Source organism: Oculina patagonica, chromosome 11, assembly GCF_052425735.1.
Source record: "Oculina patagonica isolate OP01 chromosome 11, crgOcupat, whole genome shotgun sequence".
NCBI lineage: Eukaryota > Metazoa > Cnidaria > Anthozoa > Scleractinia > Oculinidae > Oculina > Oculina patagonica.
Window position 1 is genome coordinate 15,687,458 of NC_135768.1, and position 144,179 is coordinate 15,831,636.

The following is a 144,179-nucleotide window of genomic DNA, read 5'->3' on the forward strand; positions in this document are numbered from 1 at the left end:
TACAATAACAATAAATAACTAATTATGTAAATTATGATAATTGAAAAAAAGATCACTAAAGCGGTTGAGAACGGCATTTGAAATAATTCTCTCAACTAGTTCAATAAGAATTGTATGGATACAAGTACTGAGAATTGGTTTGTTGATTTTATGGCTTTTGACGTCAAAACCAAGACTCAGCTTGCAAGGAAAATTGTTGCTTTGTCCAGTACTTCAAAATGACCCATATCACACTAGCCTGCGTCGCAGACAGTCTAAACCGCCGTTAAATCGAGGATTTTGTGGCATGTCCGGCTGCAACGCAGACTATATCACACTCGTATCAACACAGCCTTTCTAACTCTTCTTAGCACTGTCATGTACCAATTACGGATCATCTATTATTCTCGACTGGATGCTCTGTTTCCACCGGAGGGGGCACACTGGACATGGTGCTCGGATTACCAGGGCCCATTGTCAGGTAACCGGCCACACCTGCGCCCCCTGTCAGGTAGCCAGCGGCGGGTTTCTCAGAGATGAACAGGTCGTGTTTCTGGTCTCTGTACGAGGCCCACACAGAAGAGGCCTCTAGCACCTTGTTGATCTGCGACAAGGAATATTGAGACAAAAAATCAATGAAACTTTAACATCCACGAGGTCGTACAAGTTTCTAGCCAGCCACAATACCTTATCCACCAATTTTGCAGCTGGCAAATTGCAGATTTTTGAGTGTAAAAAACTTAAATCTGTAAGCAATCTTCCAAGTTGAGTAAAATGGAATCACGTTTATACAGCCACTTTTCTGACGCAAACAAAATTTCTTTAAACAAGATCCATTGGTTTTGGGGTCCGTTTGAAGGCAGAGACACCTTTGACCAAAATCCTGGGGATATATTACCAAAGCCATGGTATAGTTCACTCTTTAGAGCGGTTTTCACTTGAGTGTCGAAAGTAAATTGCGTTTGCTTTGGTTTTGCATTACTACGCTTTGTGATTGGCTTAAAAATCTCGCGCCACTTTCTCAGCCAATCACAACTAAAACCAAAACCAATCGTGACTCGCTCGCGCACGTTTTCCCGCGCTTCGTGCCGGCTACATGTATTTGCTTCGAGTTTTGATTGGTTCACTGGATTGTCTGTGTCCTTTGTGATTGGCCAGAGAAATTACTTTGGTTTTGGTTTTACGACACTCAATTGAAAACTGCTTTATCTATAATGAGATGTCACTATGCTTTTCTTACCTCTTCGCCGTGTGTAAGATCTCGCATCATCGCCTTCAGAGCCTTCACTATTTGAGCTTTGGTCGCCGCAGGGTTCTCCACAGTTTTCAACGCGCCGTTTAGAAGGTTGAGAAGATATTGAACCAACTCGAATGTAAGAGCCTGAAGAGGAAAAAGAATAAAAATACAACGTTCAAACATAGAGCATAATAATAAACAGTACCTCATGAAAGAACTTCTCAATAGCTTTCATTTGAATGGTCACACATTAGGTTATTATCCAAAAACTGAAAAGTTAGAGCCACCTTGTACAGCATAATAAACAGTACCACGTGAAAGCACTGCTCAGTAGCTCTTATTTGAATGGTTACACAATAGGGTTCCATCCACAGAATTAAAATTTAGAACCACCTTGAACAGCATAATTAACAAAACAAGGATTCATTCACAAAACAGTTTGCTTTCAATGTTCACTGTACAATTCAGGGTATACATGACTTGTTATTTACCTGTGCAACAAGCTCTGTGTGATTCTTGTCAAACATTTTGTGAAGTGCCTCACAAGCCACGCCCACAACATCTGGCCTCGCTTCCATTCCCTTGATCATGTTGCTGATACAGTCACTGACCTGCGCCATGCTTCGAACACAGATCTAGAAAGGGATGTTAAGGTTAGGAGTTACACGACGTATTAAATTAGACTTAGTTTCACTAAACGACAAATGTAAACTTTTACTTTAAGGGCGTGTTTTTTCCCTGCACACATACTTAAGTTACAGTAGAACCCCTGTAACTCGAACTCGGATATCTCGAACTCCCCCGCTAACTCGAACGAAGTACCATTTCCCTTGGATTTGACCCCCACTTTTCAGACATTTTTACTTGGTTGACTCGAACTCGGATAACCCGAAAACCCTGCTAAATCGAACTTAATTTCGTTTCCCTTGATCAAAATTCACCCCGATAACTCGAATTCGGGTTCTTGCAACTCGCCACGGATGCCCATTGAAATATCCCATTAGCTCTTCTTGTCGTTTAATCGGTTTTAAACACTAAAACCAACACAACAGCAACTTGATTTTAATTAGTGCGACGAATAGATCACGTATTTGACAGTCATTTCCCGATCTTATGAGTCATACATACATTCACAGTGCTGTATTTCCATAAGATATATAATCGTGTTACAGTTTCTGACGAGATAAGTCTAAATTGCACTGAAACCCCGCTAACTCGAACTGTTTTTCGTTTCCCTTCAGAGTTCGAGTTACCAGGGTTGTACTGTACTTTCAAATTGAAGGAAAACCTCAGAAACAACAACAACAAATAGTTAACTAACAAAAGGAAAAATCCATGATATATTTCCTTTAACTGATATTCCTTACCTCGTTCGCTGATAGTAAATGAACCACTTGTATAGCGGACTTAACGACTGCGTCATTGGTAGAACCCATGCTCTTTACTATGTTAGGAATGTGGCCAAGACCTGGAACCTGAAAAGAGAGAACACATTCTTAACACCCGCTTAACGCCACAGTGTCAACATACAAATTCTCCCAACTCGTCTGCATGCATTTCTTATAGTGTTAGTTGGGAGAATCTGTTCAAATATCAAGACGACTTCCGTGATCAATTGCTTAACGCTCGCGGCCTGTGTGCTCGATCAAGAGGTGATAATAGTGGAAGAAATTAGAAATTGATCGAGCCGAAACTACCAGTTCAAAAGTTTTGCTTTCTCGAGATCGTCTTCTTTCTCAGCAGTCGCTCTATGTTTTTCTGGATACACTGTATGCCATTTTGAGTATCGTGACAAACCCGCCCAGGGGACGGGGCACGGGCTGGCAAAAACGTCCGCCACCCCTTCCCCGTACACCAGGTAGTTTTGTCACGATATTTCAATATGGCGGATGCCTGTTTGATTTCCGAATCGGAAAAAGAGTGCTATAAAAAGAGATAAATAACGAAAATGTTCAAAGAATTGTCAACTACACTTTAATTTTTTCACACAAACCTGGTCTGCCATTTGCGGCTGCGCTGTAAAAAGACAGAGTGTGGCCTGGGTAACAGTCTCGAGAGTCTCACCCTGAAGCAGACAAAGCATGATACAACAGACGGGTCAGACAAATTTCAGAAACGTGACAAGAAGGTGAACAATAAAAATGGAAAATAGCAGCAATGTTAATCGAGACAAACAAACGAAAAACTATCGACATTTAAAACAAACTTACATTAGAAGTCGATTTTGTGAGCAGCTCAACAAACTTCTGTAGCAAAGCTATAAGGAATTCCTTTGGCTTCCGAAGAACCTGGAAAAAGACAAAATGAAAATTACCCCCGTTAAGTGCTGTACTGCTAAGAGCATTTGTTCTGGTGTCTTCTGATGAGCTATTTAACTAATCAACTTAAGGTGTAGCCTCCTATGCAGGATAGGTGCATTACCCGATTTTACTCGCGATTTTACCCCGCACTTTTAACCGGTTGCACGTTTTTTTACGAATTATGATTGGTTAACGATACGTCTTACCGCCGTGGTGATTGGCTATGTAAGTTTGGTTCACGCGACTTTTCCCGCTCTTTTCACTGGTTGTAGGCTTTCCCGCGCTTGCAACTGGTTTAATGTTCCCGCTCTTTTCACCGGTTGCATGTTTTCCAGCCTTTCTCTCCCGTTCATCCGTTACCCTTTTTCCCGCTCTTTTCACCGGTTACAAGTTTTACATCAAGTTCTGATTGGCTAATTGCACTATTTGCCTCCGTTGTAACTGTCTATGTCATGACTTCAGATTCGATTTTACGACAACCATTAGAAAGAAACTCTAAAAAACTAAAACATTAAAAAAAGAAATTACCCAAGCTGGTTGCTGTATAAAAAGGCGGAGATAAATTCCGCCGATTGTTATTTCCCCAGCGGCCTCGTCAAACATAACTTCAAAGTCGTCAGGGAGCTGAAAAAAAAAGAAAAAGGCAACATTTCTATGTGAAATTCTCAAACATCGAATGCTGGTTGTCCGTTGAAAACGTTAACGTTCACTTAGCTTATTTTCCTGAAAGTCCAAATTTCGTCTCAAAGTTTTCTCCCAGTCTATTTACTTTGCTAACTCTTTTTCAGAGAATTTCTGTTAACCCGCCTACTGGATATTAATTATTTATCATAAAAGACGCAAATGGAATTTTTAAATTTATCCGTTTACCTTCCACTGAAGGTCAGGACTGTCCTTCTGCTCCTCGTAATGCCTGCAGGGAAGGGGAAAAAAGTAACGCAATCAGCATCTTTTCTTGTCACGGCAGTTCTTTGGCCTTGTCACGCAACATCCTGTCTAAAGCTGGGGAGGCGTACACCTCAATGCAGTTTGGGTAAAAATAATAAAATGAAGAAAACAAGAAGAAAATAATCTCTGAAACTTTTTCAATGACATAAGTCAATATTTACTGGCTGTTCCTGCAACATTGAACGAACTATAGTGACACAACACAGTATCATAAAAAGACTGGCATTAATAAGTTTACTTGTCTTTAAGCTGTTTAACCACTGTGCAGATTTTCTCTCTGGCTTCTGTATTCCATATCAGCTCAGGATTCTCTTGGTTTGCTATATAAAAAAACAAAACAAAATTAATATCAAATAGGTCAAGAATAAACCAGTTACCACATATATAGCCTACCAAGTTAAAAACCCAGATATAACGAAGTCGATATAACAAAGTCCCCGATATAACGAAGTAAAGAAATTCCCGGTAAAATTAAAAAGTTGAAAACTCAAAATTTTACAGAGAATGAACGGGCTCATTAACGCTTTTGCCAACCAGAAATTTTGCAAAAGGTTGAAAATTTTGCCTCTTATTAATTTTCAGAAGCTCTTATAACACCTGGAGTCAATTTGTATATAGCATGATGCCTTCTCTACGCTCTAAGTCGTATGCTTAACTCAGTGGCGTATCCAGACCTTCAGATAGGTGGGGGGGGGGGGGGAGATCATCCAGACCCTAGAATAAGGGGGGGGGGCTGCTCTCGAAAAACATTTTTTCTCGGCCCTTCGGGCCTCTATTTGGTCTAAAAATAAGGGGGGGGGGGCCCTCCCCTACATCCGCCACTGCTTATGTATAACCAATATTCTCGTCGTTTTCCACAAATTCGTTATAACGGGGCTTCGTTTACAACGAACACATTTTCCCAGTCTCTTGCTTGGCACTTCGCACTTCGTTACATCGGCGTTCCACTTTACCCAGACATTCTTTTAGCTCGTCACGCAATCTTTCCAGAAAAGAAAAACAGCGTGACGAAACTGCATTGCGTCTCCGATGTCCTGAACAACGAACAACTTTGCTTACCTTCAAACATATGCACACTGGCTGAAGCGTTGTCTCTCATCGCGTCCATAAAAATGGCGGGGAGGAATTTGGACAAAACGATCTTGACTTTGGGTCCAATGAGCTTATCTGACATCATCTTAGAGAACAGCTCGGCTGATCTCTCACGAACCACTGGGTTTGTTCCATTAGCATACAGGTCCAGAAGATAGATAAGACCGCCTGAAAATGATTTAAGGTTAGAATCTGTCTCAGTCCTAAAGAAAGTAGGGACCAAGTACCTCTTTTAATTCTGTTAGACTGTAAACCAGTCGCTCTTTTGCAACTCCCCCTGGATGGAAAACTAGTCTATCACAGGTAACACCTCGATTATTTACGTTGTCCTAACATGATTGTTTGCCCTAACGCATTAATTGTTTGCCAGTTTCCGTTTATATACCTGGTTCGAAGAAAGCCAATGTGAGACTCACTGTATTGCTCAAGAACATCACACAGCGACCTTGGCCAGGCTTAAATAGTGAGTGAAATCACAAGGTAACACGCCTACAAAAAGTATCTCGGGGATGGTGTCTTATTTGAGCAGTTTAAGCTTAGAATGATTTTTATATCGGAAGAAACTCTTTTATTTCTGGGTAGAGAGAGGTACTGTGAGAGTAAAGTGTTTTGCCCAAGAACACAACACAATGACCCCGGCCAGTGCTCGAACCCAGACCACTCGATTTGGAGTCCAGCGCACTAACCATTTTGGCATTAGGCACCGCGCCTCCCAGTCTCACCAGCGACACAGACGATGAAGTCCAGTATCTGTTGCATGAACTGACAAGCATCTTAATATTGCTTCTAACTAACGATTGATGACGATAATTTTAGCGCATGTGTATGTAAGTGTGAGGGAAGTTCATAATTGTAAGCGAGCGTTAACATAATCGTTCTGGTTTGTGTTCTTTACCTTTGTGCATTGTCTCCTTGACGATTTTCGTGCTGGAGCAAAGTGCGTGCATTGTATCAACTGTCAACAGACGATCTGCAACAAAAAAAAAACACGGCTTGCTAATGAAACATTAAACAAACACTTATTGACAATTCTGTTAACAACTCAAATGCCGAATATTCAACAAAGATTACACAGCGTTTGAGAATGGCGTGGCCTGAACGGGATTTAAATGAATAGCCACATATTTTTCCACCACCTCTAAATGCAATCTCTGTCAATGAGGCTCACCTACGATGTACTTAACTAGAGCAATTAAAGCCTCCATCTAGTCGTGATTACAGAATTTCGTGAAAACCTCAAACGACGTCTCGAGACTTCTGTTTACGTAGTCATTCCAATGGGCTCTTGATAGTAAAATCTCACATTTTGTTCCAAAGGCTGTCTACTTGGCTTTTCGGTTTCTTGGTATTCTTTCCATTTTCTTCTCACACTTTTTTGTGGTTATGTTGGTCCTTTAGTGAGCGTTAGAAAAGTTTCCGTCCTAAAACGTCGAGGACAGTGAACATTTTTAACAAAAAAGTGTCAATAATAGGTAAAATCAAGATTTTCTTCGACTTCCAGACGAGAAATTAGTAGGTTTATTACGTCTATCTCTGTCCCAATTCGGGTATGCCTAACAATACATTTTCCACCTCGAGTCGATCAGCTGATTATCAGAACTTTAGGGGTGTAGTGGGAAGGGATAATTGACACGCAACAACTAAAACCGTGGCGGGAGGGTAAATAAAACCGAGCCGACCCACCTGAAGGAAGCGTGTGCAGTGTAAGGAACAGAAAGCCAAGGACCTCAGAATCAGCGATACTTGTAACACAGTTCTTGTTGGATGTTGTGCTTGAGATAACCTGCAAGACGAAATAGTGATTAACATGTAACTTCCCCTTACAAGATTAATACATTGTTAAGCACACAGGTGATGAGAATATAGAAACTGAACACTGAAGGAAAAGTGTAAACAAATTCTCCCAACTAGTACTATAAGGAATGTATGGAGAGCAGTAAGGAGAATTTGGATGTTGAAATTGGGTTTGAAGGCTTAGATCTTACCTCAAGTGCAAACTTTTGAAGTTTTGTTGCTTTAGTCATTCTCAACAATGAGAAAATCAGCTTAAAATGTCCAATGCACTGAGCTTCGGTACCTGTAAAGGAAACGACACAGGTCAGGAAAAAGAATACAACATATATTTATGTAAACTAAAACGGATCAAAGTAACTGTCATTAGATTAAGATAGCTATCTCCTGCTTTATGCAATTTCTTATTCATACTGCGTTCCTCAAGTAAACTTCCAAGGCAAATAAAAAAGTGTCGAGTTTTGCGCGGAAGATGAGTTTTGTTGTCGAACATGAGTTTTGTGTAAGTCAGGTCAACGTTTTCCGTGAAGAGATTCTAGAAGTTGAGTTTTGCATTGAAGATACCTTTTTCGTGCGAAAGTCGAGTTTTGTGCGAAAGTACGTTTTGTGTCAATGGAAGCTAAGTTTGTGTGAAAGTTAGATTTTGTGTGGAAGCTAAGTTTGTGTGAAAGTTAGATTTTGTGTGGAAACTAAGTTTTGTGTGGAAGTCGACTTTTTATGTGTAAGTGGAGTTTTATGTGAGTTTTATGTTTTATGTGTTTTTATGTGAAACACTATCGGAAACCTGGCTAAACAGCTCCATAACCACATTGGAACTGGAAATACCAGGTTATAATTTCTATCGAATCGATCGAAACACCAAGTCAGACGGCGGAGTGGGTGTTTACGTCTTGCAAACGTATAAGGTCAAGGTATTTGATGACCTATCAAACATCTCGGATAATGGCCTACATCAACTTTGGATAAACCTTCAGGTTAGAAATCTCAAGTCAATTATAATCTGCACAATATATAGACCACCTGACAGTCCTTTAACTTGCTTCGATACCGACCTAACTCCAAGCTTGATTACTGCCTCTTTGCAAAATAAACCGATCTATATACTCGGGGATGGAAACTACAACACAATCGACCCGGATTGCAGAGAAGCCATCGCTTTGGCTAACTTTTGCCAATGCTATAATCTATCCCAGCTGGTTTCGAAACCAACCCGTGTAACTGAAACTACTGAGACGTCGATCGATGTGATTATAACCTCAAACCCTCAACAAGTTATTGAAACTGATGTTATGCCAAGCTCAATAAGTGATCATGATCTACCTTATGTTGTTCTTCGATTAAAGAAGGAACGCCAGAAAGCAACCTACATGACTGCGAGATGCTTTAAGGGATACAGAGCCGACCGGTTCTATAAAGATATGTCGAACGTCCCGTGGTCCTTGCTGGACACTTTCGATGATGCAGAGGATAAACTCTACGCCTTTAATTCATTATTTAATGATATCTTGGATGAACACGCACCGATTAAAACGATGAAAATACGCGGACGCCCGAATCCTTATGTTACTGATGAAATCCGAGAGCTTATGCGAATAAGAGATCAGTGGAAAAAAACAGCCAAGAAAAGCAAAGATTCCTATACATGGTGCCAATATAAGAACTGTTGCCGCGAAGTAAAGCGTGAAATTCGGCAGGCAGAGAGAGAATATGTAAATCAGCAAATTCAGAATAATAAAAACAATGCAAACTGCCTCTGGAAATTAATCCGTTCCTGCATACCGAAGAAGTCAACAACCCAGAAAATCTACAGCAAAGATCATAAAACTGTGGCCAATGAATTTAATCATTTCTTCGCAAGTGTCGGAGAAAACACCATCAAAAAGATTCAAGAGATGGCAACAACCACTGACTGTAACTACAAACCAGGCGAAACTCTTTTTCAAGCAAAAAGCTACCCGGTGTCTGAACAATTTTCTTTCACGTCTGTAAAATGCCACCAGGTGGAAACTATTATCAAGAACATGTCTCCAAACAAAGCGCCCGGGATTGACAAAATTCCGATACGGGTGATTAAGGATTGCCTCCAAGCTATTTCGCACCCACTCACTTCAATAATTAACACCTCGCTTCTTTCCGCTTCTTTCCCAAACGTGTGGAAAATCGCTGAAGTGAAACCAATACTCAAAGACGGTGATCACGAAATAGCCAACAACAATAGACCAATATCACTTTTGCCTATCCTGTCTAAAGCGTGTGAGAGAGTGGCTCACGATCAGTTTATGGAATACCTAACTTTAAAAAACCGTTTGTCCACCAAACAAAGCGGAAACAAAAAGAGTCACTCTACCGAAACCTCTGTGATCCAGACCACCGACATGATATTAAGTGCGATCGACAAAAAACAACTTACGGCTGTAGTTTTGCTTGACATGAGCAAAGCTTTTGACAGTATAAATCACAACATGCTTCTTGTCAAATTGCAAGATGTCGGCGCCTCGCCCTCAGCTATACAGTGGTTTCGCAGTTACCTAACCTCCCGTTATCAGGTTGTTACAATCGGAACAGCTGTTTCTGATCGCCTGCAAGTGGTCAACGGTGTTCCCCAGGGGAGTATACTAGGACCTCTCCTCTTTAGCATTTACATGAACGATCTGCCATCAGTTCCACAATATTGTTCCGTGCAGTGTTACGTGGACGACACCAAGCTTCTTTTGTCATTTCAGCCTCAAGACCAATCACAAGTAGCAACAGAAATAAACCGAGACCTTGCAAGAATATGTAACTGGTGCTTTGATAATCAGTTACTGCTAAACCCTGACAAGACGAAGCTCCTAGTCTGTGGCAGCAAGCAGATGGTCGCTAAGATCGATAAAATCCAGCTTTCGCTTCTTGGAAAACAGCTTACTCCAGTGAAGGCCGCCAGAGACCTTGGTGTTATCCTGGATACTTGCTTAACCTTCAACGACCATGTGACGACTACCGTCGCTTCTTGTATGTCACGACTAGGCCAGATAAACCGCGTCAAACACTGCTTTGATCAGCGCACCTTAATTCTTATTATCAATGCTTTAGTTTTTACTAAACTTTATTATTGCTCCTCGGTTTGGAGTAATACATCACAATTCAATATTGCCAAACTCCAAGCTGTCCAGAACTTTGCCTGTAGGATTGTTAGTGGCGCCCAAAAATACGACCATGTGACTCCCATTCTCAGGCAACTCAACTGGCTCCCAGTAAAACAACACTTATATTATCGTGATTCAATTATGGCATTTAAATGTATGAACTGCCTTGCCCCAGAGTACTTGTCTGATCTGTTTACTAAACGATCATCCATATCGAACTACAAAACCAGAAACGCGCAGTTATTAAACATCCCTCTTTTTAGAACTGCAGCTGGACAAAGAACCTTTTACTATAGAATAGTATCAATCTGGAACGCCCTGCCGCAAAATCTAAAGTTATGCCAATCATTAGGGCAATTCAGGAACAATTTGAGGAAGTCACTTTTAATGAACTGTAATTAGCTTAATTTAGTTTAACTTTAGGAATTTAACTTTTGTAATTAATTTTGAATATTTATTATTTACCTATTTATTTATTTATTTATTTATTTATTTATTTATTTATTTATTTATTTATTCGTTTACTCACTTATTTTAATTCTTTTCATTTATTTTATTTTATCTTATGTAAATATTTCACTGAAAAGCCCCGTGGGGACGTGGAATAAAATGTATGTATGTATGTATGTATTATTATTTTTTTTTTTTTTTATGTATGTATGTATGTATGTATGTATGTATGTATGTATGTATGTATGTATGTATGTATGTATGTATGTATGTATGTATGTATGTATGTATGTATGTATGTATGTATGTATGTATGTATGTATGTATGTATGTATGTATGTATGTATGTATGTATGTATGTATGTATGTATGTATGTATGTATGTATGTATGTATGTATGTATGTATGTATGTATGTATGTATGTATGTATGTATGTATGTATGTATGTATGTATGTATGTATGTATGTATGTATGTATGTATGTATGTATGTATGTATGTATGTATGTATGTATGTATGTATGTATGTATGTATGTATGTATGTATGTATGTATGTATGTATGTATGTATGTATGTATGTATGTATGTATGTATGTATGTATGTATGTATGTATGTATGTATGTATGTATGTATGTATGTATGTATGTATGTATGTATGTATGTATGTATGTATGTATGTATGTATGTATGTATGTATGTATGTATGTATGTATGTATGTATGTATGTATGTATGTATGTATGTATGTATGTATGTATGTATGTATGTATGTATGTATGTATGTATGTATGTATGTATGTATGTATGTATGTATGTATGTATGTATGTATGTATGTATGTATGTATGTATGTATGTATGTATGTATGTATGTATGTATGTATGTATGTATGTATGTATGTATGTATGTATGTATGTATGTATGTATGTATGTATGTATGTATGTATGTATGTATGTATGTATGTATGTATGTATGTATGTATGTATGTATGTATGTATGTATGTATGTATGTATGTATGTATGTATGTATGTATGTATGTATGTATGTATGTATGTATGTATGTATGTATGTATGTATGTATGTATGTATGTATGTATGTATGTATGTATGTATGTATGTATGTATGTATGTATGTATGTATGTATGTATGTATGTATGTATGTATGTATGTATGTATGTATGTATGTATGTATGTATGTATGTATGTATGTATGTATGTATGTATGTATGTATGTATGTAAAGTCGAGGTTTGCGTGGAAGATAATCTGTGCATTTTGTGTGGAAGTTCAAATTTGCGTTAAGTCTAAGTTTTGTGTGAAGTCCATTTTTTGGTGGAAGTCGAATTCTGTGTGGAGGAAGTGACGTTTAGTGTTAGAGTTTCGTGTAAGGAGTTGGCTTTTATGATTAAGGAGGCTCGATGTAGTTTTTTTAGCCGAAGGGTGGCTGTTTTGAAAATTAAAATTACCTAGAAAGCCAATGTTCGATTTTTGCCAAAATACACCATAATGATCAAATATGACCAAATTTTAATTTTTTACCCGTCACTTAGTCACAACGGTTACCATAGCAACGATTGACGTTTTCTTTTGTTCTCAAACAAGCTTGATTTTCTCGAAATCTAGATTGACTCTTGGTGTTTATTTTTTGATATGTTAAAGTTAGTACATTGACTAACTGTTGACGAAATTTTAGAAAAATCTGTAAGAGCGTTTTCAAGTAAATCAAGAATGAAATTCTCAGAAAAAACACCGTTTTAATATAAAATAGGCGCTTTAAAATTGTTTCGTATTATTTGAGCACAGTTACTCTCACTGAAATATAAATACTTACACCATCAAAGACCATTAACTAAAAGCGAAAGACTTTTTGCTTTAATTTGTTAAAATATATCGACTGCCGATTGTAAGAAACTATAAGAAAATACCAAAAAATTCATTCTTGATTTACTCTAAAACGCTCTTACAGATTTTCCTAAAATTTTGTGTACAGGTAGTAAATCTACTATACTTGAACATATCAAAAAATGAATACCAAGAGTCAATCTAGATTTCGAGAAAATCAAGCTTGTTTGAGAACAAAAGAAAACGTCAATGGTTGCTATGGTAACCTTTGTGACAAAGTGACGGGTAAAAAAATAAAATTTGGTCATATTTGATCATTATGGTGTATTTTGGCAAAAATCGAACATTGGCTTCCTAGATAATTTTAATTTTCAAAACAACCACCCTTCGGCTAAAAAAACTACATCGAGCCTCCTTAATAACATCCAGCAGTCGTTATTCTTTAACCCGTCACATAGAGCTGATTGCGTTACGACGGAAAACAACATCTACAAAACAAAGTACAGCTCGGCTCACGTAATCACGTCTTTAGCTTGCCACACAATCTTTCCGCCCCAACCGGCGAAAGATGGCGTGACGCGTCAAAGTAACGCCTTAGCAGGTTATACCTGAGTTGTTCTTGATGACGTTTCTGAGCGCCTCCAGGGCCATTACACTAGCATCCAGTCTTTTCTGGTTTTTCTTTAAATCCAGCTCCGTGGCCGTGAGTGCCATCAATGAATGAAGGTACTGGAACGAAAAATATAACAGAATTTGGAATCACGGAAGGAACATTTGGCTTTTTTTAAAATTGAAGAAGCACTAAAACGCCATTTTTAAGTTAAAAAATTTCTAAAAAATTCATGGAGCAAGAAAGAAAAATCCGAGACACCGTTTCTTAGACCAATATATGTAGATCAAATTCCACATAAAAGTATAGGCGCTCATGTAAATGTGTTCTCAAATAAACCTAATGTTGCACAACATCATAATTGCAAACAAAATGCTGACGTTGCTTATTATAGTCATTATGATCGAAACAAAATCCAAAACTACAATGTACAAAATATGTATAAAATAAGCTTTCAGAAAATATATACTTCATTTATGGTTTGCACACAATTTAATTTGGAACGCAAACGCAAATTTTCTTTCCGTGATTCGTTATGAAAAGAATGAGTTAAGCCATTGATTAATATCACTAAAATTGGTCAATAGTAGACTACAATGACATATTTCAATAGTTAAATCGTAAACGTTTTATAACCCCCCCCCCCCTCTCCCTTCATCCTGGGGGTAATTTGGTTTCAAAACCCTCGGTGGGGAGGGGGGAAGCTTATTAGAGAGGGGAGGGCTATATTAAATCAATAATCAATTAGCAAACATAAAATAGATGCTAAATGATTATTTTTCATTAACAGTGCATCCTCACAAAGTAATGGTTAAAAACTAGTGATACCTATCGGTAGAAATGCCAACGAGTACAACGGGACGCTTTATGATTTTGGTCGATCAATAAACATTGCGCGTTTTCTTTGAAAATCTTGAATGTTTATGGAATAAAATGCGATTTTATGAAGGCTAACAAAAAGTTCTAAAATAATACCAAAGTAGTGAAGATTTAGTGAGAAATCTTGTAAACTTCATGCTATTTGAGAGTTTCAAGCCATTGTTGTCCGATGCCGCTATTTTGGAAAGGTTTCCGCTGTTTTAAAGTCCTATAGGTCTTAATCAAAGTGGCTATGAGCCACTGAACACGAAAAATAAATTACGAAACAAAAAGCAAACTTTTACAAAGATTTGCCAAAACAAAGCATTTCAAACTTTCCACACTGCAGTTGAATCCATTCAGCACATAAGTATTCAAAAAATTTGAGGTTTTAAAAGGTAAAAGCCTGGTCGGACAAGTTTGTGGCCAAAGATGGAACAAGTTTATTTTATTATTCCGAGAATAATTCATCACGCGCAATGCGTGATGTCTCAAATATCACGTTGAATTGTTGTTGTTGAGACACTGCAAATTGCGTTCGGGCAACCAGCTTTTAGGAAAATTAAAGGCCCTGTTTCCCGAGGAAAAAAACGCCGGAGTATCCAGGAAAAAATGTAGTATAGGGAATTTATTTTATAAATTCGAGAAACGAAATAAAACTCTCTTCTGATTGATAAAATCTGTGTTGTTTACTTAGCCAGACCTAACTTAATTACGCATGCAAATTTGTATGACTTCGAAATTTTCGAAGCTTTGGAAATCTTGAAGCTTTGGAATGCATTTCTTGCCTTCATCTTAAATGAAATTAAATTCTAAACAAAGTTTAATTCAAGTTTCTTTCGTATTTCAATCTCTATTTCGGGAATTTTGGCCTTTTGAAGCGAACAGATTTGAAACCTCTTTGTTATCTGAGACGCATCTTGTCTGGGAATTTTAGGCACTGTTTACACGGACACGGTTTCATTTGTAACCGCATCGCTTTCGATGCGGTTACGCCTTTCGTTTACACGGCGCCGATCGAGACCACTACTGAAACCGGGTCGTTTTGAAAACGCTGTCAAAAGTGGAGCGTTTTCAAAACGATACGGTTTCGTTGGACGTGTAAACGGTCAAAAACGACGAAACCGCATCGATTTGAAAACGGCAACGTATTTTGGCACGAATTGGCTGGCTCACGAAGGGTAAACACGGTGAAACACGCATAGAGAGCAGCGCTTGCTTATACAATCACATTCGAAAACATTCGGAAAATGGTTAAATAGGTTCCGTGTAAACACTTCGAAACCGTGTCGTTTTCGATGCGGTTTCGAGGTCATGAAACCGTGTTGATTGATAACCGTGTCCGTGTAAACGTAGCCTTAGTTGCCAATGAATCATGCACGTGCTGAACAAATTAGTAGCGCGCTGATTGGCCAAACTACAACAAAGTGTGCACGTGCTGAACAGATTCTGCTGAACGGATTGGCTAAAAACATCAGAAATTGTGTCGTCACGAGCTACCTTACATTACATTACTTACATTACTCGACATTTGGAGTGTTTCTGAGATTTTTTTCGCATATACAAATCTTCTCGCGGCTCTGCCGCCTCGTCAGGCCTTCTGGTCTTCCAGAAGGCCTGACTCGTTGGCAATAAATGCGGTGAGCTCTATAGAGTAGTGTTACCAAAAAACTTAAGATTAACTGAAGGTACATTTTCTGTTTGTAATACTACCAACCTGGGCCTCTGAACCAAGGAAGTCGATCAAATCTGCCGCAAATTTAAGCGGGGCCTAAACACAAAAACACAATGCATTGTTAGGCGTATTATTAAACCCTTCCAAAGTACTTAATATGGAATCCGCCAGGACTTCGAGTAGTTATTGGACAAAATTATGTACCAAAACTATTTACAACTTATTGCAAGCTTTTGTATGACTGCGGCAAATATCTTATCAAAAAAATATTTTCTAAGGGACGGACCATTATTTTCTTGGAGGGGGGGATGAAAAATTTTCCTCTGTAAACTTTTTTTTTTAGTTTATGCACCTCTGCAAACATTTTTTTTCGAAATTCTTACTATTTTTTGTTATACATATCGTTTTTGCAAACAATTTATTTTGTCTTTCCAGGCCCTGCAAACAATTTTTTTCAATATTTTTCATCCCCCCCCCCCCCTCCAAAAAAATAATGGTCCATCCCTAACAACATCAAACATCGAAATCCAATTTCGAAGCTCAACTGAATTCCGCTGAATCGCTTTCAAGACGCGAGCTTTTACCTATAGCTTGTGAACTTTGAATTTCATTTTCTCATACTCTGATAAGAAATTGTTGTACCAAAATTATTTACACCCTATTGCAAACTTTTGTGTTATTGCTTCAAATATCTTATGAAAAGAAATCTTTTCTAACAACACCAAACATCGAAAACAAATTTCGAAGTTCCACTGAATTCGCACTGAATCGATTTGACAAAATGGCTACACGTGAGATTTTGCCTTAAGCTCGTGAACTTTGAAGTTTATTTTCTCAGGCTCTGATAAGAAATTGTTGTGGGTGTTATTACGGATAATTACTTGTATCTTTACCTTTTATTAAGGGTAGGAAATAACGCAATAGGATTTAAATTATTCTGGTACTAGATTATTACTCGACTTCCTTGTGGATTCAGTCCTAAACCCTTTCAAAAGTACTAGGAACGTTACTAAGGGGTTGTCAATCTATAACTATATGTACTGTTTTAAAACATTTTCTTTTACCTCGAGTGGGAACAAAGGCTGCTCATTGTAAACTCGCACAAAGATTTCGCCTACAATCAGTTCTTCACTGAAAATGGAGAAAGTAAACCGAGCACCAAATGAAGTATCACATTCACCCTGAGAACAAAAACAAAAGTGTTAGGTAATGCACCGTAAAATCGCTACACCAGAGATCAAAATGAAGACTCTCTTTACTGCTTTGCACAAAGTTTGTGAAAGTCGCTTTGGGAGAAAATGGCTTTTAGTCATAGCTTTGTTCCTTGTACTACCAAGTTTTACATTCTAAATAGCCTATCCATTAGAATGTGATATAAAATGTTCGTTCGTTCATTTAGTGTTGGTTGGTTGTTTCGTTCGTTCGTCCGTCCGTCCGTTCGTCCGTCCGTCCGTCCGTCCGTCCGTCCGTCCGTCCGTCCGTCCGTCCGTCCGTCCGTCCGTCCGCCCGTTCGTTCGTTCGTTCGTTCGTTCGTTCGTTCGTTCGTTCGTTCGTTCGTTCGTTCGTTCGTTCGTTCGTTCGTTCGTTCGTTCGTTCGTTCGTTCGTTCGTTCGTTCGTTCGTTCGTTCGTTCGTTCGTTCGTTCGTTCGTTCGTTCGTTCGTTCGTTCGTTCGTTCGTTCGTTTTTCTCTTCGTTGTTTCGTTCGTTCGTTCTTTTGGTAGTTGGTTGGTTGTTTCGTTGTTTCGTTCGTTCGGTGGGACGGACGGACGGTCGGTCGGTCGCTCGTTCGTTTGTTTGTTCGCTCGCTTGTTCAATGTTGGCTTCTTGTTCAAAACAAGGAGAAAATTTCTATAAACAGGCCACGGAATTATACCTTAAGCTGCGCACTTAGTAAAACTTACAATGTTCTTTCAATATATTACCGTTTTTATTTTTCGTAGTTGTTGGGTTTCAAGGAATTCATTCAGTTCAGTCCTAGTGGCGTTGTCCCAGATGAGGTAGGGATTCTCTGTGTTGCTGTTCAGCATCTTTAGGATCTATGCAAATAGAATATAACTTAAGTACAAAAACGTAAGGTAAGGTAAGGTAAGGTGAGGTGAGGTGAGGTGAGGTGAGGTGAGTGAACTTCATATTTCTATCCGTAGTACCCAGCAACACAAAAACGTACACAGCCTCAACAGTTTTCAATTTAGTTGTCACGCTTAACTTTTTATCCGCCGACCAGACCACCTTGTACAGTATAACTACGCGCTCGTTCACATTTTGCGTTTTAAGTCAGCTTAAAAGCGACAAGGTAAAATCATTGACTGACTTGTCATTTCAAGTTGGAATAAAGTTCTCAATCGTTGACTGGAATGAAACCTGTAAAATACTAAAAATTTCGTGCACAGATCTGCAAACGGTTGCAATTGAAGCAATTGCAAAGAAGCCTGGAAAAATAAATTCAGGGCTTGAATGGGATTTGAAACCATGAGCTCTACTTACTGAGCTTTGAAGCCACATTTTATTGAGCGCAAGGCCAATTGTGAGTTCAAATGTTCCCGTGAATGTGATAAAATGACAAATGAAGTATAGGAATGAACCATGTATATGAAGTACATAGATAATAAGTGTAAATCAAGAAATGATCACCTGTAAACCTTATGAAAACTATTTAGTTTCGTTGAAAGATATTTAATGACATACCTCTTTTGGTGAATCATTGCTGAGTTGTTTGGCGATATAAGGAGTCAGCATGCTGGACAGAGACTTTCTTATGGCTGGGTTTTCAGGTGTTGCATTTTCATGATCACCTAAAGAAAGAAAACAGTTCAGGAAGGGCGAAAAGATTTTCTTTACCGGGTAAAAAATACATTAGTAGCTTCTGTATTTGTAGGCAAATTAGGCATGTTGTCTGTTGTCGTGGATTCATCGCGTGACATTTCGTGCCATCTTTCCTTCTTTAATGAATTCGCACGACCATCAAAACGGTCTTTTTTGGTTGTCTTTCGTTCCTTTGTTGACATGCATGGATGTTATTTTAACTTTGTTTTTTTTAGAAAAATACATTTAATGGGTACAAATTACTTTTATGGAAATAAAAAGCCAGTCGATAACATACACACGTAGTTAGACGGATCAAAAACCATTCAGCTAAAAAAAAGTTTAGATTTTACTGCTTATTCAATTTAAAACGCCTGCTTTCGCGTAAAGGGAATAATATTTCAAGAAAAGTACAAAATCAAAGTAAAACCTCAAGTTATAAATGGTTTAACGTCGTTAAATGAAAGTAACATTTAATGTTCGCCAAAACGGAAATTGAAACCGATTTTAATTTTTACAAAAGTTTCCCTTAATCCTGATTTTTACAGACTGCAAAACATTGAAAGCGTTTGAAAATAATTGAGCTATTATTTACGAAAAGCTTCGCTTTTTGCGTGTTAGTTTCACAGATGTTTAATCAAATTCTGTTTCTCACATCGAAACTGAAAATAACTGCTATTTTCAAAATCGCATGCAAGCTTTCGAATTCATAATTTTACTTTCTTTCTCTAACATATTTTTGCGTCTTCGAATAAATAATTTCTGTTGGCACTTATTTTGAACTTTACATAAGAATTCGACTTTTCCCACTCGATTCTCAAAGCTGTCCTAAACATCCTTTATCGCAATTATTAAGAGAATTTCAGTTGTGGTGATTTTGTAGGCAACGCCTCTTACTGATTGTAGTATGAACTTTTAGTGGACTTTTCTTCTTTGACATTTGTTTTCATTGTTTGGGCTAGTTTCTAATTCGTTCTACCTGGTTTTATTACTTCTCGATACGAAGAAAACTGATGAATTTTTAACCTATCAAAGTAGAAACATCTCCTTAAACTTTGTTCATTCGACGTGTCAACAACGAAACCTTCCTACAAACTACTTTGTTACTCGCCGCCATCTTGGATATTTTGCAAACAACTTGACGCAGAAAACGTCATGTGATGTAACGTCATGTGATAAATTTTTCGGCCAAAATAGCGCGTATTTTGAGCGAAAAAAAAGACGTCTTAAATTTTTTTTACGATTTCTAAACGCTTTAACCGTTATTTATAAATATTGAACTGACAAAAACGAAATAACAAATTTCGTGTCATCATATACACTTTCAGAGGACCTTTACATTGACATTTACCTTACAGCTCGATGGCAAATTCTACAGCCTATTTCAACCTTTGTGCTTCTCTTTCTTTGCAAAAATAAGCTTATTGTTTTACTAGAAGCAAAACGGAAGCCCTCTCGCCGAAAATAATTATTCTGCTGCAGGTAAATGAAGGAACGATTTCAACACGAAACAAACTAACAGCAACGCTTCGCTCGTGGTCTGTTCAAACAAAGATGAATTTCTCGCAGTCTTCATCGATCGCAAGTGAAAGTGAGTGTAAAAGCTTTTTCTACGACACTGTTCCCTTGCGATATTCCGCTGCCGATTCATTTGATGACTTGCTTGTCGCAGCAGCTGTCCTCTGCTTGGCCGCTTGTCCTTTTACCATTCTGTTGAACGCCTTGGTTATGGTTGCCGTGAAAACCACACGACGACTTCAAACACACCCTAACATTCTGTTGGCTTGTTTGGCGCTTACCGATCTGATGGTTGGACTTGTTGTACAACCCCTTCACATAAGCAAGACTATTCTCCTTCTACAAGGTAAAGATTTTTACGAATTTTGTGACATTGATTTGGCATTTACTATCTCCTTTGTCATGTCCTGCTTTGCATCGTTGTTTCACTTGGTTTTAATCAGCGGAGAGCTATTTCTTGCCATTAAACATACCTTCACACACGCTAATTTTGTCACTAAAGCTCGCCTGATCGTTTCTTCTGCTGTGGCGTGGATTGCAGCCGTCTTTTTCCTTCTTGCTGCATCGTATTCAAGGGTCATGGCATTTATTTTCATAGTAGCAACCTTTACTTCAATCGTCTTGCTTCAAATTCTTGTTTACAAAGAAGCCCGCCGACATGAAATACAGATTCTTTCACAGCAGGCTTCCTTGGAGGCCAGAGCAAAATTTAAACAGCAGAAGAAAGCCTTAAAACTGACCACGATAATATTAGTGACAATTTTTCTGTGTTTCTTTTTTCCATTAATTATTATATTTGTTACATGGCACATTTTAAATGAAAGCATTTCCCACGATGCTAAAACTTTAGTTCGTCATTTTAGTTTCACACCGGTGATTATCAATTCAGTTCTTAATCCAGTTATTTACACAGTACGAAAACGGGAGTTTCGAGTTGGATTTATTGAGTTGCTTTTACGAAAAAGTTTTCAAGAAGCTGGAGAATTCGAACGGAGACTGTTTGGATCAACAGACAATGCTGTGAGACGGCAAAATGGACAAGGCGAAGGAGAGCGACAGAATGCCGAGGAAAGAAATGAAGCCCACGCTAACGACAAGCAAGAAGATAATCCTGAAGTCCTCGCTTCTGGCGCTAATGTCGATGACCACACCACCTTCGCTACACAGATTGAGCCTGTCTCTTCAAATGCACTCAACAGCATATCCAAAACGACAGAGGAAGAACATGGCGAAGAAAGAAATCCAGCTGGCGCTAAAGTTGATGACAACATCCTCGCTACACAAAACGAGCCTATCCCCTCAAATGCACTCAACAGCACATCCAAAAAGACAGAGGAAGAACATGGCGAAGGAAGAAATGCAGCCCACGCTAACGACAAGCAAGAAGATAATCCCGAAATCTTAGCTACTGGCGCTAATGTCGGTGACAACACCACCCTCGCTACACAGAACAAGCCTGTCTCCTCAAATGCACTTAACAGCATATCCAAAAAGACAGAGGAAGGACACGGCGAAGAAAGAAATACAGCCCACTCTAACGACAAGCAAGAAGATAATCCTGAAGTCCTCGCTTCTGGCGCTAATGTCGATGACCACACCACCCTCGCTACACAGATTGAGCCTATCTCTTCCAATGCACTCAACAGCATATCCAAAACGACAGAGGAAGAAGATGGCGAAGAAAGAAATCCAGCTCATGCTAAAGACAAGCAACAAAATAATGCTGAAGTCACTGGCACCGCTCAGAATGAAAACTTATCTTCAAATGAACACAACGCATCCAAAACCACTGAAAAAGAACCGCAACATCAATTGGGACTTGAGAAAGTTGAACTGGGCATTGAAACTGTGAATGAAAATATTGCTAAAAACAGCAGAACTAAAAAGCTAGGACATGGTAGAAAAATAGAAATACAGCCAGAATTTGAAGTGACATCCCTTTGAATCATAGATTGCGCTGTTCGTTTTGATGATATTATTGTTAAAGGGACTATGTCACGGATTTCAACTGATTTTTGAACCGCCAAAATTTATATTTGTGTCGCAGGAAACCTAAAAATAATAGCCCATTTTTATTAAAAATTGCTATATTAGAGCACTGAAACTGCTAACGAGCATTTTTGGCTGCGGATGGAAACGGATTGTAATTTGAAAAAGTTAGGCAAACGTTTTCAAGTTGTTTCCGCGCGTTTTCGAAATATCGATATTTATAGGCGAAGCTTGATTTCTATCCTTTAGATGTTCAAAGATAATGTTTACTATTTTAGGGTTAAGTTGCCTACCACTCATTCCAGAACAGCTTAGACCAAAAATCTGCGAAATCCCCGTGACATAGTCCCTTTACGGATATGAGTGCCCCCGACATGCAAACAAACCCAAGAGCGTTTGATAAAAAGAAAAACTCGGGTTTTTCCATTTCGCAAAAGTTCGTTACATCGCAAACTCGCCTAAAATGAATGGGAAAAGACCGAGATATTGTAGTACGGCAGTTCTTAGTATTTAAGAAGCAAGTAGGTCTCGCCATGTTCCGTAGAAAAATCTTTGTAAATGTATGAAGCGGTTTGACTTAGTGCACAAAAAATTCAATAAACACTTATACATGATTGTCGCATTTAGTGTGTTGAATATCGAAAAGCTTTTCGCCGTTAGGAAGCACTGATTTTGACCTTTTTGCTATTCTCGACAGAGTAAGCAGTATTGCTTCTTGTGTCAACTCCTCGAAACTTTTCGTTATGGTTTCACCGTATTTAACAAGATATTCATATTTTGAAGTTTGTGTAAAATAAGGATCGCTTGCAAATAAGAGCAGGACTTAGGCTTAGAAAAATTCCACCGGCAGCATTTTGAGCAGAATAAGTTAGTTTTGACAGTTAAGTAACAAACAAAAATGTGATGACTAATTAAACCAAATAATATATATTTTTAAATCCAATTAATTATTATAAATTCCAAAGAAAAAAAATTCCCCAACGTTATTTCCAAAATTCGACTAATGAGGGGAAATATAAAATGTTTTACCGAGTAGAATAAGAACAGTTTTATACCTTTTACCGAGCAGAATCGAAATCAGGAAAAGGTATTTTAAAGAGGCTGGTCGTGATTGCGTGTAAGGTTTATTTTCCACCATTTGAATCAAATAAGTTCGTCACAATAAATAATTTCCCCTTTTTTGTTCAGGTTTTGCTTGTGAAACGCCTACCATTAGCACATTAGCACATTCTGCAAAGCTCGAGGCGTCACTCGGGTTAAAATAAACTTTTTCAGTCGTTCAGTGGGCGTGTAATGATTTTACGGGCAGTTTTTTTGGCAGACATTCAATTCCACAGAGACGTTGGAAATTTTAGAGATCTAAACAGGTCGAAACAGCTGTCCGCGACTGCGACTTTCCTCGCGGAGTCGCTTTCTAAATGCCACACAATACATATTTGCAAATGAAACCCGTTTTCAGCGTCAGACGTTTTTCTAGAATTCTAAAAATATCGTTAATCCCTGTTGATAATTCGTCTACTCTTAAAAATAAAATTTCTTTGTTTTCTTGAAAATGACCATCTGGAATATTTCCAGCGAAAGACTTTCTGCTGAAAAAATAATAAAAGTTCTTCACGAAAGACTTCAATAACTGCAAAAACGGCCTTGGATGAACTATGAAAATAAATTGAACTCAGATACCGAATAATTATACCTTGGGAATAATTATACCTTATATTGCAGAAATAATTAGAAATCGTTTGAATATCACCTCATAGCAATTTCGAGCTCATAATCTTATTGTTAAAAAGAATGGACATTTTCATGTTTAAATTTTTTAACGTACAATTTTGCACCTCACAACGAAGTAGTTCAGACAGAAAATAATTCCTGCCTGCACAATACAATTATCAGTTTGTTGACCAACAAAATCAATCCCCAAAATTGTTTCTCCTTTCAATAAATTAAAGTTGCTCATCCGTGACATCCATCATTGCTAAATTTAAGTTCTTCTTTAAAAACATTTTTTTCTTCGCTTTTAAATCTCCCTGGGCCAAGTTGTTCGAAGGGTCGATAACGCTATCCTATCCACTGGATAGTGATTTATTATTCTTTGGATAGCGTCATCTACCCTCTGAACAACTGGGACCCGCATCATAATGATTTTTTGAATGAAAAATACTAAATACTGAAATACGTAGCAAGCGCTCCCGGTTAGGCTTTTGGCGGGAAAACTTGGAGGCCCCGCTGAACACTGGGAAACTTTTGTGAATACGACCAGTAAGATACTGCATACTTCAAAATTGAGATAAGTATGTTTTATGCAAGGCCACCGCGCACGTTCAACACAGGGTTCGTACTCTTTTGAGCTTTTGAAATTTTTACGACTTACCGTTACCTTTTCCTTGACTTTTTTCCATGACCTACATTTGACCATTTTTCTTGGAAATTTTCAAAAATTGTCTTGATTTCGGGTAATTTTTACCCTTTTCCTCACAAAAAATAACCTGCCTTATTTATTTTGTACAATCAATATAATTTTCCACGACTTTCCATGGCCCACACTTAAATTCCGTGCCTTTCCAGGCCAGGAAAATGAAATTCTAAAATCCCATGACTTTCCAGGTTTTCCATGACCCGTACGAACCCTGTCAACAGCCAAATCCAATAAGCGTGTTTTTGCTACCGAAGCTTGTCTTAACGATATGTTCAAGGGTGTGTAATTCATCTTAAGGCGAAATGGGTCTTGGCTTTCTTCTGCAAAATTCGTTAACAAACGTGAAATGACTGAATTGGTTTTGTTTTTGCTTCATGTTTCATTAAGCAGTAAATTTAACAGTCAGAAACAAAATGTAAGAACAAGAATAATTCACGTACTCAAGTATCCACCGAGTCTGGCCAGAGCGTCAATACTCAAACGTGCAAGGTTGTTCGCAATTTCCTGCAAATAAAAAAAGACAAAGTGAAATCCAGTACAACCCATTTATAAAATCAATGTTGTGGTTCAATTTTACCCTTGGTGCAATTTGGCATTTTCGTTTGTTCTGGCTTACGGTAATACACCGGATTCAGGTTGAGCGTTTAACGGTCTCAGTTGTCGCGTTTGTTGTCACGGTTGATTGATTACGTTGCGAGGCAAAATGACAGACGTTGCTTGGCGGGAATGACGACGTTTTGTCCGGGAAAAGAATGTTGTCACTTGTCCAGCGACTATTACTAGAAGAGGTATTCGTGTCTTGGATCTTATTATGGCGATTGAAATCAAGATAGAATACTCCAGTAATAGTCGCTGTGTCCTGGCCAGGGCTCGAACTCGGACCGCTCGATCCGGAGTCCTGCGCACTAACCATTAGGCCACCGCGCCTCCTCTCCCAGTTCATGTAGACCACATTTAACCTTAGTGTTAAAAGTGTGGCTGTTGGTCAAAGGGCTAAGTCACGGACACCAATTTTAGTTTTGTTTTGTGCATTGTTTGCTATATTTTCAAAATGATGAATTTTACCGTGAAAGGTCTATTCGTCGTTGGCTGCAGCAAAAAAACGCGTGCACACCATTCAACAATGAAAATGCTTTTATTTTCTTCTCACCTGTTGATTAGTCTCTGCACTTTTTTCGACACCGCTTTCATCCAGAGTGTAGTCATAGTTAAAGAGGAACAACAGTAGATGCCACAACACACCAGCCTGCAATAAAAGAAAACACGGTTCAGCTACAAAATGGCTTCTGTCATTACTTTTAGCACCATTTTGGAAGCTTGAAACCACAGAAAACTCGGCTCTGCAATAATGGTTTATTTTTGTGGAACAATATTTGTCGGCAAATGATAGGAACCCATTTGGAAACGAGGATGACTAACGATGGCGAGGATGGAATTGGATTACAATAGGGAAAAATACGAAAGCTCTTGCCGCCATCTTGGTCCAGTGTTCAATGCACTGTTACATCGCTTTTTGGTATGACATTAACTTTGAAAACTCAGCCTAACAGTGTTTCAAAAAACCATATTACAATCTTATTTAATCTTCTTCACGTTTTTTCCATCCGTACCTTCTTTTGTATTAATTTTTGCCGTGTTATTGAAATGTTCCTTCACTGTTTTCAGTGGTTATTTTACAATTCACTTAATTTGGTGGCCATTTTCTATGTCTAACTTTAAATTTGGCTTAAATCCGTGACACAGTTCCTTTGATAATTGACATCATTTTGATGGCTTTTGTATTGCTTAGCCAATCAAAAGCAAAGTAAGGCTTGATGAAGACTCAAAGACGTCAGAGCAGTCACGTGCCAATAAATTACACGTGCCGCTGTTTGATTGGCTGAAAAGATTGGAAAACCAACAAAGTTGTAATAACATCAAGAATATGAAATAATTCATATATGTGAACTGCGGATGAGATGTAAATGAAAAATTGTTCCTCGATCGTAGTGAATTGCAATTAAAGAAATTGCAAAGAAAGAAACCATAAAAATTCTGGCCTCAACGGGATTTGAACCCGTGACGTCCGCGATACCGGTGCGATGCTCCACCAACTGAGCTACTGAAGCCACACATTGGGAGCGAGGTCAATTGTGACATCGCACCGGTATCGCGTAGGTCACGGGTTCGAATCCCGTTGAAGCCAGAATTTTTCTGGTTTCTTTCATTGCAATTTCTTTAATTGCAATTCGCTGCGAGGGTCATTTCTTCACTTTACAAAGTTGTAATAGTACATTATATTTCACTGTGCATAATACCTGTAAGAGCTGCGTTTGAAGCCAGAAGTCAACACAGAAAGCACTAACGCACTCTGCCGCAACTGAACACAATGCTGGGAGATTCTTGAAGAGAAAAAAATAACATCTGTTAGTAGAGTCTTAAAAAGGCGCGTTTACACGACAGAGAAATTTGGTACGGACCCGTCAGAAATTTGGTCCGGACCTCTCCACTTTTGTAGAGAAACAGTCAAATCGAAACAGGGCCATAGGCGCCTATGGCCCCGTTTTGATTTGACTGTTTCTCTACAAAAGTGGTCGGGTCCGGATCATTTTTGCGACGGGTCCGTACCCAAATTTCTCTGTCGTGTAAACGCGCCTTCATGATTTTCAGTCTCCACTCAGCCGTATTCTATTGCAAATCCTCGTATCTGATTGGTTCTTCCACGGGCCATTGCTTTCTATTTAACAATTTGACGGCAAGCTCGAGGTTTCTATCGGCTTATAGTTGTAACCGTGTAACATTACAAATGAAGCTGTCGGATTTGGGTTTCCTTTTGGCTTTGACCCAAATGCGTCATTCTGCTAATACAGGCCCTCGTCGCTTCACCGATGTTGATAGAAATTTGAATGTCTTCCGTTTCTGTAATAAACTGTTTTTACGGGAGTGGGTTATTAGCCCCCAGCCCAACCTCCAACCTGGAGGACCAGGGAGGTCACACTTCATCTGGCCTCTACCCTTCGACCTGTTCGGCATGGGTGACCCTACCAGGAGTACAAGACTCCAGCCGACATAGCTCCAGGGGTCACTGAGACACACAAACCATCCCACCGCGATAAGGTAGTGACCCCATGGGACAACCGTGTAACATTATAACTAACCTACCTTGTGATAAAGAATGCGGCAGAGATCTTTGATAATGCCTGGCATCTCTGTGATCTTCTCGCGGCACTCTTCAAACTGTGCTGCTACTGTGTAGCATCTTGTGATGTGGGTGCAAACCTGAAAACACACCACAATGAAAAGTATTTACACCTGCTTTCAGTGTTATGTGCATAGCTGTCTTTCTACATCCATCTTTCCAATTCGTCTTTTGACGTGCTGTTTAAAATGAGCTAATCAAAGCCGATGCATACAGGTGTTGGTTCCATGCAAAACAGCCCACAAGGTCAGAAGGTCATGCTGCTAGTGGGCTGTGATTGGCGGATTTCGATTCCTCTTGTTTGTTTAGCACGTCCAAAAAATGGATGTCGATAGAAAGCCGCTATGCACGTAACACTGAAAGCTTTCTTCAATATTATTCTGAGCTCTTAGGACAGGCGATTTAGCGAGGGTTTTAAAGTAGAACACAACGAGTTCTACTTTGCAATTTCCGCTCTAATTTAAAGAAACTTCGGCGGGTTTTCTGGCAATTCAATTACATTCAACAAAATTGAACAGCAACGAAAATACGAGGTTTAAATTGGGCTTAAGCACTATCTTCTTTATCAACAAAGTTAAAAGATGCGACGTGACAATTCATATCGTAACAATGTGTTCTATGTTTCTACCAAGTTTAAGTTTAGCTTTCATGAAGAAACAAGGGGATGAAGTTTAGTTGAACTAGAAAGGATGTTCCAACAACTGTGTGGACTTTTATGAAACTTCAACAAGTGTTTTTAGAACTCTTCTACGTGTTTCTAGCCAGATCTATGGAAAGGTCAGTCAAAATCTACTAGCACTACAGGAGAGGTAGCATAGTATGCCTTTTACAAAACTTACTTGGACTGGTACTTCGTGTGGTTCAGTTGAAGAAGTGATTACTTCTATACACCGAGTGTAGGCTTCTTGCAGTGCCTAGTCAAAAATAAACACAGCATAAGCATAACCCAGTCAAAGCACAACACAAGAAAAGCTTAAATGGTGTTCAAAAACTGCCTTAACTGGTCTGAAATTAGTGGTAGGCAACTAAACCCATTAAAAAAACACCATTATCTTTATAAAGAAAGATATAACCTTAATTTGCGGATAGAAATCAAATTAAGGCTATAGATATCGATTTTTTGATGCGGAAACAACTTGAAAAGTTTAGCCTCAATTTTGCAAGTTGTAACCATTACCATCTTAGCCATCCGCAGCCAAAGACGCTTTTTAACAGTTTCAGTGCTCTAATGTAGCAATTGTTAATAAAAATGGACCGTTATTTTTAGGCTTCCTACGACATAAATATAATTTTTGGCTCTTCAAAAATCTGTTAAAATCTGTGACAAAGCCCCATTTAAAGCACTATAGCTAGCGATAAACAAGATCATGTACTAACAGCTTGATGTTGTAAACGAGTAAGGAATTCTATCGAAATATGGCTGATGTCAGTAAAAAGATCAGGCTGAATAAGAGCGCTACTGCTTTGTTTTCACCTCAATGCCGTCTTCTCTGCGTAGTTCCTCCGCGTTGAGCGCCGAGCAGTTGATAGTGTGATAACAGAGTTCACTCGCAGCTGTCAACAGAGGAGCAGACTTGGAGAACAAACTGTCGTCACCTGTTTCAAGCCTGATGGTCTTGATAAGCATGGGATAACCAGCGTATTTGTATGGCTGAAGCTCTGCAATAAAATACAACACGTTATATAGACTGCAATGGTTTAAAAGGATTTTCATAACGTAAAAAATATCGCAGTTGCCACACGTTAAAATATCATCATAACTTAAGCATGAAAGTAACGATAACGTCACGATTGCTAATGCGTTTGCATCGTTAAAAAGTCGAAACATCTTCGGATCTTCTCGTTAATTTTCAGCAGTCTTCGGAAAACTTCGGAAATTTTCGGAAAAGTTCGGAATTGCTGAAATGACCTTCAAACAATCTTCGGACAACTTCATAAATTTTCGGAAATTGCTCGAAAATCTTTCAAAAATCGCCGAAATCTTCTCATTTAGTGTTGTTTATATAACAAACACGATAACACATGACTGCTTGGAGGAATGAAATTTCACTTATGTTTTGAATTCAGTCATTCGACTGTTCTACTTTATTTTAAGCTGAAATTGTGGCTATAGCAGAGGACAACATCGTCTAGATGGAAGATAAAACGGTGAAGATTGCACCAAAGTAACTCAATTTTCATCAAAACGTCAAGTGCGAAATTAAAGATGGCAAAAGATAGACCCATACCTTGCTTGTATCTCTTGAACAGAATGGACTGTGATTTTAGAATAAGAACAATGTTGTGAGGATCAGGGCCTTGTACTGTTCTTGAAGACTTGGAACACAGAAACTCATACGCCTTGTTCACTTTCTCAAAGATGTCCTGTAAAGAATCAGGCGAGGAATGTTCATGCAAAGACGGCAAAAACATTTTAGGTGCTAGTTTATCTGCCTCAGTATAACTTGCTTGTAGACATGTTATGTCCTTCATACGTCGGAAAAATAGGGCATGTCTCTAGGGCTTATTTGCGATTAGCTCATGCAATTTTACGTTGGATAATTCAAGCCAAAAACATTTTGTTATGTTAAGAGCAGTAGTTTTTTAATCTAAAACTGCGAGGAACTTGTAATTTTAATTAAATTTCTTCACAAGCAAAGGATAATTAATTTTATAGGGATTTTTACTGTAAGAGAAACCCTTAAACAATGCACTGTTCTGTACTATTCCACACAACATACAAAGTTCTAGCCTCACCCTTCCTTCTGGATTCTTATCTGGATGATACTTTTGCGCCATTCTGAAGTAAGCCTTCCTCACTTTAGCTTCATCGACCTCCCTGTGTGAAAAAGAAAAATAAATTAAACACCAACAGTTTTTTGTTTGCAGTGCATTTTAATTGGTGTTTTATCAAGGGTTTGAAACAGGAAAGCACACTGGCTGTAGCGTTTAGCTTTCACCAATTTCCTGATAGTGGAACTCTAGTTAAAATATTCGCAATCGTTCTTAACATATTATATTTTATTTATCATTGTATAAAATGTACCAAGAGCACGGGGCCGGTGTTATCTATTTAGCAAGAATTCCAGCACGAAAACTCCTGTTCTAATATCCCTGTAGTTTCATCAGAACACCCATGAAAGGGATGCACTGTCAAATTTTACAGGTCGCACTTTACAAGAACATGTCATTATGTTCTGTGGATGGTTCTAACTTTTGAGCCTGTGGACGAAGCCCTAGTGTGTGACCATTCAAATGAAAGCTATTGAACAGTACTTTCATGTGGTACTGTTTATTATGCTAAACAAGGTGGCTCTAACTTTTAGGTCTGTGGGTGAAACCCTAGTGTGTGACCATTCTAATGAAAGCTATTGAGCAGTCCAGAATGTGGTTCTAGCTAACTTTGGAGATGGTTGATGTTAAATTAAAAAACTCATAAGTATATCCTTACCCTGAAGGGTCTCTTTTCACTTTAAGGATGTCATAGGCCTCATCCAAAGTCAATGACGAAGGCTTCTTTTCCACTTCTTTTTTCCACGCTTCTAGAATATCTTTGAGTAAGCGAACCTGCGAAAAGGTACATCGTAAATTGTTAGTAACTCACTAAGGCTTTCAAAACTGCCTCAACAAACAAACTAAGAAATATATGACAAACCATCAAACAAAACGAACACAAGAACAATAGCAACGTATAAACAACTTTCCCACATTTTTACCAAGCTTAACATATAACATCTTTTCTTTTCACAACATTAAAGATGTAAGAAGTAGTTTCAGGAACAAGGCACATTCATTAGGAAAATTTCTCGATTCCCGGACCCGGCGTCATACGTGGGTTGAGTCTGTTGTTGTTGGTTCTCGTCCTTGCTCCGAGGGTTTTTCTCATGGGTCTCCGGTTTTCCCCCCTCCAGGGAAACCAACACTTTTAAAACAATTCCAGTTCGATCGGGGCCACAGGTTTGTCAGTCGTGAACACTGTTATGTGCAACCCTCATTAAACAAAGACAGTTTTTTTTTTAATTTAACGTCGTGAAAACAGGGCATCAAATCTCCATACAAGTTATACTTCAATCAAAATGGGATTTATATAACTTGTTGTTTCTTACCGGATCTCTGATTGGCCAGTCAGGAAACCTGTCTGTGTCACATAGATGTCGCAGGTAGAAGATGTTACAGAACAATTCATTCTCCAGTTGTGGATATGAAATTGCTGGGATGGGGCAGTACTGCAAAGAAAACGCGATTTCAAAAATTTTAAAAAAGGAGTATTAACACAAGTACTCCTTGTGGAAGATTAGTATAAGCTGGAAGGTTTTTTGCAACACAAATAAGGAAAATGGTGGAGAAGAAATTTATGTTGAATTCCATACTTGATACAAAGCTCTCGTGTTACTTTGCAGCCTTGGCGAGAAATCTGCTAAGTGAGTAGCGATCTTTTCTATCATCATTCGTCTGCAAAATAAAGACAGTGAGAAAACGTTAACAATTCGAGTAGCCAACTGCAAGGAAATGAACAAAAACCTTTAAATGACCAAAGCAACCTTTTGAATAGCCAAAGGAAACCTTTTGAGTGACTGAAGGAAAGCCGTACAAATGACCGAAGAAACCCCTTTGAGTGAATGTAAAATTGACCAAAAAACCCCAAATGACCAAGAAACCCTTCTAATGGCTAAAAACCCTCCAATGGCATAAGAGATCCTCTAAAATGACTGACAGAGGTACGTTATCCATGCAATTGCTATTTTCATTATCAACTTTTTAATGCTTGTTACCTCATTTCACTGTTCCAAATGGCTTCTGGTGTGTCAAATTCTCCCAAGAAAATCTCTGCAAACTTGTCAGGACCTAGTGAAACAATAGGCACACAGAATTCAGTACTGGATTAAAAAGCCTCGATTACAATGTCTGAAATAAATAACTCCTATTGCAATAAATGGAAAGAGACAATGACTCTGGAAAATCTTTCCCTTGCGTTTTGCAGCTGGCATTACCCTCAAAACCAGGGAAATTTTGGAAATAAGAAATTACATATAATATATGCCAGGAAGCGAAAAAACAAATTCAATTTTGATGATGATGATAACTATATTTTACGAGGGTAGCACACCTTTTTGATTTTTGTTCTGTATTTTAAATGACCTTAGAGTGAAAAAAGTAGAGTTAAAATAAAACCTTACCATGATTTTCTAAGTAACAGACCATGGCCTCTGGAAGAATTGGACCAAGAATACTTCTTTGGAACAAATCTGACTGTTGACTCTGTGATAAGATTTAGATTATTAAAGACTGTGTCATGCAACAAATATAAAAAGTTTGTTTTCAGATATACTGTCTTAAAATACTAAATCAATGATATCACAGTCTAATCACAGACCAGCCACACCTTAAGAAAAAATAGAATTCCATTTATAAGGAAACGTCTACAAGGTTAAAATAAAATTATTTGGTCTTTTTGGTAGGTTTTGTTACTCCCATTTCATTTCATTCAATAAATATTATTTAACCTCGCCACTAACCTCTTCAGATCTGAAGGCCTGTTTTGTGTGCACTTCTTGAAGAAATCTGAAAATTAATGCAGGACAGAAAAATACAGCAATTACAAAGCAAAATGAAAGGAAATTGGCACATCTCGTAAAAGCTGTAGCTTTTTGAACGATATAAATGTAGCAAAAACCCTGAACTTCTAGTCCAATAAAATTTATAAGTTACAAGTTACTGTATTTCTTATTGTTTACGTCTGTTAAAAATACGCTATATACATGTAACGCTAAAAATGACTCGATTACAGTTAGCACAGTAGCCATCATTGAGAGAGGCGAGGCGAACATACTTTGATATGTAGTCTGTAATTAATGCAAGTTTTAATATTAGTAGTACAGTACAAGCTGATGTTACCTTCCAATAGGAAGAACATTAGATCCAGTGTACATCATTATGAAGAAGAATACTCCAGTCAGATACAATCGTGGAAGGATAGGGTTGTCCTTAAAAAACCAAAGGGTTGTCAGTAATTTTACTATTACAATAAATAAAAACAAACACCGTGAAGGATTTTCAACTGTTTGTTATAGCCTAGAGTGTGACTTCAACTGAGCTTAATTATCCAACAAACTAGTATGTGTGTGGCGCGTTTATTTTAAGAAGTACTTTTTCTTGAACCCTTTAAAAATACAAACAACAACTGCATGTAGTGAGCTTACCACCATCATATTCAGAAGAAGGATAGACACTTTCTCCACAATGATAGGATCAAACGTCAACAAGAGCTGTGGTACGCAAGTAAACAATGCAAGATTACTTTTACAGCTATGAGAGACACTGCTTTGGTTGCTTCAATGTTAAGCAGTGACTATAAATAGTATCTCGAAGTTAAAAACCATCAAAGTTGGCAGGCTTTTTAAAAATTCAAATTTTCTGTGCGTTTACTTATTTACGTTGACTTCACTGACCATTTGCTAACAGACACAGATTGCCTATTGCGTAATAATTGCGCCTCACATGTTTTCTTTTATTAAGGAGGCTCGATGTAGTTTTTTTAGCCGAAGGGTGGTTGTTTTGAAAATTAAAATTATCTAGGAAGCCAATGTTCGATTTTTGCCAAAATACACCATAATGATCAAATATGACCAAATTTTAATTTTTTACCCGTCACTTTGTCACAAAGGTTACCATAGCAACCATTGAAGTTTTCTTTTGTTCTCAAACAAGCTTGATTTTCTCGAAATCTAGATTGACTCTTGGTATTCATTCTTTGATATGTTCAAGTATAGCAGATTGACTACCAGTAGACAAAATTTAGGAAAATCTGTAAGAGCGTTTTAGAGTAAATCAAGAATGGATTTTTTGGTACTTTCTTATAATTTCCTACAATCGGCAGTCGATATATTTTAACAAATTAAAGCAAAAGGTCTTTCGCTTTTAGATAATGGTAAGTATTTATATTTCAGTGAGAGTAACTGTGCTCAAAAAATACGAAACAACTTTAAAGCGCCTATTTTATACTAAAACGGTGTTTTTCTGAAAATTTCATTCTTGATTTACTTGAAAACGCTCTTACAGATTTTTCTAAAATTTCGTCAAAAAAACTACATCGAGCCTCCTTAATATTGCTAACTGTACACTAAACACTTTTTGTAAACAAGTTGAAGAAGACCCGTTATGTCCGCGAACCACCTAACCTTCTCAGAACAACACTGACCTAAAATCAAACTTCTCACAAAAGGTTGAATGCATAACATTTCGAATAATTTTAATGAACTTGCAGTTTTCAATGGTTTAAGAAAGAAAAAATTTATGTGTAAGACATTGATTCTATACCTGAACTATATGAGGCAAACATGTTGCTTCTGACAACATCCTCTTTGCTCTTGGAAGAGGTCGTACAATGGCGCCATCAGCATCTCTGGCAAGAAAAGTAAAGTGCACGAAAAATTAATATTTTTATATTTCCCTGTAACTAAAAGAAAATTGGCATAGAGACTATGAAATAGGATTCTAGTACGGTGTTGAGCTATACAACTCAAATGGTAATACTTTTGGCATAACGAGACAGTATTGGATATTAGAATCTAGCACAGAATTTATCTGCCTGGACACTAGTTAGTAAAGTTCTGCCATATGGTGAAAAAATTGTGCACTTTGGGGTAAAAGCACCAAATTTGGCATGGTGATAGTATTTAAGTTGCTGAACAATATTAGCTACGGACCCCAGCCAGGGGGGTGATTTTGTACTTAGGGGGGTGGGGTGGTTACAATTTTCAAAGAATTTACTGTAATTCAAGAAACAAGGTGTACAGTTAAGCCGAAGTTGTTATATGTGATAGTTCTTACTTACTCTTTAAGCTGCTTAACCATATTAGGTGTTGTCCCCAGCAAGGGGGGGAAATTTCTTGTACTTAAGGGGGGTGGGGTGGTTACAATTTTCAAAGAAATTAGTGTAATTCAAGAAAAATGGTGTACAGTTAAGCCAAATTTGTTAGATGTGATAGTACCTGTACTTGTTTACTGTTCAAGTTGCTGAACAATATTAGGTGTGGTCCCCAGCAAGTGGGGATTTTTTTTACTTAGGGAGGTGGGGTAGTTGCAAATACAAACAAACTGCTGTAATTTACCGAAAAGGTGAAAAGTTGAGCCAAATTTGCCATATTAGTAGGGCACGATAACCTAAAAAAGGTCATCTGACTCCAACTAGATTTTGTTCATAAAATGGGTGTTTAACCTGCACGCCGGGGGGAGGGGGTGGGGTAGTACGTACCACGGTATTTTTTGACTTTGTAAAGTAAGCAAACTTAATCCTCTCCCTCGCATTCCCCACCGCATTTACAAAGCGCAGTCCAAGACATGCCAGATTTCTACTATATTTACAACGTTCTTTGCACCTAACTCAGCTGTGCACCCTCATTTCACCAGCTCCCTGGCATAATGTTGATGCTTCAGGTGATGTGGTCCACCGAGGCTACCATGCATCTGAATCGGATTGTGCCCATCCCCCATTCACTAAGCGAAGGTAGTTCAGGACTAGATTCAATGCACTGTTCTCAACAATGACCAGCTTGGTAGGCCACTATCTTGTTGTATTTGTACTAATGCATCAGCGGTAGGGGAGATGTTCTCAAGGGTCCTCCCTTCTGTTCAAAAAGAACTTTTCTGGCATCATTGACTCCTTGGCACGGGCTTGCTGGTCATACAACAGAACCACATTCCCTTCAGCACAGGCATAGCATTTAGAACATCCTGCATGCTAGGCATTTTGCTAAGGACCATGAAAGCTATAGTGGCTTCTCCATAGGACATCCATGTGGCCCATGCTGTGCTCTTTCCTCGTCCTTAGAATGCTGATGTCTGATCACAGCCTGTAAAGGCATGGAAGATGTGCAACACGTGAGATTTTTCATCTCCAAGAGCCCTGACGATGTCAAGTATTGATTACCCACTGCAAATGCAATCCATATCTACAGAGCAAGCACTACTGCAACATCAGTGTCTACTGTACAAAGAATTAGAAGAGTCCAACAAAACAGAGCTTATCTAGCTAAGGAGACGATCACGTTGCCATGTGAAGCAAACAAATGTATTCTATCTACAAGCGACACTCTCGTGTTGTCATGTTCGTTTGATGTTACGCCTTTGTTGGTCCTTAGCAAGCACAAGGAGGCTGCTGCAAGGCTAATTGTGATTGCATCTGATTGTGCACAGCAAGGTATTGACAAGGTAATTCTTCATACAGAAGACACTAATGTCACAGTGCTCGCTATTTCCAACTTAAATATAAATCAGTTAAGAGAATAGTGAGATGTGATTGCATTTGGAGTTGGTAAGCAATACTTGACATCGTCAGGGCTCTTGGGGATGAAAAATCTCAAGTGTTGCACATCTTCCATGCCTTTACAGGCTGTGATCAGACATCAGCATTCTAAGGACGAGGAAAGAGCACAGCATGGGCCACATGGATGTCCTATGGAGAAGCCACTATAGCTTTCATGGTCCTTAGCAAAGTGCCTAGCATGCAGGATGTTCTAAATGCTATGCCTGTGCTGAAGGGAATGTGGTTCTGTTGTATGACCAGCAAGCCTGTGCCAAGGAGTCAATGATGCCAGAAAAGTTCTTTTTGAACAGAAGGGAGGACCCTTGAGACCATCTCCCCTACCGCTGATGTATTAGTACAAATACAACAAGATAGTGGCCTACCAAGCTGGTCATTTTTGAGAACAGTGCGTTGAATCTAATCCTGAACTACCTTCTCTTAGTTAATGGGGATAGGCACAATCTGAGACAGATGCATGGTAGCCTCAGTGGACCACATCACCTAAAGCATCAACAGTATGCCAGGGAGCTGGTGAAATGAAGGTGCAAAGTTGACATAGGTTACAGAGAACGTTGTAAATATTAGAAACTGGCATGTCTTGAACTGGGCTTTGTAAATGCAGTGGGGAACGCGAGGGAGAGGATTAACTTTGCTTGCTTTACAAAGTCAAAAAATTCCATGGTAAGTTCTACCCCACCCCCCTCCTCTGCGTGCTGGTTGTACAACGCTTTTGTGAAGAACGTCTGGTTGGGGTCAGATGACATATCTCAGGACATCGTGCCCTGCTAGTATGGCAAATTCGGCTCAACTTTTCACCTTTTCGGTAAATTACAGCAATTTGTTTGAATATTGCACTACCCCACCCCTCTAAGTACAAAAAATCTCCCCCCTTGCTGGGGACAATACTTAATATTGTTCAGCAACTTGAACAGTTAGCAAGTTCTATCACATATAACAAATTCAGCTTAACTGTACACCTTGTTTCTTGAATTACAGTACTTTCTTTGAAAATTGTAACCACCCCACTCCCCTAAGTACAAAAAACATCCCCCCTTGCTGGGGTAAATTCCCAATATTAGTCAGCAACCTGAATAGTAAGTAAATAATACTACCTATAACAAATTCGGCTCAACTGTACACCTTGTTTCTTGAATTACAGTAATTTCTTTGAAAATTGTAACCACCCCACCCCCCTTAGTACAAAATCAGCCCCCTGGCTGGGGTCCATAGCTAATATTGTTCAGCAACTTAAATACTATCACCATGCCAAATTTGGTGCTTTTACCCCGAAGTGCACAATTTCAGTATTTTTTAGCACCATATGGCTGGACTAGTAGTATAGTACAGGGCAATCATCACACATAATCTCCAGTTTAGAGTTTTAATGCCCTAGTAGAGAAATTAATGCATACCATTTTCTTTTCGCCTGCTCAAGATCATTGAAAGTCAATTAAAGCCTCATCTGACCACCAAAGAATTATGGAAATTTCATTCATTTATTACCCTCGACACTTCATTTCTTGGGCAATTAATTATTTAGAATACGTTTCAAGAACATAGTTGGTTGATCAGAGTTGATAAATGGATAAAATACCATTTAGTTTTACAGTAGAATCCCCATTTCTCGAAATTCCAAGGGAAATGTAAATTGGTTGTTGGGCCTATAACCCACTTCTAAGCAGGGGCCTTATAGAATTTTACGGTATTCACATTACAGCTTGTCATTACCTGTTAGGATAGAATTCACAAATCCTGATGAGCATGTTTAAAATCAGTACAGCCAGTTCTGATTCATTCATTACAGCGCTGCCAGTTGCTAGCAGATACCACTTGAGCTGTGGAATGCTCTGCAGTGGCCTCCAGCCATCCATACCCTGTGCCCAGCACTTTGTTTCAGGACGAAGAGTTCCTTCAGCAGACATGTCCTTCATCTGAAAAAACAATCAAGTACCATACTGTACTCTACAAAGTTTGCAAACTAACAACTGTGGACAACTGTGTGAATTTGAGTTCTATTGTACTGTTGCGAGAAAAGTGAAGGTAATGTTGCTTGATGCAGCACCCTTGGCAACATATTGAATGTTTGTTGCAGCGTTGCCGTGTTCGTTGTAAAGAAAAAAAACTCGATTTTAGTTCGCCCAGTGCTTGCTGCAATGAAAATGCTGCAAGACCTGTTTACTTGACGGTGCGTTACACTAAGCAGTTTTTTGTACAACTTGCATTGCAAAAAAAATTGCGAGACAAGTTGGACAAAATACAATTGTCTAGTGTAACAGCACATTAAGGATTGCTTGTTTCACATATTGCAATTTTAAGAAACTATCCGATCTCCACCCGGGAGTATAAACATCTACTAGCAAACCTAGCTGTTGGTAAAAAGCTCTTAAGGTACAACCAAGGCTATATACAATGCTTAAAGCTAGTCGTATCACTAACCTCCTTGAAACTGAATGGTCCAAGCCTCTCTTTCTCCTTGTTTCCATAGTACCACTCCTTTTCACTGTCACGCTGCATCATCTCAGGAGATGCCTCCAGCAAATTGCTCTTCAGGGAAAAAACAGAGAGAAATGAGGATTCAATGGCAGGTTTACATCACTGTCTGCTGACTATCATCATCAAGAAGTCATTAATCAGATTGTGGAAAGTGAATTTAGCTTGTATACACACTGTGCAGGTCTTGCATTATAACATAAAGTACATGTTGTAACAACTGGAGCATTAGATGAGGTATTTTTAGAGTTTTGATTGCCTTTATGACCATTGGATTTCAGCCATTATTCTATGCCCGACAAACATGGTCAACAAAGATTGTCTTGCCTGTATTTCATGGTCATTATAGTTAAATCAATAATTTCATCCGCACTTGTTAAATATGAGATGATTATGGCCAACGAGGCGCCGAGTTGGCTCTGTACCATCTCATATCCAATGTGTGCTTGTGAAATAACTGTGAAATACTTCCTCCTGACCACTCATGAGGCAACTATACTTCAAATGATTTTCATGACGTTTGACAATAAAAGTGGTGTTTAAAAAGTTTGGGAACTGCAGAATGACAACCTCGAACGGAGTCAAAGTTTCCATTTCACAGCCCTTAAAATGCATAGTTATGTAGTGGGTTTCATTTTCTAAATGCGCCATTCCAAACGCAGTAACAACTATATACACTATAATAATGTGGAAAACTACCTGAAGGGGTACCACAGCCCTCGAAGTGTGAAGATGAGCAAGTGTTAGAAGATCCACAAGAACTCTGATTCCATTTACATCCATCATCTCTTTGACATTTCTCTGCAGTAAAAAAAAAAATAAAACATTTGAAATGTGCTGAAAGGTTACGTACACATTGTATGCTAAGTCAAACTTTTTCCATACTTCTTACAAGCCATTTTTTTTTCTCGTATTCAAGACTATGAGTTTTTCTCCATTTTCACAATCCGAGAAAGTTAATAATGGATTGATGTAAAGTTTGCAAACGCAGGAATCAAAAGTTGATGTAACCATGGAATATACAGTTGGAAAGACCATTGAATAATGGTGCTGTTTTCTAAAAGAGCGAACCGACCAAAAGGTAGCGCTTACCATTTATAATTTAGTTTCTGATTATTGTTTTCCCTTGATGGGAGACTAGAAAGAGGAGAACTGAACAAACGGTACTTTTTAACAGAATTTTCTGACCATTCATACCAACCAAAATGAAAGGACTACCTCAAAAACGTTGTCCACAATTTCTGAATGGATTTTCTGGAAAATAACTGTTCTATAATTTTGCCTCCAAACCGAAATTTCTGGGATTTTTGGTTAAATGGTAAGCACCTCAATAGTAATATCAGGGGGAGGTGCAGAGAGTGTTCTTGAGATTTCTCTGTTGAACAAGTTGGCCAATACAAAGTTTACATGAAATCAACAAGCTGGCAAAGATTTCACTCAACAGTTAAGCACTAGTTATACCATGTACCTTGTTCTTGATGAGTGAATTCAGGAAATGGATAAGGCGATCTCTCTCCAACTTGTCTGTTGTCTGCAAAAGAAGAAATAACCATAAGAACCTCTAATCAAATTGCTGCAGCTGCGAAGAATTATATGTACAAAGTTGACCATCTAAGGAAAAGTTAGGATCGTTGGAAGAAAATGGATCGTTGGAAGATAATGGAGATATTACATGTACAGCTGTACATTGCTGCTTTTAAAACTCTTAATGGCAGGCACAGTGGCCAAATGGTTATCATGCTGGACTTCAGATCAAGCGGTCTGGCTTCGAGCCCTGGCTGAGCTCATTGCATTGTGTTCTTGGGCAAGACACTTAACTCTCATAGTGCCTTTCTCTACCCAGGTGTATAAATGGGTACAAGTGTGAATTTAATGCTGGGGGTAATTCTGTGATGGACTAGCATCCCATCTAGGGGGGAGAAGAGATACTTCTAGCCGCTTAAAGCTACTGAAACCGGGATAAGCTCCGGCCTAAAGGACCGCTAAGGCCAAATGCAGACAAATGTACAAGGCTCTTGTACATGTATATAATGGTCTCTTCCAACGATGTTTAAAAGAATAACTTAATTTGGTGTTTTTACCTTTTCAAGCATTCCAACAATGTATCTTGTGTCATTGAAGGCACCAATTTCATCATAACATTTGCTGTATACCTTGGTCATAGCCTGATAAGAGGATTAAAAAAAAACAGTAAACGCAGTTCACACATGAATGCTTGTGAAATGAAGCTGATAAAATGCATGCAAACAGACTTCTATTGATCGATTGCATGACTGATAAAAAATAACATTGTCTTTATTGCAATTGATAAAAAAATCTATCAAAAGTTACAGGTGCAATGATAATAATAGATAAGTGGGTCTTTACAACAACATTGAAACTTGAAGGATGGAGATTTTCCGATTCAATCAAATCTATTCTTTATGGGTTCATTCCTTAATTCTGAAAAAAGAGTTTGTGAAGTAAAAGAAATGTTTATGCACAATGCCTCGCAAAACATCAAACTTCATATATTTTTCATACTTGCTATTTCGAGTCAGGTAAGTTTTCTGGGGGATGGGGGGGGGGGGAGAGACAACTTGAGACACACTGGCATTCCACCTGGGGGTGGACAATATTTTTAGTCACAACATCACATGAAAACAGGTCTCCTTTCATGCATGTGCTTACTTATCAGTTACTGTTATAAGCAATAAAATACCATGTTATTTGGTTTAATCTGAACTACTGACACTTACTTGTAAGCACATCGCTTTCATGGCTGGCTTGGTAGTCAGGAGAAATCTGTGGTAAAGGTCGTTGAAAAACTCTAACCTGAAAACAAAAAATTGCACATTAAGAGCTTGGCAAATTCTTCCTTAAAGGGACTGTCACGGATTTTAGCCAAATTTAGGCATCGGAAATGACCATCACATTTGGTGAAATATAAAAATAACCTCTTAAAACAGTAAAGGAACACTTCAATAACACAGCAAATACAAATGAAGGAAAGGATGGCCAAAAGCGACGAAGATTGAAACGGATTGCAATATGGGTTTTTGAAATATTGTTGGGCTAAACAGTTTTCAAAGTTAGTCTCGTTTGCTTGTAACTTTAAATTACAACGCCTGGAAGACACATTTGGTTGCAATAAAGCAAAAGTTTTGTCATTTGGATGCATAGGAGCAATTCTTTGCAAACATTAATTTTCATGGCAAGTATTTGGCGAAAGTAAAAAAAATATAAACTAACTTAGCCGTGACACAGTCCTTGTAAGAACGTATTCTTTTTTAAAAAACCTGTGCAACTTACGAATTGTGGATCAATGTTTTTCCTTCCTCTTCTTCAAGAAGCAGTCTGAGGTAGTAGTCACCAATTTTGATTTCATCTCCAAGACACTCATATCGCACTTCAAATTCTTGGTAGTTCCAAGAGATGACATGATTTGAACCAAGATCCTGTTGATTGGACAGCAAAAAGACAAAAATTACAAAGAATAAAAGTAAACCCTTTTGTAAAACCCTTTAAAGTGACCATTCAAATGAAAGCTATTGAACAGTACTTTCATATGGTACTGTTTATTATGCTGTACAAGGTGGTTTTAACTTTCAAGTCTGTGGATGAAATCCAAGTGTGTGACCATTCAAATGAAAGCTTTTGATCAGTACTTTCATGTGGTACTGTTAATGCTGTATATCATGGTGGTTCCAGCTTTCAAGACTGGATAAAACCCTAGCTTTAGCACAAGAAAAAGGGAGGGTCAACAAAACGCAAATGCAACACCTTGTCTACAGCAAATGCTCTCATCTCTGCCTCTAAAGCTTCTCTTAGTTCTTCTCTGGTCTGCAAAGAATACATTCAAACTAAATTAACCACAGCCATGATAATGATAAACTAAAAAATGGTTTAAAAACTATGCAAATGATGCTACCATTTTAGTGATTCATTTGTAAACACAAAGAGAAAAAAATGAAAAGGAGCCAATTTCAAAATTGTTACAATAGAAGTAGCAATTAAAATAAAGTGCTAGTAGAGGACAGTGTCTGAGATACTTGTCGGCAGCAACAAAGATCAATGTCAAGCTTGACACTGTAAAACATACATGTGCATGAATAATTATTAGTTATTGAAATTACAAAGTCTCTGAAGTAAAATAATTTATACAGAAAAAAAAAAACATTAGCACTTGACTGTCACCTTGTAGTTCCAGATGAGATTGGGCTTGGAGTGGTCTTGATTAAACCTAAAAAACATACAAATCAATGGTTTAGGGTATGTACATTTCCTCACTGAAGGGTGAGAGATGTCTAATCCTTTACGTGGTACATCAAGACAATATCCTCTAGTTGATGATCAGGGCTGTGCTCTAGGAGAGCCCGGATGCCACAGGCGACTTACTTTTGCCTTTAAACGACTTGTTTAAGTTTGCTACCCCGAAAGCTTTTAAGAGCTGGACACCCAAGATTTCTTACAGAAGAGCCTTTTGCCACCCTGCAGTTATTCTCAGAGCACGTCACCCATCTGCTTGACAGTGTATGGATAATTATTGTAAGGAGAAATTACAGGTTGATTACACTTGAGAATGAAACCTTGTAAACTTACTTGTAGTAGAAAAGCTCCCAGTTTGCATCACTTTTAATTCTTTGTCTTCTCTTTCTTAGAATCACAGGCTTCTGGTTTGTCTGTTGAGAAATATTGGACGAATACTAGTTACGCTGGAAGGCACAATTAATAGTCTTAAATGGCTTATGTGTTTGACTCTGGATCAAGCTGTCCAGGTGTGAACCTGGCGGGGGCCATTGTGTTGTGTTCTTGTGCAAGACACTTCACTATCACAGCACCTCTCATCACCTAGATGTACAAATGGGTAAGTGGGTAACGGTGAGTTTAATGCTGGGGATAATCCTGTGATGGACTAGCATCCCACCCAGGGGAGAGTAGAGTTACTCCTAGTCGCTTAAAGCTACTGAAACCATGATAAGCTCTGGCAACTCCACAATGGATACTGGTGTACAGTGTTCTCAACAGGCTGTGGCCTTGCAGGATTCCCGCAAAAAAATTTGAGATGGCGCACTAAAAGCGAAGAAGATGCGCCCGTTAGGGCGCAGGAGCAAGCTTCAAGTCAAACGGACTTAGTTGAGTAGTTTTAATGGTCAATCGAACACCCAAGCATTTTGCCTGTTGAAATAATTGTTGTCAAAAGATTCAAATTCTTTAATTTTACTGCCTTTACCCTCGTTGGTCACACGTATGCGGTGAAGGTTTGCGTATAAGCATTGTTATCGAATCGTAAACATCTTGTCCGCCATGTTGGATCAGGTAGGTACTTTATGTAACAAACCATTTGCTTTTGTTGATGTATACACAACTGATTCACCATGGCACAGCGAGTTTTAGATTGTTTCTTTCATTCTAAAGTGCCCAGGCTTGAAGAAAGAGTACAAGATTATGGAAGTTCTGCAGACTGTGAAAGGGTTTTTAGCCTTCAAAACAACCCACGTCTGTCAAGGACTGCAAGTAACTTTGTCCCCCTAAAGTTCTTATAGGGCCCCTATTTTTCAGTAGAAGGGGCCCTGGGACTACCCAAACGAAAATCATGGTGAGAACACTGGGTGTACTGTGAGAGAACATAACCTGTGAGCATCCCAGCCCGGGGAGGACCCTTTCTAGTTAGTCATTTGGTGCTTTTGAACTGCAGAGCATAGATGAGCTTAGAGTCTTTGTTGGTTATGGCATGACTGCGATAACTGTTCAATTAAGTGGGAAGGTTGTGTCTTTGCCATAACATCTGTAAGTACTGATCTCAATACGTTTTCTTTGGGTCTTGATTAGCAGTACTGTATAAAGGCTTTCTTACATCTTTTGATTTTAGTCCCATCTTTGTCCGCCAGTGAGTTAGTACGACATCCAGCTGTACAAAATACTGATTTTTCTTGGGTTTGGAAGAATCCTACAAAAACAAAAACAATGCATGTTATTACTTAACTTACATGTACTGTAAAAATGTCCACAAAACTGGCCTGCATGCAATGCTAACACACTCCCATTGTCCCAATTAACAGAGCCCAGTTAACCTCAAGACCCCAGGAGCCCCTTGAAGGTTCCAAAAAGGTTTTGCACCCAGAAAGCCATAGGAAAATCTCAAACCATACATTATGACAGAGCAGTTTTATTCACATATTTTAAATATGAACTGAGGTTGTCTTCATACAAAGTTTCAGCCCAAAATAGGTCTCTGTTTTTAAGATACAAATAATTAAAAATCGCTTTACAGGCCTGAAAGTTTTTACCGCCCACCTTCCCTTCAGTACCACATCTACTTGTTTCACCTGTCTGTTGTGCGATCACCTACTAAAGCTAAATCTTGCCCACAAAGCTTGGCTTTGCCTGGGCAGTGAGTGGCTATACATGTTTGATCACATTGAGAATGGTTTACTGTTAAAACAACAATGAAATTAATAACAACATCACAGTAAGGCTAAAAACTTCAAGAGCAAAATAATGTTACAGTCAAGTACATAATACCAGGGCCGTAACCAGACCTTTGGCATAGACGAGGCAAGATCTTGATAGGAGGTTTAAGAGACATGCCCTCCAGAAAATTTGAAAAACTAGAAGCTCGGAAACTCTTTCTTAAACATTTTTCATAAGGTATTTCTTGAGGAAAATCAATCTTGTTCAACTGGGGATTTTTTTCCCAACTAAACATATTTTCCTTTAAATTTTTGGTTTAAAATCAAGACGAGGAAAGTGCCTCGTCTTGCCTCCTGCTAGTTACGGCCCTGAATACATTCAAGAATTCCGTAAGAAAGAGTTCCACATTTCTGATGTACAGACCCAAGGCATAAGGCTAAAACAATGGCATAGTTAGTTGAAGTGAGACTAGAACTTGTCTCCAGAACATGATATTAGATAGTTATTATACCTAATCGTACCTTTTTGGTACGCTTCGGTTGCATATCAGGCGAGTTGGGTCGAGCAATGGTTCATATTTTGGCGAGATGCAGTCGAGCCAAAATACTCATGGCGAGACCAAACGAGCCTGATATGCAGCCGAAGCGTACCAAAAAGGTACGATTAGGTATTTACCGTACCCAAATTCAGCCAAAAACCCGGTTATATTTATCGCTCTGTTGGAGCCATGCTTGCAAGGTACGTACTGCAAATTGTGTTGACTTGGTCTTCAACACTTTTACCAAGTTCCTCTTCTACCTTTTTTTCCACTCGTTTGTTTAGAGTTTCATTTTCTAAATTTTCTAAATCAAAATTAAGCGAAAAATTTTGATTGGCTACTTGCGAATTTGGGTACAGTAATCACTAATATTGTTGGACCAATAATCATCAGTTTTTTGTTGCTTACTTCAGCAAGTTTCACATTATCTCGAACATGGAGCTTGTCTAACTCGGCTTCTGGGACCTATTGAATTAAAGGAAGGAAATAAAGATTGCTTTACCTATGTTGCCAAGTGAACAAAGTATAAGATTGATCACTTTGCTATGACATGCACTCTAAGCTTTCCAATAAAAAAGAATCTCTAATTTATCATTAACAACACACAAGTGGGCCACTTTCAAGTAGAAAGGAGATAAAAGTATGAAAGAAAATCCTTCTGTCTAAAGGGACCTGTCCTGATTGATGAACAGGTACCACTATCGGTTAACATATTATTTTCTTGGAACAAAACGAGTATTGATTAAAAGAAAAAGCAAGGCAACCATTAACAAAGCATGATAACCAAGCTCAAATAAATTCATTTTTTTAACAAAAACCAAAAAAATCAAATCCAAACAAATCCATTTCGTTCCAAAAATTTTCAGTAGCTGTCTTCAAACAAGAATGAAATAAACATACCTTTTCTTCTGACTGTAGATAGTTCATGAGTCCTGCAGGCTAAAAGCAAGACAAAAGAACAATATTTTAGTGTTTATTCTTAACAAAGCTTGCAGTTAGGCCAGGGAAAATCATAATAATATTGTCACTCCAGTAGGACTTTCTCACCATTATCCTCTTCAGAAGACCCATTGCAGTGGGGTGACCAGTTACCCACAGTGTAACCAAATGTCTGCTGAGCTGTCTGTTGATAGAAAATCACCCAGTGATGAGTTATGGAATTTGAAAATGATGTTTGGGTATTCAGGAGGGAGGAAATTTGGAGAACCCTAAAAAACCCTCAGAGAAAGGCAAAAACCAACAACAAACTCAACCCTCATGACACATGGTCAGAATCAATTCTGGGCCACATTGGTAGGAAGTGAGCCCTCTAATTCGCCACGGTCAAACGTCTCAAGCAGTTTTTCTTTCGATTTTGGGGAATTTCATTTATATTAGAACAAGTATGAACTAAGATAGATAAAATAGTTGCTGAGAGTAAATAATATTATATTCCCATTCCCTCGAATAAAGCTCCAAAAAAGTATCAATTTATGAACAGTGAGAATTAGATTCTTATCTTTGAAGTACTTTTCTTGTTTCTAATATATTTCTAATGTTTGACCGCTGTCAAGCCCTCTTACCACTGCACCATCCCTGCTCCCCAAAGTACATAACGATGACTACATTCAAACCCTAAACTTGGTAAATTCAAGTCAAACATGCTAACATGTCACTAACATGGTCACTAGGGCCCCAGTGCAAAGCTTTTTAAAGCTTATATGCTTTGCACAGAGAGATAAAAGAAGAACTGAGATTACTGCAGCAGAAGATAAAAGAACACAAAGAAGATAGAAGAACTGTGTTCACTGCTGGTGAATGTTAAGCACTGCAATCTCACCTGTTTGTGAGAAGTCTGTTATCTGTGCTCTGAGTGTACATTGCAGTGTGAAGATGACGAGGCAGGGCTCCTTCAGCCAAAGCAAGGTTCTGCATTTTTGCTGCAATCTCTGTATCTCCTTCCTGCAGTACACAATTGAAATCATTTTTAATTCTAATTTTGTAACTATAGACACCTCTCAGCTTACCATAATACAAAGAAATAGTGATTTTTCGAACCCTTGACTTCCCGAACCTCCTAATAGCTCATACAAAAAGAGATTTCCCTTTCCTCGGTCAATTCCCCTTGATTTCTCAAAATTCCTGATGTTTCGAACCAATTTTCTTTTCTCTTGGAGGTTTGATAAATCGGGATTTCATTGCATGCGATTTGCACTCCTAGTAAGAAGTTGTTGTTTGAAAAGAAACACACTCATCTTGTCTGATGTTTAAAGATCTTCTCGAACATTACATATTTCACAGCAAAATACCCTGCCGGTATGTAAATGTGATTTTCCCAATTGAATCAAACAAAGCTTGCATTTTGTATTGGCCTGGTTAAAGTTACTGTCTGTACACAAAAGTCACCAAAATTTTAAAAAAGAGCTTTTTAAGGGACATTTTGTTATTCAAGAGATTTTTAACCTTCGAGAAAGGTGTTATATCTTACCTCAATCACAGCTTTCATTACCATTCCAGCTCCCTTGACAATTGCCATAGATGGATGCTAATCAGAAATGATAAAACAAATAAATATATCAAACCCTACACTGCAATATACCACCCTATAGTGGACTATACAGGAAGGCTTTACCCAAATGGGATACCTTTTTCAGGATGGAGGTATATAAAAGGGTAGGAATTTCACGAGTAAAAGTATACTTATTAGTAAAAAGGTAGGGAGATCTGTCATTTAGGTATTGAAAGGACCTTTCAAAATATCTTGAACAGACCCACCGAACAGTCGACTCATTTAATTATTTTAAGGGGTTAAATCCATGTGAAAAATTAAGAAAAGAGATGCAATATTCCTTCTGCAGGTATGCGAAAGAGGTACCACTTTCCTATCAAAGGTATATGAAAGGGACCTTTTCTGTCAAAAATTGTATATGAAAGGGTGAGGGTTAAGACCTACATGTAAGTTTGGGACCCCCTGTATAAAAGTTTTGTGAGTATTCAGCTCCCCCCTAGGGGGAAAGGGGGGCAGGTACTTTGCTGATCTCGAAATGACACATGAACTCTGCCACAAATGGACACCGTACCTACACATGCATGTAGGTGGAAACTCCTCTGCAGTTGATGGCTACACAAATTAAATTCACCACATACAGTCTCTGCTTAGCAAACACCTACCACCACCAGCAATAAATTATACTATTATCCCTAGGGGAGATACTAGGTTGTGGTCTGTACGACACACAAAAGCTGAACAAAACCTACAGTATTGTACCTGAAATAATTTGAAAATTTTGCGTCCAAGATCAGCAACCATTTCCAACAAAGTATCAAACTGTGTTCCTTCTGTTGTTTCACTGCAGTTACAAGTAACACACATACATGTAATGAAATTATAAAGCACTATCATAAAGTATTAAAAGTAATGATTAACTTTTCTTATGTCAGGATTTAGCAGCCTTTTACTGTCACTACTAGTTTCAAAGGTCGCAACTATCAGGGGCTTGCTTATTTGGGGTAACAAAAACGTGCAACAAGTGATCCAACCTACTGCACCTTTCAATAACACAATCTCTGAAGTTCAAAACCCAACTTAGTCTTACTAATGATTGCATTTTATGCTCCTGTCAATCATAATTATGGCAACAGCATAATTGAAAACAGAAACAAACCTTAACAAAACACTTACAGAAACAAACCTTGACAAACAGAAACAAACCTTGAAAAACAGAAACAAACCAAAAAAATCTACCAATCACAACCCACGGATGTGACCTTTTGAACCAGTTGGAGTGAACTTTTGTTTCCTGAGAGGCCTGCTTAAATGATTGACAGCAACGAAAAATGTAACTGTTGACTTGATCAGAGTTAGTGAGTTACTGAAAGGTGCAGTAATTAAATAAACCATAGTTACATCCAACCAACAAGCCAAATAAACGAACAAATATCTATGGTGGAATACAACAGATTACACTCAAACATACAGTAGATGATCCAAAAGAAAAGTTGTCTGAAAAATAACACCCTGAGTCTTCTTCAAAATAGAGTAACAATTTAAAACATGATGACATTATTGTTTCGTTTTAAAGATTAGATCAACAGAATATTCTGTACCTGTATGGTGGACACAATGCAAAGGTCAGGAAGTCAAGAAGTGAACAAACAACAAGTGCTCCTGTGCTTCTATTCTGGAAGAAAAAAATCCACAGAAGATTTTACCCATGACAGCAGTAAGTTTTCTGACACAACTGCTTACAACTATTTCTTTTAAAAAATAGCCAAAGGGGATGTAACTTAAAAGTTCACCTCATTTGAAAAACTTGGCTTAAAATTGTAAATTGCAAGAAACTGTTTGAAGACCTAAAACCACCTGCAGCCGGCATATGAAAATCTTTCCCTTGAAAGGTAATATTTTTATGGACCAACCCTGGGTGGAGGGGGGAGGGGGTACTCCACTATATGGGAAGTGCCACTGGATCAGATATGGTTTTTGGCCCCTCTACCCTGAACAGGGTATATAATTTCAAGTGAGTCAGTCCTAACCAGGGTCTGGATGCATTTTAGACAGGGTATGGCTGCAGAACTGTCATCAAGTATTTAGCAATCTGAAATCAGAGACATTCATCCATATTTATTTAGCAGGTCATCAGACAACAGGAAATCATTTTCAGGACTAGATGTTAGCACTATACTAGAGGGCATTGTCCTACACAGGGTAGGTATGTAAGGTCATTTAAATGTCATTAACAGGGTCAGGGTTTCAAATCCCCCAGCAGCACCGCTATACCCAAACATGAGTCACGTAATCTCCCCACAGGGGGGACCAATGCAGTTTAATGACCTGTACATGCATGTACATTCATTTAAAAACAAAAAAGGCTACTTACTACATGGGTAGTGAAGATTTCCAGGAGTGTACCCAGGAATTTTCTGGACGAAAGAAGTGATGACTTGTTCATCTGTTCTTGTCTGAGATCATAGTTATCGTGCATGGGCTGAGGACAGAAAATCAAAAACAAATGGTTGCTTATTATTGGGCCATTGTTGTTGTGTTGATTGATTTCACCCTGCAAAGCGGAAATCTCTATTTCACAGCCGATTTGCTTGTATACATACATCTTATAAACCAAGGAGCGAAGGCCATACTGGGAACATAATTTATCAGCCCGAGGTCTTGACAGTGCAGACATGCTGCACTTATACAGAAAAGACTGAGGGCTGATACTCTCCCAGTACGGGTCCAAGCAAGCTTGGTTAATGCGAGATTTTATTACACGACTGAATTTTTTTTTTTAGTGAAAAGGGTGAAAAGAACAGGATTCTGACTGGGAACCACCAGGTGTTTTGGTTGGGAAAGAATTCCTTAATAATTTGTTTAACAAACCAATAAAAGGTATGAGAGGGTCTTTCATGTGAGGCATGGTTTATTTTTTTTGGTTGTAAGCCATTTTATTAAATGACTAAGCCAGGTAGGATTCTCACAGGATCATTCCAGACAATACCTGGTCCAATATTGACTAGAAAATATTGGATTGGCAAAGGAGCAATGTAATTGATTATTACAAGTAAAACCATTTCAATAAACAAACTTTATTAACAGATTTAAGAATTTGGTTTCTAACCTGCATCAGTGCACAGAGCATGTCAATTGCAGCATGTGTCACACCATCATCATTTCTTTTCAGTGCTTTTACAACCTTGACACCGAGCTTGTCACGGAATCTGGTGCATGAAATATTTGACAATTAAAACAGTCACATCTTGCAATGCTTGCTTGTTGAGCAATTTTCATTTGAGTGTCATGAAACCAAAACCAAAGTAATCAATCTGGCCATTCACAAAGGAATGCAGACAAGTCACAATGCAGTGAAGGACGTATACAAAACATGGACCCGGGTCCATGGACCATCCCTGTGGACCCAGTCCATGGACCACCTTATGGACCCGGTCCATGGACCACCCCTGTGGACCACCCCTAATTTTGGAAAGAAAATCAAAGTGTAGAATGGGGACAGGGTATAAATTGACGGCAGGTACTAAAACACAAAACAACGAAATGAAACCGCCAAAACGACCGAAACAAAATTAGCGAAACCACCGAAACGACCAAAACGAAACCGCTGGAACGGTTGAAACAAGCGAAACGAAACAAAATCACTAAAACCCATTACCATTAGCGAGAGCTAACCGTAAACAGGTTAACCTGAGCGTTATTCAGATATTCAGGCTAACCGAAGTGCTATTGAGGCTAACTGGAGTGCTATTTAGGCTAACTGGAGTGGCTAACCGGAGTGGATGGCATGGAAGGTGCTCTCCGGTTTATAGCCTGAATAGCACTCTGGTTAGCCTAACTAACACTCCGGTTAGCCTGTTTACGGTTAGCTTTCAATAATGGTAAAGGTTTTACTTGTTTCGGTGATTTTATCTTGTTGTCTATGTCACTCTTTCTGCCGTTTCGGTTGTTTCGGCGGTTTCGTATTGATCGTTTCGGTGGTCTAGCTTGTTTCGGTCGTTTCTTTTTGGTGGTTTCATTTCGTTATTTTGTGTTTTAGTACCTGCCGTCAATTTATACCCAGTCCCAATTCTACACTGATTTTCTATCGAAAATTAGGGGTGGTCCACAGGGGTGGTCCATGGACCTGGTCCACAAGGTGGTCCATGGACCGGGTCCACAAGGGTGGTCCATGGACCCGGGTCCATGTTTTGTATACGTCCATGCAGTGAACCAATCAAAACTCAAAGCAAATACCTGTAGCTGACACCTAGTGTGGTAAAACAAGTGTGGGCTAGTCATGATTGGTTTGGTTTTACTTCTGATTGGTTTAGAAAGTGGCGTGCATGTTTTTTTTTATAGCAATTACTAAGAGCAGTAAATGCAAACACGAAGCAATTGCAAATTACTTTTGACACTCTAGTAAAAATCGCTCTAATACATGTATTGATATGCATGTACAGGAGGTCAAAGGTCACCCTGTCTGCTAAATCTTCAGGACTCGAGACTAACTTTTTTGCTAACTAGCCTAGAGGCTAGTGACAGCTTTGATTTCACTAGCCAAAACCAATTTTCTACTAGCCAAAACTTTCAAGCATGTTTTTATTTTTTTATTTTACCAAGCCACCTGCGACAAAAACCAACGACAAATTGAACAAAAGTGTTTTTTCTTCACACAAAATAGAACATCGCACCATCTCGATATGTAATTCATGGAAAATCTGTCTTCCACGAAGGCAAAAACTTGCGTTTTGACTTAGGGACTTTGCTGTCTTCACTGCTGCAGAATAATCTCGGGTATCCATCAGAGCAGCACCAGTAACCGCACCTTACCTGTGTACATGAATTTTTTTTTGAAAGCGTTCACATACGCGACCTCTCACCCTCGTTGTCCATGCACCCTTCCCCAATCATTAATATTAACGTTACAACCTACATTATGCTCGATTTCCAGGCCGGCTAATAATTAGCAGAAACTGTTTCATTCCACTTGTCGCTTTCGTCACCGGAAAGCCCCAAAAATGTTATCGTTTTTTTTATTTTATTTTTTTTTATTCATTCAAAAACGTTACATACATACATTACAGAAAATTGCACAACTACACAAAAATACATAACTACAAAAAAAAAATACATTTCTACATCGCACCCGTGTGGGCCTAATTGTTTATAAGTAAATCTTCACCTACTAATTATCTAATTTAACCGACAAATATATATATATATATCTATTTGGAAATTCTTGTTAAGTTTAAATTACATTCTCCATTTTTCCATTAATTTATCTAAGTTCTTATTTTTAGTGCATATGTACTTTTCAGTTTCGTACTTTAAATTAACTTTAAATTTGAAACCTTGAATATTTGGCAGTTCTTTGTTTCTTCTACACCCCCATAAATATATTTTCCCTATAAGTAACAAATAATTAAGTAAGGGGCATTTTGGTGTTAGAACACCAATAAGAATATCTTTTAAATTGAGATGAACTTGTTGTTTTGTCAAGGACAAGTAATGCGATTCGAATTCTTTCCAGAAAGACCTTGAGTGTGGACATTCATAAAAAAGATGATGCATTGTTTCTGAATCGTGTTTGCAGAAAGAACACAGATTGTCTGCAATAAAACCAATTTTACACAATTTTGAATTTGTGTAAAGTATAGAATTTAATACCTTGAATTGAAAAGCCTTAACGTATGGTTCAAAAGCAACAGAATGGGGAAGAAGAAAAGCTTTTTTCAGTTCTTCATTGGATAAGTTAAATTCGCACTTCAGTTTTTGCACGTAATTTGGAAGGCGTGCTTTTTTAAGGACTAACAGCGAATAATACTCTTTTGATTTCTTTTTGGTAACATCGAAAAGCCCATTGTCAATTTTGAAGGATGGACTGACGTCTATGCGAACTGGCCCACGATTTCGCAAATTGAAAGGAACGGAATGGCGCAAACCAGTCCATTCTAGAAAATTCGTCCTTTCTATGTTTTTTGCAATTAACTCATAAGAATCGACGTTATTAAGATCAAAACGAAGGTCGCTTACAGTATGAATACCATAATTATAATATCTTTTATAGAATACTGGTTTGTTATTGATTCTAATTTCCTGATTATTCCAAATGAAATATTGCCAGTTGTTATCAGCTGCATTGTCTTCACGAAATTCACACCACCATTTCAATAATTCTGTGTAAAACAGGGAACTAATATTAAGATCTTTAACATTATAGTTACAATTAAAGAGCATCAGACCACCTGAGTCTTTTAGGATATATTCTAAATATTTTTTCCATGCGCCTGAATTGTCACTAAAAATTCTCTTCAGCCAGGAGAGGCGAAGAGACTTAATCATACTTTCGATATCGACCATTTTAATACCGCCGCCTTCAAAACTGTTTATTGCAGAAGCTCTAGTTACTTTATCTTTGCCTTTCCATAAAAAATTATACACCAAGTGGGTCAGTTCATCTATTATATGCTTAGGGGTAGGCATCAGAGAGGATAATTGTGTACAACTTTTGGTAGAAGCAGAGTTTTAATAATGGTAACCTTTCCGTAAAGTGATAGTCCTCTTGAAGACCAAATATTGATTAATGTTTTTATATTGTCAATTTTTTCTAAGAAGTTCTTCGAATAGAGCAATTTTTTATCATAAGAAAAAGAGACTCCAAGGGCTTTTATTGGTTCTTGAGGCCATTTGATTCCAAGGGGCTTCATCTCACTGCCTTTTAACGACCCTATCCACATTCCCTCTGTTTTCGAACTATTTACCTTTAAACCTGATACTTTTTTAAATTTGTCGAGCAATTGAAAGAGTTTATGTGCCGATTCTAGATCAGAGAGAACAGCAGTTGTATCGTCGGCATATTGTAGAAGTTTAGTTTCTTGTCGTCCAATAGAGATTCCTTTAATTGCTGTATTTTCCCGTACAGCGATTGCTAATATCTCTACAGCTAGAAGAAAAAGATACGGAGATAACGGGTCCCCTTGCCTGACTCCACGTGTAAGGTTAAAGTAATCCGAAGTCAAACCGTTATTTATCACACAACTTTGAATGTTTTTGTAAAAGGTCTTTATCCAGCGCTTAAATTCAGGCCCAAAATTGAAGGCGTTTAAACAATTGAACAAAAAGTTCCACTCTAAAGTGTCAAATGCTTTTTGAAAGTCAATAAATATTAGCAGGCCAGGTATATTTTCATTTTCTGTGTATTCCATGATATCAAAAATTGATCTGACTGTCTCACCAATGTAGCGATCCTTAACGTAGCCAGTTTGATTGCAGTGAATGATGTGAGGCAAAACATTTTTAATTCTAGTGGCCATTACTTTCGAAATAATTTTTGCATCTACATTAACAAGGGAGATAGGTCTCCAGTTTTCTATAAGCGTACGATCTTTTCCTTTTTTTTCAATTAGTGTAATGACAGCTTGCCTTTGAGAGTTGGACATTTCTTCCATTTCAAAGGACTCATTAACGCAATTGATAAAAGGTTCGCAAATAAGATTCCAGCAAGTTTTATAAAATTCAATTGGGATTCCATCGTTTCCTGGTGATTTATTATTCTGAAAAGTTTCTATAATCTTTTCACATTCCTCAGTAGTAATTCCGCCTTCGCATGATTGCCTTTGCTCGTCAGATAAGTGCGGTATATTTAAATTATTAAAAAAAGACTTTACACATTCAGGATCAACATCTTTTGTTTTATATAAGTTGTGATAAAATTGTTTTTCTTCGGAGAGAATGCGGTATGGGTCCGTTGTTATAGAACCGCTAATTAACAACTTTCTGATGTGTTTTTTGACGTGGTTTCGCTTTTCTAGATTCAAAAAATACTTTGAGCTTCTTTCACCATGCTCATGCCAGCGGGCTCTTGCGCGTACGATAATTCCATTTGTTTTCTCTTCGTAGAACAATTCAAGCCTCTCTTTAATTTCATTTAGACGAGATTTGTTTAAATCATTTGGTTCGTTTTCAAACAGCCTGGTTGCTTCTTTATATTCCTGTTGAATTAACTTTTCTTTTTCATTTCTTTGTTTGGCTTTTTCTTTAGAGTACTTGATTGCGTGCATTCTAATATTGTATTTGACCCAATCCCAAACACAGCGTTTGTCAGACAATTCCTTTTCCCCTTCTGCTATCCATTGAGGTATATTGACATTTAAATAATTTAAGTATTCTTCATCGTCTAAAAGAGAAGTGTTCATTTTCCACATTCCAGGGCCTTTAACTTCTCCAATTTCACCGAGGACTAAGCTGATTGCTGCATGATCAGTTTTTATAACAGGGATGATATCGGTACAGTTAACAAAATCACAGAGATTATTTGAAATTAGCCAATAATCTAAACGACATAATATTGTAGGCGATTTTTGACTCCATGTATAACTTTTTGTTTGAGGATTTTTAACTCTCCATATATCAACAAGATCTAACTCATTTTGCAAACTTTCTATACTATCCACGACCGACTTTCTTGGTATCATTATTCCGCCTCGTTTATCCAGAATAGGGTTTAAAGGGCAATTGAAGTCTCCACCTAAAATTATGTTTTCTTCAGAATCTAAATTATTAGTTTGAAGCATGGTAAATAATTTCCTAAAAAATTGAACGGAGTCTTTGTCTTTGTTTGGTGCATAAATATTCACAAGTACATACATGTTATGTATGTACATGTTATCGTTTGTTCGCTTTTCGGTAACTTAGTCCATAATCTTTGATACATGTATATATCAACAGTGTACTTGTTAGTTCTTTTCTCTCTGAGTGGATTTCAATTTGTGGTGTCTTTTCACAAAACTGCCTGAAATTCCCACTAGCCATTTTGGCTAGTGAAAGTCCAAAATCTACTAGCCAAAACTACATTACTACTAGCCTTTGGCTAGTTGGCTACCGTTAGTCTTGAGCCCTGATCTTTCTACAAAATGTACACATCTTACTTGGGTAGGGTTGTGAAGGCTTCAAATCCTGCTTTTGAGGCAACGAGTCTCCTAAGAGCTTGAAACTGTCCTTCAAGATCCTCCACAGTGATGGTGCTTTGATCACCTGGTAGAAATACATAACAGAATACATGTAATTTTATTTGAAAGATATTTTGTTATTGTACACATAAAAATCCACTTAACTTGCAAACTGTTTGATATAATTATAAGGTGGTGGTTCACCATGAATTATCACTACGTACATTACTGTTTTGTAGACTAAGTACGAGATTCATTGTATGTGTATCTTAACAGCAATCATTCACGCAGGACTTCACACAGTTTTGTGGTGATTTTCAGAACAGTACACATGTCCATGCACCAAAATGATATGCCTGAAGGGATCCCAGGGGACGGTTTTGTCATGCACAGCATTTGTAAGTTTGTCTACAAACACAGACTGATGTATGTTTGTTAAAAGCTACATGTGGACATACAAAAAAGCAAAATGCCTTATAAAGCTCTGTATGAGTGTCTGTATGAGTGATTCAAAATTGCACCTTGAGTGCAACAAAAATTGCATAGAAATCTGCAACAAGAATTCAAGTGAAGTTACATTAATATGTACCTTCCATTGCCAAGAGTGCTGTGATTGCTCCTGTTATTAGCTTCTCCTTGTTCTCAGCGAACAGTCCCTGTAGAGTTACAGCAAAGAGAAATGTGTTCATGAAATCTGATCATTGTAGAAACAACAGACTAATAAAAGGCAAAACTTTGTTAGGCATATTGTACTCACATCTTGTGTAACAGCATGCAGCAATCCATTGTATGGAATATTGCTGTTAAATCGTTCTACTGCTTCTGCAAATGTAGCTGTGAGAAAAGAGAGGGGTCAGGTTTTTGTTAACAAAACTAACAAAATTAATGCATATCTTAATTAATTATTCTTGACATGTAGCCCTTTTATAACTAGGAGGTGTGGTATGCAAGACAGACAGACAGACAGATGGACAGACAGACACAAACAAATAAATAACAAACCTGATTTGTTTTAAAATCGCAAAAAATATATTCTACCTGGAGGAACTGCAAGAAATCTGAGATGTTGGCTTTCAACTTCCTCATCCACAGTTGATATGATTGGAGCAAATCTAAAACCTTTAAAAATAAGAGTCTCATTAAAAAATACAATAAATAATTATTGGCAAACGTAATTACTACAACATTCAAAAATACTTTCTCGTTTCATTTAAAAGCCATTTTAAATTCATGTGAATAAACTAGGGTAAAGTAAGTGTTCACTGACAGCATTAATTTTTAACATGTTTCCCAGGTAGGAAGATACAATCCATGGTGCAGTGTATGCTAAGGTTAAGGCAGAGCAGTACAATGTACATGTAGATTGTTTCACTCCAAAACACAGTGAAACCTCATTTTTTTTTAAAACCATCGATTTCTCCAACCTCTTGACAACTTGAACCAAAAGTTGTTCCTTTCCCTCATTTAAACACAGCAATTTTATACCCCTGATTTCTCGCTCCTAATTTTCTCGAACCAATTTTCATTTTCTTGGAGCTTCGAAAAATCGAGATTCCACTGTAAATTAATAATTATTATTCCTGTCTAGTTCAAAAGAGTGATGGAATAAATGTTTAATTAAAACCAAAAACATGTTGAACACCCTAGAACACTAAACCCAAGCTTTATACATGTAAGTTAGTTAGGGATTGTGGTTAGCTTTTTGAAGGATATTCTCAGCTGTTCTGGTTTTCTGTTTTCTTTTTTCGTATTTATTCTCTCAATGATGGTTTCTATACAGTGTATATGGTAATCTGCATCAAATGAAAACTACTTGTAAACAAACCTCTGTTAGTTGGTTTCATTTTGACGCAGATGTCTCTGTTGCCACTGGCACGGACGCCATCAAGTAAACTGGCCAGCAGAGAGTCCCTTCAGGAAGGAAAATTGTTATCATCATTATCATTAATTTCCTTTTCTCCAACTGGTAAATAGGGCATTCAATAGTCAACTTTGATTTGTAGGATAGGGTGATAAGCCCCATGCTTTTTTTTTCTTTTTTTTCTCGAAGAAAGAAACAGAAAGCCTTAATAATGTATAAAACCATGAATGGACTTACCCCAGATTACCTACAAAACCTTTTCTCTCAGCGTCACTCTGTTTATAACTTGAGAGACTCTGAGGGAAAGCTGACGCTACCCAAACCAAATACCAACTATTTAAAACGAAGCTTTTCTTACAGCGGCGCTATGCACTGGAATAACATGCCCAAATGTCTTAAAAATGCCGCATCAGTTAATAATTTTAAGAAAATTATCAAGAAGGTAGCTGACGTATCGGATTCCCACATGGCAATCATGTAAAGCAGTTTTAGTTTTAGTTTCTTTAATACTTGAGCTAATTGTAACTGATGGTTTCCCGTGTTTAAATAAAGTTTTTACATTACATTACATGCTTAACCTACTACCAGCAAAAATAGGAAGGCCATTCTTTGTCTGAACTCTACCCTTTGACCAGTCCAACAAGATTGAACCTACCAAGGACTTGAGTTCCAGCTGTCAGCTCTAAGGCCATTGCGCCACACAAGCCTCACCCCCATGACAAAGTGATGACCTATGATGACATTATTCCTTAGCACACAGATAATGCCTTTTTCTTTCTCAGCTTACCTGTCAGTGGACATAAATTTCTTTGATGCTCCTCTGATAAACTCAACAGTAAACATCTGAGGATTTTCTGTACTGCGAATAATGGAAAACACCTGTTGAAAATAGAAATGTCAACAGTTAGTTATTCCCAAATCGATTAACACCTGTTTTCCTCTCCTATATTTAGTACATTGTTAAGAAGAAAGGTCATGAGCATTTATAGTAAACCACATACAGTTATGTATATGAACAGGTACATGTATGGTCAAAATAATTGAAGGGGTGCATGAAATAAGGCCCTTAGTGACTCCTGATCTTAAATTGAAATTCTCCTACACAGGGCAAATTGGAAGGAGAATCTAGCAATTAAATTTTATCAGAAGTCATGTTGGGTGGATGGTTTGTATCAACTGGAATGGAAGGACTAAGACCTTAAAACACAGTCCACAATTTCCAAACAGATTTTCTGGTAAATCTAATTTGCTTTCCAACCGAAATTTCTGGGATGTTTGCTTAAATGGTAAGCACCCCAAGTAAATTATTATTTCACTCTACAGAAACCAATGTCACATGCTAGTGCTGGCATAAAAGGAACAATTTACTCATTATATTATAAAAAGCTTCACTTTCTGCTGTTACTGCATTGCACAACATAACAAAGAACTTACATTAGAAAGAGGATGACAGCTGACAATGATGTAGGTTGCTGGATCTCTCTCTATGATACACGTCTCTGATAAACACAAAGTCCGAACCACAGGATCCTGTGTAAACAAATCAACATTTAAGTATCAATAAAATGTTACATTTGGCAGAATGCAGCTGACATTTTTAAGGAAAGGACTTCACACCTGGTTATACAGATGCCAAATTTATAAATTTGTCAATGTAAAAAAATTGTCATATCTTTAATTTTGGGTCAGGTAGCAGCTGTCACAAGGTCTCACATGAATAGGCTGCTTTTGATACCCGGTATATTAAAATTCAGCTTTGTAGCGAGGACAAGAGGACACAAACAAAAGAAATGAATAAACATGCTTGTAAAATTTCTTTTGTTTGTGTCCTCTAGGCCTCGCTAACAAGCTGAATTTAAATATATCGAAAGAAGCCTATTGCCCACTACCCTTCAAGAGAACAACAATAAAACCAGACAAAAAATGCCTCTAGCCCTTCCAAAAATAGCAACTGCTACACTGGAGAACCAGTAGAATTACAAGCTCATGTAAGCTGCTACACTAGTGTTGATTTTAATTTCTTTTAATTGGATGATGACAATGTCCAACTTACATGATGCCTTGGTGATATTTTCTGAACTTTAAACTCGGCTAATGATGTGATGTGTTCATCTTCACTACAGAAGAAATAATAAAATTAATATGTGATGTCAATAATGAAACTCATTACCACACATCAAGAGTTGTCTGAGATTCAGTCTGAAAAATTTCATGCTCTTTATGAAGCTCTTAGGAGATCTGTGTAAGTGCTTTGGTTAGTAGTAAATAACTGTTGTTGAGTTTTGAATTTCTGTGTCCAATTTTCAACCCTCATACATGTGGAAATAGCTGGATTTCTGTAGACAATGGTCACCACCAACACCTCCCACCATGAGTTCCATTTCAACAGTCCTCTACCAAATTTCCCACACTTAATTTAGATTTTCCCATGGTCAACCAAGGCTACGTGATCAGTGTGGAATTTTTTCTGGTCAAATAATAAATTGTCTCTTGTGGGGAAAACCTGATCATGTGAAGAGCGACATCTGTTTACTCCTACTGATACTGTAGCAGTAATCGACTTACCTAAATTTTCCAAATTTGTGTTTTAAAAACTGGTCAAATGTGATAGGTTTACTTCTTTGTCTGTAAGAGAAAGAGAAATGATACAGTTACAAAACAGGAATTAGTTAGACTGACACAACATCTGTAAAAATGATGGTTTACACATTTAAAGTAATTAATCCAGACCATCACATTTACTTTTCATTGTTACCTTTTTTGTGAAAATGTGTACTTAACAGCACTAAAACATTAGAAAGTGGGGTGGGACATAAAGGCGGAGGCCCAAGAGAAAAGGGGTGGGAGGCAGAAGAAGAGAAAGCGGAAAGCAGGATTCCCAAGGTGGCGGGAACCCAGAGAAAAATTGAGATAAATTTTGCAACATTTTGCTATATTTTGCAATAGAAATGGGACAAGGAGGAGGGAAGCACTACGGAAAGGGGCGGGAAGGGGGAGTAAAAGGCGTAAAGAGGTGCAGGAAGAGGAAAGTTCAAACCCCCTGTTCCCCCCCAAGCTACAAAAAGCCCACTCTATTTCTTTTATATGTACCCTAACTGATAGGTAAAGTCTGCATACAAGCCTAGTGGCCCAACAGGCCGGAGCTTATCCCGGTTTCCAGAGCATGAAGCGACTAGGAGTATTTCTACTCCCCCCTTGGATGGGATGCTAGTCCATCGCAGGGTTACCCCAGCAGTAAATTCGCTGGTACCCATTTATACACCTGGGTGAAGAGAGGCACTATGAGAGAAAAGTGTCTTGCCCAAGAACACCACACAATGACCCCGGCCAGGGCTCGAACCCGGACCACTCGACCCGGAGTCCAGCGCGCTAACCGTTACGCCACCACACCTAAGTACCAAAAGGTATCCAAAAGGAATAAGACCCTTAGGGGTTTAAAAGAGCTCTTATGGTAGATGACAGGGATGTAGCTAAGAAAACACTAAGCCCAGCTGGCTTTTCTGGCCTTGGCAGCTCTAACAGTTTACCTAGAGCTTTGTTTTCATATGAAATTTTAGCCTGATTAAAGTTCTATTTCAGCCCGTTAAATTAGCCAGCAGCCGGCCTTCAGGGCTTAGCAACTTTCTTGTTAATATGTGTTGATAACTTTCCTGGATGATCAAATTGACTCACTTGAGAGAGACACCCACATAGGCCATAGCATACTCTGACATTTTCTTCATGAGCTCATCCCTCTGTTCCAGTGCAAAGAGATGCTGAAAGAATATGATACAAAGTGATTCTCTGTTTTACATGGAGATGTTGTGGTTTAAATTTATCTTTGGTTGAAAATTTTTCAAATGAGTTTGATTTTGATTTTTCATTGTCTCATTTACTCATACAAAAGGAAATAAAAATCAAACTGGTTTGAGAAATTTTCAACCAAAGGTTAATTTAAACCACAACATAGATACCACCAAATCTCCACCAAAAATGTAAACAATCAACAAATTTCAGGCAAGTACTTTAGTTTTGAGCAAACTATCATCAGTGATCATCCGAACTAAAAACATGTACATTATGGATTCACTTTGAAAAATAAGTTGTTCTGCGATTAAAACCTACTGGGAACCAGTACCACGATATTTCTGGGCTTTGTATACTTATCTTTTTATTCTTTTTGCTTCTTTCATTGAGTTTTCCACGGAAAAGTTTTGCGGTAAAATTTTCTTTCATTCACGTTTTTTAGCGCGCAGGCAACCAAAATTTTCTATTGACAGATAGTCGCCAAATGGCCACTAAGGAAAAAAGTTAACATGGAGGGTTGCTGTAGTGGGATAAATACTAGTACATGTATGTGTTTACTGACTTACAAGTCTACTAAATCCACCATAAACAACAGCGATTCCTCCTGGGTAGTCTGACACCTGAAAGAGAAAAATACCACATTTCAAATGTATTGCAGAAGAGAAAGATACCTGTCATTTGAAGAACCAGATCTACAATGTACAGTGATGATTTTGTCAGACCATAAACATCATTTCAATACTTGCAGTGTTTTTTGTGATAGTACACAACATGTACTGAATTACCTACCTATCTATACCTATAAATGGTTTTCACTCACGTGACAAAGGGGCCATATTGGTGGACCAAACAATACAAAATGTTAAAGATGAGATGTTCGACATGACATAAGCATGGGACAAAGAAAAAATCCTGAGTCCACGACGGGAATCGAACCCATAGCCTGCCAGATACCGGTTGGGCGCTCTAACCAACTAAGCTACGAGAGACTCATTGTGAGCTAGGTTGATATGTGACACGTGTCCTGCATACTGCTAGGATCAGCAATGTCGAAATCATCAAGCTTATAGTAAATAATAAAGATGGTAAATTTCAAGCTCGGTAATAAATAATAAAGATGAGATGTTCAACATGACACGAGCATGGGACAAAGAAAAAATTCTGAGTCCACGACGGGAATTGAACCCATGGCCTGAACCATTTGCATAAAATAGAATTTAGTTCCCAACGGAGAGAAAGTCTATTGTTCTGGTCCACCAATATGGCCACCGTGATGTCACGTGAAAACAATCTAAATCTCTCCATGCCATAAGGCACATAAGGCTTTGACATTCTCTTTCCACCATCTAGGATCTGCTGCAAGGGCTCTGATATTCCCTCATGACTACCACCCAGCTGTTCGCCTTTCATCTTCAACCATATGTTCCAAATTCAGGTATGGTGTGCACATTCCAAACAGTCATTATATAAGCCCCCCTCCCCTCCCCCCCCCAAAAAAAAAAAAAAAATTTCCCCAAATCTCAGATGAAAACATATTTCCAAAACAAGCACTTTTATTTAGTGTCGAGCTTGTTTTGTTGTTAGAGAATTCAATACTTCATATCCTTACTATGTGGAATAGTAAGCCCAACTGAAAGGGACATTAAGCAATTTATATAAGCCAAAAGTTACCGGTATTTTTGGAATTTTACAGCTTGTACTTGTAGATAACTTATGGTACACCTGTCTTTCAATAATTATTCAGTAGACATAATGGTTGTTTTACTAACCTGTACAACTCCTTCTAATTCCTTGAAGTCATACGAACATAACTTTTCTCTTGTTGTTGGATCAATTTGGTCCAGAGAGCAAGGGGTAACCTAAGAGGCATGAACAAAACAGAACATTTGGATGCTGTTTCAACAAAAATTGACACCTCTTTCTCTGTGCCCCAATAAGAACTGTGCTTGGGTACATATGTAAATTGGTCAGACTCCAATGTTACATGTACATACCTCAGTGTAATGACGTACAACGTAAAGTGACTATGTTAATCATGTTTGTGTACCTTAATGGCTGGGGTCTCAACCCCAGGAATGGGAGTTACCATTATGAAAGTGCCAGGGATACAAATCATCTTAATAATTAGGGGGGGGGGGGATAATATTATGGTTTTTGGTCTCACTTGGAGTGTTCAGGACAGGACACTGACATTTTAAGATGTTGAAACACCATCATACACAAGCTTAAGTCGTGCCCAGATTGGTCTCCTTTAGCCAAGGGTTTAATTCAAATTTTCCAATGAGCATCTATGTCCCTTTCATATGGGAGTCCCCCCTTCTAGGGTCAGAACTCAATTTAAGACAAGACTGTTGTTGATGCTGTGTAAAGCCCAAGTATACAGGTATACAGAGGTATACATGTACCTTTGTAATGTTGCTGGCACATTACACCAACCTGTATTTTAGTATCTAATAACTCACTAACTTTAAATTTGGCTAGCTTTAATGTGTTAACAAAACTACTGTATATTGTATGTCCTACAAAGTAAGCATAATTGGTTACCTCTAGCACTACAGGTAGTCTTGTGTCGCTCCAGTGATACTTGTAAGCATTGAAACGCTGAAAGAACAATGCATTTTTTAGCTTGTTCATTACAGATTTTCTTTCATTTGTTAAACTCAGTACTGCAAGTAAACATGTACCGCTTTAAACAAGAGTTATTCAAGGCAGAGGTGTGGTGACCTAATGGTTAGCACATTGGACTCTGGATCAAGCAGTCTGGGTTTGAGCTCTGGCTGGGTTCATTACCTTGTGTTCTTGGGCAAGACACTTTACTCTCATAAGACGTATATACCCAGGTATATAAATGGGTACTGGCAAAGTTAATGCTGGTAGTAACCCTGCAATGGACTAGCATCCAACCCAGGAGGGGGAGGGGAGAGAAGAAATATTGTACTTCTAGTTGCTTAATGCTACAGAAACTGGGATAAGCTCTAGCTTAAAGAGCCACTAGGCTCGAATGCAGACTATAAAGGGCAGAGCAGTAACCTGCAACTCCCCATTACATGAAAGTGAAGTAACACATCCCACAGCACATTTTTTTAAGTGTTGAACTGTCTCTAATTTTATTTAATAAAAATTTATTTAATAAGTCATCCAAATAAATTATCTGCAAGTTATGAACAACTTACCACTTCACTTCCTGCTTTAAAGTCAGAGAATTCTTTGCGAAATCTCTGCAAAAAATATAAATAAATAAAATCAAATTCACTGAGTTTTCTATTTGAAACGTTGACTCGATGAAACAGTAAAGGTGAAATGAACTGCTCTTACAAGTGCTTCAGTCAACAAATCTGCTCTGTGTTCTGTAGAAAATGTCATGCTCTGGATTTTCTTGCTTGCACCAGCTGAAAATACAAAAAAATTAACTTAGCTTTGGTCAAAGAGCATCCCAGATTTTACAGAGCCTTTCTATTGCACATGACTGGTCATCTTTTAAAAACATCTTAGGTAATTAAACAGAAGTTCACTTCAGTAGGTTCAAAGGTCACATCTGTGGGTTGCAGTAAATTGCCAAAAAAAAACCCTTTCTGACGACATTTTAGCACTGCTGAGATCCCAGTAGAGTATCTGATTCCAAGGTTGTTATGCCATAATTACTATTAATTTATGCTACCAGGGTGGAATTTATATATAAGACATTGAATGTATCTCAAACAAATGTATGTGGATGAAAAGAGGATCTAAATTCATGTAAGAGACCTTTGTCCCCTCATGATCAAACGCAACAGCCTCTCTTACTAAGGGCACTTACACCCTACTAAAAAATAAAGGATCTTGTTTCCACACAGACTAGGACATACCAGGTAATTTGTGGATATCAACCAAAAATAATATTATAATACGTTTTATAAAACTTACTTTTCTTCATAGTAATGATAAGTTCATTGGCAGCTTTGGCACTTGGTGCAATTCTGCAGAAGTCATTATATGCCCACTAAAATAAACGGAAAAAAAATGTACATTGTATTGTCAAACACAGCAAATATGAGCCTAGCAAGCTTTACTACTGTGATTTTAGGTACGACCCAGGCAAAAGGCATTTTGCCCAGGCCAATTGGCTTCGACTACTACAGTCACACCGGACGTTCTTTTCTGGTCAACTCTGAAAATGTTGCAGTGCACTGGGAACCATGCTTCCAAATTCAAATTACTGGTAGTTTAACTATGCAAATTAAAGCTTGTATCTTTAATTTTGAAGTGTGAATCCAACCTGTCACTGATTTCTCACAGTCTGTTGATATACAGTCAATTATAGGGCATGCATTTGCATGTATTAATTAAGTAAGTGGACCTGGCGTGCTACAATTCAGAGTGTAATAATGCTCAAAATTTCAAACCAGCTCTGCATTAAGTACTTAGCCAATTTTGAAATTATGTGCTCAATTACTTCCTGAATTGTACTCCACTCAGTACAATTAATGTTACAAATTATGCACCACATAGAATCCCATTGCAATGCCGCACCAAGCCTCCCACAATGACAAGACAAAGAGAATTTAAGTGAAAAAATAAAGACAATAAGGTGTTCTTCATGGAGCAAATAATTAGAACAGATTAGTGTCAATACATGCTGTTTCCAATTCAATTTCCATTTTCCATTTCATTTTCCAAGTGCTCAATAAACCATTGGAGTAATGAGCTATTATTAGCTGTATGGAGAGTCACGTAAAAAATGAAGAAACAAGTGGAAACTATATAATTATGCAGAGGAAGGTGAATGGACGAAATTCTATCAAAAATTTAATATTTTGCATCTGATCAAAACTTTGTGATTTTCATAGGTTGATTTTTCTAAGTTTGATGATGTTCAAGATGAGCATACTATTAAAGTCAGTAAAGTGTAGCTAGGGAAATCAAACCTCTTGGAGTTGACACAAAATGAGAAGCATTTAGACAGCAGGGTTTTTCACTTTCCCATTGCGATAAAGTTGTGTTTAAAAGAAAGAAATACGATTAAGTGGAAGTTACCACAAAGGCTTTAAACACTGATAAAATCAGAGTTGTGGTAGTTGTTCAGAAAATGACATCATAGCAATTTAAGCCTTTGACAGTATACGTTAAGTAGTCACATGAATGCAATGTAAGCTTACTACGTACTGCAGTCCATTCTAACCTGATTTGTGACTTCGAGATTCGCAGGATTGTATGTAGTTATTCCTTTCGTGCCGATGGAAAAGATCCTCTTGTATCTGCAAGAAACAGCGAGAAAATCAGCTGATAAAAGAGCAATCGAACTGAAGACGACAACGTCGGCGCTAAACATGTGATGGCAGGCTGCGTCAATTCCGCATCCAAAACATTTGACTCACTTTCCACGCCATGAATGCTTCGTGGTGAAATAACAGGCCACGTCCTCGTTTCCCCAGACTGTAGCCATCTTTGTGTTCAATTTCACTTCAATCTGATCAAATCTTCAACAGAAGGAACGTACGAACGTCCCTCCTCTAGTATCAGGGGGAAGGGTCGGCCATCTTGGCCCTGTCTCTAGCTACTGCGCAGGCGTTGGGACCCAGTCTTCTGTATAGTTTTACTTTGCCTCGGCCATCGTCGATACTCGTCACCAGAGCTCATCTTTATTCCCGCTGCAGAAAAGATTTAAAGTTGAAAACTTATTTCTGTTGCCAAGTGCTGTGTTGGTGCTCAAAATTTCCTCGTGACCAAGTCTGGGTAACTAAACATCCAGTTCCAAGGAGGAGTGCAGCAATTTTCCTGGTTTCCTCATGCTACCATTGAAACCAGATTCCGCTCTACCTGCCTACTACAGCGCAGGCTTTTCCTTTATATATGTTCATACGAAATTGTCTGCTCATACATTCACGTGACATCACGGCGGCCATGTTGGTGGACTAGAACAACACACTCTCTCTCCGTTGGGAACTAAATTCCATTTTTATGCAAATTCTGCGCAAACATTTTGTGCCCGCCTTGTCACGTGAGTGAAAACCATCAATACTAAGAAAAGGTATGTCTCGTCACTAAAGGACTATTAGACCTGCTCCAAGACGATCATTCATGAATTGCGTGTTTGATAAGCGAGTGCAGTAAACCACACACAAGTTTTTCGGGGGGGGGGGGGACCAATTTTGACCCACGCACGCTCCGCACACGTGATGTACAAGCTTCCACGAGAGTTGGTCGCAAAGTCTCACATTAATGGCTGGACATCCCGCTATTGCGGACAAAATCCAGATCCCCGGCGAAAGAGGTTTGACTGGAAATGACTCCCGCTATTACGGACTCTCGCTATAACGGACACTAAACGACGCCCCGAGCGTGTCCGCTATAACGAGAGTTGATTCGAGAGAACAGTAGAACTACAGGAACAATGCTACCCCCCCCCCTAAAAAAATAGCAACTGCTACACTAGAGGACCTGTAGATTACAAGCTTACGAAAGCTGCTAAAATACTGACGGGTGGGAATTTAGACAAGGGAACACTTGCACTTTAATGCCTAAATGATCAGAAAACCAATGTGCTAGAGAGAATAAAAATTTTCCGTCCTAAAGCAATGAAAACTTAGATCTTGTCATGGGTTAAGCAGACTTAAACACATTTACTCCATTTTTATTGCTGGGGAGGGGCGGCTGCCTAACGGTGAGCGTGCTGAACTCTGGACCAAGCGGTCCGGTTTTAGCCCTCAGGGGGAGGGGGTCAACGCGTTGTATTTGTGGGCAAGACAACTTACTCTCGCAGTGCCTCTCTGTACCCAGGTGTACAAATGGGTACTGGCTAATTTATTGCCGTGGTAAGCCTGCGATGGACTAGCATCCCATCCAGGGAGTAGCAGCAATACTCCTAGTCTCTTCATGCTACGGAAACTGGGTTAAGCTCCGGCGTGATGAGTCACTAGGCTCGTACACAGACTAACCTTAACCTTCTCTATGGGTTAAGAAAAGACAAAGACAACACATTTATACTCAACCTCAACAAGAGTTTATTTGCTCTTCAATAACTTACACAAAATTCATCTACAGCTTACAAGAACAGGTTAACAGCTACAGATATCCGCACAACTATCACAAACCAGAAATGTTTGTTTATCCCTGTAAGTTCCGAGCTTAAAAAGTATATTCTCCCCACATATCGTCATACATATCTTTCCATGTTAGTTCTGATAATTAATTGGTATATCAAGACAATATCTCCTAGTTGATGATTTTCTATATTCTCTTTACCTTTCTGCTTGTCAAAGCATTCACACTTTGAACAGTACTTTGAGGAGAAATTACACCATGACAGATCACTCTTGGAAATTAACGGATTAATCAAACTTTACTGAACACTTTTCTCAAGATTCACGGGAAATTTGAAGAGCCAAAGTAGCTGCTAAGGGATGTAGGGTGGGGAGGATCTGTCACCCCGCCACCTCCACCTGGCCCCTAAGTTTTTTTATTCGTTTGGAAGGCAGACATTTCTACCACCGAAACTGGAATCAGTAAGGGTTCCAACCAAATAAACAGTTACTATTTCATTCAATGTCCTAAACAACAATACGATTAAATCTTGACAGGACACATTAAAATAATTTTCGAATTCTCAAGCACAAACAAACGTGAAGAGTTCAAATAAAATAATCCCCTTTTGGCTTCTGCAACGATAACTAAAATTTTGTTCAAAATGAATATGAATGATAAATGATTGGAAAAATAGACTTATTTTTTTAAAAGTTTACTAGCACGCCGATATGACGCAGAATCACAAACAGAAATCTAAAATAGAAAACAAATTTTAAGCCAAGCCCAAAACGTTACTTAGTAAACGATAACAAATAGAAATGTTACTCATTAGGAGTCTGCTTTCTGGGATCTGAACACATTTAATGAAAAGTTCTGCTCGACAAGCTCTCGAGGGTTTAGAGTTGATACGTTCAGGTTAACATTTGTATTCTTAAGCCTGGTTTTCACTAGCGACGCAAGCACAAGCGCAAACACAAGCCCAATCACGCAAAAAGGACAAATTCTGATCCTTGTGCTTGTGCGTTGCCGCAATCACTAGCACAAGCATCAAAATGCAATGCGCTTGTGCTTTTGCTCGCGTTGAAGCCGTTTTCACGGTGAAATAAGACCTTAAATTATCCGTGCGCTTGTCCTTGCGCTTGTGTCGCTAGTGAAAACCAGTCTTAAACCTTGAATTTTTACTTAATCTAACAATAACTTATTTTTTAAAGTATCGCTACAACAACGCGACGAATTACGGGATAAATAGTTACCTAAATACTTTGAAATAATTGTTCTAGGTCGAGCAATGTAACACGCTCGAATAACGCTTATTAATAAGCAAGACGTGTTTTTCACAAAATATTTTTTAAATTGATTAATAAATTAAACTCCCAATGAATACATCAATGGAAATGACATTAATATTAACAAACCATTAAATTGGTGTTAAATCACTCTTTTTTCACTCAATCTCCGAGTCTAACAAGCGAAGCACTCCGAAGATCTTCGGAGGTGATACCGAACATTACCGAATATATTAACGAAGGCGATTCGAACTGAAGTAGCCAATCGAATTAAAATAAAAACGTTCCCCATTTCTATACACTTTGTTTCTATTTAACTACTTTTTGTTTCATTTTTAACTTAAATAAAACTACAAGGACAAGCAACGCGAATTCGTTGTTTGCTGCTAAATTGAATAAACTTTTTAACCACCGTGGTTTAAGACTGAAAACAGAGCTAAATTTCAAAGACAGGCGCCTTTCTAAGGCGTTAACCTCTCTATACAGACAAACATCTTTAAGCTGAACACTTCTGTGAGCTAGACACTCATCTTTGCGCTGTTCGCGACCGGTCGCAGCAGAAGGCGTGTCGCTCCTAAATTTTCACACTAGAGAGAAACAAAACGTTCCTTGCAAACATGCTAAGAAAATTTGGCGAGTCTTTCAAAAAACATCGGCTACTTTAGGGAGCTAATTTAAATTTGAAATTAATTTTGTACATCAGAAAATTGAGATAAAATATAGCGACACTCCTTTTAGTCTACATAAAAAGACAAAAATCATCTGCATTTAGTAAACAAACTTAATATTCAACCAGTTTTAAACATGGCGACTTCGCTTCATTCTCTAGTGTCGGTCTTCATCAGTAAAAGTCAACACAGTTTCAGAACTGGGCGTCAGCTGCGAGGCATCGATCACGTGATCATTCTGTGTCGTGCCGTACGTCTTCCGCCTGGTGAGCTGGGGAGGAGAGACGCCATCTCCATTTCCGGTCGCTTTCATTTCGCGCGTCGTTTGGAGGACTGGCGGAAGGTAAGCCTCCTGTAACGCAACAACGGAAAATTGTGAATTAAAATCAGTCACGCAACACTCGTTTCCTCCCTTCTCTAGCTTATTCTTTTCCACGAAACTAGTGTTGCGTGACAAGCCAGCAAAAATCTTTGCAAATTGTGACACAGGCGAGGGAACAAATCCTTACACTCACAAGATATCAACGCGAGCTTTTTTAGGGATTTGTTCAGCTGCCCAGATTGCGAAAATTTCCCTTGGTCTGGCACACAGACTGCAGAAACCGCCATTGTGCTACTGCGAGTGACTAAATTCAACAAGCCTTTCAAGCAGCTTTATGGGCCTTTTACATTGTATGACAAACGCTCGCATGGTACAAAATCCGCCAAGCTGGACGGCAAGTGACGAATGTTGCGTCGATTTGAATGTGACCAATTACAATGATACCTCCACCTTTGTCCGTCAATCAGTTTTAATAAAGTACTAGCACCTTAATATATTTTTTTCTTACTTAGGCAGTCGAAAGCTGAGTTAGTCTGGGGCGAGGGAGAGGCTATAGTTACTAAGCCCCGTGCGTGTTAATAGCACGTGCGATTATCGGCTCTCTGATTGGCTAAGGATTTAAGAATACCAACAGAATTCAAGAGAAGTAAAACAAAAGTCAACCGTGTGATGAAATTACTCGAGACTTCTTCTAGGAAATTGTTAGACGATAACTCGAAGAACGTCTAAACTTACGGGAATGTAAATATCCGCGCCATTGAGTTCTGCATCTGTTGTAAGGTGTTGCTAAAAAGAAGAAAAGAGAGCAATCTTATAAGTCAACAGCGAGCTAAGCTAACAAATTAACATTTTCCTATGAAATGAATATATGAAATTCATATATTTTTATATATTTAACATTTTCCTGTTGTATTTAAGCCAAACAACCAATGAATCAGTCAGTGGATCAGTCAAAGTCAGTAGTCAGTCAGTCACGGTCAGCCAGCCAGCTAGTCAGTCAAGTCAGTCAGTCAGACAGTCAGCCAGCCAGCCAGTCAAGTCAGTCATACAGTCAGCCAGACAGACAGTGAGTCAGTCAGTCAGACAGTCAGCCAGCCAGCCAGTCAACTCAGTCATACAGTCAGCCAGTCAGTCAGAGGACAGTCAGCCAGCCAGCCAGTCAGTCAGACAGTCAGTCAGTCAGTTAGTCAGTCGGTCAATCGACAGTCAGACAGTCAGTCAGTCAGTCACTCAGTCAGTCAGTCAGTCAGACAGCCAGCCAGCCAGCCAGCCAGCCAGCCAGCCAGCCAGCCAGCCAGCCAGCCAGCCAGTCAGTCAGTCAGTCAGTCAGTCAGTCAGTCAGTCAGTCAAATCTCTTTAAAATTTCACCAAAATATAGTTAAACTTGGAATGATTTTGTTTAGTTAGACAGCTCCGTCATTCTATAATAATGAGCAAACGTTTCTTGAAGTATTATGGTTTGATAGCTACCTTGTGAGGCCCAAGTTTCTTGAACATTCCAAAACATACTCGAGCTACGAAGAGGAAAATTGTGATTGACACCACGACCAAAGTAAATACTGTCTGAGGATCATCTATACCTGAGGGAAAAGTAAAAAAGATAAAAACACAGATCGGGGAAGGAAGCCATGTTTAAAACGTCCAATTAACAGAGCTATGTCACGGGGATTTCGCAGATTTTTTCTCAGGCTCACCTTGGGGCTTTTTGGCCCCCCCCCCCCCTTTCTCCTCCCCCCCCCCCCCGGGGCCTTCGCGCGCCCCCGCGCCCCCCCGCGGGTCTAAACATTATCTTTGAATTAAGGAAGATATAACCTTAATTTGCGGATAGAAATCGAGCTACGGCTATAACTATCGATTTTTTGAGGCGGGCGGAAACAACTTGAAAATGTAAGCCTTACTGTTTCAAGTTGCAATCCATTTTCATTCGAGCCATCCGCAGCCAAAGATGCTCGTTAGCAGTTTCAGTGCTCTAATATAGCAATTTTTAATAAAAATGGACTATTTATTTTTAGGTTTTCTGCGACAGATGTTAATTTTGGCTGTTCGAAAGTCTGGTCAAAATCCGTGACATAGTCCCTTCAAGCCCTTTGGGGAACTTAGCTGAGGCAATCCAATCAAATTGCAGTGTCTCCAAAGTGTAGTCAACGAGATACAAGTGACACAAGTTATGTTTCGGTATTACACTATACCCTCATCATCAGACTTAAATTACATGCAGGGTGTAGAACTTAAATAGAAAGGTATTCAATTACGCAAATACTGTAAGTACGTGTAAGGTAGAAACTTATAAATGAAGCCCAGGCGAAAAGACATTTTAATTATCTATTGGATTTCAAACCATTGTTTACTAGAGCCGAGGTGTTAAACGCTTAATAAAAAGTTTAAAAAAGTTTAAATAAATTAAAGATTTAAATTACTTTGTAGTACTTTAAAAGAGCATGGAAATTGTCTCGAAATTGTAAGAAAGGTTTCTTGTTTGACGGTGTCTGGGCACTATTCTGCAAAAAACAGAATTCTTTGCTCAGCGGATTACTTTTATCAATCGTCAAAGTTTGGTTTAAAAAGGATCTTTTTTATTGGAAAGGATTTATCCACTCGTGACTCCATCTGGGAAAAGAGAAGGGGACGCCAAAAGAATCGGGGGGGGGACTTTGAAAAAGAGTGGGGGAAGGGGGGGGGGGGGGGGGGGGGAAGAAGGAAAAAGGGGGGGGGGCAGGGGAAAAATTTTTTTCGTGGGGGGCGAAGAAAAAAAAAAAAAAAAAAAAAAAAGGGGGGGGGGCCCCCCCTAACAAACGTAGCCTGAAATAGGACCTCATGTTCTCTTTGGGAAGCATTTAAACATTCGATATCCAAATAAATGAACAGTTTACTCATTAGTGATGAATCTCTGTCTTCTCTGTACCTGTTTATAAGAATTTCAAGAACGTTGGTATAGAGAAAAAACGATTTGAACATCTTAAGAGAATATTTTGACTGAAAACCAAATTCTTCCGAGGAAAATTATTGAAAATAAACCAGAAATGATAAGGAGAGTTTAAAAACAGATATAAAGAGCAGAAAGGGAATTCACTGCACGATATTCGTGATGAAACGCAATTAATATCGCGTTAAATGTTTCACAAAAGTTTCGTCCTTGTATTGAATTGAATATCCACTGTGAAACTTATAATAAAACCTGAGCAAACAGCGAAAATTAAAAAGCTTTTACTTTCGTCACAGGATTTTGCTAGCGGCATAAAATGAAAAGATTAGCTTTCAAAAACCCAAGCAATTGGTCAGTTCTGGTCGCTGAACACAAAGGGTGTTTAAAATATATAATTTGTGTTTAATCTAGCTGAATGAATATAAAACCGAACTAATAACTTAACAAAACGAAAGTGCTGATATATACAAGGAACTTACAACGTATTACTATTAAAAAAAGTACTGTTGAAACGTTTGTCAAAAGACCGGCTTTTCGATACTAAAACGTTAAAGACATATTAAAATTTTTGCATAAGAAATTTGAAGCAAATTATTAGGTAAAATTGTTAAGATCTTAAGCTGCCTCTCTGAGCGAATGTTTTTACATAAAGGCAGCCAATAGAAATGGGTGTTTTAAAAACGTTTCTGTTTCAACAAAAATCAATATCTTGCGAGGAAGTGGAGGGAATATATTAACAAGGCTTCCTTGGAAATTATACCAAAAGTCAACTGGCAAATGCTCAGTGGCGTTTAAAGTAAAAGATATCCGGTTATGTTAACCGTATACCAGTGTCAACAACATATACGTATTATAGAGTAACAAGGAGATTTTAAACTGCAATCGAAATGAATCAAAAATTATTGCCAAGACATACATTAACAGTACTTGGGCGACACAAAATTTCAAGCGGGCTTAGCCGCTATTATCATACTAGCTACTCACTTCCAAAATTCTCTGAAAGTAGGCGAAATTCTCCCATATCCGAGTCCATAAAATTGAATCACTGACCGGCGTAGGGCTAAACTTGAGTTACAGTCCGCGAAAACTTTTTACATTCAACATCTTCGCAGAATACAACACTGACTGCCAACTCACCAATTTCAAAACAATTGCTGCGTGTAACGAAAGAGTATCGCGGGCGGACGAGAATAGTAAAATCAAATACGACATTCAAGGAAGTTTTACGAGGCAGCGAGGGTTTCCAGGGTAACCGCATACGACAGGAGTGGTGTGGGGATTTTGTCACGAGGATTGTCGATGTGTTTGTTTCCAGGGGAACAAGAAGTTGGTGAATGGTTTTACGTGACAGCGACTGTTTCTAAGGAAACCGAATATCTCAGAGGTGGTATGCGGATTTCGCCCGTCACGCGTAGTATAGGTTATAAATACAAGATCCATTTGTTTCTAAATATATTCGATTGCAAACAAAGGGTTGGACTACCATTCTCCGTTGACAAAATTAACAAAATCGTCCAATAAAGTTTATGTTATAACAGCTCCATTTCAATGTCGTCCCTACAACCATTCTGACGAAATGCGGGCGACAAAGTAAAAAGCCTTTTTTAATTTTTTTTTTTAATTAACCAAAACTGTCCGGCAGGCGTAATGAACAGAAAGAGGGACTGGGTCACGGCTGAGTTAAGTTTATTCTATCGTTGCCAAATACTCGCTATGAAACTTTACGTTCGCGAAGAAATTACTTCTATAGATCTAAATGACAAAACCAGCGCTTCATTACAAACAATATGTCTCCCGGGTGTTATGATTTAAAGATACAAAAAAGGAGATTAACTTTGAAAACTGTTCAGCCCAACTGTATTTCAAAAACCCAGTTGGCAATCCGTTTCAATATTCTTCACTTTTGGCCATCCGTACCTTTTTTGTATTTTCTGTGTTATTGTAATGTTCCTTCACTGTTTTAGGTGGTTATTTTTATATTTCACCCAATTTGGCGGCCATTTTTGTATGTCTAAATTTAGCTCCTTTAATAGTTCCTTTAATAGAAAACAATTTTCTTTTAATGACGTTTGATAAAAGAAAATCACCGGTATTGATTCGCGAGGAAAAATATCCTTTGCTGTTCGCTAACACTAGGGTAAATAAATGTTTTAACTTGCCCCAAATATATGACGATGCCTGTCTATACGCATGGGTGTAGAGAGAGGTGATGCGAGAGGAAAATATCTAATTCACAGTAAAATGTATGGAACAGAACCCTGATGCTGTGAAACCTCGACATTACAAACAGCCACTTGCGAACTGGAGAAATGTGTTCGTTTTATCGGGATTCTAATCCAACGTTTTACTGTTAGTAATTTCGGCCAGGCTGAAGATTATCGCTCGTTATACTGGAAACTTTGTTATCCCGTTGAAGCCCTGAATTTTTTCAGGCTCCTTTCCTTGTAATTTCTTTAATTGCAATTTCACTGCGACGATCGTTTCTTTACTATATATCTATCCGCAGTTCAAATATGAATTGTTTCATATACCACACGTCATTCTATCATTTCGCGGAAAAATAAAGACTCACGATGGACCTCGCTCCCAATGTGCAGCTTCATAGCTCAGTTGGTAGAGCATCGCACCGGTACGGGTTCAAATCCCGTTGAAGCCCTGAAATTTTTCAGGCTTCTTTCTTTGCAATTTCTTTAATTACAATTTTACTGCGAGGATCATTTCTTTAGTTTACTTTACGAAGTGGCCTGTTCGTTTTATGGGGTTTCCCGTCAGTTACTTACTACTTCGTAAAATCGGGGTTTACTCTATTTTGAAATGCTAAACCTTTAGTACAATGTACTTACCTAGCCTTATTACAGAGTAGAATAACAGCGATATTAGAAGAAAGAACGTAGATATCATGGCGAATGTCACAGCCGTGTAATGCACGGCGCTATCCACGTATTTGTAGGCCGGGGCTCGATGGTTGAAGTACAGGTTATATCGATCAACCAAGTGCTTTAGAGCCAAATACAGCAAACCTGAGGAGGAACAAGAACACGGATAGTACCAAGGTCGAAATAAAAATTCTCGTTGGTGACTTGCATACATTTCTTTTAATGTAAGTTCTGAGAATTGGTGGTACTGTGTACATCAAAACAATATATCTTAGTCAGTAAGGCTGGTTATCAATAGCGACGGAGTCAGTGCCGGAGTCGAAATAAGAACCGCAGAGTGTTACGATCTGGTTAAATTCAAACCGACGGCATCGTAAGCACATCATCATCATCATCATTTATAAGCCACTTAAAAAATTAATATAAAATTTAAATTTAACAGTAAGATAGGGCCAGGAGACCTCCAAGAAACCACCAGGCTTATAGAGGAGGCCACCTCGGTTAGCAATATGTTAGTAATTTAGTTGTGGATGTGCGGCTTGGTCAATTCAGATTCATTTCATTAAAAATTTGATTATTTCTTTCTTAGAAGTGGAAAAAAAGCATTGAGACTACATCAGGCTGTAAAATGCGTTTTTAAGTACCTTTTTATTATTAAAAAACTAGTCGAACCATATTGGGAGAGAATTCCAAATTCCAAATAGTTTCGATTCCGCTTATGACTCCGTCGCTTACGATGATCCAGTAAAAAATAAGTTGTCGGAATTGCAAGCAAAAAGGAACTTCTCAGAGGGCATGAGAACTAGCACTGTGATTTGTTTGTTCTTCCGCTTTTGCTTGCGACTCCGTCAATCTAGTTTTCACTGGAAAATGGAAACGTTTTGATTTATCCGACTCCGATTCCTTTAAGCTTATGATTTTGCTTATGATTCCGATTTTCGATTTTCACTAGGTCGTAAGCGTTCTTACGACTCCGTCGCAAGTGAAAAACAGCCTTGAAAAAATAAGACTGGTTTCTATCGGCTGATAGTTGGCGAGGGGCCCGAGCCAACTATTAAAGTCGACAAGTTTCACGTTTCATGTTTCAAGTTTCATGTGTTCTTACTGGCAGATTTCAGCGTATCATGGCGTGACTAGGTAAGATCGCGTGACTTACCAAATGGCGTGACCAGAGGACACGTGATACAATACACCACCATGACAGAAAAGATCACCAACATCCAGGCGTACTGCTGACCATACGCGAACTCACGCACGGCTTCCTGTTGAGACAATAAGACCCTAGTGTTCAACATGCAGACTCTCCCTACAGGCTTACCTACCTTTCTTGTAGAATCAGTTGAGAGAATTTGATAATAGCTGTAAAGGGTGGAATACAAAAGATAACCAGAGTTTTCTTCAGTCTCAAAGACTATTATCGGTGTACGTTTAAACGAGAGAGCTGAGAGAGCAACTCTCCTTGCCAAACGAGCAAGGAATCTCGTAGTCTCTAGATCCCGTGAAAATTTGAGAAGGTTCGAATAGCACAAGAGCGTATGACAATCCACGAGGACGCATGAGAATTGGGAGAACAAACTAGAGTGAGAATTTTAGCTTTCTTCAGCCCTTGTTCACCCTCATTCAAGTTTTATCTCGAAATTACATAGCACAGAAGCGCTATTCGCACGTCGCTGTGAGCTGGGCAGTCAATTGTTTCCGCTTTATCGTGCAAACAACAATGTGAGACAAAAATAACCACGCAAAAGAACATAATCCGTGATGAAATTGTCAATTCTCATTGCGAATTCCCATACACTTCTTTCAATTTTAGTCCTAAGAATTCCAATGGTGATACATCAAGACGATATACGTAGTTGATGATTTTATTTCTTCTTATTATCTGTCTGCCTGTCAGTGGACTGATGTTGTTACGAGAAGTCAGATTTTAATCACACTTACCTTACGAGCGAGCCTTTTCTCTCCATCGTTTCGTGCACAAGCCATGTTCCCAGCGAAAGAAACTAGCTCGGGGAAACGACACAATTCTAGCGCGGTTCCAATCAGTGCTGAGGTTACGAGATAGTTTACAAAGAACGCGCCATTGTTAGGCAAGAACACACAACTGAAACAGAGAAAAGAGAGAAACACCCTATATCCCGGCCTGACCAATCGATGAAACCGATAATCGATGATAATCGATACCAATTAATCGATTGATACTGGAAATCGATGACCAATCGATGACGGAAAATTTTGTGACTTTTAATTTCATCGATTTTCATCGATTACCATCGATTTTACCATTGATTCAATATGGGTGTTATTACATCAACTCAGTGGCTCCTAAAAGCGATCAATACCTCATATATTCATTTTCGTGATATACTGTTATGTCTGTTATGCAGCAAAAACAACGTTATTAAGAAAAGGGGCAAGGTTTACACTAGCGTATAGGTTACTTGAGAAGGTGGTAGCCTTTGACTACGCACTTAATAACAAGTGTAACGTCCGTTGCTTTATCCCCGGCTTTATCCGCTTCTTCAGACATTGTGCGCTCAGCTCACGATCAGTCGTTTTAAAATTTGCGAAAATCTATTTCCGGATATCCTGTAGAATTATCCTGGGGATGCCCAAGTACGCCGCAAGATATCGATAACAATCGATGACAATCGATGAAAATCGATAGCAATCGATGTAATTAAGGACATTTTATTTGTGACTATCGATTGGTCATCGATTGGCCGATGCCAATCGATACCAATTAACTAACCATCATCGATTGATATCGATTGATTGATTGATTTCCGATCATCGATTTTCATCGATTGGTCAGGCCGGGCCTATATCAATACAGAAAATCCCTCCCCGGAAAAAATGTGACTGGCTTCAAGCGCGGGAAAGCATGTAATTCGCTCTAACCGCGGGAAAAAAGTAACCGACTTCAAGCGCGGGTAAACGTGTGACTGGTGCTTGGCGCGGGAAAACGCATGAAAGCGAAGTTGAGATTGGTTTTGGTTTGCTCCTAATAGGTCAGAGCTCAGCAAAACCAAAGCAGAGAAATAATTTCTTTCGATTGTCAAACAAAAGCCACTTAACAAACAAAGTTGGAGAGATCGACTCGTAATAGACCTTATCACGGTTTTGGAAGCCATCTTGACAACCGTCAGGAAACTACACTCGGCTGTTTGTATGGGAACCCGATGAAAAATATTTTCTTTAAAAATTGAATGCTGAACATTTTCATAAATTGTTCAGAATTCAATTTTGGAAGAAATTATTTGCCATGGGATTCCCATACAAGAACTGTAATTTCTGACAGTGTTGCCAATCCGTCAAGATGGCTTCCAAAACCGTAATAAGGTCTATTAACTTCTTTATTGTTCAGGGTCTGAACAGAGTAGTAAAGGTAGCTTGAATGCACGATACTTGGTTCTTCAGAATCACAATAAAAACTGAAGAGAGATATTTTCAACCAATCGGCGAATCATTTTAATTAACCAGTCACAAGTCACTATGACGCACGCGCCGCCTAAAGGCGGAAAAACTCCGGAAGGTAAAAGTTGGCAAACAGTTCTGAATTGATCGAGAAATTCGAAAACCAAACTCAATTAAAAAAGTCTTATTACTGACAATGACTACCGTGCGAATACAGCCGCATCTCATTCGGTCCCGCTTCTACGTGCGGAAGTTTCGCACGTAGTAGCGGGAGCGATGAGAGGCATCTTTATTCGCAAGCTATGACAACGACTTGTACTTACGCCAGTCTACTTTGAAACTCAGGCATCTTTCCACCCAATGTTAAATGGAACAAGGCGTCCGCACTAAAAAAAAAAATAAAAAAACACTGACTGCGTGAACACAAACCAGTACCTAATATCCAGGACACATACAGGCATGTAAATCGAGATTGGACGATACTTCGTCCTAAATAAAACACTAATAGTATCGCAAATAAGAAATACAGGAAGAAGGAAAAAAAAGAACTGTACAAAGTTTTCTGTAAAAACGCACATTTATGTTTGTTAACACTCCAACAAAGTTCGACGTTTTGGCTAAAAATGTCTCAGGCTGAAAGTGTTGTATAACTTCTGTTGCTCCTTGTCATAACTTAAACATTGTCATCATTTTGTTTCGTCGTTCCAAGGAAATACGGTTGAGAAAAGGCCTGAACAGTAAAAGTATCAGCAAAATATCTTACCTAGTAAGAGCTAGAGAGGGCAAAATGATAATCATCAACACTAAAAATATGTAGGTCTTTACCATCACAGAATGCTCAAGTTTGGACCTAGACAGAAAATATAATAACAGGTAAGTTATTTTTCGCTAAAACATGTACACTGTACGTATAAAATTAAATGCTTTAATTATATTAGCAAATAATACATGAAAATTGGTAGAGATTTTGGAGGACACATTTAAGGCCAATAACCTTTATCCAGGATGCTATGAAAATTCCTAAGATATAGGAAAACAACTTCCTAGGAAGTATCACCTTAAATGTACAGAAGAAATACTAACTGAGGAACACTGCTTGAACTTTGATAAAATATTTTGAGTTTTTAAAGTGTATATGACATGAAAAATATTTTCTGCTTATTTGAAAGGCCTTTCGAAATACAGAAGAATGGCGTTTTTCTTTTCGAAATATCTTTTTTCGTTTCAGAGATATTGACGTTTTTGTATTATGCAAATTAGATCAGTGATGACGTCACAAGATTTGACTCTAAAAAATGGTAAAATACTGAATAAACAATATCTCTAAAACTATTGAAGCAGTGTTCTTGAAACTTGGCACCACAAATGTGCATCACAAAAGGAACAAAATGACACCCTTAGTATTGTTGCCATAGCAACTCTTTCAGCTCCAGTCTCTTTCTGTCAAAAAGACAAATATCCCCATATCTGACCTCTAAAGTGAGACAAAGGGTCCTGCTTAGAACAGACATAGTTCCCATATTGCCTTAATTCCCACCATCGGATTGGCTGCGCTAGATGGTTCCTGGCAGCTATGATCTTTTAAGACAAAAACTGGGAATTTCAGTTTTTATTGAGACAGCACCAGCGGCAAAACTGTTGTCATGGCAACAGCCCTAAGAGTAACATTTTGTTTCTTTTGTGATGCACATTTGTGGTGCCAAGTTCCAAGAACACTGCTTTAATAGTTTTAGAGATATTGTTTATTCAGTATTTTACCATTTTTTAGAGTCAAATCTTGTGACGTCATCACTGATCTAATTTGCATAATACAAAAACGTCAATATCTCTGAAACGAAAAAAGATATTTCGAAAAGAAAAACGCCATTCTTCTGTATTTCGAAAGGCCTTTCAAATAAGCAGAAAATATTTTTCATGCCATATACACTTTAAGAGATACATAAGTCAAGAAAATGCAAGTTACTGAGTTTTCCTGTAAATGAAAACAGAAAAGCCAGGATCATAGCTGCTAAGAAAAAGACAACTTTTTCAAAACAATAAAAATTGACTGAAACTATGTTTGAGTGAAAAATATATGTGATGAGGAGGGAGATGGCCTGAGTACACAGGCCAGGGGAGAAGAATCTGGGATGGGGGAATATCTTAGGGGTAAATTTACCGTGGGGTATGACATCAAACTTTCAAGCAAGGAGATAATCACAATTTCAATAAATCTGCAAGAAACTTTGCGCCATGCAAAGAAACAAGAGAATGCTAACCTAGTCCAGTGGGCTTCAAAATAACTTGACCAGGAAACAACTGCTGGAAGGACAGCTGCAAAGCTCCACAGCAGAATAGTGGGCAAGAACTGGGTGAGAAACGGGTTCGGAGGGACGGCTAGTTTGGGGTTATTTTTTGCTGCAAAAAAAAACACAGACCACTAAATGTCAACTCTGCAAAATAACATCTAGAACAACTAAGGCAGGAAGGTGGTACAAAACTTGTAGGTTTAATCCAGGCCTTTGAAAATAAAATTACACAAACATACGAGTGTGTGACCATTCAAGAGAAAGCTACTGAGCAGTACCTTCATGTGGTACTGTTTATTATGCTGTACAAGTTGGCTTTAACTTTTAAGTCTGTGGACAAAACCCTAGGTTGTGACCATTCAAAACATAGGCACGCTAAGCGTGCAGGAGTTATTTTTTCAATTTATGGGGTGGCTTGGGGTGAAACTGGGTGATTGTCCTGTTGGGATGGTTTATGCCATGGGTTGAGCTATTTGTGTATGGCGGCCCACGGAGTCACTTTTTGCACAAAATTTGCTTGCAAACAAAATAATTTTCACGTGCATTTTGATACATCAGAACTGTTTTATTCAATACGTAAATTTTCATCATTTAATTGAAAAAACAAAAACTAATTCAATTATCAAAATGTCACAAAATGGCACGTCCTTATTCTGTTTAAAGCGGTTATTTTGTTGCTAGCTTTTTAGCAACCATAATGTGTTACTTTTGTTTGTTACGGAATACTTTTGGCTTTTTGCCAAACACTGTAACATGATACTGTTGTTTTTCTCACTTTTGTAACATGACACCTTTGTTTTTTGAAAACGAACGTAACACGATACCCTTGTTTTACTCGAAAAAGCCACGTCTCCATATAGACATTGAACGAAAAGTACTATAATGAACGAAGTAATAAACGAATCAAATCAAAAACTTTTTTCTTCGGGAAAGTTCTTTAAAGCGCACTACACCAGGAGTATTTGTTTCCTGTCAGAACTGTTCAACAAAGATTTTCGTTCATTCACAACGTAACTGATTCTATTCAACAAACAAGAACTAATTGAGTTATCAAATTGTCACGGAATGGCACGCTCTTATTCTGTTTTTGCTATCGATCGTAGTTGCTTTTAACAGCAAAGTTAATACTTGTACCAGTTCATTAAATGTTTGAACGAGATGTTTTACAGTTGATTTTAGTTTACTTTTGCCGCCTGCTTTGCGAAGTTTGTTGGGAAATTGGAAACTTTGTTATGAACTTGTCAATTACGTTGCGAGTTTGCGAATCAAATTGCGAACTTCGATACAAAGTTCCTAACTTCGGCCCGACTGAACTTTTCAAGTTTGGTAGTTGAGGAGAAACAAGACATGTTGCTCGAAAGTTTGGCGATTTCTGAACTAGATGATATTAGAACTGGTCAAGGAAGGTTGAAGTAGCTTGAAGTGCAAGACAACGTTTCGCATCAGCGATCACGCAAGTGATTTGCCGATAAATAAATTTTGTGCATGTAGAAATTTGGTCAAATTTTATCTTTTTTGTATGAAAACACATATTTAACGATTTCTGTGAGGCATAATCTTCACTGTCTTCAATTTCAAGTCTTCTGCATTTGTAAACCGGATGAAACTGGATGGTTTACCCATATGTAATATTGATTTTAATCGAAGCCGACGCGACGCGACAGGGAAGACTAATTTGTTCGAGACAACATGTTTACGGCTCGCTGAACATAAAAGTTTTTTATTTTTATGACATTTGTTTCCAACAGTTTAGCGTAGCAAAGCCCTTTTTGACAACATAATTACAGAAGGTTTTAATAAATTCGGGCCGAAGTTGGGAACTTTGTATCGAATTTGTATCAATTTGATTCGCAAACTCGCAACCTATTTGGCAACTTCGTAACAAACTTAATTTCCCAACGAACTTCGCAAAGCGGGCGGCAAAAGTAATGACAACATTATTCTTCAAATCTACATTGTGCAAATGTTATATGTAATTTTTACTACGGTCAGGAAAGCTAGCCTCTCCAAACGTACGCTCGAATAAGACGAATGACAAGTTAGTGTTAAGTCTTTTGCTCACGGCGTGTGCGTTGTGTAGGGGAGAGTTACGAAAAACGTTTTTAATCCAGGGTTAATTCACAACTCACCAATTCCGCCTCCTACAAATCTAAAATCTTCGAACGAAATCGCTCACTACAACTGTGTCAGATTGCTTCCCACTTATAAACTACAATTTGATTGGTTCTGATAGTACCTGAAATCTGATTGGTGTGACAAACAAACATACTTCACTGACTGATTACAGGTCCATCGCGCCGACTAAGAGCTATTTTGAAAAAATAACTCAATAAACGCTATTGAGTAGTGAATCAAGTTGGTTCTAACGTTAAAGTCTGTTAGATAAAACCCTAGTGTATGACCATATTAATGAAAGCTATTGAGCAGTACTTTCACGTGGTACTGTTTATTATGCAGTATTATGCTGTACAAGATGGTTCTAACTTTTACGTCTGTGGATGAAACCCTAGTGTGTGACCATTCAAATGAAAGCAATTGAGCAGTACTTTCATGTGGTACTGTATGTTATGCTGTACAAGGTGGTTCTAACTTTTAAGTCTTTGGATGAAAACCTAGTGTGTGACCATTCAAATGAAAGCTATTGAGCATTACGTTCATGTGGTACTGTTAACTATAAGGTAATTCGAATGAAAGATGGTGATAACAAACAATTTTGTGCTATTGTTTACTATGCTGCATTAAAAAGTATTCAAATTTGATAGTACCATAGGTCTGCAATGCATGCAAAGAGCTCACCTATACTGGCTTCCACCTCATGAAGGGAAGACAATATGACAGTAGGAGTGGTCAAAAACAGCACAAATATAAACAGCAGCGTGTTAATAAGCACTGCCCTGGCCCACCAGCTCTCGTGATCCACAGATAAATGTTCCCAGATGATATCTCCTGCTACTGGGGCCCTTGTCACATTCCAGTGGTCGGAAAAGATCTTTCTGGATACAGAGGATTCTGGACTGCCATGTTTGATTGTGTTGAAGTCCTTCAGGCATCTGTAAAAGTACAGTATGTCATGAAATGAAATGACAGTTATGAGCCCTGGTCTTGCACATTTTTGTAGAGAGGTCTGGTGTGCTAATGACTAAGGGATCTTAGGGGAACAATTTTTTAAAAGTGGTGCAAACAATATTTGGAAGTGTGCCAACAAGAAGTAACTTTAACTCTGATGAGAAATACATTGAAAGTCATTCTGAGCAAATGTTTTGATCTGCAAATTGCTCTACCTGCAAACCTATTTAAAGGTTATCTTGGTTTGAAGTACTAACTGTTTTGTGACAAGATAAGTTAGTTAACACAGACAAGTTGGTTGAGTTAGGGTTTATGTCCAGGTAGGGGACAGGGCTTATGTATGACCAGAAGATTTTCTTCTGTTAGTAGAAAGGTGGGCTTATATTGGGGCGATAAGTCGGGGTAGGGTGTGGGACTGATAACTTGCAATTTATAGTACTTTGCTTACTTTTTATTTCCTTTGCAACCTCTAGCATCCCTTTAACACTATCCATTTAAGGGACTAGGGCACAGTATTTTAGGTAATTCTATTTATTTTCATTAATTAAGAGCTCTAAAGTTCAAATTAGCATAGCATGATTTCCCAGCATTGTAAATGACATTTTCATACAAATTGAGATAAACTTGAAAAAAAGATTTCTGGGCAGACGTTTTTCAAGTTTACCCGAATACAATCCGTTTTAATCTTTTTGAATTTTGCCCAGGCCATCCATGCCCCTTTTTGGACTTTCTGTGTTCCTTTTGAGTTCTTCTACAGTTTTAAGCTGTCACCTTGATATTTCAGCTAGTTCTATGACCGGTTGGCCAGTGCCAATATTGCCTAAAATTGTGTGACATAGCCCCTTTAAACAGTAACACAACTGACAAAATAATTTCCCTCACCTGTCAACCACTTTTGCATTTTCAAACGTCACAAAACCTATTCCTAAACTCTTCAGCTTCTGTCTGTGCATGTCAGCCTCTGTCTTGCCATCTTCTTCTTCCTCAGTGAAATACTCAATGCCGTCAACATGATTTGCACCACAGCACTGGCAGCAAGGAGACAGCTTGTTGGTGCTGACCACAGTTAGAGGTCGTTCCCCAGTCTTCTGAAGAACCTCTTCACAGTGGTGACGACCCATCTGTGCTGCAATGACTTTCCTTTGTGCTTCTTTGAGTTTCTTGAAATTGAATGCGATTTGAACCTCAAGGATTTGTGATTCTCCATAAATCTCACTGAATAGAGATGTCAAAGAAATTAATTAAGAAACCAGGACATTTTCTGACTTGATTCAGTAAAACTTTAGCCAATTCACACATTTTGCAAGGATGCTTGGGGGGGGGGGTACAGAAAATCAAAAAAGACACTTAAAAATTTGTATAAACTGCAGTGTCTCATTTAACTAAACAAAATAAGACACTTGAACTCTGTCCCAGCAAGGTTCAAATGCATCACGACTCAAAGCAGGTATTTCATTGTGTGAAAGAGCAATTGAAAAGGCATCATTCTTAAATTAACTGGAACAAATTTAACCAAACTAAAATATTATTGATGATAAAACACTATCGATTAGCAATATTATTGGATAAATTAAATGATCATCTCCTCGCTAAATACCTTATTAATCGGGCGGGGCCTGGGCCCGATTCATAATCTGCACGGAATTTTTTTTTTTTTTTTTTTTTTGTCGGTAAATCGATCCAGACCCACGCGGCCCAGCCGGCTCTTCTGTCACGGTCCACGGTCACGCAAGATTTAATATTTAATAGCGATCAGCCGATCACTCGCGTTTAACATGAACACTCTGCTCTCTGAAATGTATAATTTTGTTTCATTCCATATTTTACAAGAAGAGAGGGCTGAATATAATCACATAGCGAAAACAAAGACCGCTTGGACATGTCCAAGCTATTTAAAACTACCACTACGTCAGACCCATGTCACGCGATCTCTCGCTTGTAGCTATAAATAATCATTCACCTATTTTCTGTTTAAATACTCTGCGCTCTGTTTGTGTGAAATATTTATTGTTGTGTTACTCAAGCGTTTGGCTCGGAGCGAGTACAAGTCGTACAATTTACCCGGAACGTGTTAAATATTGCAAAACGACGACTTATTTTCTGGATATCCCAATTTTTGTTTTGAGTTTACGGTATTTTGAGAATCGAAACGTTATCGAAACGTAAGTTGCAAGCTCAGCAAGAATGTGTCAAAGCATGGGATACACGTCATCGCGCCAGGGGAATTACCAAAAGCTTGTCGGAAGACACTAAACGGAGAAACACAATGGGATGGCCTTAGTCTACTCTTTATTTTGGCGTGATTTGGCTTTCTTTTAAATGAACTGGTTTGGGTTTATTAACACTCTTTCTAGCATTGACAGAACTGACAATGTCTTACCAACAAGAAAACATTTCTACTTACCGAAAATGCTGCGTGATCAGGTCTGCTGTTACTGTTTTAGGAACATTTGTAATCATTATTGTCTTTGTAGAATTATCGTGGCTCTCATAATCATATAGATTGGTAAAATGCCGCAACACCATCACCATCAACACACAGTAGATAATAGCAAAAACTGTGTGCAGCCAAAAGGCACTGGAGTCTGGCCTCAGATTGGATACTGTGGTGGCTCCAAAAGAGTTGCTGTCTGGCTCTAAAAATCAAGACAATCAAAATTTCTTATAAGCAAACACCCTTAAGACGTGATGTGGTGAATTCTCAGGAGAGGTCTCCACTTATGATAGCCTGCGTTCAAGCAATGTGGCTCAGACTCCAGTTTCCATAACATGAAGCAACAAGGAGTATTTCTACTCCACCCTGTATGGGATGCTAGTAGCAGGGTTACCAGTACCCATAAGCATTTGATTCACCAGTATCCATTTTGGGTGGAGAGAGGCACTGTGAGCAGGGCTGCAAATAATTTTTTTCACTTGAAAGGACATGTGTCCTACTAAGACACCATGTTGTTCGGACAAAACAAAATTGTGGTTGAACAGAGTTTTATTCATTGTTGCCATAAAATGATTTAGGATCAAAAAATTGTCCGGACATTATGTCCGACTACACTTGGGACTTCGTCGGACACTTTGGTCGCCCAATGTCCGATGACCGACTGTTATTTGCAGCTCTGGTGAGTCATGAGTGATGCTGGACCAGTTAAGTTTGCAGTTGATAAGACTTCCTTCACTTGGCCTAAATGGTGACGTGCCACTGAGACAGTGTATGGCTTTCAGGGTCTTTCATCTTTGATATGCAAGTTCACTTTTTAGTGTGTTGAACAGGTAAAATATCAGTCTCGAGATTTTTTTGCTACAAATGTTGAACAAGGTATGTATGCAGCTATTGTCAGAAGAAAAATTGCCTTTTGAATGCAAAATGAATGGATTTTGTATAAGGTAAATGTCACTGTTATGCAAATCAGATGGTGCTTAAGATACACATATGAGAAGCCAAGTCCCTTACAATAAATTATAGATAAGTGCACCTTGGTGTTACAGTGCCTGTTTGAGTTTTCACTTTTTAGTATAGTCACCAGTGTGTTTACTCACCATTCTTTCCAGAGTAGTTGACAGGTAAAACTATGCCGATGGAAAGACAGAAGATTATGACAGTGTAAACTATAAGGTGCTTTTGAAACACAATATACTGTAATGCATCTATGCCACACTTCAGTCGGATGTGCTCATCAGTCACTCTCATGAAGACAAGAATCCAGGAGAATAGGCCCTGTTGAAAGAAAATATACACAAAACATAACAATGTTTCTTTGAGCCTACAAGGAATGTTTTATTACTCTGTTTGAGAGGGAACACTTTTATTATACACTGCCAGTTGGATTCCACTCTGACCCTTCATCATGCTTACTCACCTTATGTGTGAATTTGTGCCTCTTGCCGACCTGTAATTTATTTTCATTTAATGCTAATGTAAACTGGCTGCCTGGCTCCACAAGCCTCTATGGTTAGTCCAGGCAGCCAGTTATCTTACTTTATTTAATTACTTTTTGTATTAATATTTCTTTGTAAGGCAAAAGTACATTAAAGTACACAAAAGTAGAAGATTGTTGTTGTTGAACAAAAGTCATTTCCCTTGGATTTGTTAGCTTTTTTTCAGTCAAGTACTAACAAAATACCCCAATATCTTCTACGCCTCTCTATCTTAAACAGCTTACTGTTTCTCTTCACTTACAAGTAATTTAAACTTTATTTAACCCCACTATTTCAAAAGGCGACACAAGTTACTAAGTCCTGTCACTGAATCACTGTTAACGTTACAATCATAGCCATACTGCAGGGCTTTCAATAGGATTTGAACTAGGTGGCCACCCTTGTGCAGCACCCATCAGAAAGCAATATACCGTATTTATTTGGCTATAAGCCGAGCGATTTTTTCACCAAATCTTACAGAAAACTGGTCAAAACTCAACCAAATTGGGGGTTCGGCTTATAGCCGAGTATTTCCGCTGAAAAAAATTCCATGGTACTAGAAAAGAGTTGAATTTGAATAAATTATTCATCTATAAGCCGAGCGATCATCGATAAAGAAAATTAACAAGCATTTGTAATTAATTCTAGTTCATTACCTTTTATTTAAGTGGCGGCTCCTAAAAAGCCATTTGGTTTAGTGAAGAAACGTTAAGAATGAAGTTTTTATTCGTCTTTTCTTCGCTATTTACTAGTAGGCTAGTAAATAACCTTAGGTTCCCTCGCCATTTTGTTTCTAATCTTATATTATATTGTAGTCTTGCAAATTAATTATTATCTTGTATATTGATTTTGTATTATCTATTTTTTCATAATTATATTTTTTGTTTGTGTGGCAAAAAAATAAATAAATAAATAAATAAAATAAATAAAGGCTGGAACTGCGGTCGTCCATCGGCTCGCTCTGGAATATTATTTTGTCAGCGTGCGTGATCGTCTTTTGAACGGTCGAGATCATTCGAAATCTCGCATGTATTGAACAATTTCCTCGCAATCTCTTCCACAAGTAAATTTCTGCCTGAGACTGTTTCTTACCCTTCAGCTTTTTAAAAGTTTTATGCAGAATCACCGCTAACGTGACACTTCAAGAGAAGAAAGAAAGAATCGATTGTTTTGACTTGCTTTGGCGACGTCAGAAACTGACCAATCAGAAGCAGCTGTTCCCACGCGCTTGGTAAACATTGTAACACGATCTGACAGGAGGCGGCTGGATGTAATATTTTTGTTCAAAACTACAAACTTTTAATACCACGACTTCTCTGCTAAAAGAAACCACTTCAGAAAAGTTTGATTGGATTCAGAATACTCGACAAATACCGGCAACAGCACGGCGTTTCGTGTTGATAACATCTAAAGTTCATCCGCTTGATCTGCTCGCTGGCGACTTGCGAAATATTTTGCAGCGCACTAAATAGTATTTATCCCGTATTCTCTGGCGATTTTGCAGTTGTTTTGAACGGTCTCTACCTCAGCAACAACTATCTTCAGAAGAATGCGCGATTGTTTGAGATGGGATTCTAAACTCAGGTGAATTTTTTGTCACGCGTATGTACGGTTCTAAATAAATTCATCTTTTATTAGTAATTTCTTTTGTTGTTTTTTCAATTGCATACATGTAGTTGTGATTTAACAAATATGTTGATTTGCTGCACATGGATTGTTTTGCAGTTTAAAGGAAAAACTGGGTCTCGGCTTATAGCCGAGTGTTTTGGGTTTATTTTTTGTCAGACTCGAACTGGTTCTGAAAACAGAAAGTTTAGGGTCTCGGCTTATAGCCGGGGTCGGCTTATAGCCGAATAAATACGGTACAATCATGAAAGAAGCTGAAAACATCTCCCCTTTATTGAAACTAGTTGCATGAATTTTAGGCAGTGTTTCACGATAGAATACCCATGGGAGCTTTGGAGGGTTCCAGGCCTTTTTGATGGCCCTGATACTGTTCTTGAGACAAAATCAACAAAATCAACAAATCATAATGCATAAAAATCCAAATTAACAGAGTAAATTGAAGGGCTCGCTGGAAAAAGGGCGGAAGTGATTTTTGGGCAAAAAAATTGAACATGGCCAAAACAACTTCAAATTTCGCATGTGGACCGTTTGTTCTTATTTTCACTGGTTTTTGTTTCTTTTTTCGTGAAATACATGCCACGTTTGCAAAAAACCCAGTTTCTCCAGTGGGTGTCTTTAGTAGTTTCTTTGTTCTACAAAAACAAAGAAACTCCTTAAGATGCTGACTGGAAAAACCCTGTTTTTTGCATACATTATTTAAAGGAAGCAAAAGCCCGTGAAAATAAATACATTACAATGTTTAACTTAATGTAAACAAACCCACACATGAAATTTGGAGTTGTTTTGGCCACTGATGTTCATTTTTTATAGCCAAAAATCACTACTGCCCTTTTTCTAGTGAGCCATTCAATTATAATGCCAACCTTCCTTTTAACTTCTGGAAAGTCCACAGAAGCAGTGCCATTGACACTAGTACCCTCTCCACCATTATTTTCCCCGTTGGTGCTTCCCGGTGTCCCATAGAACATCTCTGTCCATCTGAAAAAATTAGTACAAGCTATTGTTATTTAAAAAAATTCTCCACTATCTTGTTTTGCATTTTACCGCTGAGCAGTAACACCCAAACCCTGAGAAACCCCCAGATGTACATGCCATGTGCTTCATAAAATGGCAGATTCATTGAAGCGAAACAGTTTGTTATGCTAGGGGTGTCGAATGGTAAATGCGAGACTTTGCGAGACGGCGAGACTGATATCTTTTCTACGAGCCCGAGACCTTTTTAGCCTTGCAAAAGAAATCGAGACTGCGAGAAGAAGTCAAAGAAAAATTCGAGACGACGAGACCCCTGAAATTTGGCTAAAATTTTGCGAGACACGCAGTTTTTGAAGGACCATTCACCACCCCTTATGCTACTTTCAACACATTTGGGAAAACAAAGACGGTGGAATGAAATGTAAAGATACATCAAAAGATTGAGAAGAAGAAACTGGAAATTCAGAAAACAAGAAAACTCAAACAGAAGACTCTGCAAAACTCAGGGCTTCAAAAGATTCAGTCACACCAGGAGTCACAATGGAAAACTGGCCGACCGTGCCTTAGCTATGTTGAGATAAAAAGTCTATGACCTGCTCATATTGCATAGACTATAACACCAGAGGAGGGCGAGAAGAGTGTAGTGTATTGACATAGTGTAGCCCATTTTATTCAGCTATACAACTGAATGTGTCAGTTAAAAATTTTAAGTTATGGCATGAGCTTTTATTTTTTGGTGACTAGATTTCACTTCAGGTGTCTAGATCTGAAAAGATGGTTGTTCAAAGTTCAACCTATTTCAAAAGTTAATTTCAGACCCTACAAAGGTCATGGATTTGAATCCCTTTAGAGCCTGATTTTTTTTTAGCACGCTCTTCTATTGCATAAGTTGATTAAGCAAAGATCTTATTCTCTTTTGTTCGACAATTTAAATTGCTGTCTGTGCAAAATAGCACGTAAATTTTTACCCTTGGTCTTCCTTCTGAATCAGTGCTAGCCTTCCATAATCCCAGACAAGTCTTCTGATCACACAGAATATGATGAATACAATCTGAAACAAGAGCAATAAATTACAGCATTAACACACCCTGTGTTGGATTAACATCACAACCAGAAGAAGGGGAGGGGCAGGGTTGTTATCAGGTGCCGTAACCTATAAAGCCCGGGCCAAACGAGGATGAGAGTTGATGAGAGTTCAACTCTCGCTCTCGTTTGGCCTGAAACTCTCATGCACTCTCATCGACTCTCATGCGCTCTCCTCGACTTTGAACGTGCTCTAATTTTTCATGAGAGTCTATGCGAGTTTGACGAACTCTCGTTCTCGTTTGGCCCGAGTTGGAGATAGTCGATGAGAGTTGACGAAAACTCTTACGAGAGTTGACTCTCATCAACTCTCATCCTCGTTTGGCCCGGGCTTAACACCTTCCACAGCTGAGTATAGTTGATGATATGGGTGGAGATGTTGATTGGTGTTACATTACGCTTGCGTACAGAGTAAAATGCTACGGGTGATAACTTCAATGTAATGACTGCTTTAAATCTTAATGACAGCCCTTGGGGGAAAGGAGTAGGCTTGAATGAAACTTATCTTTTATACCTATGTGTATAATAAAAATATATGCAGGGATGTAGCTAAGATTTGAAACTGGTGGGCATGTTTTTGCTATAAGCAGGTGCTTGTCAAGGAAACATCTTCAAAACCTACCCAATTTCCCCATTTCCCAGCCCACATGAGCCCCATTAAATTAAATTCATGCAACAGAGGGGTATTTTACCCGGCTCCCAACTTAAATCTACTTCACTATTTTTTTTTTCTTTTCTTTTTTTAAAAGAAAAGCTTAAGATAAACCACAAGGCAATACTATACAGTACATATACATAACAGCTGTAAAAGGGGAATGATTCATTTACATGCACAACCAGAGTCTAAAACATTACTTCTGCCAAATGTCCAGATTGGTCGCCTTAGATCTTAAAAACACAAAACCTTATCTCCTCTAATTAAGAAACACTTAAATCTGTGGTGATATTCTGACATTATTAGGTGATAAAAAGATAACTATCAATTTCATGAACCATTTATTGCTGTCTGGTAGTCTGGTGGTTTACCTACATATTTATAGAAGTCTACAATTTTCAATTTCATGGGTATAGGGCCCAGGTCCACATGATAAAAGCAGGGTTGTAATAATTTTTAGATAAAGGACAATATTCTTAAGTTTCAGACATGATTGTTTAGACAGAGAAGCTTCCCTTGAAACATGTCTTTAAAAAACAAAAAAAACCTTATTCACAACAGATATTGTGCCATTTTCATCAGCATAGCTTCAAAGTTCTCAGATTTATAAGTTGTATGAAAGACTGGGCAAAGGTGGGTACAATATTGTATTGTTGAAACATACCTTTTAAAATTCAAAATATTTATATCTTACTACAAATTGTGCCCTTTTCATCGGCACATCTTTAAAAGTTTTAAATTAAAATTCAAGTTGATTTTGAGACTTGGTGAGGATGGGTACAAATAATTGTATTTTACATTTTACAAGAGTCTCAGAATGTTATAAAGAGAGTCTGGAAGACTAACATAAGTATTGAATGTTGTTCCATTGTCATTCAGAATCATTTTAGAGTGGGCCATTCTACACATCGCTTGTAAATAATTCATTTAATAAAATAAAGAAAAAATCATAAGATGATGACAAAAGCAAAAATCAATTCAGAAGCTTTTTATACATTTTTTTTTCAAACAGTAGTTATTTGTTGATCAAACTATTACTGGTACATGGTACATTTTAGATCACTTAGGCAACTTACAGTTAGCCATGATTTTCAGTATATACCTAATACTGAAAGCTGTAAATCCTATCCAAAAATGGAACACGTTTTTATATATACAGATCTATGTTTGTTGAATCAGTTGGTGTAACTACAACCTTTTCTGAAACATTCCTTTCCTAAACCCATAGCTTAGATGAAAATGAAAATGATTATAAGGTCATTGTCCTGAAATAGAACTGAACACAATTTTTTAACCAAACTTCGCCTATTGGTTTATTACTTTAAGGGAACTTAAATTTTGAAATAAAAAAGGGGGTCACCAGATTCGTTTAGGAGCAGGAAGACCTTGTATATTCCATATAATTCCTTTAAAATTCCTCTGCGAGTACTAGCAAAGTACACGTTTTTAGCGATAATTTATTTTTTAAACACAAGAATTGATCTGTTTTCATTTTACAGAAAGAGCTTGATCACTACACCCAAAATATGAGAAAAAATTGATAGGTCACCAGACTCGTTTACGAGAAAGCGACAATTTACTTCTCTTGCGGTTTAAGCCACATAGAAAAAAGCCGCCATTTTGTTTATGTGCGCGCGCTCGCACGCACTTATTACGCGTAAAATTCTGCGCAGTAAGGATGCGCAATGCAATACAGGGCAATGACCATAAAACATGCACAATGTCATTTTCAACTCCCAAAACAGTGTCAAAGAAAGAACTATATCTTTTGTACAAATTTTGAAAGCTGTATTTGTTATTTCATAAACACAAAGAAATCTGTAAGTTTTTTACCAGCACCCCAAAAATATTGTTTAATTATGTTTTATTATTAAGGTAATCGTTTTTGTCGATACATCGTTTGACAGACCAGTAATAAATTAGAAAATTATTTTTTGCATAACAAATGACAAAAGCCTTGTATATTTCACCTGTTTCAAACCCAGCAACAATGGGTACTTTACCGAACATCTTTGTCGACAAAGATTTGAAGAATGATCATTTTTAAACCGATTCCTTTACTATTCGACCTCATCGCTGTTAAAAACGTCTGAATTTCAAACTGTTTGTGAAATAAAGTGTATTACCTTTATATTGTAAGCCAATTCGCTATTACAAATAACCAGACATTTAACCGATGAAAAATTATTTTATATTTTGAACATAAGGTTTACAATTTAGCTTTCACCTATTCGCTTCTAAGAAAAATTATTATTTGCTTTATTTAAAAATATAATAAATACAAGAAAAATCAAATTGATAAAAGAAAAACACAGATGGATTTATTATTTTGCATCGCAATGAGTTCCCCTTATCAGATGAGCGGAAGATCGAATCGTCTCGCCATGTTCAGGATAAAATAATATTTCCCCAGCTATATATATTTCACCTCAACCAAGAGAATATTTTTTATAACTACAGCAAAGTGAAACCTAAAAATTACATAAAAGAAACACAAAATGCGATTTGAAGTGGAAAATTGACAACGCGCGCCAGCAAAGACTAAATTTGCATGTGTTTGTTGTCATTCCCGCCAGAGCAGACCGAAAGTTAAATCGCAGTGCTGAGATATAAGCAAAGAAAATCAATTAAATATTACAGCATACAGAAGGCTGTTTCGCTCACCATCCATCCCAGACAATTCAATCCAAAGTTGATGGGAATCCCTCCATCTGGAGCGTCATAATTTGCAAGAGTGGCCCCGGTCGTTAAATTGTCGAGATCTTTCGGATCGTAGCATTGCGGTACAATGTGTGGAGTTTTGTTGCTCGCAGCTGCATCATAAGCCAGATGAAAGCTTGCCATGCTATTTTCTGCCGTTAGAAACCAAGGCAAGAGAGAAACAGGCGGTATTTAAGACCTTAGAAAACTAAACTTCGCTTCCTGCCTGCCTGGTGAAAACCGCTCGTCGTCGGCCATGTTTTGGGAGACCCGCCTTTTATCGCGTAATCTGCTGACCACAAAACAGCCTCCAGTTGACACAAAACCGGAAGGAAATCAGTTCACAGGTTTTGTTGTGTTCCTTTGTCCTTGCATTTCCGCAGCAGGAAACATTTGAGTTTTGAGAAAAATAGAAAACTTTCTGGATAACGAGCAGTAGCTCTCTCCCTGAGTATTCGTTAAGTGAGAAAGATGGCCGCGCGAAAGCTAGGCGCGGACTATAAAAATCCCGAGGGGTGGGGGGCAGTGTCACCTGACTGGTCTCGCTTTTGAGTTAGCCGGAGGATGCGGAAGACATTTATTTTATCAGTGTTGTTATTCAACATCGGGAATTTGAAGCCCTTCTCAAATGTTTACGCCAACTAAAGCAGTTCCTGAAGTTTTGGGTCAAGCCTGAAATAGGGTTGGTTATGGTTTTTCGGCCACCCCCCTTCTTGCGCTAAAATCCGTAAGGGATGAGGGATGTGTAGTCTAGAACCGTTTTGGACGTATATATAAGCCGGGGTATAATTATATAAGCCATTCTTCCGAAACCCTATAGAAAAAAAAACTTTTAAAATACGACTAAACACGCATCCGAAGACCCTTGGATCATTTTTAGTGCTTAAACCAGACATTTTGCTAGGGTGTTCAAAAAATGGCCAGTTCCATTTCAGGGGGGGGGGGGTGAATAGGGGTGCGCAAATCCGCCGATCCATGCTATTTTTTGCCTAAATCCGTCAATCCGCCACTATTTTCGTTCAAATCTGAATCCGCATATTAAACTTGAAAACTTTGTGTCCTATAGTTTCATTGCAACGGACAGTAGATGTTGTTTTAATGAGCTTCAGTGAATTGGGTGTTTTTGCGGCAATCTCGCCAACATACCCACGAACTGAACGACCAAAGTGATCTGAACTTCGTTTTAGTCATTCCACGATCAGAGCCAAGACTTTCAGCTTTTCTGCGATCCGCTGTATTTTCGCTGGTCCGCGAATCCGCTCAATGTATCGAAAAAAAAAACTTGAGGCCAAATCCGTCGATCCGCGAACCTATCCCCCCTCTCATTTCAATCTACTCTTTTGTAGGTGGAAATAGGTACGCACAGACAAAACCTCTGACCCAGGGCCCAGCAGGATCTTGATTCCAACGGCTTAATTATTATGTACCTATGTACCTATCGTAAATGGTAATGGAGCGATTTTCGATTAAGTCAGGGTCGGCGGAGCCAGGGGGGCTAGGGGGGGGGGCTTTAGCCCCACTTAAGTCCCCCCCGCTTCAAGTCACTAGTCAGCGCCCCCGCCTGGAAAAATGTTCCGCCGTCCCTGTGAGTGACGTAAAGACAAGAAAAGTAATCACTCCAGCTCACTCGGCCAGACACAAAGGACTTTTACCATAATTATTAAAACAATTACTTAAATAGCACCCTTGTTCTCAATTCGTAGCATAGTCTCATTTTAAACATAAATGTGCTTTAATGGTGTGTTGGGTTTTGTCTTATTCTGAACGCAACGAGTTGACTCATTTCCCTGAACGCATACATCGTCTGAGGCTGACGGATTCGTGGTTTCGCTTTTCAGCCCTGGCTCTTGCCCTCTTCCGTTCCATTGCTTCATTAATTGTGCTTCTTGTTTCCAGACAACATGCTAAACGAGCATCAAGGCGAAACTGTCGATGTGAAAAACGTTTCAAAATTCGCACCAGAGCAGGAGAGATGCATGTCGTTCAGAGTACATCAGATTCAACAGCAAACGAGGGCCGGTGACAGTATTTACGAGGAATTTAAACCGTTCGCGACCTCACTCAGCATAGCCTCTTCCTGAAAGTCTGCACTGACCAAGAACAACACTGTGAACTTGGCAGGTTGACCCACGCCCAGCCCGAATTGTGTTTCCCTGGCGACGTCATGTCCCCGTCCCAACAAGAAAACCTCAAGCTACGGTTAGACGAAGATTTGAATTTCTCCTGAACAAAGGACATTTTTTAAAACGTTGTTTAGCTTTTAAGATACTTTCCTGGAGCAAGACTATATATTTTCAATCTTCTACCGATCTGTAAGCCACAAGTAAGTCAGAGACTTACATTACTTTTCTTAAGAATTAGTACTCGAGATGGTGGAAGAGGGTTATGATGTCTATGAAGTGCTAGCTTCACGTTAAGTTTATTCCAACAAACTTTCCACCGATGGTTTCGTGCCACACACCCTTTTATTTCGCTTCCCCACCCTTTTTTTCTTGAGGGCGTGAATAATCGTTCTGCCCATAGAGAACGACTATCTTGTTTCCTCCGTTTTTCAGAGTAACAACAGTGCCGTGTGCCGATCACAAAGTTGGTCTTTCTCTACCTATTTGTATATGAACATAAACGTAATATTATACTTTCACAGGATTTTTATTACTAGTTTTTCGATTTCAGGTTATTTGAGTGCTCAGTTGTTTACACGCAGCCCCCAAAATTAAACCGATTAAAAATAATAAACATTTAAAACTTCAAAATTACCAAACAAAATAAGGCATTTACACGTGTTTTATCCCTATCAACTGTTTTTCTCACTTTAGTGGGGGATAATATGTTCAAGTATATTTTTAATAATGTTGAAATGTTAAATAATGTTCAAATATAGTTTCTACTAATTGCTATCTCAACGTGTGACATTATTGGCGTATTTAATTAGGGCGTATTTATTTGTAGCATAGGTGTATGGAAAGCGAGACGACGCATTTATTCTGAACTCAGCACGTTTCAACTATCAACGACACCGCAATAGACCATTTGCATTATGACGTAAAAGCGCAAAGACTTCTGGTAGTTGTAGTTAGGTTCGCGGGAAAAAAACATTTCTGGCTTGTGATTGGCTAAGGGCAGCTAAGCGGGAAGGTGGACATCTATGACATTTATTTGAAGCCGAGCGGCTAGTCGAGCGGCTAAAGTTTTATACGCTCTTGTCGTTTCGAAATTTGCTTATATATACATTCATATTTCAGTTACCTGTCAAAAATATAGAAAACAGGATGATAGCTTTGGAATGAAAATTGACTGACAAATATTGTTCGTGTTGAAGTAAGTTTAATATGTACGTTGTGTGGCGTTGACTTGGTAGAATTTCATTCATCGCGGTCGACAACTTCTCTTCGTAAATAATTTTAGCCTAAAATCACAGCTTCAAAAAATCGCGCACTGGAAACAGATTGCTTGAAAGGACGAGTCTAGGATATGACTAAATTTGTGTGGAATCAAGTGAAAGCAAGGCAAGCCATTGACTTTGTTCATCATCTATTTTCAGACGTTCAACAAACGATCGCTTCCATCGATCGCAGGTGAATTAATTCTTGACTGAAAAGCTTGACTGAAATATATCATGATTGATCGGTGGGACGGTCAGTTTAATTTATTTTAACAGTGAGACAGAGAAACGAGTCAAATAATTTTCCTCGTTCAATCGAGCTTCATCGATGAATCATGAAGATCAATGATAAAGGATTTCCAAGCTGATCAATCAAAACTTCCCTGTGCAGGTGAATACAGATTATTTGTTTATTTATCTTAAAATTGTATTTCTTTTTTCGTCAAATTAGAACTGTAATTGCAATTTTCTTTAACAAAGAAGCTTTCTTGTTTTTTGTACTGGAAATGTCAACTCGTCGATTAGGAGTTCTGGTTTCAATACGAGTGAGGGCCGTGTGAGCAAATATAATTTTATTTACATAATTTTGTTGATGAGCGATTACTTGTGAGACTTGAACGATGAGCCTCAAAGATTTTATCGAGTGTAGACATCATGTACTCCCCCATGTTTAGAAAGGGTAAAATATTGCGTCTTCGTAAATTATTTGAAAATAAAAAATATATACATATTACCTTGCAAGCAAAAGTTTTAGGAACTTAAATAAATAACTGCGCGACTGACACTCCACTGGTACTGGAGGAATTTGAAACACTCGTTGAAACCTCACTACAAAACGCAACCAAGCAAATAAACGATATCTTGCATAACTTTTTTCATTTAAACGGACTTGGTTTTATACTGAGAGCTTGCTTTTTGCCTTTTAAATGAAGCCACAGAGACGTCTTCTTCGGTGAGGGTAATTTTCTTTATCTCCATCACGATTTTCTTGGCCAAGCGGGCTTGATGACGATTCAAAATTTCCCGCGAACTTAACTACAACTACCAGAAGTCTTTGCGCATTTACGTCATAATGCAAATGGTCTATTTCTAAGGTTTTCGTGAACTTCAAAAGAATGAAGCTTTTGGTCAATCACAGCGCAGTATGGACGTAACGCATGCGTACTTAATCGCCAGTTTTGATGTAAGTTTAGGAGTTGACTGCCGACAACGGCTGAGCAAGATCTCAACAATAAAGAAGAACATCTAATCCAAGAGGACGGAGTCCGACTGAGCTTAACTTCCCCCTTGAACTACAGCTGTGGTACATTTGTCCTGCAACACGTGTTATTGTTTCCAGGGTCGATGTCCCATCGCTTGACAACGAAGCTGCAAGCTATCTGAAGGCTATTGCGGTATTGTCAGATTTTTTTGTGGTATTGCGGTATTTGCTTTTTTGCAGTAATGCAGTGTAAAACAGCTCCCAATTCCAATGTCCCCCTCTAATTTAATTTAACTGAGGATACTCTACCAACTGGATATGTGCCACCGCGATTGGTACTTTTTGAAACTACCACGAAGCCGACTTAAAAAGGTAGTTTTTAAAATCAAAACCAAAGCTAGAGCGGTATTTACTTGAGTGTCGAAAGTAATTTGCGTTTGCTATGGCTTCGCATCGCTACGCTTAATGTTGGGTTTAAGAAAACTCGCGCCCCTTTTTCAACCAATCAGAAGTAAATCCATACCAATCATGGCTCGCTCGCGCACGCCTTCCCGCGCTTCGTGCGGCTACAAGTAAAAATATAATTGCTTTGAGTTTTGATTGGTTCACTGGATTATCTGTGTCCTTTGTGATTGGCCAGATTGCTTACCTTGGTTTTGGTTTTACGACACTCAATTCAAGACTGCTCTATTACATCCAGCCGGACCAATAAGCAGAACTACAGTAATCAAAACTCGAAGCTTACTAGATGTAGAAACATGTATGGCAGAATAAAAAGCTCGATTTCGTGAATCCATGAAAAAATTTCAATGGAACACAGTTAATACGGACACCAAAGGGACACGCAAAAATGTGCTTATTATCCGGCTGTCCATATTTATCCAACTTCAGGTTGCATATTTTTGAGGCTCTGAGAATAAACTTCACGGACACATGTTTTATAAAGCGGATGCAAAAACTAAAACATACAAATTAGTTGTAACTTAAGTTTAAAATGAAGTATCCTCACACGCATTCAATATATGAGTCAAATGTCTCGCATTTTGGTGTAAGGTAAAAGGTAAAGTCTGCGTTCGAGTCTAGTGGCCCATCAGGCTGGAGCTTTTCCCGGTTTTATCAGCATGAAGCGACTAGGAGTAGTTCTACCCCCCTCCCCCCCTCCGGTAGATGGGATGCTAGTCCATCGCAGGGTTACCCCCCAGCATTATTTCGCCGGTACCGATTTATACACCTGGGTGGAGATAAGGACTGTGAAGGTAAAGTGTCTGAGAACACAACACAACGGACCTTGACCAGGGTCGAACCCAGGCCGCTCGATCAGGAGTCCAGCGCACTGACCATTAGACCACCGCCCTTCCCATGACATGCAGATAAAACCGCAAGAATAATTTACAACCTTAGTGATGGAGTTTATTACTATGAAAAGCTCCGTTGACATAACGTACCAGGGCTCGACTATGGTTCGAATTTTATAATTTGATGTTATATTTGTTTTTTGTCTTACGGTGGAATGCCTGGAAAGAAGTAGCCTGCTTGAAACATGATCATGACCGCATACATGAACTAGAAGTCTTAAAATCTAGGACTGGAAATCCTGTGTCTCCAAAGCCCTTCTTTTTTCGTGCCAAGGCCCCGCCGGCTAAGAGAAACTAAAAGGGGTAAGGGACGGGATTGAAGAGCGCAAAAAAAAAGGATTAAAGTGTTCTTGAGCGCACTGCAACACAAAATACGGTCTAAAGTCTGGATTTTGGAAAGAAAATCATTGAATAATTACTACGCTTACGTTTATCCCAGGCATAGAAGATTTCCTGTCGATTACAAACGATACCATAAACGCTTGCGCGCGGTTTTGTATTCATTCTCTCGGCCCAGGCCGTTTATGAGAATGAGGAGGGCGGAACTCAGTCTTGTCTGCGCAGCTGGTAGCCACAAAAACTGTACGCGCGTGAATTCCTTACATCAAATTGCGCACACCAGGAAAACCAATCCGTGCTTATTGAAATCTGCTTGAACGCATTTAAGACCCTTTTCTAAACAAAATAACTACAGTAGCGGTCTCAAAACATACTTTAAGTCTGAAAGCTAACCGTGGCGCTATCAGCTATCTTCTAGTCTCATCGTACACAATGTAATTAATAATTCCTAGTTTTGTCTTCAAAATCGTTTGTCTTCCAAGCTTCCGTTTATAAACACTGGTTACTTATTTTTTGATCTGTGAACGTCAGGCAGGATTTTGTCAATTTTGTAAAGAACTTTTCATGACATTAATCGAAATAGATGCACGCAAATTTTTAATTTTTTTAAAACTGGTCTTTTCTCAGTGTTCTAAAGATTGTTTGCTCAGGGTTTAGAAGTCAGCGCCTGAGAATATCAAGTAACAGAAATATATTGTTATCGAAGTCTCACGTTTTCTTTTTCATCGATTGCAATTAACTTTAATTACGAAATGCCGAAAAAGAAGAACTTTAATTAAAAGGAGCAGATCTCTGAAGTAAAATAATCAACCAATGACGAGATTATACCGAGAATATTTGATAGTTATCTGGTACTGAGCACTAAAACTAATTGTTCACGGCGAACTAATAAAAAGTTGCTTTTTCATGTACAATTCGACAAATACTCATTTGCAAAAGCCGTGTGGCTTGTAATTGGAAGGCAATTAGTTAAGAAATGGCGAAACTGGGCACGCGAGCGTTCAAAATCGTCCATTTGTTAAGCCGACTGTTCTTATCTCAATCTCATAATCTTTATTTTTCGGTAAAAACACTTAGAATCTAAGTGTATTATCCCTTCATCTAGGAAGCCCTAATCCGGCTCATATCTCTCGCATTTGTAAACTAATCTTTGACAAGTTTTCTTGTTGTTTTGTATATGATAATTATTCGTCGGTTGAGGACATAATTTGATAACAAAAGTTCAATTATATTCTTCGCGCGTGTTTCTTGGCTACACCGCACGGTTGGGTTAAAGGCATGCGATTTCAAGTGGGCCTTTCAGCGTATTATTCGCGTTTTTGTTCATAAACTCTTCAGCAAATTTTTCACCTCCGAAGAAGCAACGGCTACGCTTTAACTGGATTTATAACACAGGCTAGAAGAAGAAAGGAATTGTTGTAAGTATTAACAGGTGTATCGCTACAGGGTGCCATGTTTTTAGTCTTTCCGAAGGTTGGGCTTCTCGTTTGGAGTTGTTATGCGGGAAAAAGGCAATATAAATCTCATGAGCTTTGATCTTGCTACTTTTAAAACCCGGTAAGTTTTTTCTCTGCGGTGCCGGCGTTTAAAATTTTATTGATACATGACAAAGAAATCAGTTTTGGTCATTTGCGCTTTAAAGCCAGTTTAAATGCCGTCGTGTTGGCTGTCTTTCTAAATTCCAGAAAGATCGCTCGAGATCATTGACAAAAATCTTAAGTGGCATTTATTTGAACAACAATCGAAAGTCAAATAGCGACAAAAAAAATGGAAAAAAGCAGTCGGGACAATGTCGAAGTACTCGTCACATTTTGAGAGATTTTTCCTTCTTAGCACTTCATAACATTTGCATATGAAAAGGATAGGTCAGATATGGCCTTAAGCATTCTCAGTAAATTTTGGTTTAAAGAAAAGAAGTTTCATCCATTTTAACACGCTTTGGCATAAAGAATTCCGGATAGGCAACACACGTTACAAAAATCAATTTATTTAGTTCCTTGGGGGGATTCTCGTCAGCTGTTTTTTTTTCTTCGTTGTCTTATAAGCAATTTAAAGCCCTAGGCCAGTTTCAAATTCGTTGACTAGCCTTTGAAATTTTCTCGATCTATATCTACCTTAATCGTGTTACATATATGAATGTTTATACGCACGGGAAAAATTTATAGTTCATATATTGAAAATTACTCTTCCGCGGTTTTTCAATTTCCTTATTTTTACAGACGAACGCTGTCTTCTTCAACAGAAACAGGAAATGCTAAGGTATGGATATCAAGTTTTATTTAATGTTTACATGGTTTTAGTTTCAAGGGTAAATCAGTGTGTATATAGTGGCTGTCGGATCCATATCGAATCGAATTCCATTTTAAACATATTAAATTGCTTTTTATCACTGTTGTTAATAGAAAGCCTACTACATGTTGAGCAGTTGATATTTTGGAAACAGACAACAAATCAACCAATATAAAGGTTTATTAAAATTAGTTTTAAAGATTTTATATAATTTTTTACACCGTACGGAAGCACTTGACAAAAATAGTCGTTTAGCGAGCTTTTGACTTTCAAATCCGAAAAATTTCTTCAGCACGTGCATGGATTTTTAACTTTTTCAACTACTTCACATCGCTTTAATTGAAATGCACGTGTACTGGAAAAGATTTTTAATTCCTTTTTAGCTCGACCGTTTTAAAACTTGTGCATGTGTTATTTGAGCATGCGTACGTAATTTTCGCATTACTCCAAAATTTCCAACTTAGCAGAACTGCTCAAATATTTTTCAGCGCATTGATATCTTTAAGTTAGTTGAACTAATCAATTCTCCTCAACTTTTGCCATAAAATATTTGTACCTTTTGTTGTGAGAATATTGCATTGCATCGAGATAGCCTCCCCCATCATATTTTTCCCCTGCTTATCACCTGTCTGGTCGGTCGACAATGTACTCGTATTGCACGCAAGGTAGATGTGAGATTTATAGACCACTCTTGAGAATAAGCGTTAACTAAGTGTTCGTTTAGTTTTCCTCGCTGATTACATTTTAGCTTATTCAAACTCAAAATTAGATTTCTAACTCAAAATCAAGTTCTCTTCTAGTGCATCATGTTATAAAAACTAACAAGTCGTTTGCGTGCACACAGAATGTTTTAAGGGCACGTAGCGACAAAACAAGTCGCATATTAACTCTTATCAATTTTATTGCCCGCAAGCGTGTACACATATCAAACGAAGTTTTCCGCTAAAAGCGCGTTAGTTTTGCGTGCCAGTTTTCCAAACATACGTGACCCGGCGTGCTTTAAACATACATAATTTATTGCATATGCTTAATTTCTTGTTGAGCAATATGTTCATTTTCAAGAGAAAATTGTCATCTGTTGTGAGTTTGATTCGGAGAACAAGAAGTTAGCCAAAGGTAGACCAAGATCAGCGGAAAGGAAAAGCGACTAAGCATTCCTTTGACTGTGTGGAACAGTGCTTGAAAAATGACAGGAAACCATTTCAAAGTCACGATGACTAACGATGGCGTGGATGGAAAAGGATTACAATATTGATAAACTTAAAAATGCCACGAGGCCGTCGCGTTTTCAACTTTTAAACACTGATTTCTTGAAAAATCTTTCTACAACTGCTCGCGACGTGGTATTGCTTTCCTATTTCAGACCAAGTTCTTTTCTTAATAAAAGGTAGCAGTTTCCAGCGGATTTATGACAGTTTTGATTGCGGAAAAAACAGACTTCAAAGAACTAACAATTTTTACAAGCTTCCTCAGTTAAATTTAATTATAGTATAGATGTAAGAAAAACAACTAAACGCGCGTGAAGCTATCAAAATCTGTTTGGTACTTTCACAATTGTTTCAGGAATAAGTGGTAAGATTTCTTTCTTTACCCGTACATCCACGTTTTTCTTTAAGCAAAACTGAGCAAAACGTTTTATTACCAAGAGGGATCAAAAGTTAATTTCTCTTTACAAAATCAAGACATTTTCAAGCAGACGGGCGATGGAAAGAAAAAATTATCAAAACAAGTACAAACATGTTGTGTTTTTTCAGCTAAATCGTGTCCGCTCGTTAGTTGATTTTTTTGTTTTTTTTTTTTTTTGGTTAAAACAACTAGGAACATTTCTAGTCCGTCGCACGTATTCCAGAGCATTTTTTCAGACTGCCTTCTACAATTCGCTGAAACCCACTTCAGTTTACTTAAGAGTCCGAGTTTTTTACGAGCGAATAGTTAACGGGATGCAGCTCAGTTGACCATCGCTCATAGAAAATGAGGGCGAGTTGTCTTATTGTTTTAGAAGAAACTCTTCAAGATTGCAGTCCAAAACCTACAATTTTATGTACTTTTAAGTCAAAAATCAAGAATAATTGTCCTTTAAAAGAGAAACGCACACACGATCGTGTTCTATTTAACAAATAGAAGACCACAGGAGAACCAACCAGAATTTGCGGATTTTCAATACAACACGGCTGAGTTTCTACTAATCTGGGAAGAGAGCCGATCCTAACCACCAAAAAAATGGTTGCGCCACATCAGCTATATAGCTAGCTACTTTTTTAGGAGCACCCGAACACACATTAAGCCGTGTTTTGGGGACTGGCATCTCTTAGTCAACAATATAGCGTATAGTAGAACAATAATTATTATCCGAATGAATGACAACTTCGATTGGACAACTGGAGTGGAAGATCCTCTTCTATTCAGTATTATCTATAGTTCTTCCCTTGCGAGTGTTTTCCGGCTTTTTTCAAGTTTGAGGATGTAGTGGACCAGACCCATTGTGCCATCAGTTGATATCAGTGCTGTATGCGGATGCAAGCCACAATAACCTTTTTCCTTGTAAGTACGGTTTGAATAACAAAGACGAAACGCGCTATTTTGACGCGTTTTTTCTCAAGGCCACCTGCAAAAATACTGATCGTGCACCGTTAGAAAAGAAAAGATAACTTGTAAAAATAAGAAAAGAAAAAGAATGGAAACGTTAAGAGACGGAAATCGCGTTTGACATCTTATGGAATGGGATGAAATAAATAGCCTGCGTAGTTTTTGGGCGCGCATTTGGAAAACGTGAAAGGTGCGAGAAGGCAAATGGATTTCGGTGGGATTCCGAGGAAGCGCCTTCTGTTCTTCTCCTCGCGTGGCCTTCTCGCTCCTTTCGCGTGTCCCAAATGTACGCTCAAAAACTACACAGGCGCCTGCTATGCAGGCTATGAAATAGAAAAAAAAAATAACTTGACATACAGCATCGAAACATGACACGAACTCAACACGAGAACATTTTTGGTCGTTGTCTAACTTGAATCTAAATTAAATTTCATAAAATTGTTTTCCCGCCCATTTCAGTTTTTTAAAATATGTTCTTGAAACATCAAGATTTCCTGAAAGGTTTATGGAACTTGGTACATGTACTACCAACCTATTAATTAAGGCATACTGGGATTGCTTGACCCTCGATGAGAAAACGCAAAAATCTTTTACGTATGAAGTGACATATAACTGAAGTACAACTTGACCTAGACTTGCACCAAGTCGCTCGTTTTTTTTTTGTATCTATATTTATTATTTAAATAAAATCGTTTTTAAAATAAAGGGGAAAAAACATTTTAGTGAAAAACCCGTAACGCGGGGGGGGGGGGGTACGGGGGGGGGGGGAAAAAAAACGCCCCCCCTTTTTCCCCGCGGGCCCCCCCCCGGGGCCCGGGATTGAAGAAAGGTTGACCCTGTGAAAAGCATTACTCATGAACGATAAGACCGAATGGCATTCTGGGAAGGCAGCGCATTGGTGCGCTAAGAAATATTCCATTTATTGATTATCAAGATATTTTAATTCTTCTTTTGGTGCCTAAAGAGCATGATTTATGCAACCTGTCATATTTTAATGTTTATTCTGCCAAAGATGGGGATGATTTTTTTCTCAGATTTCCCAGTAAACAATTGGGTCGCATCGTTCCATGGTTTATGCTTTTCACGTTTCAACGTTTCTTCAATCAGGTATATACGTGACTTTAACATTAATCATATTCAGTTATTTAAAATAATCATTTATATCAGTAGACGAAACGGCTCCGGTAAATTGAAGAAAAGTTTAACGTTAACGACGCTTTGTAAACAAATGTGTAAGCTGATTTCTCAAAAATCTCACTTTTTCACGGACATTAAAATGCACGTAACACAAAGTAACGGAATCGAACGTTTGGAAACGCGAAAACTGTTATCATAAGTCAACGTTACGTCAAACTGTGCATTTTTAAATGACTTTATTAACATTTGTTTTATCGCTTGAATAAGATAGCGCTAAATCAAATTAGACTATATATAAACATTACGGATGCATAATGGTGATTATAAAATTACGAACTATATACTAAATTGATTGCCAAGTTCTGCTGAATTTATTTTCAAACTGACGCGAGAAATTAGGTAGTCGGATAGTTCTGAACGCTACTAAGATTTAGTCTCATGGATCATCTTTGTGAACCAAAAAAAGCTGTTTGAAAACACCAATACTATCGTGGAAAAACCCTCCATTATGACAAAGATAACCATTGGGGCAGGACCTTCAACACTATCAGGTTTGAAAAGGCACTCCGGTTCTCAAAAGAAACTTGTAAACCATTGAAAAACACAAAAGTGTGTTTAAGGGTGGTTAAAATAGGGAAATGACCTTTGAAATAAATTGAATAAAAATTAATTGCATTGACTTTATCCAGCCTTCAAGTCGCCTATTGCATTATTCTTAAAGAGTTTATATGATTGACCACGACCAATTATTTGGGATAATTGTTTATCAGATTTCCCGGTTTTTTCACTACTGAAAGAGAACAAATTTCAATTTTTTAGCATTTTCTTGTACAATTTCAACAAACACAAGGAAAATTGCGGTGTTGAAGCGTGCCTTAAAGCTGCACTTACATATTTATCGTGATTCCTACAATGCCAAACGATTCCTAGTTACGGAAATTAAACCATAATGGCTTTATTTTGTCGAACAGTTCTTGTCAAATGACAGGAACTAGAGAGAAAGTGACTTTCAATGCCAAAGATGGAACTGGAAAAACATATTCCTTTGAGTTTTTACTTCCAAGAACATATTTGAAGGCTACGCGTTCATGAATTTTTTCCGGACGATCGAGGGACCAAATTTTAGCATCACAATAATTTACTTTTATGTAAGACTTCGCTTTCAGAGTTTTTTTCTCTCCGCTTAATTTAGGGTGTCATTTTAAAAATATCGCAAATAGAGGCTTCAATAATCGATCTACAACACGAATAGTTTTCGCTTCGCGTTAACAAATGAAAAGCATGGAATAGTTTAATAATTTGAAAGACTTCATAAGATTTGAAACTCATTAAAAAGTCAAATTTTGCCCGCTGCCAACTAACTCATTTCCCGCCCTGTAACTTTTCAAAGTAAGGGAGAGAATATACAAAATTTTAATGTGTCCATTCATTTTAACGATTTTAATCATGGCAAATAAATTCGGTTTGAATCCAAAATGCTTAATGTTTCTTATCGTAGCAAAAAGTAATAGCAAGGATTGAGCTCACTAATTTCCAGAAGTCCGTTAGTTTCCAAAGAAAAAAATATTCTCAGGTGAAGAAAAAAAAAAAATCGTCAACTAAGAGATATTGTTTTGATGTTTGAGCAAATTCTCTCAAATAATATTAAAAGAAATGTATGGCGTCAATAAGGAGAGTGAGTATTTTGATCGTGGTAATGAAGGGTCAGTCCACGCATGCGTCGTGCAGCCCACCTGCTTCTATCGAAACAGATGACAACAAAAGAAAAGATTTCAAAAGAAAAATATATAACTCGTTTTTTTTTTTTCAACAAATGAGGCACAAAAAACTTTAAAGTTGCTTGTATTTGTCAAAGATCTGTGACAACTGGGTAGGGCTGAAGCAGGCTCAGAAATCTGTATCATCTTAATTTAATCTTTTTTTTCTAAAGGAGCTTATATTATTGAGTAAACTGTTTTGACAGGAAGCATCAATCTAATTGAAAAACGCTTTAAGTTTGCTAACAATTCGGGCTTAAAGTAAATAATGGTTAAGCTATAGTATGCGTTATGGTTCATCCAAGCTTAAACTTTTTTGCTTGTTAATTGCTAATTCAAAACCTTAACTCGAATATATTTGTCTTCTTTTTCCGATTTTAGGGAAAGAATTGGTTTCATAGTATTTTTCAAGCCAATATTCCGCAAATATGGTTATCTAAGCACTCTTTGTAATGAAATCAAATAAAGGTTGACCTCACTCCTCGAATCAATTACAAAAGCCACCTCATTTGTCCACAATACAATTTACTATCCACAGTATATTTAAGACACTTTGGAATGCTCGGGTGTATTTAACTTAAACCTAAATATTCCGGTAGGCGTTCAGTTCTTCGCCCTTTGAAAAAACGAAAATATTTAATTTGTTGCGTAATTTTAAAAGGATCGCACTTTAAAGTTTTTATTTCTCTTTTCATTCTTCAGCTGTCACTGAAAGCTGTCACCTCAGTATAAATTGTTCAGTACCTAATTGACCTGGTGCGGTGATTAACATAAAGGTTAATTAGAGAACACACTGCCATTGAATTCACGTCTCTTTGGACCGCCCTAGGCGCCGAGATCATTCACGTTCATTTATTAGGAGTTTGTGCTTCAGTAAATCCCTTTATCTGGAGAGAGAAACTGGCAGAAATCAAGGAAATCTTCCGATCTCAATACACAAGCAAAAACTTAGACGACCGGAGGAGAAAATTGCCTATAAGGATAGAAGGTAAGTGCTAGGTAGCAACTTAAATATTTAGAAAAAATAATAACACTAGAGCTTGCTTTTAGCCACAAGGCCACATTTGTCGTGTAATGAAAACGATAGCATGTCAGGTAAAATTAGTTTTTTTTTTCGAAGCGTTTAAATTTGACAATGCCCGGGAGGAAAACTTAAAAATAGCAAAGCTAAATTCGGAACCTAACAGAGCGCCTCGCGCGGGGTCTGTTAGTCTTCTGTTCTGTAATTGTTTTACGCTTAGAGCTATTCAATTTGCAAGGACCACCCTCCACAAACACAGACAATAAATTGAAAAGGTGGTCGAAATCGCATGGTGTAAAGCTGAATAAGTTAAGATCATGGAAATTTGGTAAAACCTAACGCGATTGCAAATCCGGGTTGCAAATATTGCCCCGGTTAGGACTTCGTAAATGCGCGCACAAATTGAAAACATGTGTTCCCGCTGGGAAAATTACCAATACAAGATATTTTACAACAGAAAATTTTGGCATAGCCAAGGTCATACATGTGGCGTTGGCAGACTAAAATAAAGCTACTTTTTCACGTTGCTAAGACCAAGATAAACGTTAATTTTTTTCGTCCAGACTGGAAATACGCAAAACAATCAGTAACCAAATAATTTTTATGATGCATTTTTCAAAAGTTCTTTTATAAAATCAGTCGACAGTAAAAGTTATAGAATATGAATGAAAATATTGATTAAGCTATCTATTCTTGTTTGTTCTATTTTTAATGTATTTTTTTGTGATCTGTGGCCGGAGAGAAAACCGATATAAGATTTATAGATCACCCACGAACTAACAAATGAAGAGATCGAATTTTATTTTAGAAAAACCACTTTTGTTCAACGGACAATCTTTTTCACACTTTCTACTCACGAATTGCACGCGCATTGAAATGGTTTTCGAAGCCATTTACTTTAAAAAATCAATTGCTTTATGACCAATTTCAGCGTTTATGGGTTTCCCCAATGAGGCATGTTGACCAATATTTAACACCATTTGTTATTACAGCTCGACAAATTTGACAAACGAGTGCTAGACATAACAGTAGCTGTCAAATGCTTCCGCTCCGCTCACTTAATTATATAAAACCCGCTGCGGATAAAAGCACCATACGGAGCTCTTACGAAATTCGACTTCCAGATACCCTGCGCTTCAATCGTCTATGAAGTTCCCATCGGGGTTCATACCCGTGGGGTAATTTCTTTTATGTGGACTCAGTACCTCTCTAGCAACTTATAGAGCGGGCTATTTTACAATTTGACTCTGTCTGACTAATTGAAAGAGGTTGCTATAATTTGTTATGTTATTTGCAAAGTGGTTCGTGATGAAAAGGAGTATTCTGATTGGTTCTCCAAGAGTTTCGAATTAAAATACTTTAAATGATATGAAAAACAATCGAGACTGGATAATTTTGATGCTGCTTTTTGACGAAAGATTTTCAAGTACACCTCATTGTTTTTTTTTTCGCTCAATCTGCATTTCCTTGTGTTTCCTTTGAAGTGTTTCTGTGCGTACCATAAAATTCCGGTTATAAGCCCTGGGTTTATGCAACTTATACAAGGGGTTTTGGGTGGGCTTATAAACAGAGGGCCTTTTATCCGGGGGGCTTATAAGCGGAATAAAAAAAGTGTTTCGAAACGAGCCATGGCAGGGTTGATCGAAATACGTTTTTATGTTAAAAAGTCATAGTTAAGCAACATTAAGCCCTGCTCAGTACTGTCATCCAGCAGAGGCGGCTTATATTGGGGGGGGGGGGGGGGGCTTATAACCGGATGTGATTTTTGTTTCCAGGTAGATGGGCCTTTAACCAGGGGGCTAATAAGCGTATAAGCGGGGGGGGGGGGGTCTTATAACTGGAATTTTACGGTATTTCAACTTATATAAGAGCTGATTAGCACCTAACTGATTTTAAAAGGGCAATTGTACCGATAAGCCTTTGGCTTCAGACAGAGGAATCTTAATGGGCATTATTACGTGAATTTGTTGCGTTTTTAGTCAAAACGGGGCTAAACTTATGACCACGTACCTTCGCTCATACACGAAATTCGCCTGGAGCAACAAGGTGAATGTATTAAATGGTTGGAGCGTGAAGAACAAATTGTAATGAGTTTTAAGCGATTTTCTTAAGACACAAATGAGAATTTGAACAAGTCTGCCCAATTCAACTTCGATCATGAGCTAATTATGAATTAAAAACACCCCTTTATTAAAAGCTTCATTGCACTAGTACAGTCAACTCTCGCCTTGCGGACACCCCGCTATTGCGGACACCCGCTATTACGGACAAAATCCAGATCCCCAACGAACAAGGTTTGACTGGAAATGACTCCCGCTATTACGGACTCTCGCTATAACGGACACGAAACGACGCCCCGAGTGTGTCCGCTATAACGAGAGTTGACTGTATAGCTATTTCAACAAAACGAGACCATTTATATCTTAAGATTTCCGTTGATGTACACTGAACATTTCCATAGAAATTTAATGTCTGATTCCACAAAGAGAATTTCTGGGGATGGAAACTGGCGACGGGAAAACAACGGTATCCTTTCTACAGTCAACTCTCGTTATAGCGGACACACTCGGGGCGTCGTTTCGTGTCCGTTATAGCGAGAGTCCGTAATAGCGGGAGTCATTTCCAGTCAAACCTTGTTCGTTGGGGATCTGGATTTTGTCCGTAATAGCGGGTGTCCGCAATAGCGGGGTGTCCGCAAGGCGAGAGTTGACTGTACAGTGAAATCTTTAGCTATATTGGATTTATGACTATAAAAGACAGCCATATCCTATCCAATTTGTCTCTGCATGGGTTTGCCTAGCCGGTACTTCCTTTAAAGAAAAGTTTGTTAAATCCACTGCAAATATTGGATCAGACTGAAGCTACTGCCTTGCTTGAATCCGGTTTCCCTATATCACAAAGTGTCTAGGAGTCCCGGGGGGGGGGTACTCCCTATAATGGCCTATACGGGGAGGCTCCGCCCGAAAGGGGTACCTTTCTCAGGCTTCAGGTATATAAAAGGGTAGGGATTTCACGAGTTTAAGTATATGAAAGGGTATGGAAATCTGTCATTTGGCTATTTAAAAGGGCCTTCAATAAAAATATTTCGAACAGACGCAATTTATGGCTGTACTATTTTAATTTATTAAGCGCTACATAAAAATGACAAGAAAACGTCCTATTTTAAGTCCACGCCATGTCTCTTAGGTATATGAAAGGGGTACCTTTTCTCAGTTAAAGTATACGAAAGGCGTACAATTTCTGTCAAAAATGGTATATAAAAGGGTAAGGGGTTAGAACTTGGGGCGGAGCCTCCCCGTATAAAATTTTTTTGAGTACCCCCCCCCCCCCCGGGCTAGGAGTACTCCTACCCCCCGTGGATGGGATGCTAGTCCATTGCAGGGTTACTCCAACTTTTTGTCAGGTCACCCAAACCAAATTCAGTTGCCGCAGTAACTATTTTTACTCGTTAATGGAGAGAGAGGCACTAAAAGAGTAGAGCGTCTTGCCCAAGAACTGTAAGACTAAAAGCCCAGGATATGAACCCTTCAAATCTAAATCTCTGTGGTATTTGGACCCAAGGTTCGCAGAGTTTTTACACCTCCCACGCGGCGGTTTCTACAGGTTTCTACGCATCCGGTTCAAATTAGCGAAAAATGTATACGGAAATATGCGGAAAAATGAAGTACCGTTTTAATTTTTCTAAATCCCTTGAAAACACAAACCAATCGGCTGCGGGCTGTTGCTTCATCGGTCCGGATTAAAGGAAAAATTCAAATTTAATACAGAATGAAAGAAGGGAGTTAAGATCGTTTTTCGATATGATCTGATGATCTAGTGTTTCTCGTGAAAAACTTTTTTCATGTGGAACCATGAAGTTTTTTCAGTTGCTACGTGATGTTCAGATTATCAAGCCCGCCGGTGACAGAAAAATGTCTGCTTCTGACGGAAATTTTCGCCTACATTTTGTACTTCGTAAATTCCGATCCCCTAGCTGGACGATTTACGACAGTATATCCCTTGCGTAGAGATAATCATCCAAATTCCCCTTGTTTTAAAAACATTTGCTATAATTCTTAAACAATGTCGACTTTTCTGAGATTACGGGCCCGGAATTTTCATAACCCACCTACTTAAATTTCTTAGACCGTTAACAGGCTGATAGAAGATGAAAGAGAATTGATCGATTTACTATTACAAGTACGGAAATTTTTCAAGTACATGTTGTGCTAAGAAAATGATTCTCTTTCGGCTAACCACGAAAATCTTATTTCGTGGTTTTGCTAATTCACGAAAGAGTGAAAATACCAACCAAAAAATTAAAACCGACAAAACTGTTTATCACTTTAAGCGGATTTATGAAGAGTTTATACACGGTCGCGTGGCGCTCGGGTGGGCGGACTGGGTCCACCATGTGACGTCAATGGCTCCTTCCACCGACTTCCTCAAATCCGCGCAAAATATTATCGAGCTTGTCTAGACAAAGATTATCTCGCGGAACTTTGAAATGACAGCCAGTAATCCTGTTTAGGGGCCAGACGCGAAAGCTAGGAATTTCTCTTTCGCCACACGATATCTACCGAGCCATATAGTGGATAAAGTAGATAAATTGGAATAACAGTGTTGATAAAATAATGCGATTTTGCGTATGGATTTTTTTTTCGCGTCATCAGTGAATGTAACCACAGCCATCAGTGAATGTAGCTACAGCCTCCTGTAGCCATATCACCAATTTTTCTTGGTAAAAAAAATGTCACGCGAGTTCATACGATTTCGTTACATATAAAACGTATAAAAATTCCACATACTGAAAAGATGGATGAACGCGAACAGAACATACCTCTGGACGAAATAGAAACGGAGTGAGAAAAGGTTTCTGAAAGCGGCTAAAAAAATAATTCCAAAACTTTTGCCAGTGATCGAGCTTTTGTGCGAGCTTTTGTACTGTTCGTGTTGTTTTCTTCTCGTATAAATCGATAGATTTTAATGAGCTGTACACTGCTACAAAGTTACTTGCAAATCCAAAAGCAACTTAAAGTCACAATTATAATCAACTTAGGTAGAAAAACGGGAGGCGCGGTGGCCTAACAGTTAGTGCGCCGGATTTCGGATCAAGCGGTCCGGGTTCGAGACCTGGCTAGGGCACTGCGTTGTGTTCTTAGGCAAGACACTTTACTCTCATAGTGCCTCTCTCCACCCAGGTGTATAAATGGGTACCGGCGAATTTACTGCTGTGGGGTAACCCATGCGATGGACTAGCATCCCATCCAGGGGGAGTAGAAATACTCCTAGCTGCTCAATGCTACAGAAACCGGGATAAGCTCCAACCTGATGAGCCACTTGGCTCGACTGCAGGCTTAACCTTTACCTTTACTTAGGTAGAAAAACAGAAACGAGGTAATAATAAGCTGAAATGGAACAAGGATTACAAATTGATCTTGAAAAATTTGGCTAAAGTTTTTAACATGCGCTAGCCGTGACGTAGTTCCTCCAACACACAACAACACATATTTGTTCTTATTTAACTCGCGTACGCGTAGAAGAGGAAACAGAACGAAGGCTAGGAAACGGAAGAACCTAAAATGAGATCAACCTGAAGGAAAAACGAATATAAACATTTTGTTAGTAAGAGATCTCCTCCTGTTATTGTAACAGCAAATAGGAAAAGATCAAGTTGGAGAAAAGAAAAAAAAATGTCAATTTAAAGGAAGTATGTCTGAGAGGATACCACTCATTCAATTCAACTCTTCACGTTTCACTTTTTTCGCCGTCAAAATACTAATTTTCTCTACTATTTGCCATACAACTCTTTAAATATAGTTAGGAGAATTAAGTATTACATCAAATCAAAACAAATTTTTATTTATATAAATAGCACCAACGAGTAAATGAATAGTTCTCGTTTAAACGCGTGTGTCTTAAAGAAATTGCTTCATTAAAAAAAGAAAAAGAAAATTATATCTAAAAATCTATAAAAACGCTAAAAATTATTTTGATATTTACAAGATATAATATTATGTGATTCTCTTGCTATAGGAGGCAACGCATTCCATAATTTGCTAGTCATAAATGTAAAAGATTTATGGATCCATTCCATATTGAAGGAAGAGAGTTCCAGCTTTGTGCTAAGCTAACGTAAATTATACGGAACATTCTTAAAATTAAAAAATTCACTGATATAAGGTGCTCCCTGAAGACATTCGTCGGTTGATGATTTTTTCGGTCTTCTAATCGCCTGCTAACCATCAGATTTTTATGAACAGTAGTTTCCTTTCTCCAGAGCGAGAGGTATGATGAACATCATATTAACCTCGTTTTCTGCGTCCGTACTGTAAGATACGGGTCCAACGGATTGAGTCCCGGGACGGTCTTCGCCATCGGGCAAATAAATCGACGGGGAAAAAACTTGGTTTTTATCCTATAGTCCGGACCTCAAACTCGCTTTATAATATGTATGAATGTTTTTAATAAGGATAGTTGTATGAATATAGATGCATGGGCGATTTGCGTGGGCTTTCACCGATTTTTACACATTGTACAGGCATTGTAGTATTGGGTGTGTCTAAACAAGACTTGTTTAACTTTTCGCCCACGACATCAGATTGAGGCAATAATTCCACCACCATTATTGTTTGGTTATGATTTTTTTTTTAACTCAAACAACATTTTACTGCGATTTACGGCACAATACTGAAGTTAATAGATTAAAATGTTAGGTGAAGCGAAGATTTTAAGAAGCAATATTTCAAAAGCGGTATGCACGTCAAAAACTAAACTTTCGGGCAGCTAGCTTGTAGCCATTTTGAAGTTCATGTGACGGTAAAAGAGACAGGCTCATCGCGTAGCGTTCATTTTAATAAACACGGCATTTTTTCATTGCATTACACGGAACAACGTATCTGACCCCAGACGAATCACAACTGAAAATTTCGATGTTTTCGCGACCGGGAGCCGTCTCCATAACAAAGTTAAAACGGCTTAGCAACTTTTAATTTGAAGATTACCATTTTTTCCGCTTGCCGGCTTCTCTTTGTCCCGTTCCGTGTCAGATTGGTTCTTGTGGTGGACGAAACCTACTAAACACAATACGACCTTTTAAGTCTTAGTTCATTAGAGTTATAACTTTATTATTTAGCCAAGTCTTGAGTTGTTGGAAAGATTTGATGAATTTTTATTCCTGTTGACACGCCATGAAAAATCTCCGTGAAACTTATTTTTTTGGCAAAAGTATTTTTGATACGCCGACCACCGGTAGACCTAGGCGGTAGAACTAACCAATCTTAAGTTTCACTCCGCCGAAAACCACGGAGGCTTGATCAGAAGGGCCGTTCATTAAAAGTCTTCCTGTAGTCTACTCGCCTAGTTGTTGTACAATATTGAAAGGTCGTGCGAGCGTTCAGCTTTTCGAGTCGATTAAAATTTGAATACCCTTCTGTAAATATGTATTATGCTTAGCAAATACGCTAATGAAACATTTGGCGTCAATTAGCTAACTTTCGTTGTTTGCAGTAGGAAATGTTCAAATAACGCCTTAACCTCGGTCACGCAAAATCCCTGTCTTACAACATTCTTTTGTTAAAAGTTTTGTAGCTTTACACTTCTGTAAACTTCAACGCAAGAGAGCGCAAGAGCTTTTTGGGAATGGTATTTGAAGACGACTGGCTTTTTGCAGTGTTGTGTTTGAAGCTGCGGACAAAGATTCTACCAAAGGCATTGTTCAAATTCTTTCCATTAAGCCGACAGCGGAAAGGGGTTGAAACCGTATAACATTCGCTAGTGATGACCGGAAAGTTTGCTTCACGTAGGTCGTTGAACTAAGCTCAGAGTGTTTTAGTTTGTGAGCGCGTGAAACAATTTGTTGTGCTGCGCACTCAGCAAGTGTTTTCATCGGCTAATTTCTAAAATGAATTTTAATCAAGTCAATGATATAGCGACGTCATCCAGTTTTGTTGTGCTAGCGGTCTAAAGGGATTACATCAAAAGAGCATTAGCTGAATTGAGTGTCAAGAGATTTCAGAGCATTGTGCGGCGGTCGGCCTTTTGGAGTGTTTGAATACCTTGTAGTCAATTCTTGTTGGAGCGATGAACTCTGCGACACGTTTTTGAAGGTAAGAAAAAGATTGCAAACACAACTTTATTAGAAAAAAGTTAGCTTATTGTTTAAAACTTCGGCATGACAAAGGCATTGAAGAAAGTTTAAACTTGAGTAAAGTAAAGTTACGTAAACAAACTTTCAATACAATATGCTTCGAGCTAGTAGATCGCGCAAGAAAGTGATTGTTGTTTGTGGATCTGTAACTGCTCACATCTTCAGCATAATATTGATTTTATGATAGCTTTATTCACTTGTATTTCTTTGCAAAGTAATGTTTTGAGAGCTGTTGAGTGCATTAGAGTAAGTAATTTACGCGGGTTAATTATAAAATGGCGCGACACGAGAACAAACTTCATTCATTCTTTTTCTCTTCCGGTTTGAAAGAAATCCGTGTTTACAAGGAAGGAATATTACATTTGCAGATTTTTTACGTGTTATTAAGCATGCGTTTTAATCGTGTATTTATCAAATTGTGGTGTGTTTGGATCGAATATAAAGGGACTTAATCTATGGTTTTCTACCGAGTTTAGATTCTGTGTTTTGCCCCATCCAAAAATGGTTTCCTTTTTTGTGAGACGAACGTTTAAAAGTAAAACTTGTAAATTCTACATAAATGAACGGGAAAGAGAGTTAAATGCAGAGATAAAATGTTTATATGCTGTAAATATATGCATTCCACCAAGTAATGTAAGCAAGGTTAAAAGATTTAACAAAATCCCATGGGAAGGAAAACAATATTTGCAGGAAATGGGAGAGCTAATTGAGTATGTTAACCTTTTGAACAGAGTTTTAAGATCTTTGACCGAGATATGTAGATGATATCTTGCCATGGAAATGCAGTTAGCAAGCGGTCAAATAATTTTCGATAGTTTTGATGTTGTGTTTCTTTCCGCCTTTTGTACATAAAATAGTACATTATAGAACAATGCTTTATTGTATTCAATTTAATGCCGCTTTAGATGAAAGGTTTTGTCGTTCTTTAAAACACCGCTGCTGAAGGGTCCCATAACAAAAATCATGCCAAATAAAACCTGCTTTTAACAAAGTCAACTTCGCCTTTCCGGTTACGGTTGTATTTGTTTTCAACCCAGGGAAGAAAAAAAAAGTTGAAAAATAAATGTCTGTTGACCTAATTTAAAATGTAAACATCAATATTTCTGCATTTCCATCAACAAATCTGAAACTTCATGATGTGGAAAGGTCTTGCCATATACTTTCAAAAACCTTTAGTAGCTTGAAATATAACTTTTATATTTCAAAAAGATTTAGGGCGCGGTTTCATGAAAGAAAAATGGTCTAGATACATTCAATGGGATAGAAATTTGCTTTGTATTTTTTCAATCTGTTGTGAACTTTAATTCCTCTTTTCCGGCGATTCTAGACGATTGTTACGGCGAATAATTGTGAACAGAGAAAAGACGTTAGCTGAATTGAGCTGTTAGCACGAAACTATTATTCCGGCAATCACAGGTTTTTAGTAGGATGCTACTAAAAGTGGTAACGGGGAACCAGTAATTGGGAACGACCGGGAACCGGGAACCGGAGTCTGGGAACGAGTGTACAGCGGTAATCCGTATAAGAGTTCAAAATGGCGGACGAAAACACAGAAACAAATGCTTTATAGTTTTACCAGACCAGATAATCCCAATATATTTCAACAAATGGGAAGCCGCCTTTTGGTTCACCGATCGTGTATAAAAACACGCACACAGAGCGATGGTTTTCGAGTTGTAATGCGAACTTATGGACGTGTAGTCGTGTATTAGAAGAATACGAATGTTTGTTTCTTTCTAGAAGGAATCTTTCAAGCAAGGCCAGTATTCGAATCTACATTTACACACGACGCAACGCAAAGGACGGCTGTGGGAGCATGGAGCTTGCACGCTGATCAACAGCTTCGATCGAAATAGCACATTTCGAAAATGAAATTGTTTTATTGAAATGCAGTCGAATAGTAGGGTAAGTCATAATATGCTGTATTTTCCACTACAGTTGCGGGATTGGTTTCATTTGACAGGATGGAACCTATGGGTTGCGTAACATTAGCAGATATATATTTGCTTGGTTTGTTATCCGATCGATCATACGTTCGTAAATTGTTGAGTCATATTTATGCATTGTCCAACTCTCGTTAACGAAGTTCCCAAGTACATCTATCTCTTGACTTAAAAACAGTTTTTTTCTGGCATTTGTAGGTTGTTAGATAGTAATATAAATGGTGAGTTTTGTTTTGCTTTTGAACCAAACAATATTTTTAGGCCACACTGAATATTTGTAGCATTTCCAAGATGCTATTCAGTATAATACAGTATACAGGTATTGCTTAAAGAAAAAAATTTAAATTTAACATGTGCTATCAAAGCTGTACTGTAAATTATAAAGTACGGTTCTCCAGGGGTGTCTAATTGTACTGATTTACCCTTTTTGCAACATCCACGGAGTGTTAGGATGGACATCGAAATAAAGAAAATTTTGCAATGTTGTGAATATTGATTTTCTGTATATGTCTTTCCCCAACTGCATGCATTCATTCCGAATTCATATCACAGTGAAAAAAATAAATCTGGATGCCTGCCATAAATAACAAACTGCTTACCAATGATGTGTTGTGTTGTCCTACTGCATGGTCAATTTTACAAGACACATAGTGTTTTGAATTCATTTACAGATTCACAAAAACATATTATGACACAGAAATATATTGTAATGCAACACACTGAGCTTTGCACGAGGCCGTCAAAAGGTGTGGGCTGGAAAGAACATCCCCAGTCACTTGTATAAAACACAAAATGATCAGCAGACAGAATGAGAAAAAGAGAATTTCCAATTTATTTTCATTTTGCAGTAGATAAACACTGGTATCTATTTGTTGTCCTTTAGCCAACTGCCGAACCTGCAAAAATTAAATTCAGCTATGATCAGTGTGCTGAAATATAACAGCATACAATAAACTGGTGAAAAGCCATCACCAAATAGTTATTTGCTTTTCAATAATGGAACAAATTGACGTGCAAAGTCCAAGATACAATCTGTTGTGAGAAGTACATGATCACTTTGTATCATGATTGCAACAGGGGTTATGGCATCACAGCTGTTGGTTAAGTCTGCGTTTGAGCCCAGTGGCCCATCAAGCCTGAGCTTACCTCGGTTTCCATAATCAGTTATAGTATTAGCGACTGGTGGTTCGGGGAGGGGTGTTGGAAATTTTCAGAAAATATTGCATGGCCTTATTAGAAGTTTTGTCTTTTCTATTACTGACCACAAGATAAACATTAATTGACATTGTAAAAGTATTTCAACAAGTAAATTGGTGATTTCCAAGTGAGGAATTGTGCTTGAACTTTGTTAAGCATTCCTCAAGATTCAATGTGGTTCACAATTGCACTTGCCATTGCCAAACTGTCTAAAAAATTTCTTATACACAGTTGCATGTCCTGCTGACATGAGGTTTACAACCTTGTCAGTGTGTGTGACAGAAGTTCTCTATTATCTCTATTATTGTTGCTTAACAACAGCAGCTGATATCAGCATGCATTTTAGATGCACGGCGGATGGAAGTTCGGTTAATTCACCAGAATGGAATATTCCAGATTCGATCATTTTCGCCTTTGGCATTTCGTCGGCGCAAATTATACACAGTGCGCCAAGATTATCACATGAACAAAACTTAGCCCAGGAAAAGAAAAGAACCGACCATCTATAAAGAAATCTTGGTTGTTCGTGGAACAGTTGGTTTGGTACGCGTAGTATTGCCGCGTCATGATCATCGAACTTCTACCAAAAATCCAGGTTATCTACCTTGCCCAGATTTTGCACACGTTTAATTACAACTCCAGGAAAAATCTTTGAATATAAGAAAATATTAATGATCATTCACTTACCTTGCAACTCGTCCCAAAATTCCGCCTAAACAGCACCTTCGTAGCGAAAAAAACACGAAAAGTCTATTTATCATGCTGTTTGCTCCGACGATCGATTTCGAACACTAGTTCCCAGACCCTTTTCCGTGTTTTCGTCCGCCATTTTGAATTTTTATACGGATTACCGCTGGTCACTCGTTCCCAGACTCCGGTTCCCGGTTCCCGGTCGTTCCCGGTTCCCGGTTCCCCGTTACCACTTTTAGTAGCATCCGTTTTTGTAGGTTTTTCCCTTACTTTTTCTTTGTTTTTTTTTTTGCAATGATCATGAATTGCCGTTTCGATAGTTTATTCATGAAATGCCACTGACTACTTAATACATCGGAAGTCAGAAAAAGTGAAAGAAATCTAAGTGTCATTGATGCCAGAAGTTTCCTAATTGTCGCTCGTTTTTTTTTTTTACAACTTGCCTAAATTCCGACCGGTGTTTCTTAATTCTTTTAATTAAAGCAGCTCTATCGGCCTGGATCAGACGTGAAAGGAAACGAAAATCGAAAACAAACAGCTTGCGTTTGTTTTTGTTTTTTAAAGGGGCACTGTCAATCATTAGCATGATTTCGAGAACGTCACAGGAAACCCAACAATAAAGACTAATTTTGTTTATAGAACTAACTGTAGTTCGACAGGACAGCCAACTAAAACGAGTTGAGTTTGTAGAGAATATGGAAAAAGACAGGAAAACATTAGGAAGTGTGGATGACTAACGATGGCGAGGATGGAAATGGATTACAATATGAACAAACTTGAAAACGCGAGGCTTGCATGTAGGAAACCCAACAATAATGATTTGATTTTGTAGACAGTACTCGTCAAATGACAGGAATCTATTGGGAAGTGAGGATGACTAACGATGGCGAGGATGGAAATGGATTGCGATATGAACAAACCTTAAAAACTTGAGCTACAAGTCTGGCTCCTGATTACTTGTTTCGATACAAGTGACACTGAAAATACATTAATCATAAAATATGCACTTATAAACATTGATAAATGTGATAACAGGTTTTTTTGGCCTGGGCAAGTACTGTTGCAATTCCTGAGGGAACTCTGTAATCCTGGGGAACTTGATGGCTGCGGGAAGTTCGGGATCTGTTACAGCAAACAAAATCGGCTTCGTAGACGACTAGAACAGTAGACAGAACTTGAGTTCAACGAAGACTTTAATTTGTAGCCATTTTGTTGTGCACCTCTTTTTATGACCAATAAAGGACGCGATGCAGGATTGCAACATAACCTTAACAGCCTAATTACAAGGTATAAACAAACATTTCTAAAACTCTATTGGATAGAATGGAATCTAAGCGTTGCAAAATTAATTGATTTCAAAATAATGCAGGTAGATAACAGTTAAACAAAATGCTGTGCAGGTTACAGTAACACTTCAACCCTAATTACAGTTATAATCACCAACAAAACAACTGGTGCATGTGTTTATGAAATATTTTCCAAGTTGGCTTTTCGTCCTATATTTTTCTTCCCTCATATGAATGAGTGAAGGATGTTTCCAATGGATTTTTAAAGTTTCGGCGCCAAAATGCCTCATGTCTCGGCTGAGTCGTAATTAAAGCTCCAATAAGATGGATCTCGAAGCCTGAAACAATTCGCCAAAATTTGCCTTGTTTGTCGTTACTAATCCATTTTAATCACTCCCTTTCGTTTAAAAACATCGCTGTTCCTTAATGGGTCATGTAAATAACCTCTTCGAAGTTTTTCTACATAAATTTAAACTATTTTAAAAATTACTTTACCTCATCGCTAAAGTATAACTCACATAACGTGACAAAAGCTTTTGTGATGCACGTTTTTTAAGTGTCTCCCCATTCAGAAAAACAATTTAATGTGCCTAGGTGTGTTTCGGCGTCTCGGCAAGACTAGTTTAAATATAGTCTAATGAATATTTTTTAAATATACCAAAAAAAGAAATATTTGTTTGTTTTGCATTATCAAGTCACCAAAGCCCCGACAAAACATTGCCTTTCGAGCGTTTCTGGAAAGGTCAAACACTGTTTATACGTACATACATATTTATGGGTCTAATAAGTGGTGAACGATCGATATATCGAAATGATATTGTTGTTGAAGCGATGCATGATACTGGTATCGACTGGTAATTAATAGTTAATATCAAAAACAGTTTGATTTTATACACTCTGACACGAAAAGGTATAAACATTGCATTGTTTGTTTACTTGCGTTCAAGGTCTCTAGAACACAGTCATAGAGCTTTTGCTCTGTTTTGAGACATAATAAGTCAGTCAAATAACTTGCATATGTGTTTATATCGCGTTGTATTTCCTCCTACAGGTTTTTGCTTGGTATGACATTTTGAAAGCATCAAATATCACAACGCAAGGAGAGAGCGTCAAAAGAAGAGAACGGAAAACCTTGTGAATTTGTTGTAAAGAGAAAGGTGAGCGAAAATTGTTTTCATCCTACTTCGGTTTGTTTATAATGTCATTATGCCTAAAACTAGCCGGTTACACCAATTTACAGTTTGTTTTGGTTGAAACTGGTGGATATCTGAAGTCTATAACAAATAACTAACGTTTTAGGGAAGTCGAACGGCGGAAAACTTACTACAGGAAAAATTGTATTTTTAGTCAGCATATGTAATGAAGGATCTATTATTTGTTAAATATATAGAGCAAGTTAAGCGTACTGATTTTCTTTTGCATTGTGAAGAGTTATTCCGGCTATCCGTCTTTCATTTTTTGTTAGTGGAAATGTCGAAGAAACGGCGAAACCGCCAATAATTTAAACTTTTTCATAACTGAGGTTTTAGTAAGATAGTCGAATACCAATCTGGGAAACTTTGAAGTCTTTAGGAATCTTAAGCCGTTTGAATCGTTTGATATTTTATATAAAGAATAGAAGTGCATTTGACTTTAATTAAGTTTACTTGTTGAACATTGTTTTTGCGTGCGTGTTTTTCGTTCTACTCCAGCCCACACTTTCCAACCTTGCTTCCGGGGCGTACACCTTATAAATATGCGAACGGCAGAATGGCCTATTCTTAGTTTGGACAAAATATGCACCAAGAAATTGTTCCCGACCGTGCAATAAAACTCGTATCTGTTTAACCGCGAGGCTTTAAATGGGTATACAGTAAAGGATTAACTGTACATTAGTGATGGAATGAAATCGTGTGAAATATTAAGTTTGCATGACGTTCATGTAATTCATGTCTCCGCTCTAAGCGGGTTTTGAATCACAGGTAAATACACGGCCATATTCAATACCAATATCTACAGGCCAATATAAACAGGTTTTCTTTTAATTGTTATGGTGTTTCCGTAAGAGACAAAATAAAGCAATGGTATATTGTGCGATATTTCCTTGTTTTTCTGACGTAGTTCAGGAAAAATTTTCGCTGCGGTCAACTAATCCACTATCATTGCTCGTTTTTGTCGTCAAAATTTTGTATATCCTGTTTAATATGACCACAAATTTTGCACTTTTTGTTATTTTACGAGATTCAGATGAATGAAACCTTGTGTGTAATACGTCAAACATTTCAGTGAGTGCTTCATTAGTCCTATACAACACTGACAAGAGAGTTGAAAAACGGCGCGTCGCAGAGTTCTTTCCAGATAAAATTAAAACTTTAGACAAAAGATCAATATATCGTCGTATCAAAAGCTCTACACTTGGTATTCAAGCCACTGAAATGGTGTAGTCTTTTGTTTTGTTTTGTTTTTTACCAGTAAGGGAATGCGTTTTCTCTTTTAAAGTATTTATTGCCTACGTACGATATTAATCGTCTTCTTCCATGCAAAAAATTGAACAGAACACTCTCATATTCATTATTTTCTGTCTATAATAATTATGAGCGACAAGTTTTTTCCGCTCCACGCCGAACGAAGAAAGTGGATGTTGATTTGCGCGTAGGCTGGGCAACCACAAAGTAATCAGAACTAAATTAAATAGTTCTATTCGTAAAAAACTCTAAATTCCTCTCTTCAAAATAGTTTTACAGTAAAAAGCGTAGTATTTTGAATTGAAGTAAAACCCCAAACCATATTACTGAAAAAGAGTTATTCGCGAGTTCTGAACCGAATCTGTAAAGGAAAATAATTTTAGCACAGTTAAGCAACCAGCTGTAATTATTTCGAAAGATCAATTCTAAACGGAAATAATCTTACAAACTATCTTAAACTTAGTTATTTAGGATTTCATTGGAAGTTCGTGTTTCTGGTCTATAGCTTCTATACTGTGTTCTTTAACAGCAATTCGAAAATTGTTGTTTTACTTTAGCTTTCAAACCCAGTTGCAAGATGAGTAACGTTTCTTCTTCGTGGCAAATTAGGGGTAACTACTTATAAATGGGCTATCAACATCATCTGTTTAATTGTGGCATGATCGAAACCATGGCCATATTGCATATGGAAAAAAATATTGTCTGGAAAGGGACTTTTAAAACTCGAACACTACATTTTCATAGAAACACTGAGCTATGTGGAAAATCGTGTTGGAATTTACCAGTTTCCTATCCAAGCCCTTCACACCTCTTCAATTTCTAACTCGTTTTTTTTTAAGTTTGTTTATTTAAAGGGAACTTTGCTTCCCCCTGCCTGTGTGGGCAGCGATGATTAACGATTTGATCGATTATCAGATGTTTAAAGTCGATTTAAACGCCACGATCTGGAGGATTAATCGCCTGGACACTAATATTCTAGAAAACTTTCGCGAACGATTCCTAACATCGAAACGGCTGGACTTTCATTGATTTTAAGCCGATTTCCTCAAAGATACTTCACTTCACAGACTACCACAAAGGACGCATTTTGTAAAATCTCAGTCCCTGATTAATATACTGCTCGTTTCCTGATGCGTGTGAGGTCTGACGTTTACAAGGGAAAAATGTTGAGAAAAAACAATGAAGAACTGTCTGGTCGATGAATTCAAACGAGACGCACGCTTTTTATCTAGTAAAAAGCATTATAAATTGAACACATTTCGAGACCGTCGATGAATATTTATCTGCTGAAGTTTATAAAGATCGTTGTGTAAAAGAAAATGGACATGAGCTAGTGGAATTACGATGACGTCATTTTGCCCGAAAACAATCGAGTAATTGCCACATGCGCTTATCTCAAGTCAAGGGTGGTAGATTTTTGAAAATTAAATTTCTTTTGCGCTGTGGGTCTGCGCCTACATCCTAGCCTAAATACGGTTTTCACGTACCTCGACACAAAGCGAAAGAAAAGGAAATTCGATACGTACAATTCAGACTCTTTGTAAATGATCTGTATTCGCAAGTAAGAGTACGTTTAAGGTAGGTAGGTAAGTAAGGTAGGTAAGTAAGTAGGCGCATAAGTACCGTCATCCCCTCTCCCACTGGACGAGGTGCTAGTCTTTCACTGCAGAATACGTTGTCATAATTTTATGAGTTTTTTTTTAGGCGATATACACTGAAATTTCCTTCAAATCGGAGCAAGGAAACCTTTGAACAATCTGAACAATCGTCCATAAAGAAATTAAACACGGTCCAATAACCCAAAAGGAACAAAGGTGTTTGTGTTTTAAAACCCAGTACCTGATGACAGTTTCAGTACATAAAGGACGAAGGATAACCCGAATAAGTTCATTGTGTCCAAAATCCAGCAGAGAACTCTGTCTATTCTCCTGAGTAAACTTATTGTTTCCGTCTCCTCGCTCACAGTATTTAAGATCTAGCTTGTATGTTAGTTTTATTAGTCTGATGATGGTATAGCTTATACCGAAATATTACAATCTATTTATCAAGATCTTCATTTGTTGTCTGAATTGTTAGACACAATGAACTTATTCGGGTTATCCTTCGTCCTTTATGTTTGTGTTTTGGGAGGATTGAAACTCGGATTGCGATGGACAAAAGTAATTTAAGTTTGGGCAGAAGTTTTTAAATGATGCGCCGAAAAATTGTGATATACACGTGGAATTTTATTTCGAGCCAAAATGTCCTAGCCAACTTGCGCTTCTAAGAGTATGTATGAAGATCAGTAAAACATTTTTGCATTTTGGCATTTTGGAGTAATTTATGTGACAAATCTTTCCTGAACATCTGGTTTGGCGAGAGTGTTCTTCATCAAATTATCGAGTTTGTCTGTTACAGTTACTGTAATTGAGTTACTATCAACTGCTTCCAAATCACATTCTAATAGTTCTCAATTAACACCTTGCCTCAAATGGTCAAAAGTGTTGCCTAAAATGCCACCCTTCGAGAAATCCCGACGTGAGAAATATTTAGCGATATGAATGACATGGTATGAATTAACGCAAGGAAACTGTCTTAATCTAGGAGACTGCAAGTTTCAACTTTTCGAAAACCTCTTTGTTCTAATTTCTCCTTACTGAACGCTTTAGATTTTTTAAATGTTAGTTACAAGAATTTGGTGGTACATAAATTAAAGACAATAAAGTTGATTGTAAGAAGAAAATAGATTTTGACCAGTCTTGGAACTCGCGGCTTCTTCACCACTAATGGTTCTGGAGATTAGATTCGCTTAATTAAATGAGTTAAAGATTCCATGGCACAGATCAGGGTAGACCATTGGGTAGGGTTTATATGAAGAAATACCACAATACCAAAATTATCCGAAATACCTTACATTTATAAAATTCAAACCATATGTCAAAATCTTCCAGAAAATTCCAAATTTTAGCATACGAAACAACCAAATTCCAATGTTAAAATATTGTTCAAATCACTGACAGATCTTGATGGATAGTCCCTTATTTTTTTTCTTTTTTTTTTTTTGTTAGGACTGAAGTTAGCGCAAAAGTCAAGGAAAAACATGCTTTAATTTCGGTCTTAAATTATATTGCTACCTGTTTGCAACAATTAAGGCTCTTGCCTGTAATATCGTTCGTCTCCCCATTGTTCAAACCAAGCCAATTGACATTAGAAGGATACATACAAAAGAACCGTTATTGAAGAACACATTTCGTGTTTGGAATCAATTAGGCAGACGTAATGATCTTAAATGGGATAAATTGTTCTTTCAACCATAAGTTTATCTCGCTGGAGAGAGACCCTGGGAACGAGGTGGTCTCACTAAATGTGCACTTTATTAGTTGAAAAATCAAATATAAATACGAGTTGTCTTTTTGCAAGGTTAATTTCCATTCCTAAGAATTGAGAAAGGTTGTCTTTGGGAGCATTTCTTCTCGCAATAGTTTTGTTTTTCAAAAAAATAGAATATTTTCGCGCGGCAGATTTTATCATCTTTTTCGGCGAAAAACCTTTTGTTGTTATCTGTGCGTGCGATATCTTCAATGCACTGGCATGTTTTGTCTATATACAAGTGGTCGGTAAGCCTTTTTATTGCATGCACTTTATAGACACAGTAGATATAAAATATGGTTATTTTTATTTTGAGATTTTGCCAAAAGAATAAAATACATATACTTTTGAATGTTGTACGTGTCAGGTTGACCTTCGCTAGAGGTTATGGAAAAGTTGTTTTGAAAACAAGAACTGGATGAAAAAAGCTGGTTGGATTAAGTATAAGTTCTGCGCCGAAAAACCTCGTGTGTGACCACTCAAATGAAAGCTTTTGAGCAGTACGTTCATGTGGGACAGTTCATTACACTGTTTAAGGTGGTTCAATCTTTGAAGTCTGTGGATGAAACCCTATGTGTAACCATTTAAATGAAAGCTATTGAGCAGTACTTTCATGCAGCAGAGCAGTTCTAACGAGAATCTGTGAATAATCAAAAAGCTAAACCATTTAGATGAAATCGCATTGTAAAGGAGTACCATCGTGGTACTGTACTAAACAATCTAGTTCAGTGTAACCTTTCATACTTCAATCAACAGATGAAACATTTCTAGAAAGCGAGAATGTCGGTGAATTGCTAAATAAAAAGGCCGCTATCACACATATTAAGATTTCAAGTATCGAAAAACAAAAGAAAATTTCAAACTGACAACCAAGATGTATTATCGCGTTCCCATGACAACATTGCTTCGTACGTTTCCTTTCAGTCAGGATGTACTTCGAGTAGCTAACTTTAGCACACTTTATCTCCGCGAATTTCCTGGATAATCTGTCTGTAAATAACCTGATGGCTATGGATAAACGGCAATCGATTCGTCTAAATACACACGCAATGGGCTTAATGTGAGCAATGGGTAATTTATTTCGAGGGAAAAATGTTGATATTCTGCGCTTAGAACAAAGAACGAGGTATCAAGTTTTGAACGAGTGCGTCAGTGTCGTGAGATAAAATCGGAGCTGCCAGTTAGCCACGCCTACTAGAGATGTTTGACGAGCTATTTTCGAGGTTGAATGTGGGAGGCTAAAACATAGTTGTGAAAAGATAAACAAATATTATTGGACGTTAACCATGCGGGGTCTGATAACAGAGCATTGCAGAACATTCTTATCACATATGACTTTGAAAATGAAGGGTGTTGCGTGCGGATTAATGTAACGTGTTGTGAATAGAAGAGTGGAGTTCTTAAAGCAAGAATTGGTGCAAATCGAAAACAAAGTCACTAGGAGGGCGCTAAATCGTAAGTGAGTTCACAGAAGTATTTTATTTGTTATGATTCGTAGCTCAAACAAAGCTTTGCAGGTTTGTTTTGTAACATATACTGTTACAAGTCGCTTGGCTGTAATGGTGTTATCTAGCTCCATTGTAACATAGATTTTCAATTCTTATGTTAGCTGTTAGTAACTGCAGTCACTATGCTAGCTCAAATACCCCTGTAGTTTGTTCTGCGAGTTCATAACACCTCTCTCTTTGTAAAGCTGGTGTTTAAAAAACTGTAAAGCTGCTGTTAATATTCAAACGATTTTTTTACATATTTAGTGAGCTAAATACTCGTAACAACAACTGGAGCGGCTTTAACTTGGTGGTTGAGCAAATCCGTCTCAATTCTATGAAAAGTGTAAAAAACCCGCATAAATCTATCACGAATAAGGATTTTAAGTATGAGATGAAGGTTAACAAAATTTTCGCGAATTCGTGTTTATTTCAGTCGAATTTCTAAATTTGTCAAGATTAATTTTTTGCGTCGCCAAATTGTCGGCACGGAAGCAGATGCTGTGGCAGTTTAGCACCAACTTAACTTAAAACTTGTCATTTTTTCAAGTTGACAGTGAAGAGCAGTGTAATAAGCTCGAGCAACTCCGGTTTTAGTCGTTTTCTTATCGATACATGCCGATAGGATATCGATTAGCCCCTCAATATCCCGATCACTGGAAGAGTAACCTTTCCTCGTAGAGTCAAACATATTTGCGTCTGTGAATGAAAACCTAACGTATGAGTTCTTCTAAAAGTTGGATTGCGGTTTTTTTAATGTTGTTCTGACTTATGCGTCTGTGGATGAAACCCTAACGTGTGAGCATTCAAATGAAAACTTTTGAGCAGTACTTTCATGTGGTACTAGGGGGTTTATTATGGTGCAAAAGGTGGTTCTAACTTGTAAGTCTGTGGATAAAACCCTAGTGTGTGACCATTCAAATGAAAGCTACTGAGCATTACTTTCATGTGGTTTTGTTTATTATGCTGTACAAGGTGGTTCTGACTTTTAAGTCAGTGGATGAAACCCTAGTGTGTGACATTAACTATCTTGATATAAATCTATCGATGAGTACGGCTTTACTGTGTTACTTACTGTGATTTAGAAGCCAAGTGTGTGAATTTTCGTATTTATGAATACTTCACTGTGTTATTTTGTTGTTCAAGCTACCATGTGACCATTTAAATGAACGGTTTTGGGCATTGCTTTCATGTATGTGGTTCTATCTGTTTTTCATTTATTTCTAAGTGGACATTTGTTCCTTTTGTACTATGATAACTTTCACACTGCCCTAGAAGGAAAAAAACATCGACTAATGTTACCTTCATACTGTTAACGGGAAACAAGGAAAACTTTTTCTGTAAGGAAAATACTGTTCTTCGTGCCGTGATTTAGGGCCTGTTTATATGGAGGAGAGTTGTCCCTGGTAGAAGGGTTACCCTCCATACCGAGCCACCCCAGGCGAGAGAGCTTTTCATACGTTTCTTTATAAATAGCTGCGAACTGTTTATATGAAAAATTGCAAAGTTGGCTCGGGGGGCAGGGTGACCCTGGGTGGAGGGTCACTCGCTTTGAAGGTAGGGTGACCCTGGGGAGCGAGCCAAATTTTTGCCATATAAACAGTTTGCCTCGCCTACCAGGGACAAGTTGACACAAACGGAGCATGCGCAAACGCTAAAATCAACTAAAACAAAATTTCAGATTGATTGAAATCGAAGTCGGTGGTAAATTAGTCCAAAAAAAGGTCTTAGTCGACGATTTAGCGTTCCTGATTTTAGAAAAAAGCAGCCATAATAGATGTTTCAAAACAACTCTCGCCAGTCTTTTGAACCGAGAGGGCCAAGTTTTGGCTCGGTCAACAGGGACAACTTTTTCATATAAACGCTCGTTAAAAGATGGCTCGGGGGAGAGGGTAACCCTCCAACTAGGGACAACTCTCTTCCATATAAACAGGCCCTTAGTACATATGTTTGTGACTTCATTTTTTGTCAGTCACGCAGCATTGCGCGCGCGGGACCAGCTGGAGAGCGGGACCACGCGCGGGATCTTTCTGTGGTTGCCACGCCTCAAAATAATATTAATTAATTTAGAGGATTAAATTTGTATTTCTAGCCGGCAGTATATGAAGTGGAAAGCATCTTGACCTTATGTGACCTACATGCACCAAAACAGGAAATATCGGAAATTTAAAAAAAAAAGAAAACAATCTCAAGAACTAATTAATGGAGATCCATTTTCTTTTGCTACGTGAATAAATCCTGCAGTTTTGTTTGTATACGTGCTTTGGATTAAGATAGCCAGAGGACTGTCTGGATATCAGCCCGATCGTGCAATACCGCTTGCTTATCGTGCAATCGCGGCAAAGGATTTAACAGATGCCGCACAGCACTTGGGCGGTAATTTTTTGCGAACGCAATTCATTCATGTTTCCGATTTCGGAATTAATCATTTCGGCATAAGACCAACATTACAAACTGTCGTCATTACTCTATTGCGATTTTGTACAATTTTCAATTATTTACCAATTAAAACTACCCGGAATTAAACTGATCATGCAGTGTTTAAACAGTTTATTGGAGAACTTCACAAGAGATACTCAACTTTTGCCGCGTTCTTTGAAGTGGAAAGGAATTCTTTACAGTTGCCAAAGAATTGCGAAATAGTTAGTCCCAATAGTAATTTAATAGAATGGTTAACCGCCTTGAAATTTCAATCGATTTTGTAAACCACAAAAAATGACTTCAAACTTTTATTTGCATTGTCGAATTTTAGGTTTTTTGGCGCAAAACATTTGCGGCCAAACCAGCTTCATTAATTTCAGTGAACACAATTTTAATTTTTAAACGACTCTTCGAACAGTTGAAAAACGTACAGCTTTTAAAATGTAGGTGTTTCTTTTGGTCAAGCCTCGATACATAAAAACTTCTCAGTCTATGTGCTTCACTATTTAAATTTGTAATAATAAAATCATAATAAACAGTACAACATGAAAGTACAGCTCAATAGTTCCTCACACTACGGTTTAATCCACAGACTTAAGATTAGAACCACTTTGTACAGCATAAAAATCAGTACCACACGAAAGAACTACTTAACAGCTTTCATTTGAATGCTCAGGCATCGAGAATCTTTAGAACATGTAGAGACCTTCTTTTATACCAATCCATACTAAAATAGAGATCTGCTCAAACCAATTTTGCTAAGCCTTTGCTTTCATTAACACGCGTTAATCGCCAATTATTTACCAAAATTAACTGAATATTAGCTTAAGCTTGAGCATCTTGTTTTTCTCATTCAACTGCAAATCAATTTCGAGCCACTTGGTCTGAAAGTTTCCAAATTATGTGCCAAATCGCATGCTTGAGTTTGTTTGCATAGCACTGTTAATTGGATATCCGTAGGTGTCTTTACTGATTGTTAACAGTGTTTCCGTATCGAGAGAATTGCTATTAATTCCTTCATCCAGGCAAATAGCTAAACTTCCCAACAAAGTTTTAAACGGATCAGATCGAGCTCTTGTTGTGTGGCGCAATTCAAAAGGTTGGTGTTTATAAGGAAAGTTCTTGGTTTTGTTTTAATTTTTTTGGAAAGTCGTACTTATTTCGAACTCTATCGTTCAACATCTTACATGTTTAACATTTCACTTAATAGTCTTTTTTCCGGATCATGTCACTCCAGAGTTTTAATAACAGGCAAATTTATGTTTAGAAAAAATTTGTTTCGTTTTTTTTCCTTTTATCGAATGGTTTATGGCTTTGCAAATCGAGATCAAAACGAAAAGAAACACAAGGAAACTTTTGCAAAATTTGTCACAAATTTAATCCAAGATTATTAACGTTTCTGAAGCCAAAAATTTGTCTTACGTGTAATTGTTTAATTTTAACTCTAGAGAACAGTCATTAACTTTTGTTATCAGTGTCGAATCAGTGAAAATTTCTGAAAAAAAATGCTAAAATATCGTCTACATATTCGATTCTCAAAATCTGTTCCATAGTCGAGTGGAATGGACATAGTTTCAAAGAGATTAGTAATTCCCGAGTTTTTCATTTTCACTTCAAGTTTATCTCATCCGAATCTAACCAACTATTTGATAAAGCAAACTTGAATTCCATTTTAATTAAGCGTCGGTTGAATTTACAGCAAAGTCAGTCTTCGCAGCCTACAACTGATGGAATTGATTAACGATTAAGCGAAGCGAAAAATACCGCAAAATTTCCTTGGATTAACTTGTCGAAACAAGCAGTTTCATTGACTTCCTTCAAAATTATCCTTAATCTATCAACCTGTGTGTATTGACTGTTTCTTTCGGACTTCCAACAACAATATATTTTTTACAAAGCAATCAGCGTTACAGCATTATATTTTTCAATAATGGAATTCGCGTGGAATATTTCTCGTATCCCCTAACCAGTCCTTAACCTTTGAGAGGTGACCGAAATTAAGGGTGTCGAGTTGTCGCGCCCATATCCATAGCTAAAAGCTCCTAAAACATGAAACACAATAAAGAATGTTTTCCTAGTCACGCGAATTTGTTTACTCGGTTACACTGCTTCTAATGACCCTTTAACTCGAGTGGCGGAAACTTTCATGAAAAATAACCCGCTCGTTTTATGAAGAATGAACTATATGAACTTGTTATCGTTTCAAAACTATATTAAATGTACAAGCAACAGGCATACCGATTGAGCAATAGTGCGTGGTGTGTCGAATGGTGTATGTAGCATATTTTGGCTTTTGAAGCACTCACTTTCCGCTGAAATCTACCTGTTTTACAAGAATATATAAAAGGCAAGAAAAACTCGACCATGCACTCTTGGCTTATCACATGACAACGATGAATTCCAAAGGAGTTGCAAATCTCGTGAAATCTCTGCACTGGCAGCGAATTTTGCCGGGAAAAAATTCCTTCCTTGCCCGAAGTTGGAAATAAAGATAGTCGGAACGATTAGGGGCGAGGTGAGGGAAAAAAACGAAAAAATATATATATATATATACAACCAAAAAAGAAAACAATTTATGTCGAATCGAAAAATGGTAGATAATTTTCTTTTAAGGTTAATGTTTCAGTTTCGTTTTAAAAGAGGCACTAACCACGTAAATGCAATGCTATGAAATTGCTCATGACCTTTTGAAAACAAGAATGTCTACACTTTGATTGTTTAGATCAATCAATGATTGTTTCTCTGTCTTGATCATTTTGCGGTTTTAATTATACAGACATAAGCACAACCCAGGTCATTCCCACAAGTTATTAAACCCCAGGCAGCCATTTGCGCTGTTCAAGGATTTGGGGTCAAAAAGCTAATGTATGGTCTTCTTCAAGTAAAACGCCTGATAACGACGAATTGCTGTGCTTATCCGGGGTAATTTTTAAGCCGGATTTGCTCTTATAACGCTGTGGTCATGAGCACGCTTTTTCAAGCGTTGCGTGACTTTTTATACGTCAGAGAAAAACTTCCTGTCAAAACTAATTAATTATTTCCGTCTATCGACAAGATGCAAAAAGCGACAAGTGCCAAATTCTATTTTCACTTTTTGAAAAGACTTCTCCAAAATTGCCTGGTTCTTTTTCATTTTTTCCTTTAAGTAGAGAACAATTTATAACACTGTTATTTAGAAAAAACTCATTTCTGTCGGTTTTAACGATTTTTACCGCAATTACCCAAAGGGAATGACTGTTTGTAGCTCACATCTGCGCAGCAAATCCCTGCTGACCATATGTTTTAATCTTAACTGCTGGAAATGCTCTTAAAACAAACAAAGAAGTCTAGGATGGAAAATTAGCGACACTTTTAACTGTGGGACATTGTGGAAGTACATTTCTTAAGTTAGGATTAGTTAAAAAGTTGATGTTATGACGATAGAAAAGGAGAAGATGGATTAAAGCTTTATTCCGTTGTTGAGGGAAACAAAAAAAATTTATTCTAAAAGAAATTATACCAAATTTTCGAGAGGCGAGCAGTGTAACAAAAATAGACATTTTTGAGGCAACGAAAAAAAAACATCTGTTTTAGTAAAGATCTGTTTTAATTTTTTGGCAGCGTTTTGTTTTTCTTTTAGTTCTTTCCGCCCGGTCGAGATTTGAACGTGTATTCGTGCAGGAAAATCGCCATAAAATATACAGGGAAGGTTAATGAATTCTTCCCTGCGTTAACAGCCTTATCGACATATGAAGGGCATTCTTTGAGCTCAAGGAAACCCGTCAATGCCCGCGGGATGCTCATAGCGTGAGCTTTTGTTGGTTTTCTATCGTGACAGGCGTCCCGTGCTGTCCCCATAGGAAGCCCAGCCCACTTAACATCTGGATTGTATTGACACATCAACACCGTATGATTACCGAGACATGCGAGAGTAGAAGCAAAAATCTTTTCATTCAAGCGTCTCCGGTCGGATTACCCAGCCAGCGCTCTCGACAAAAACGCAAAAATCTGATTACTCACTAAACGCAAGCTTGGTAAGCCATGTTAAGTCGAGCGCTAGCCTTAAACTGGTTTACACAATTAGCACGAATCGCCGAAAAAAGGATTACAAATGGCTTTCTCATGTAGTAATACGTTTATCAGCTTAGCGTAGAATTATAACCACTAGCTTTTTGTAGCTATCGGGCGTATAAATCGAGAAACCACTTAGGTAATAGTCTTATCGAAAGTAATATTTTCTTTACCAAAGTTCTATTGTAATTGTAAGTGCCTTATGTTAACAATATTTGTATTGCTTTGCAGATTACCGAAATGCGTGCGGCCGGAGTTCCTCGCCATCCACGGACGGCCACGACAGCCGCGAAGCCAAACGAGATTCCCCGAGAACTTGGCGTTTTGTGTGAAAAATGCAACAACAGACTCGTAGAGCTCAAACGACAAGTTATGAGGACGATTTTACCGGAAATACAAGGTGTTTTACAGAAGGACCGAAGGAACAAAAATACGGTATGTTTAGAGTCTCTTGTACTGTTTATTTTTCGATGAGTTTTAGCCCAGCGGGTATGAAAACTCTTAATCAACCTTCATCAAAACTGGGTGAGCTCAACTGATGTTAGCTAAACTCAATTTTGCTCAAGTTATTAACAAGTTATTTTATTTGCTTGTTAACATTTCCAATGAGGTGAGAACGCAGTTAAGATCACTTCTATTTGACGTTGAAGAATCGTTAATTATCTCACTACCTCCAACAATCCCTCAACTGGACAAGAAAAATTTCAGAAACGCCGAATATTTCGCCAACCCTGACATATCTCTTCGGGATCCAGGAAACTTCAGCTCAATTTTATGAATTCATTCGTTTCACACACCTATTTCTCAGTTCAAACATTTATTGTTAGGAATTTATGAAGCCAAAATACACTTATCTTTTTCAAAATTTGCTATGTTATCGTTCAAGTACTCGAAGTTCTTGTTTCTTGACGCAAACACTTGAAATCAAATATATGAATCCGCTAGAGATAAAAGTTGACAACATTGTCGAGATAAATTATCTGTTGAGTGAACTAGTGCTATTCAATCAAATATTAAAAAAACATTGAGATACTTGTCAATTACCGAAATAAACATCGTTTTCAATTTTTTAGAAAACTTTACAAAACTAGTTCCCATTCTTATATCAACCGCTTTCTTTGCGAATATCTAATAACTTTCGTATATAGCTTTAACTTCGAATTAAGCTCTAATTATCATTTTTCGGTCATGTTAAAAATGAATTTAACTAGATAAGGAAAAAACAAATAATTCATTTTAACAATAAAGTTATTTCATAATTGCAGCTGAATTAATTTTAACCTGTAGATAACAAACCGGGTATAATTCACCCTCGTATTAAGAAAAAGTTCTGCAGTTTAGCAACATACGAAAATTCATCTAGAATTTTGTAAAGAAATTGCAAGTTTTAGAAATAGTCAAATGCATTCTTCCATTTTCCTGAAGTACCTTTGATTGGGTACAAATTTTCGGGTCGAAATTCTTAGAAACGAAACGTTCATCGAAATTGCTATCAAATTAAAACTTGTTTGTTTGTTCTGAGATAATCATCTCAATGAATACTTAAAGTCCATACCAAGTTTCACTCTTCGATCACATTTCTTCCGATATCGTGCGCTTTTCTCGATTTTTGCGGCTTTTGATCTCCCCGGGAACGCGTTCTAAAGTAGATAAGCCCATGTTTACATGTTTTAAAACAAACACAACTCGTAATAATTTCAGCAGGGTTCCCCTTTCGACCCTAGCTTGAAACTGTGGCCCATTCAAAGCATTTTGCTCAAATGACGAATGGAGACGAAGCATTTTCATGTAATACGTTAAATTAGAAAAATCAGGTGACTTCGACAGTTTATTACAATGGAAAGCAACAATGTTTGCAATGCAAAGATCGTTAGGACACGAAATAGCTTCTGTGGCCAAAGATGACAAAAATGACAGTATTTGCACGGAAATCTATCGAATACATTTCTGCATACTTTCTTTCCCTAAAACTAGAGGTAACTTGCAAAATATCAGCCAAAGAAGTTATGTAGTCCAATTTAATTTCAATCGTTTTGTAGTTTCAAGTTCGCCCAAATTGCATTTAAATTTGCATAAGATTGTAGGCTTATAAAACTTTTTTTTTAAATGCCTTGCCTGCAGGAACAATGAAAAAATTCCGAGACCAAGGAAACATGAATTCACCTCCAAAATTTGTGAAAACTGTACATTCACGACTGAGAAATAATCATATTATAAACTTCTTGGCCACATATCATAATATTACAAAAATATATATGGGCTTTGTAACAGCATCTTGCAAATTGAAACAGATAACATTAAACTATCGGGTTTAACAACTTGATTTTCATTTGGGTGATCTTTTGAAATTTGGTGTTATTTAATCATTCGAAGGCATTTTAAAATGGAACGTGGCTTCAACAAAATGAAATTATTTCTGCCTAATGTTTCACTTCAGTCCTATCCTCTCGATATCCTCACTTGACTCGTTTGCAATATAGCAAAAATGTCACGTGACACTTGATTTGAACGCGCTGATTAAAATAAACGAAGAGACTGGTAGCGAGTGGCGAAAATTACAGCGATCCGGACATGGAGTTTCCTGATTGATTAATAAAATACAATATATACTAGTTATGCAACGTTTTGGTGTTTTTTTTTTTTTTTTTTTTTTTTTTTTTGTTTTTGGGGTTTTTAATATATTTTGGGTTTTTTTTTTTTTTTTTTTTTTTTTTTTTTTTTATTTTTTTTTTTTTTTCACCCGGGGGGGGTTTTTTTTTTTTTTTTTTTTTTTTTAAAGAAAGTATAAGACTTACAAGTGAATATATAGTCGTGAATGCAGGCGGGAAGCACAAAGTCGAAGTCGAAAGCAATCTACGTATTGTTAAAAAATCTATTGTATCCGAACAGTAATTCTATAAATAAAACTGCCAAAAAATTCGGGAGACTTTATTGTATCCAAAGATAAAAGTGTTACCGAAAGAACCCTCAAAACGCGGCCTTTGAAACTATTTTTAACCAAATCTATCAAACGAGGTGACTTGTTGAAATTCAGAGTTCTTGATTCAAATGACATTGAAGTGAAAGCTGTTGAAGAGTACTTTTATTTGGAACTGTTTATTATGCGTTGCAAGCCCGTGTTAACGTTTGAGTCTTGGAGAAACCCTAATAGTGAAATGTAAGCTATTGAGCAGTACTTTCATGAGGTACTGTTTATTACGCTGTACAAAGTGGTTCTAACTTTTAAGTCTGTGAATGAAACCCTAGTGTGTGGCCATTCAAAAATGAAAGCTATTGAGCAGTACTTTCATGTGGTACTGTTTATTGGTCTTTCAGTATTACGCTGTACAAAGTGGTTCTTACTTTTAAGTCTGTGAATGAAACCCTAGTGTGTGACCATTATTCAAATGAAAGCTATCAAGCAGACCTTTCATGTGGTACTGTTTACTATTTATATGCTGTACAAAGTGGTTCTAACTTTTAAGTCTGTGGATGAAACCCTAGTGTGTGACCATATTCAAATGAAAGCTATTGAGCAGGACTTTCATGTGGTACTGTTTACTATTTATATGCTGTACAAAGTGGTTCTAACTTTTAAGTCTGTGAATGAAACCCTAGTGTGTGACCATTCAAATGAAAGGTATCGAGCAGTACATTCTTGAGGTTCTGTGTATTCGGTTTCACAAGGTGTTTTCAACTTCAGAGCGAATTTCTTAGCGAAACCCACAAGTGTGTCCATTCAAATAAAAGCCCTCACCGCCATTATATAGT

At 38.0% G+C, this 144,179-nt stretch overlaps 4 protein-coding genes and 2 long non-coding RNA genes across 10 annotated transcripts in view; 3 read left to right on the forward strand and 3 right to left on the reverse strand.

Annotated features, from left to right (window-relative positions):
- Window positions 1-314: 314 nt before the first annotated feature.
- LOC144630297 (dnaJ homolog subfamily C member 13-like) lies at window positions 315-69,098 on the reverse strand. The gene is made up of 73 exons (XM_078488628.1): window positions 68,933-69,098; window positions 68,737-68,812; window positions 67,482-67,557; window positions 66,894-66,967; window positions 66,752-66,796; window positions 66,123-66,179; window positions 65,348-65,437; window positions 64,145-64,198; window positions 63,465-63,547; window positions 62,358-62,417; window positions 61,846-61,909; window positions 61,227-61,322; window positions 60,580-60,671; window positions 59,757-59,842; window positions 58,970-59,050; window positions 58,689-58,765; window positions 58,521-58,587; window positions 57,911-58,016; window positions 52,111-52,210; window positions 51,376-51,483; window positions 50,603-50,676; window positions 49,764-49,845; window positions 48,984-49,040; window positions 48,336-48,457; window positions 47,564-47,639; window positions 47,417-47,455; window positions 46,925-46,981; window positions 45,422-45,514; window positions 44,167-44,246; window positions 43,762-43,807; window positions 43,348-43,407; window positions 42,877-43,022; window positions 42,324-42,399; window positions 41,667-41,750; window positions 41,054-41,116; window positions 40,285-40,386; window positions 39,532-39,639; window positions 38,824-39,026; window positions 35,109-35,193; window positions 33,992-34,057; window positions 33,687-33,775; window positions 33,308-33,353; window positions 32,969-33,050; window positions 32,564-32,636; window positions 32,162-32,243; window positions 31,898-32,017; window positions 31,243-31,358; window positions 30,549-30,630; window positions 30,041-30,176; window positions 29,287-29,471; window positions 28,652-28,726; window positions 27,776-27,892; window positions 26,932-27,015; window positions 25,785-25,880; window positions 25,075-25,138; window positions 18,595-18,701; window positions 17,832-17,945; window positions 16,974-17,090; window positions 15,952-16,005; window positions 13,375-13,495; window positions 7,542-7,633; window positions 7,240-7,339; window positions 6,452-6,526; window positions 5,524-5,724; window positions 4,703-4,784; window positions 4,387-4,429; window positions 4,045-4,140; window positions 3,427-3,504; window positions 3,210-3,281; window positions 2,584-2,691; window positions 1,708-1,851; window positions 1,220-1,360; window positions 315-583 (listed from the first exon to the last, which is right to left on the reverse strand). The coding sequence occupies exons 1-73, from the start codon at window positions 68,998-69,000 to the stop codon at window positions 374-376; spliced, it is 6,681 nt and encodes a 2,226-aa protein (XP_078344754.1). The 5' UTR covers window positions 69,001-69,098; the 3' UTR covers window positions 315-373.
- LOC144629575 (uncharacterized) lies at window positions 12,437-13,176 on the reverse strand. The gene is made up of 2 exons (XR_013566399.1): window positions 13,112-13,176; window positions 12,437-12,599 (listed from the first exon to the last, which is right to left on the reverse strand). It is a non-coding gene; the product is annotated as an uncharacterized LOC144629575 (long non-coding RNA).
- Window positions 20,266-22,173, forward strand: LOC144630868 (uncharacterized). Its single transcript, XM_078489241.1, has one exon. The coding sequence runs from the start codon at window positions 20,266-20,268 to the stop codon at window positions 22,171-22,173; it is 1,908 nt and encodes a 635-aa protein (XP_078345367.1).
- Window positions 69,099-72,586: 3,488 nt separating the features above from the next.
- Window positions 72,587-98,832, reverse strand: LOC144630325 (mechanosensitive cation channel TMEM63B-like). The gene is made up of 16 exons (XM_078488678.1): window positions 98,333-98,832; window positions 94,899-94,981; window positions 93,822-93,936; window positions 90,955-91,132; window positions 89,828-90,059; window positions 88,306-88,638; window positions 87,154-87,407; window positions 84,328-84,466; window positions 82,833-82,919; window positions 82,393-82,455; window positions 80,594-80,756; window positions 79,812-79,917; window positions 78,623-78,799; window positions 74,327-74,436; window positions 73,592-73,642; window positions 72,587-72,886 (listed from the first exon to the last, which is right to left on the reverse strand). Exons 1-16 carry the CDS (start codon window positions 98,510-98,512, stop codon window positions 72,692-72,694), a joined length of 2,466 nt encoding a protein of 821 aa, XP_078344804.1. The 5' UTR covers window positions 98,513-98,832; the 3' UTR covers window positions 72,587-72,691.
- A 2,820-nt stretch (window positions 98,833-101,652) lies between these two features.
- Window positions 101,653-102,481, forward strand: LOC144631036 (uncharacterized). The gene is made up of 2 exons (XR_013566659.1): window positions 101,653-101,943; window positions 102,027-102,481. It is a non-coding gene; the product is annotated as an uncharacterized LOC144631036 (long non-coding RNA).
- Window positions 102,482-121,044: 18,563 nt separating this feature from the next.
- The window catches only part of LOC144630301 (uncharacterized), a 54,303-nt gene continuing 31,168 nt past the window's right edge, over window positions 121,045-144,179 (forward strand). The window contains exons 1-3 of one of the 5 annotated variants that reach the window (XM_078488632.1): window positions 121,045-121,522; window positions 127,731-127,836; window positions 140,661-140,864. In XM_078488632.1, coding sequence (XP_078344758.1) covers window positions 140,670-140,864 — 195 coding nt within the window. In that variant the 5' untranslated portion in view covers window positions 121,045-121,522; window positions 127,731-127,836; window positions 140,661-140,669. Of the gene's footprint in view, window positions 121,523-127,730; window positions 127,837-133,813; window positions 133,931-137,443; window positions 137,479-140,350; window positions 140,569-140,660; window positions 140,865-144,179 lie in introns of those variants that run through there. The other 4 variants (XM_078488633.1, XM_078488634.1, XM_078488636.1 and 1 more) reach the window with 4 other exon arrangements.

Bases quoted from the DNA above. Each gene is read 5' to 3' on its own strand.
- LOC144630868 (XM_078489241.1), top strand. From the start codon at position 20,266: ATGAATTTCTCGCAGTCTTCATCGATCGCAAGTGAAAGTGAGTGTAAA.
- LOC144630297 (XM_078488628.1), bottom strand. From the start codon at position 69,000: ATGGCTACAGTCTGGGGAAACGAGGACGTGGCCTGTTATTTCACCACG. The intron at 58,017-58,520 runs GTACATATTAAT...TATTTCTACCAG, and splicing joins AGCACTCTTGGCAATGGAAG to GTGATCAAAGCACCATCACT. The intron at 4,785-5,523 runs GTAAGCAAAGTT...TTTTTTATATAG, and splicing joins CAGTGTGCATATGTTTGAAG to CAAACCAAGAGAATCCTGAG.
- LOC144630325 (XM_078488678.1), bottom strand. From the start codon at position 98,512: ATGGCAAGCTTTCATCTGGCTTATGATGCAGCTGCGAGCAACAAAACT. The intron at 84,467-87,153 runs GTGAGCTCTTTG...TTTTTTTTGCAG, and splicing joins TGAGGTGGAAGCCAGTATAG to CAAAAAATAACCCCAAACTA. The intron at 72,887-73,591 runs GTAAGTTTAGAC...GTTGCGTTACAG, and splicing joins GCGCGGATATTTACATTCCC to GAGGCTTACCTTCCGCCAGT.